Genomic DNA, 139,343 nt, shown 5'->3' on the forward strand with positions numbered 1-139,343 from the left:
CATTACAACCAGCCCTGTCCAGCTTTATTACTGTGATCAGAGCTTGATATGAAACCTGAAGCCATACCTCTCAAGAAAAGGAAAGAAAAATAGAACAGCCAAAAAAAGACTTAGGTTTCCCAAAGATATAATTAAAGAGCAATGCTAGTCAGGAGGTTTCTAACAAACCTTATGTGTAATTAATCAGTTCTCTCTGAGGCAAAACAAGATTTCAGACTGTAGCAGTAACATTGCTGACTGGAGGAAGAGTTGTTTTTCTTGGGGCTTTTTCTTGCGAGACTAGGAGTAGAAAACCATAGGGACCATCCCTATGGAGTGCTGTCACCTTGCTGCACACGGAACTACAACGTACAGTTCTTTCTTGTACAGCAAAGTCCCAACTTAAATGTAACATTTTATCCTCTAGGAGCCCTACTAGAAGGCAGCTTCCACCAAATTGTAGGACCTCTCCTTGACAATGTCCTCCCGACCCTGGCCAAACTGGCGCCCCAGGTCTGCAGGAGGAGGATACGTGACAGCAAGGGTCCCAGCAACTTGGGCGGGGGTGACGTGCACTTCCTCCTCCACCCCTATTTCGGAGTAGAGCCCAGCACACCAGGCAGCTTCTGCCAGTTCCCCGAGCACTCAGTGCTCCTCACCCCATCCCTTAGCAATCTCTTTCTCAACCCTCACACCACGTCCTTTCATTTTTCATCAGTTCTCCTCCCGACTTAATTCTTCTTGTGTTTCCTGTTTCTTTGGCCCCTTCCCAGTTGGTGAAGACTTCACACTGGTTAGGGCTGGGCATTAGTCCTAAAAGGAGGACAAAATAACCACGATCTTGTTGCTCCAATAGTTACAGATGCTCTTCTAACTTTCAGCCTAAAATTAGTATCTCTACCAGTTTTCAGCCGTGTGTCTTCCTTTTAGAGTTAAAGACTGAGTAGTTCCCCATAGTGTTTATTCTCTATTCTCCTAACCCACAAAGTGTATTTATAAACTATTCAAACCTTCATCAGTCAGGCTAAATATCAAATTTTTTTTTGAGTCTGCGCTCCTAAAGCAGGCTTCCTCTTCCACTGTTCTCTGCACCTGTTCCAGTTTGAATCTTTTTTTTGTTTGTTTTTTAACACAGGCAGATAAAATTGTGTAAGAATTCAGCTAAGGTCATATTGGTACCACACAGAAAAATTCTTCTTTTATTTAACGCCTCTGCTAGCAATACTTCGCCTGAGATTTATATTTACTTTTTTCCCAGCTGTGCCACATCCTTGGCTCAATCAGAAACCTTTGTCTTTTCCTGCTTTCAACTGCAGCTTCCTGCTTCACATAAAATTTAAGAGACGCTATGGAAATGGATTGAAATGTGTTTAATAACTTCTTGTTTCACTTAATTTAGTCACAATGAAGATTAAATGTTATTCATAGTGCTATTTTACTTGATTAGATTAGAAGAATTTCTTATTCTTGAAATTCCAATAACTCAAAAATTATGCCAACAATTATAAACCAAATGCAGGGTGAAGAGCAGGCATCTGTGCCAGGGTCTGGGGCTGCAGTTCCAGAAGCTTCAGCTTTGCTACTGTCAGCTTCAAAGCTTGACTACAGTTTCAAAGATGTCATCATCTCACTGCAAAAATTAAGGCTATTTTAAGAGGTTCCCCAGCTGTTTATAGGGATTCAGATCTCAGCAGAGTCAATTCAAGAGGTGGGAGCACGTGTCTGAGGACATCTTTGGACTCCTCAGACATGGGCTGGACTACCCCTCAGTGCAAGTTCAGCATCCTGTAGAGCCTGAGAGTTATCATGGAAATTAGCAATGACTTGTGCACAGAAAGCCACAGTCACGCTAACCTAACTCTGCCATGATAGTTAAAACATGAGGTTCTTGTTTTTCCCTATTCCTTGAAAAGGTCATGGCAAAATGACTGATTTACAGATAGATAATCTTTCTCCAGCTGTTGCTGAAGCCCTCTCTCCTCCTATGCTTGATATGGCCAGTTAAGCCAGCATCGTGGCTGTGAAGCATCAGTAGAGCAGCAAAGCCAGAGGTCAAGGCCTTTCATAGATTATGAGGCCAGATAGATTATCTGATTTCCTTTATAATAGAGTCAATAAAAGTCCTTAAATCTATATATCTCGCAGCTGAAGTACCTTTACCAGTGTTATTTAACTCTTCCAGAAAATGCATTATTTCCTCTATTATTTTACTGGCTTGCTTTGCTGACCACTGGAGTGTGTGCACATTACGAAGCTGGCCTTCCAGGCCATGCTCTCAATTCTGCTTTTTACTTTAATTCAATGAGTTGCCATTGGATAAAACAGCAGAGCCCTGGGAGCATGTTCTGGGATCCCAATTCTGCCCTTGTTCCAGTCACAGCCCACAGTGCAGGACTAGAGTCAGGCTCCCTCCTGCCTCCTGCTCTCCACCTCCCACTTCCCGGGTGAGTGTTTTTACCGCTAGCCCATCATGCAAAAGGCAGATGACAGCACGTCAGATGATGACAGTTGCTTTCCTGGCCAGATCCAGTACCAGATTGCCTAGAATTTGAATTCTAGGACAGTGCTAAGAGGGAAATGAACTCCTCTTTCGAGTGAGTGAGAAATAGACTCAAGACTAGACATAAGTGGCTAAATGTAAATGTTCAGGCTGTCTGGGTTGGTGTCTAACAAATCTACATGCCTACAGGGTTGGCAGGCAAAAAAGTAGGTAGGTTGGATCACTACTTGGCCTGTTCTAGAATATTTCTGCCTTTTATCACTCCACTGCAAGGGTTAATGTGATACGGGCAGTAACGAACTGGCCAGCTCCTGACATGAACAGAATCTGATTGATTATATGCATAGTACACTAACTCTCTGCAGATGATGATGGCCATCCATGTATCATGCATTCAGCAATCACCAACATCTTTAATACAGATGTAAACCTTTGTATTGATGCCAGTTAAGCTACAATGAAGAGAGAAAGAATGTCAGAGAACATTCATTTTATTTCAAAGGGTCACTCCCAGCAGTGCAGCATGCCATTTTGTGCTGCCGTTGTTTCTCAGAAACATAATTCCCAGGAATGTACTGTTCCCAGTTTCAGAAATAGGGACACAATTAAACTGAGAGTTACTGCACACAGATAAAATCCATTGCAGCACAGCTCTCATCCTTTATGCAATAGCCCTTTGAGTTTGTGACAGGACACCAAAGTGGAGATGGCGACCACCGTGCCCCACTGGACCAGCTGTGATGAGTTAGCCATAAAATGAGTTTCAGTAGGTTTTTCTCACCTTCATTTCACAAAATCCATTTTCAGGTATCTACTTAAGAACACCCCAGAGTTTTCAAAGGTTCTGAATAACCTCAGATGTTCTTTGAACCAATGGGAGACACAGACGGATATCACAAAAGGAATCTGCAGAAGAATAACTCAAGGAGAAATTTCTGCAGTGAATGAAAGAGAGTTTTAAGAGGTACGGGTGGAAAAGAGGATAATGTGCAAAGGCAACAAGAAATGTCCTACAGCAAGAGAAAGGAAAGAATGGCAAGATACCTGCATTTTCTAGTTGTCAGCATGGTGATATCACATAAAAACATGCACGACAGACTGGAAAGGCAGGAGGAAGGACAGCAGGGATACATGGGATGGGTCATAACACAGACATCTGAAATTTCCAGGATAAGCAGGTTGAGCTGAAAAGAGAGAGGGGAGCCAGATAATAGATTCAAAGGATATGTTTCTTTGCAACATGAGCTGAGATCAATACTCCTAAGTGCAAGCTCTATATCATATTGATAAATCCTAACTTTGTGTTGAGCACAGCCTACTGCTAGAGATGGCCTGCCCAGACCCTGCCCTTGTTCGGTGTCAACCTATTTTGCTCTACGCTCAGTTCTTTTCTCCCTTGTGCCAACACAAGCATTCAGGCAATGCACCAAAGAGTTCACCTGGCTGGAAAGTAAGAAGCAAAACACAGCCATTCCCCACCTGCATCGGTTTCCTGATCTAATTCAGTAGGAGCCATTGCAAATGGTTCTGTCAGCATAACACAGGAGTCAGCAGACAGAGACTGGCACAAAGAACAAGCATTCATGGAACGGGGCATGGACACATGCAATGAATTATACCCTTAACTTGACATTTGCTGTTTCTGGTTCATATCTGAAAGAGGGCTTGTATGCCTGAAAGCTTGTCTGTGTTATTTTATCAGTAAGTCTAACAAAAAGCAATAACAGAGAAAGCTCAGAATTAAGATTTGGAGCAAAACCAGCTCTATTTTGTAACTAAAATAGTTGCTTCCTTAAATAATTAGTTTCACAAAGTTACCTCTGCTTCGCCTGCGTGGTTCTGTAGACTATAAGCCAAGTTTTGCAGCAGTTAGAATTAAATCACAGAAATGGGATTGGTCAGAAAACAAATGGCAAAGTAGAGTAGCTTAAAGGTCAAAGCCCCGAAGAGCTAAGTATTCTTTGAGGAACATTTCCATCCCCTGATGTAGATGGGTGTAACTCTAAGACTTGAAGTCATTGGTAGGAGTGGCTGATTCCATCAGGTGCGTGAATATGGTCCCCGAGAGGCCCAAGTATTCCATGACATCAAATTAAATAAATGGGAGGCCTGCTTTCTCTTTCATTCTCTGCCTGGTACTTCTTGCTTACTTCCTCTCCCTCTCTACCCTCCAGCAAATGTGCAAGTCACTTTTCATGTCAAAACATCCAACGGGGCTGCTTATCCTTCCAAGACAAGCTCACACCATTCGATGTGCCATCTCAAATAACATGAAAGATATTTAGCAGACTCGCATTTGCCTACACTGTATTTAGCCAACATCTTGGCAGGGGTCATGTAACACTGGGACAAGTGAGATGTTCTTAGGTGTTTGTATTATATGAAGGAGGGGAAACATATTTGGCACCATTATTTTTATACACATGTCAATCTGACAGATCTATGTATTTTGATAATTAACAGTCATTTGTCCAGAACACAAAGCGGCTACCAATTCATTTTGTTCAGCAGTTCTTGCTGTATTAAGACACTAAGAAAAAAGAAAAGTGAAAAAAAACTTCCATGTGCTGGAAAAGAACAGCCCAGGACTCCAGAAAGACAACAAAATTCAAGTCCACTTAACGTATAAGCAATTCACCTCAGTTTATATTAAGAATTAATCTCACTTCTTCCCATAAAGTAAAAAGGATGCAAACACAAAAGTATAGCTGATGAATCTATCAAGAAATGTCAAACCTTCCCCAGGTGCAAGTCAGGAGCTCAATTTGATTGGCAAAACACAACTAAGAAAGAAAACACGATGTAAAGACTCACTGGACTTCTCTATTTGTATAGCTAATTCCTGTGTCTGTAAACACCTTGCAAAAACTATTTGGCCTCAAAACTTCATGTGTACAAATCGGTTAGAATTAAGTAGCCCTTCTGTCCTGAAGATGTTGTTTCAGGAGACTAAGCTTCAGCATTTCAACTGCTCAGCTAAAGCATTTAAAGTAAATTAATTTGTCTGACTTCTTCTAGAGCAGATTACTGAAAATAAGATCAGTTGCTCCTTTTTTTTTAAAAAATCTACTATGGGAATTTCAGACCTCTGTGTTTCCTCCCCAGGAAAGTGACCCATTCAAATCTGGAATTCTGGCATGGCTTCAGTTGCCTGTAGCTCTGTCCAGACTCTCATCCCTTCCACTCAAGTGAAGACAGATACAGCCTTCCTACAGCCACAAAGTTACCCAGAAATCAGCTGAACACAGTCATCAGGAACACACATAGCACTCCTATATATAAGAAAACAGTGTTGGTGAACTTCCCTTTTTCTCCTGCTCCAAAATTAATCACACAGAAACCGATGACAATGCTGCCCCTGATGATGGTGACGGTTCAGCGTGGTTATCCAAATCCAGACTCATCTGGTCAGATGCAGACATCTATATGGAAACTTGTTGTCCAAGGTAGGTTTTCTAGACAATGGAGAAAAATTAGTATTTCTTGGGCAAAATCTGTCTTGTAGGATAAACATCTAAAATATGGAATGATTTGTGTGACCTTAGATGTCTACTTCTCTTGACCTTGAGTGGCTAGTTGAGATGCAGAAAATTACAACAACCTAAAAATACGATGTAGACACCTTCCGGGCTTGGGATCGCAGCCAGCGGCAGATTTCCTTGGAGGTCACACTGTTATTTTTCAGTGGCAATCCTGCCCTCCCCAAAACAGTGGGTAGCAGAACCCCCACTGAGGTCTCTTAACATTACAGTGAGGTGGAAGCTCATTCCTCTGCTCTGCCATATCTCAGAGCATCAGTGGAGAGCTCCCTTGCCTACTGTAGAATTTGTTGAGCGTCTCTTGTGGATCATTTTCAGCACTACATGCTAAAACTGCAAGCCCAAATACAGCCTCTGAGCACCAGTAGGATATCCTACTGTAACAGCTGTCCTCACCACCACAGCTTTCTTGGCTAAACAGAAGGAAGAAATGCCCACAACCAAAAGAGACCTTAGGTCGAATTTAGACACTAACATCCAAAATTGCAGCAAGTAGTGCCTCTTGCCCACCCCAAATATCCCTGCTTCTCCCCTGAAGCCACATGTCTAAAATCCACAGTTCCCTCTGCCCTTCAAACTTCATTTCTGGAGAACCACTGGGAAACACCCCAGGATGAACTGCCTGAGCAGTTCAACACCTACCTGAGGCCTGAACCTTGTTCAGATCCACAAATCAAGCACTCTGTCAATCTCTCCTGAGACACTCAGTGCAGCAAGTGCTCTCAGAAACACTCAAAATGCAGCAGCAGCTGCCATCCTTTTTCAAAACAGCTCAGTTTAACCAACATCGTTTGCGCTCCCTCTCTTGCTGCCAGCTATGGAGACCTACCCTTCCCTTTCACCAGCTCTGGCATTCATTTGACCCCTTAGAAAGTGAATTTAGCTCACTAAACTGGCAGAAATCTAACCCAACAAAACAAAACAAAACAAATCAAGAAAAAGTGAATAGTTTTCACCACTTTAGTGAGCTAATGGATCAGACACATCCCAGAGATGACAGAAGGGAGAGAAATGGAGCATGTGCCCAGGAACGGGCCTGCCCCTTTCACCAGCAGCAAGTTCATGTGCTGACTCAGCTGCCTCGTGAAACTTCACCCGCAGGAGAGGAGAAAGCCTGTTGGAGAGGCTAGATACACTAAAGAGGACTAGGAGAGAGAGAGAGTGAGCTCTTTCCAGTCCAGCTGCAGTGCTGGAGGGCCCAAGCCGCTAGAAAAGCAGGGCTAGGTAAGACTAAGTCTTCTCAGAGGAGTGCTGTGACACCATCTGGCTTCAAGTTTGGTCACCCGTCAGCTCAGAAGTGGAAGGAAAGGCAGGAAAGGCAAGGGAGGTTGTCAAAACCTATCAGTTCCTGGAGAAGGGGTACTGCTGGACTAGTCGTGCCTTTGAAAGGATAATGCTACGGTTGGCTGTGAGCACAAAAAATGATGTGTCCTATAATAAGAAAATTAAGGACCAATCACATCAAAGCTTACCACAGCGACTGAGGACATTAAGGACTGAGCTGAAAGAAAAGCCAATCTAATACAGTAAAACTGGACGACTTGCAACATTTTCTGGTCAGTATATACAATTGAGAAACATCAGAGAGTGAGAAGTCTGGGTTGACAAAGCTAGTAAATAATTTGTCAAAGAGAAGAACCTGCCCTGTGTTAAATCTATGTATGGATATAATTGACCACATTTCATCTTAGGAGAAAAGAAAAGTTGTGGCCAACTTCAAAGGAAACTGAACAAAAGTATCTCTAATGATTAATGAATTAGCATCGTTGAGTAAACGAGCTATTCTGAATGCTTGCCCAGAGGCAGTCATGGGAAAGTTTCCAGAACTATTGTCATTTTTCCTGGAACTCATTGACTTTAAGGACTCCACAGCTGCAAGAATTGTGTGAGCATTTCAAGACTGTCAATTTCACCACTGATTTTCTGAAAAATCCTTCCTGAACTGATTTTTATTGGTTTCAGCTGGGGAATCCATTGCACCCAGCCAGGAAATGCCACATGCCTCCTAAGCTACTGCTCTATTCTTCTTGCACTGATGCTATCAGAGACTCAAATTCACTCCAGGGAGAACACTGGGGGCCAAATTTGCCCTCTGATGTATGCACGCAGCTCCCATAGAGTTAGTGCAGAATTTTTTCGCCTTTGATGCCTCTTATAAAATGCAGTTTAAAGAAGCCTGGAAGTATTGCATTAGAACAGGGAGTTCACACTATTGGTGGTCCCCATTGTCATTAACACAGTTAGTGACATTCCAGTGAAAAACACAGAACAACTCTTTTGTTTGTTTGTTTTATAAGCAGATCTTTCAGGGTGGGATCCGGCTTGCTCAAATCCAGCCAAAGATGGAACTTCAGCATCTAAAACCCACGTACACCAACAGTGATCCACTCTGCCTGCCTTCCAGAACTGCCTAACCTTTTAGGCGCCTGAATTCATCAGGCACTTCCCTCCTCTGCCTGAAAACTCCCCAGGCAACTAATTTAGAGTTATGCGTTCAGCAGAGCCAACTGAACACACTCCCAAAAGGAGTTAGAGAGGGTGTCTCACTCCCCTTCCCTCCTCTCTTACTCCCAGCCATGCAATGCCATCCCTCCTCTTGTGCTAGCTGTGATGCTCACAGGACCCTTGCGGTGGCAATTTAAGTCACTACACAGCAGAAAATCATCCACTTCTTTGCTGGGCTTGTTTTCTGCCACGTCAATGAGTTGAATCAGCTCCTAGCAGGGTCTCAGTCCACAGCCAGCCCAAGGTAAGCGGCTGGAGCATGCAGGAGTGGGATTGGGGCCACTTTTCTGGTAGTGCTTTTGTCTCATGAAACCAGTTGCTCAATTGCCAGCCCGTGTTCAGAAGCTCCATTTCTGGGGAGAGAGGAGCTCACTCCAGCTGAGACATCTGCTGCAATCTGTAAGCAGGAAACTACCCAGGATCTTCCTCTAGCCCCAGAAAAATCTGAAAAATTAAATAAGGCCAAGGCTACAGCTAATGTCAGTCACTGACTCTTGGAAAACCTACATCAAGCAATTTAGTTCAGTTGGCTTGACTTTTTCTTTGATATACAGGTTAGATTTTTTCCTATGAAGTCTAATGAAGAACGACAAATTAGAGTAAATCATTAAAGTAAATTAAATACATATAAAAATAATTTCACATTGAAGGAAACATAAACAAAGACATGTAAGTTGGAGCAGAACTGAAATGCACGCCCACCCGCTGTACTCAGCTCACCTCTGCCTTCCCCCACGAGCACACACCATGGGTATGGTGCTCTGCAGAAGTGCCTTGGTCCTGTGTCCAGACTCCCATTTTCAGTAGAGCCAGGAAGTTTTGATCACAGCTTCTTCCTGAATGCATTCTGGTGTGCTGGAGCAGCCATGTGAGGGCCCTTGGTGGGACCGAGTGCTGAGAGCAGCAACAGAAACTCATTTAGTTTGATGTGACAAAACTGCTCCTCAGACAAATGCTCCATGGTGGTCCCATGGTAGGAACATGTGCAGAAGGCCTTGCTGAAGTAATACTACTGAAGTAATTTCATGCCTCCACCCGCTTCCAGGCCTCTCATTAATACAGACCCTGGAAATTTGTCATCCTCAACTGGTATAAATGGATGCAGCTTCTCTGACTTCAGTGAAGCCATGTTAATTTACCTTTCAAATTTGCTGAGGATCTGGTCTTCATGGTCTTACAGTAAACTAGCTTAAGGATCTTTATTCTGAGTCCTATTTATAAATAAAGCTTGTTCTTCAGAAGTTCAACCTTCCTCAAGTGACAAAAATGCTCGCTTTTTTCCAGTCTGTGATTAGAGAACAGACCTACAGACTATCTGTATTTATAAATATCTAAATATTTAAACTTTCTTGTTTCCCAAGATTAAGGACCAAGTTCTGTAGGACACATACTATAAAAGTATTCTTTCCCAGATCTATAACTAGGCTTCAGGCTTGAATACCTACAAATCTGATATCCGTAAATTACAGAGAAGCAACATTAACACCTAAAGCAAGGAAATCAATGTGTGAACTTCTACATTACTTTCTGAAGTGCTATTACTTTGCACACATGAATTCAAATTTTTATGAGCTCATTTGTTAAACAAACAGCTCCATCACTCGCATAACTGCCATCAGTAACCTCTCCTTCATTGCCACATATATACACACCTCATTCTTGGCAGTCTGCTAAACCACTGGCAGCATTTCTCAGCAGGTCCAGCAATTTTTCAAGCACAGAGAGGGTCTAGATCCCCATGGCCACCACTGGTACAGAAGAAGAGAAGATATGGCAGACTCCTCTGCTGTCAAGAGACCAGCAGTGAACTTACCAGAAGTCTTGAGCAGAAAGACTCACAGATGAGCTTAGACCTGATTTGGGTGGTATGATGGATCATCTCTAAAAGCATGCAGAATGCAACAGAAAAAGTTACAAAGAGCTTGATGTGAAATGTAGGCTGAGATTGCAAAGAGCTTTGCCTCTTCGCAAGAAGGGGCCAATATAGTCCCATATCTTACTTGCAAATCCGGTATTTGAACAATCGCCTGAAATCCTGAAATTGGTGCAGAACGTTAAACCTCTTAAGCTGTTTAAGTCTGATGGGATGCATTAGGTGGGGCCAGTTCTCTAGTAACTGGATATTAACTGAAATATATTGAAACACTGTTTAACAGCTATTTTATTTAATGAAGTACAATCACAACCAGGTTTGCCATTTTTCTGACGCCAGTGGAAAAAATGAGAGCGTTAGGGAATTTCATTGCCTGCCTAGAATGCAACATTTCACACTGGAGCAGGATGGAAATCACGCAGATCACTGCCAAGCATGCGGGTTTGTTCTTATAAGATCTCTCAGACTCAAACTAATTTTAGAATAAAGAAAAACCCTGTTTCAAACTGCTCTGCAGTACAAAATTTCCAGTGAGAAACTTCTACCCTCTTCTTTTTTATTTCATATGCACTTTCAAGTTCCTCACTACTACACTGTCAAGTTCTCTAAGCATCAGCACACTGTGAAAGAGACTGGGAACAAACCACAAAAAACCCAAAACAAAACAAAACAAAACAGTTTACTAACATAAAGCTGATTTTTTTTTTTCCTGTGAGATGACTAACATTTTTAAAAACTAGCATTTTATCTTACTTTAGTGAGGAAGTTTGCCAGAACTGCAAAAGTTTGGACAGAAACTTGATTTTTAATTTTGTCCTTCAAATTTCTGTTGAGAAATACTTCCAAAGTCAAACAGTTTTAGGCTTGTGTTTTGACCTCCTCTGCATGCTTTCTCCCCGGTGGCCTACCATCCCAATATCCCTCACATCCTAAGCTTCCTAGTAATAAAGAAGAATATCTTTGCACACTGGCTTGCTAACATAATGAGCAGAATTTTAAACCAGAACTGGTGGAGACTAGAATTTGAAATTCTCAAGGAAGGGTTAAACAAGGGCAGCCTGCATGAGGGGCTTAAAATCATAAAAGATAAAGTTACAATAAGGTTACAGAAGGCCATAGGAGGATGGTGGTCAATGAATCGTATCTTTTCCATGAACAAAGTAAGGGGAAAAAAGAGCATTGAGCCCAAAGTCCTACCCTAAGATCAGAATTATTACTTCATTGACACGGCAGAATTAGTTGAACAATATATAGAATTGGCATATTTATAGGAGGTTACAGTTTATTCAAGCAGGAGGGACAGGAAAAGTCTTACATATTAAGCACATATACACTTTCTCTGAGGTCCAAACCTGCTGCTTTAAGGTCTTCAGACAATATTAGAAGGGGTAGAGGACTATTGGGGCTGTCTTGGATTAGAGCACAGCATAATATCACATTGGAAAATCCACATGGCAAAGCTTGTGATGATTGTAATCAAAATGACCTCAACTGTACAATTTGGTGTTTGGTAAAATCTGTTAAGATTTTAATTTCCCAAGCTTTAGTTGAAAAAGGAATATTGCAAGGCCTGTCTCATCCAACTTGGTCAAATACTCAAATACTTTTATAGTCAATGAAGAGAGATAAGTTCTTGACATGAGTTATTAAACCTAGGCTGGTATCATAGAATGGAGTCAATCACTCATGGATGTGCCCCTATGTATCCACTGACTGGAGAGACAGCCTGGACATCTGGCCTGGGTACTTAATGTCTAGATGTCTATGATATGTGAGCCAAGTCCTCCCCAGCAAGTTCTTGGAATGTGTCCATCCTGGGGCAAAAAGGAGAGGACTTGTCTGGACTCCATTCCAAGGAGCAGGGAGGGACAGGGTAAGGAAGGCAGGAGTGTAACTGTGACTGTGGAATATTTAGAAGAGAAAGAGGCAAAGAGCAAAAAGGACGACGGACTTCATGAAAACAGCCATCAAGAAATGTCATTTTAACAGGTTAGAAGGAAAAAAAGAGTCCAGGAGAAATAGCAGTACTTTAAAGAAGCAACGATGAGGGCACTGTCAAAAAGCAGTAATTCTTCCAGTCCGTCTCTCATTGTCAGATGGTGGCACAGCACTTCACAAAAGATGTGAGCCTCCTGTGGGGAGTCTGGAGAAGATGTCTGGAGAAGTACGAGGAAAATTAGAAATCACTGAAGGACTTCAAGCTATTTAAGTCTAGAAAAAAAACAGACTGATTTGCAAAATGATGATAGTACTTTAAAGATAAGGTAGTGTAAAGTGAATCCACCAGTTAGCATGAACATGGCTCATTTCGAATTGGCCATGAATGCTCTGAACTTACAGTAAAAGAGGTTTAGTTTAGACATTAGAGACTTCTTTCTCTGGCAAGACTAGTGAGGTGGTGTAGTGGAAATTCAACAGTCCCAACCTATTAACAAAGAGTTTTAAGAACAGCTTTCATCAATGCCTGCAATAAATGTTACAGATAATTGCCTTGGAGTAAGTGGTGGAGTAGATGAGCTCTCACAGTCATTTCCTATAGCAGATTATTACTCCAGGACTCAGGAAGGCTAATTTTAGCCTAGAAATGCTAATTCCTCTTGGCTCTCTCCATAGTCAGTAGAGAACAGCTCCTTTAGATGCAGATTCAAAACAGGACTATCCTCACTGGTCTAACTAACACAAATAGCCCCAATAGTTCCCCAAAGCAGAGTACACCCATCCTGGTCCCCTCCCTCCACTACTGCCACAAATAGCTTTGTGCTCCTTCCAATCCATTTATGATCTCCCCTTCCTGATCTCTTCAAATGCCAGACCTCAGCCTGTGAATCCCATACAGATTCACATTCCTTCTCACTGTTATCCCTCCCCCTTATTTCTTACTTTTGAACCAGCACAACTTATCAAGAATTTTTACAAAACATCTCAGACTGCCAGGGGTGTGTATGAGGAACGCCATGGTCTTAATTACAGCCAGGTCCATTATTCAGGAAGTGCAATTACAGTATCACAAGTGTCCTTCATCTCCAATCTTTTTAATCAGCGCTAACTGATTGGCAGATACTGGTGCTCTCCATAATATTCCTTCAGGTTTGAAAAGTTGCCACAAGTCAGCAGTCATTCTTAAATACTTGCACAAGAAAACATGTGGTCTCTTTGCCTTCCAAAAAAACCTCAGAGCCTCTTCTAAATTAACTATAGATTAGTAGGGCACATTGCCCAATAGTAAAACCAAAACAAAAACATAATCCCTGACAGACAGAGGTCAACAATAACAACACGCCCACAGCCACTCTCAGGTTTCTGCCAGTGATAGGGTTCAGCTTTCCCCGTATGGGTTTCTTGCAGGTTCAGTGACCACAGAACATGCCCTTGAGCAACCCACTTTCCTAACAGTAGGCTGGCTGCAAAGTGTTTTGCCTAGTCCTATCGTGTGCAGATGCTTCAGTCTCTATTGCATGTGCAGGACTAACTGACAAGTGACAGGGATCATTCAGGGTGAGACCACAGGCACCACATGAATCTCAGATGCATGCATGCAACCCCCATCACTTCTCCTAGAAACAAGGAAAAAACCCACTGTGGCCACCTGGTCATTTCATAAATTGCTTTTACTTGTTAAGAAGCTCTTGGGAACCCCTTGCTCAAACAACCCTCAGTTTAGAAATCAAGGTTATACCTAAAGCCTCATGAGATAAAGCATAGTACAAGGTGATCCAAAGAAACATGCAGGTTTCAAAATTATTAGAAGAGTTAACATTTAAATCAAAAGTACTGCTCAGCCTTTCATATCATAGTCTGCTAACTCCAATGTTATTCAGCTTAAGGTCCTCTCTATCATTTGCTTCTGTCTTACAAACTACCATGCTGGGAGTCCCTGGGGGAGTGGCAGCAGATGAAGTGGTAAAACAAGGCCACAGACTCCTATTGACACAGACAGAATAGTCCCAGTACTGAATCCAGCTAATTTGCCATTACATCCCCACTAGTCTGCTGGAGGAGAAGGACTCTGAATATACTAGTGGGGCTGTAATGATTTGGAAGGAAGCAAAAAAGATGTTTGAATGATCAAAGAGGTCCATGGGTCACGAGTGCTTCCTTGGGAGATACTAAGCAGTATCAAGCCAAGGCAGACCACTGGATTGAAGTGATACTGGCAGGAGAGACTTGAGGCTTGGCAGAGGGACTCAGCTGTTCAAGAACTGTGAAGGAAGCAGAGTGAATAAGCAGCTACAAACTCACCCACATAAGAACATTAATTCTGAGTAAGATACCATGCAAAGTTAAAACAGCATACCTGCTCACAATCAGACAACCCTACAATGCCATAATGAAAGGAAAAAAGAGCCTGAAAATGGCAGAGAGAACACATGCATTGCTCTGTGTAAAGAGCAGGAGTGATGGTTTGCTGAAAGTAATGACACAGTGGCCAGAGAGAAGGAACTTGCTAAGAGAGAAAAGTGGAGCAGCACTTGGTGAGGAGAAGGTACAGGCAATGGCCATTTTTATAAGTGCCAGAACTAAGGGTCAAATAAGGAAGAGAGGTCAAGACGCAAGTGATTAATGACATGGTCATTTTAACCCCCTAGCTGGAAATGGGAGACTGTTCAGGAAAAAAATAAGAGCAGCAAATAGGTACAAAACATACTAAGAAAAGTAAACAGACCAGCATATGTCATTCAACAGACACACCTAGTTTATTTTTCTGCTCATTGAACTGAACTCATTTAAACAAGTTAAAATTATGATAAATACTAGGACCCATTCTGCCTGAGAAAACCAACAATGTATTAACATAAGCCATGCCAAAAGAATACTGAATGCTCCATAGGAATGCTATTGCATAAGAATGAATAAGAAATATTGAATGCTCAGAGATTATTATCTTGATGATGCCTCTATTATTCATGTCATGACCAGAGCTGAACATTCCTGTAGAGTAGCCCTGTGTACCTCCCAGCAAACTTCTGTTTCTTTCCTATTCCAAATTGTGAAGCTTTGTCTCAGTGTTTTAAAAATGTTTATCTGTGAAGGACAGATGATACGTCTTGCTGAGGTATATGATCAGTCATTCACTCTTCTGTAAAATATTCATAATATTTATGTTTTTATAACAAAATTGTTCTGGAGTGTTTTCAGGTGCTGGTCTACAGTTTTCCACACATAAATTTTGGATACAAATAGCAGGATCAAACACTGTACTGGCATTTCCAGTAGTCCATAGTCATCAGACTGCCAACTCTACTGCACCAGCCATGCCACCTGTAATTTAAGATGTGGACGTAAATAATCAAGGGTGTAAAAGTAGCCTGTCAGTTTGTTTCTGAATGTGAATGCTACAGAGCAAACCACTGCAGTCCCTTTTCTGAGGTGATTTGGACTTGTAATGAACAAACTTCTCATGAGTTCTCAGAAAGTATGCAGACAATTGAACGTTAGCCAAAGCTCCAGCACAAAGGTAGGCTGAAGCACAGGAAGGGAAGTGTAATAGTAGCAATATATAATTTATTCCAATATCCCAGTTACACTTGTATCTGCTTTCATCTCTACCCAGATATTTTCCTGCACCTTATAAAGAAATGTCAAGCACATTCCTAATCTGGTGTTGAGTGTAATCCGACATTTGGAAAAGTTTGGTAACTAGGAGGTGAGGTCACATACACCCCTGAGAGAATCTGGATACTTCAAAGGATGGAGTTACCAAGCAAGCAGAAATTATTTTTGCAACTTGCACCACAATACCAAGATCACATCTTTCTCTGTTATTACTGCATGGAAAATAATCCTTATTCAAATACCGATCTTCAAAGACAGGCAGCCAGAGGTCCACAGCAGATAGCAGAGCTTTTTCACTTAGCGCCCAAAAACATGAAAAAAAAATTTAAAAATACTATGTACATTTCTAAAAGAGGAGAAAGAGAGGTTCTCCATACAATGCCCCAAATAATGAGTGACATAGGAGGGGGAGAATGGCTGTTTACAATGGCAGAATAGCCTAGCTCCTTCCAGAGAGACCACAAAAATTCCAGTAGATCCAAAGTCTTCCCCTGGTTCCCCCTCCCCACAGCCGTGCCTGACCAGCAATAGTGCCTTTAACCCATCACCAGGTTCCTGCTCTCCCTTCCCTGAATGCAGGCTCCTGCCTCCCTCCCTCAGCCCCCTGGCATGGGCACTTCTCATATCTTAGTTTTCAGTCTGGCCAGCACCTTTCGCATGCACCCTGTGCTCTTCCCTGCTAGCACCTCACAGCACCATGGGCCTTCCTTAGCCCCTTCCCCACCGGAGGCCAGCTCTACATGGACTCCCTCAGCCTTTCTTACCTTTCTCTGTCTTCTGGCCCTTTGTGAAAGATCCCTATCCCACTGGATGAGAGTAAATCATTCAGTCATTGCCATTTGTAGCCTGTCCTTCAGTAGAGATCAGATCACCTCCCCCTGCTCTTCCACAGCTTCATTTCCATTCCTGTCTCCCCTGCTCACAAGTTCTTTTGTACAGCAGGCAGCTTGAAACCTCATTTTTATCCCCGGCAGACAAGACAGCATGCTTTGAAGAGTTTCCCTCCACCATATTTAATCCAAATCCTTTAGCCTGCTGGGGATGAGTTGGTTTTGTGGGTAATTTGAGTAATAAAAGCACAGACATAATTGTCAACTGAGCCAAGCTGTTCCTGATCTTTCCTCAGTAAAATTCCTGTCCTAAATCACAGCTCCCTGTGTTTTAGGAGGTAATTGCCCTCCCAACTCCCCCCACCTTACAACCAGGATGGAGTCAGTGTCTTACACCTGCCAAATAGACAAGAGATCGCAAGAACCAGAAGGCTCAAAATTTGGTAACAAGAGGGGTTGCGAAGATGAGCAGTGTCAGCCTGCTATAGGAATTTTAATAAATGAGATCAGTCCAATTAATAATAGCCCTTATAATTTTTCTTTCAGATCTATCCCTTTAGTAGATGAAAAATTCTTTTCAGGAAAGATATTCCCAGCTTCTGGTTTGGAGTTGGACCCTTTAGTTAATATTTTTCTTTAAATTCCATGGCCTGTTTGCCTTCATTCCTGAAGACTATTTTTTTCCAAAGCCCACAAAAGCTATTATTAAGCATTCATCTGAACACACACATTAGATCTTGTGTGCTGCCTTCTAGCAGAATGCTTTTAATTGAAAGGAAAACCCTGCCTTCTGCTAGGTTTGGGTGGGCTGCAATTAGTTCCATACTAGTTAGTTTTGCCAGAAAGTCATATAACTCTTCTACGCAGGCATTCCCACTCTGGTCCAGCTGCAAACAATACGCTGAGTCAGCAAAAAAAGGAGGCAAAGGGAATTTTTCATTGAATTAAGACTCTGGTCTGTCCTCAAATCTTGTAAAATATGTGTTAGATTCCATCTGTCCTGGAGGATCCCCACTCTGATCATGCCAGGCACTCGCACGGGACCCGTGTGCCTGCGGCGACACTGCAAACTGCCCTACTGCGAGGAGGCTTTGGACTCCGTCGACCAGGGGCGACATCTTGCAAGCTAACGAGGTGGGCCTGTGTGGGCAGTAAAATACAAACGCCCCCTTATGCCTGAACCGCAATGCTTCTGTGAAAAAAATGCTTCTTCTGTTCCTTACCTGCAAGGAAAACAAAATCCACTGCCCTACTAGTAAGACGCAGTGACTGAAGCCAAAAGCAAAGCGTGCAGAACATCTGAATTTTGGCAAATTCAGATGCAGACAAATGGAAGTTGGAGGAAACCTTTTTCTGGGTACTTCTGGTTTATTTGAAGCCAATGAAGCATGAAATGGTCTTAACAGTTTGTTATGTTTTGGTGTAACACGAGGATCTAGAATCTCTCGACAAGTAGAGTATGAGCTTGAGTTTCAGTTCACTGATTGGTGGTTTTCTGGATTCGTCCAAGAAATGTATTTAAACAGTATGTGCAGCAGAAACCATTTTTAGCCATGAATGTTCAATGGTAAACATCTGAGAGTGGACATCAGATAATAAAAACATCAGTTAAGTAATTCTTTACGATTTCCAAAGACAATTGTTGGAATTGGGAGATGTTTATCCTTTTACATGTGCCTAGGTATCTGCCAAGATTATCCTATGTTCTACCAGAAATCCATGAGCCGCAGGCACATTCAGGAGCTCTCATTTGCCTTTACGAAACCTAAGAAACACTTATCGTGAGACCCATGAATTTTGGGGGGTTTCACATCCACGACTTGGATCAGCACAGTCAGTCTTCTAACATGATGACTACTGCATAAAAATTCAAAATAGTGAGCCCATACTGAGGGCATTCTTTCACAGGCTTCTCTTGGTAGTAATAAAAGACACCAGGTAAATTCTACATTGTTAACTAGGAGTAAACAGAAAACCTCTTTTTCATGTGGGAAATGTTTTATGGAAAAAAATCTTTCTTTGGACTTTTTCCTTTGAAAAAGGAAAGGTTTTCACCACGGGAATTTTTTTACAATTTTAAAGGAGTGTTTTAGTTTGACTTAAAATATCAGGGTTTTTTCACCAAAAAACCCAACATGCTAAATTAAAATAATTTTAAAATATTTCATTCTGAAACATTGATTCAATATGAAAAACCTTTTGGATGTATTTGCTGCAGGGAAATTGAAAATTTCCAGTGGAAATAAAGTAACACTATAAAAATTCAGCTTAAACAAAATAGTATTTTTGGTAAGAAAATTTCCTGCACTAAATACTGTGGCCAACAGTAATTACAACTTGTCCAAAAGTCTGGGAAAGCTAAAATGGATTTTTGGAACCTTTTAAATATCCCACCTAATACAGTAATAATGCCGCAAAGTGGAAGAGAGTGAAAGGATTATAGTGAAAGGTTTGTATCCCAACAGCACCTGAATATAAACAATATGTTTGTTTAACTGACAACAGCTTCTTCCATACACGACTTTAAATTTGCAGAAAACTATATATAGATAGCACTTTCACTGAAAGCATTGAATTAGCCAACTGGGTACTCGACTTTGCAATGTGGAGCAATGTGGAGTGATAATGAACACCATGTGTGTGTGATAATGGGGGTTGTAGAAAACAGAACTGGCCAGCTGAGTGAAAAGGAAATGCTAAAGAAGAAAAAATCTGAAGCCCAAGCCAAAACAAGTGACCTAGAGAAGCAAGTAAAGGTTTGTATTTGGGGCAGGCTAGAGGCCTGAGAGAGATCAGCAATTCAGGAGGGTATTTTTAAGCATATGCTCAAGGCCCTCCTTATTCGGCAGGAAACTTAAGCATATGCTCAGAGGTTAAGCATCAGCTAAAGTCTCATTGATGTCAATGGGTCTTAAACACATGCCTAGAGATACATATGTGCTGAAGTGCTTTTACAAATAAGAATGGACTGGGGATCAGGGCCTCAGTCCCCTGGTATTTCATAGCAGGCTAACCCTGCAACCTCCTGGCTTTCCAAATTCTTCGGAGTAGATCTCATTTATTATACACACAGGCCCAGACTTAAGCGTGTAAGAACTTGCATTACTGTACATAACTGCCATTGGCCCTTTGGCACTGAAATAAATAGGAAAGTACAGACACATTTATAAAACACCAGTAACTTCTACTGTAATTTGCCCAAAGAATTCTCTTAATGATAACAATGAAAGCATAAAATAAGCAGAAATGCAACTTTTGAGCAGGTCATTTAGCATTTCCATTACTGATGTAAGAAAACTTCCACAAGAATGAATTTAAAGATAAAACTGAATCTTAACTGGAACCTGACTTAAAGTAACTTATTTTGAAGGAGCGCACGGTGCTCTTAATTTTTGTGCAACCAATGGATCTGTATTTCCTCGTGACCTTCTGTGCCTGAGTAGTCCACTTATCAACTGCATAGCTGACCGGGCATCACTGTAACAACAGAAGAGCCACTTTCTTTGCCAGTCCAACTTCATGTAGGCAAACTGCAAAGCATTAATCTGCATTGATATAAATTTAGAAATCCACAACTATTCTCTGAATCTGAGATGGCAGGTTAACATTATGAAAAAATCTTCAAAATTTTTAGATAAGATATGTCAGATTCAAGTATGGCTTCTCCTTCTTTCTCCTTCTTTAAAACTGCATGAAAATATACCATAAAGTGGCAAGGGGAATTATATGGTCAGATTACTAATGATATTAAGTATTTTTTCCATGCAGTTAATACAGGATTTGAAATTATCAGTAAAAATCCTTCCTGTGCATTTCAGTGAACCTGAACAACCGCTTGGTCTCTGCATTTCGTAATTCTCCAAGGATAAATATGCGGCGGAGGAAATGGTCATAAAGACACGCTGCAGGGCCAGCTGAAAACTCCTTTAGGTGGAATCCGTAAATGATGGCTCATTTTAAAACACCCTTAATGTGACAGGAGCAAACTGGGGTGCATCTGAGCAGCAGGACATTGCCAGAGTACTGCTGTGTGCAACCACTGTGCCACTCTTCTCCAGTAATGCCACAGTAGCAGTTACCACCCCACTTAAATTATAGCAAAAAGCTGACTTCAACAAACCAAAAAAAGCTAACTTCTTCATTAAAATTTATTAAAGCAGGCAGAAAATAGATTGTAAAAGCCCAGTAATCAGCTTTACACGTGCGTTTTCCTTTTGTCACATGACTCTCATGTTTTAAACTGGAGAGCATTACTGTTTGGCATTTCCTGCAAATGCACTGAGGAAAAGCCACAGCAATATAGTATTTCTTCCATAGATGTTAACATTTAAAGACTCATAGAAGTGGCTAATGTTCAATTTCTGGTTAAAATTTGCTCACTTTCTTGCTTTGTTTTTTCAGATGAAGACAACCTGGTGAAAGCGTTCCCACTTTCCTCTTTGCACTTTTGCCATGACAAAACTTAGCTGACGTAGGCAAATTCAAGTTCTAAAAACATATATCTTACTCTGATTTTGTTTCAAGTTTCTGCCTCTTTATTAACTATGGAAGAGCACCTCTTCCTTCTTGCCCAAGCAAGCTGCTGGTTATCATTCCCATCCCTCCAGTCGGTCGAGTAACACATGATGCTGGCCTAGCATAAATACAAAACAGGTTCCTATGGAATCTGAAATACTGTTTGTACATCCTACCACTGACCACAGCGGAACAATGGTGTGCCAATGATACGGAAAAAAATAACTCTATTTGCTCGCTCTTTCTGTGCCTCTGTCTAAAATATACCTAGCTCCAAAGCTATTATTTATAGTTATGAGGTGACAACTGAGAGCTAGCAGTCTGCTGAGTGAAAAAATGTTTGCGTTTATCCTTTTTAGATATATCCTATATATATACACACATACATGTGCAGCAGCTATTCATACTGGATAAGGAGATGTACCTAATCAACTACAGTGCTTACTCAGTGGTAAGAAAAGAAAGAGAGTTCTTTATTTTGTGCAAATTAAGTGACAAAACTTCATTTTTAAAGATTGTTTGAAAAGAAAATAATTTTTAAGCAAAGCTTACAGTGGCACTAGCATTGTTTAAAACACTGAGAAGCAGTGTTGCAAGTTTCCTGTGAACACTTTTGCCTATCGTTTTTAATAAAGAAATCACCTCTTCTAAGTTGCTTGTAAACAGTATGTTATTTTAAAGTCAAACTTGAGCAAAATCTTTACATTTTTCACAGAATCACAGAAATGTGGACGTTGAGGGGTCTTCTGCAGGTCTAGTCCAACTGCCTGCCTGCAGGACTATCACCAGCACCAGACCAAGTCAGCCATGGTTTTGTTTAGTCAAGTCCTGAAAACTTTCAGGGATAGATATTCCACCTCCTCTCTGGGTACCCTGCTCCAATCCTGCACTACCCTCCAAAAAGAAAAGATTATTCCTAACATCTATTCTAACTTCCAAAGCCACAATTTGATGCTGTGGCCCCTTTTTTGCCACTTGAAACTATCAAGGAGGGTTTGGCTTCATCATCTCCATAGCTTGCCTTCAAGCAGTTGCAGGCTATTAGACTACCCCATAGCTGCCTCCTCACCAGGCTCTCCAAGTACAGCTCCCTCCACCTTTCCCTAAAAGGCATACCCTCCAGGCCTCTGACCACCTTGGTAGCCCTCGACTAGGCCCTCTCCAGCATCTCTACAGTCCCAACGTTTCAACCAACCTCAGGCACCACTTCTGTAGTACTGATGAACAGGATGCTCTCAGCTTTATCAGGGTTGCTCGAAAGATTGTCACTGAACAATCCCTTTACTCTCCTTGGGCTCTACGGATCAGCTCTGCCAGGCCCAGCTGAGGCAGTTGAAGACACCAGTGCCCCACCGTGTGCCTTTCCCCAATCCCAGAGGTGACCACCCCTAGCACTGAGATGGCAGAAACCGGTGTGCCCCAACACCTCTCTTCAGCTATCTCTGCTCTGGGGGCAGCAGAGGGTAGCAGACCGCGGGGGCTATAATGGCTGCCATCACCACGCCTAAATCCCTTGAAGTCCATTTTCAGATAGACTTTATCTCTGAATTTCAAAGAAACTCATTATTCCTGGATCATTTTTCCCCATGAATGGACCATTTCAAGGAAATACAAAAAAAAACCCAGTCCTATGATCAGATGCAGTGTAAGTCCTAAGGCTGCTGCCCTTGATTTAAGAGGAGCAAAAATCCCTGCAGAACTCTTTCCAGCAGGCGGGCATTTAATAAATCTTGTGAAAGTGTGAGGAAAATATGAAAAAAAAAGGAGACACTGATAAGAGAAATGCTTTCCAAATGGACAGTCAACACCAGACAGTTTAAAGTCATTTTCTAGCCAAGTAATCACAATTGCTCTCTGTCATAATTTCCCATGGGTGAAAAAAAAGTCAAAAACAAATACATAGTAATCTGCAAGTCTGAACCACAGAAAACCTGTTGTACTGTCCTTCTAAGGGAAGGTTAGAAGTGATGTCAAAACAGGAGGGCTGCGCTCTTCTAATCACACAAAGCTTAATGGTCTACATCAGTTCTTGGCCCCTGACTGCATGGATCTTGAGACATGTTGGGTATTAACCCTCTCATGAGTAGCATGACTGGGTTTGGCCTCTTCATCAACAGTTCAGCTGTGTACTTCCCTCCTTAAGGTGGGAGAGACAACTACCGAACAGAAGAACCATATTATTCTAATAGCCTCAATTCCACTCAAATCTCAGTTCTCCACACGTAGGGACATTCAGTCCACATTTCCTATGGACCAAAACCAACTCCTCTTCCCTATTGCCTTATTCCCATGGCACTGGTGAGGCCACACCTCAAATACTGTGTTCAGTTTTGGGCCCCTCACTACAAGAAGGACATTGAGGTGCTAGAGTGTGTCCAGAGAAGGGCAACGAAGCTGGTGAGGGGTCTGGAGAACAAGTCTTCTGAGGAGCGGCTGAGGGAACTGGGACTGTTTAGCCTGGAGAAAAGGAGGCTGAGGGGAGACCTCATTGCTCTCTACAACTACCTGAAAGGAGGTTGTAGCGAGGTGGGTGTCGGTCTCTTCTCCCAAGTAACAAGTGATAGGATGAGAGGAAATGGCAAGTTGCACCAGGGGAGGTTTAGATTGGACATGAGGAAAAATTTCTTTACTGAAAGAGTGGTTAAACATTGGAAGAGGCTGCCCAGGGAAGCGGTTGAGTCCCCATCCCTGGAGGTATTTAAAAGACGAGTAGATGAGGCACTTAGGGACATGGTTTAGTGGGCATGGTGGTGTTGGGTTGACGGTTGGACTCGATGATTTTAGAGGTCTTTTCCAACCTTTATGATTCTATGATTCCTTTAGGTATCTCCCTGTTCAGTGTCTTGTTTAGACTTTCTGGGTTGCTTTCCAGAAGCTGTCAGGGCTGCCCAGCTCCTCATAGGATAGGCAGAGGGGCTGAGACAGGATTTAGGTATCTGACTGTGGCCTGAAGCAAAGAGTCCAAGCATCCTGCCAACAGGTGACAATTGCTCGGCTCTGCTCACCTTAGCCATCATGCATCCTTGATCCAGCCATCTGTGCCTACAAGCTTCCAGTAAACCTTTGGAAGTGCAGTGTATACACACACACACTCCTCAGGCAGCTCCCTGTGAGTGTGCCAGGCCATTAAAAATGTTTCTTGTTCCCAGCTTGGAAACATTTGACCTGCTGAAGAGAAATCAACGTTCAGCGTGTCCTCCCTTCAGTCCTCCCAACCCACACTTTGTTTTCATATTCTTTGCTATCAGTGAAGACATTTTAACAAGCCACGGAAAAGTTCTGGATTAATTTGCTTAGTTAAAAGCATTTCTGAATCTACATTGTAAACAGCTGACTCAACAGCAGTACTTCCTAAAACCCCAAGTACTCAACAGTAAGTTACATCCAGGAAACAAGATGGTTTTAGACATAAAAAAATAACTCTACTCACATATTGGGTATTTCTGTCATCTCTATGAGACACAGTAGTGAGTAATCAGACCTCTTTTGTGTTATTTGCCCATTGCCTTAGCATGCAGACGAATTCTAGAAAAGTAAAATCTCATTTAATAAGTCTATTATGACAATATGAAGGAGACAACTTTTCCTCTTGCACTCCAGGCAACTTAATAAATATCTCTGAAACTGCCTACCTATGCTAGCTTTCCAGCCATCAGCCAACACAGGATGGCAGTGGCAAAAGACAGCAAATTCTCTCCAGAACTCTTCTGGAGACCCATTGATTTGGGCTGGGATTTAGGATTTTGGGTCAAGCTAGATGTCAACCCAGTTTGTACCGTCACGGCAGCATGGAGCAATTTCAACATTGTTGAAACCACATGGACATTGAAGCTCAAACAGCAGAATACTGGAGCTAAACTGAATGGCACAACAGATCTCTGAAGACACAGTACAAACCTGCCTCCCCCAAAGAAGATGCAACAGGATCTACCCATTAAAATGGAAATCTTTTGCTGGCTTCAAGCACCAGCATCAGTGTCAGATAAAGCTCAGATGGGAACACTGGGACGAATACAGAGCCCAGACCAGAGACCAAATGAGAACTCTACTCCTGAGGTCTTGGATCATACATGTAAGCAGTGCCTGCTGTTCCCTCCACTGGGTACGTTCCAATTTCCTGCGTGTCCCTCTATGCAGTCTTGACACTGTTACAAGGAGAGTGTGTATAACCAATTGCATGAAGTTGCCTATTCTCAAGGAATAAACATGCTAATACGCTGTGGGGCTGAGGCTGGGGAAAAAAAAAAAGGTATGACAGGTTCCCCCCACTTTCCATGCCTGTCTTAGAGTCAGGGGTTGCCATCAGGGCTTGTAAAACATTAGTAAACAACATGCAAAGCTTCTTAAGGGGAAAAAAGAAAAGAAAAACGTTTTGGTAGTTGATTTGTTGGTTTTGTAAGCATTCTGTTATAAACTCAGAAATTGAGCTGTTTTCAAGTTTTTGCTTTTGCAAGGAGAAAAAAGTGCTCCCTTTCAAACAGACAATAGAAGTGCACTGAAAAAAAAAGAAATGCATACTTTACGAATGTTTCTCACAGGAAAAAAAATAAAAGACACTCCTACAAAAGGACATATAAGGCAAAATTTGCAGGGGTTTAAGACCATATGAAAGGAAATATTAAAGCTTACCACACTTCTCTGTTAAGCACACACCTAACCTCTCCAACTGCCTCCCCTCTCACAGCCAAATTAAGTTGCTCCTAGGTGAATGTTAGAAGAACATACTATACAATACCAGACACAGCATCTTGACCCGGACTAACACTCTTATATGGACGCGGACGCTAAGGACATTGCTAAAGAAACACAGACCCCATTGTTAATCATTTCTTTTAGCAAACTTCCTTCACAGCCTGAGCTAAGCACTATATTAAATTGTGAAGAAATCACTAGAACTACTATGCTGCAAGTGACTTTTAAATCAAGTGCATCAGTTATACGGTATTTAGCACTGTGCTGTAAAGGGTGGTAAATGGAGGTGTCATAAATATCTGACTTTATCATCTGTTGACTCATAATCCAGATGCCAATGGGATATAAATCATGTAAAGCATGTTTCCAGATTAGGAAAGTCTGACTGTTCACCATTGTTCTAGCAAACCGCATTATTTCTTTGTAGGATCAGGAGTGCCCTCTGATGGTCAGCATCTATTACTGAGAAGTAAGAGTTGACTGGAAAGTGGCACATCCCAAGTTGTCTGTGCAATACAAAATGTTCTCACTTCCTGCACTATACGTTTACGGTCTTCTGTATGCTTAAATATTTCGATAACCAACCTTGTTTTCTTGGAAATAATTTTTTGCGTATTTGTCTTTCCCTTTCAGTTATTTATACTGATATTTAAGGTTGCACACACACACATATTAGGGATGCAATCAGAACTGCTTATGCATACACCTAGTTTTAAAAGACTAAGTTGAAAGAAATTTCAGACATAAATTAGAGGATTTCTATATTAGACTCTGAGAAAGTCCTTGAAAGGCTCTGACAAATTCAGACACCTGGAAATTCAGATATTCAGCTGAATGTCAGAAAACAGGATATAACTGGAAAAAACAGGCAAGCTCTCTGAAGAAGTCCTTATGTGCCCAAGAGCTTGTACATATTTTTCCAACTATATAAGCTAACCCAATAAAACATGTTAACTCTCTCTGCAAACCTTGCCTCACTTACATCCTTAGAACATCATAACTACAACGGAACTGTGAGAAAACATTAAATCAATTTATTTTTTTCCCCTCACCTGTGACTTTACCTGTCCTTCAGGTATTCAGCATCTCAGGGGTACCTGTAATTTTAAATTTTATCACCTATAATATCAACTGTCCTTTCAAAACAGAGTTGGTAGCTGGAAGAGAGCCACAGACTTGGAGCTCTCTGTGAAGATAACCACTATGCCCACTACATAATAGACTCATGTCTCTCACTTCAACTGAAGGAGTAGCAGGACCGGAGCTAACACCTTTGACGAGACAAAATCCCCCCGAACTTGAATGAACCACACACTTTCCCTATTATACACTGGAAAAAGAAATGCAAATTTGCAATATCCAAACCCTTATAATATTCATAAACTGCATCTTAGAGTTAATACTAGTCTGACCGCCAGAAGACCCTTAAAAGTAGTCAAGCCAAATATTAAGAATTGCACATTGTTTAATAAGTTACAAATGCAAACACCCACAAGTTTCAGTGCAAAACCCAATTCCTTAGACTTGCAAAGGAGAATGGATGGCACGCAGAGAGCTGTGTGCATTTTACCTACTTTTCCATCACCACTGCTGATGTGCAAAGGCAGCAGCCATTTTGTTCCTAGGTCGGTTGCACTCTGTTAGCAAGGAGAGACACACAAGCTCTGCTCTCATGGCTACTTTATCTTGTTGTTATTTTTGTAATCTAAACCAAGTGTAATTTTCAGATTTTCTCTCTGACAATGAAAGCAGAAGAGAAGATAACAGCTTCGGATGAGAGAGACTAGCAGCAAGCCTTTTCCGTGCCAGCTTTTACTCTGGTTTTACATCTACTGCAGAACTCTAAATATTTTGAAGTACGGCAATACTTGGGATTTATGATTGGAGTGTCCCTTTTCCACCTGGGATTACAATCGGCTGACACTCAGACTGGGATGAGCCCAACACTGACCCGGAGTATGAGGCATCTCCTCAGCAACATCCATTTCGAGATATCTCTGGCCCTCCTGCGTGAAGCCCAGCAGGCTGGCTAGCCCCCACATGAGAGGGCACGCTGCCGGCAGCTCCCCCGCACCCGTGAGGGCTCTCCCTCCCCAGCCCCGCGCCCGAGGCAGGCCCAGCCGACCCGCAGTCCTGCCGCGGCCCCAGAGGGGAAGCGGCCGCCGTGTCCCTCGCTCCTCACAGCGGCTCCCTTGCAGAACCACTCCACAGTGGTTCCTACCGCTAGTTTTGCCTCCTTCTGAAGGAAAAACTACCCAAGCCTCTTGTTCCTGAGGGTTTCTCCACCCCGGGGTGCCGATAGAGTGCTCCAGGGCGAGGGCGGGAGGAGGCAGGGGCCCTGCTCGGATCGTGCGGGAGCCGAGGCGGGCGTGGGGCTCCCGCCACTGCCCGCCCCGGGTCCGGCTCTGCCCAGCGGCCGCTTCTGCCGCGGCACCAGCCCCGCAAGGGGGGAGCAGCAATTCCCCCCGCTAGCGACGGGGAAGGGGAAACCTCCTGCTGTTTCCTCTCCGCTGCCCACGTCACGCAGTTAGCCAAATGCCGCCTAATGAAGTTTCACGCTAACGCTCCCGCGTGTCATCCCGTCCCAAGGCTTCAGCCTCCGCCGCGGACGCCCGGTCACCCCGGGCTGCAGGAAGGAGGCAGCGGTGGGAAGACCGAGCCACGAGAAGAGCCGGAGCTCCCTCTCATGGAGGTCGGGGGAAAGGCGCCCCGAGGGGCAGGCTCTCCCTGCGCCGCCGCCCGCCCGGGCGCCCTGTCGCGGCTCGAGGTGCGCCGCGTCCCGCAGAGCGATCGCCTTTCCCAGCTGCACGGCGCTCCACCTCGCCGTTGCCAGCTGGGGCTCGGGGGCCTCAGCGCCGGGGAGGGTGAGTCGGCTGCTACCCGCAGCGATCCACCCCGCGGGGGGGGCCCACACGCGTCATCGCTGTGGGACGCGGAGTGTGTGGGGGGGTGGCAGCGGGCGGGACGCAGGTGTGCAGGGGGTGCAGAGCGGCGTGCGAAGTCAGGGTCGGCGCTTTGCAGTGAGCCTTAGCAGCACCTTACGTACACTAAGTGTGCCTCGAGAGCGCGCAGGGCAATGGGTGCTGGAGCCGGGGCGCCCACAGTTGCCTGGCGTGCTCTGTGCCCACAGAACCATTAGAAAAGGCGGGAAACCGGCTAGGGAGGGAACTGCCACCGGCGCCGCCATTTTGAAGCTGAGGTGCCGTGCCAAGCCTCGGGGCTTTTCTGTGTCCTTGGCGCTTCCCAGGACTTGATCCAAGTCCATCTGAGTACAGATCCTGCTTCGTGGCCGAAATGCTTCTCCACGTTTATTTTGTACTCTCTTGCATTGTCACCCACAGGCTTCCTGTCATCTGTGGGCCTCGTCGGTAATTTGTACGTACCCGCCCCTGGCGAGTGTCATTGTAGCTGTGCAGGAAGGGTTTATAGCACAAAACTGGAAGTCCTGCTCTAAAACTCTTTAAACATTTTCGTGAACCAATAATCTGAACAGAAAATAAACCAGGTCCACTGAAAAATGTAAAGGATGATTTTATTTTGACCTTAACACTTTTCCACACATTTCAGCATAAATTAGCTAAAATTTCAAATGAATGCGCACTTCCAAATTAAAAAAAAAAAGTTTCCATTTAGAATGTGAAACAGGTTGTGCTGGTAACTCTTACCATCTTTTCGACACACATTTCAGTCAGGAGATTAATAGGAACTGATCCTTTTAGCATAGCATTTTATTCCAAAAGTCAGTGTTGTTGTCTAGTGGAATAATAATATGACACCAACACTATTTGGCATCACAAGTACCAATAGATCCGAGTGCTCTTCTGAAATCCCCATGTGTCTAGTACCTACAGTTATCAGTGGGCAATACCTACTGTTACTGTTTAGCTATGGTGGTAGCATCTCAACAGGCAGAATAAGCACACAGCTGCTTAATAAAAACTGTTTCCAAAATGTGAGATGGATGGTGAAATGGATGAGCTAAGGGGAAATACTTGTAATTTTCTAAGAGGAGCCTCTTGGCAGTCATGCTAAGCTGTATGGGAATAGCTCGAAAACAGCAGCTGGTTTATGAGTATGCAAAATAATATGGCAAAGAGGTCTACTGGGTCCTTCCTGTGTGCATGGCCTTTGGGGATCGGGAAGTGCTTATCTTATGGACAACATCAGAAAGAAAGTACCAGAGCTGGAGCCAGGGAAAGAGAGTTACAGATTTTTCAGGTTGTCCTATACTGAAATCTTTATAGCTTGAAATTGTCCTGAGCTTCTGTAGAATAAAGTACTGCCTTTTGTTGCTGCATAGCACTGGAGGAGCAAAATTAATGCCATTTACGCTACTAGGGGACCTGGGTGTTGCCAGCCAAGTAGTATGACACCACTCCTGTGTGAACACATGGTTTAATTTTTTAATCCAAAGTTTGATTGGACTTGCTCTTCATAGGTAAGGCCTTGCAGATCCTGCATCCCTGTCTCTGCCATAAATAAGGAGTCAGATGTGCTTGTCACTGCTTTTTGTTTTGGTTGTCATTCCACTGATGGAATCTTCTTTTGCTTTGCTGACAATTCAGGTCAAACGGGAACCAAAAGCATTAGATATGTAAAATACAGAATTAAACACAACCCAGAAACAGAACTCCATGGACCAAAAGGTAGTAAAGTCCTTAGCCACTGGGATGGATGGACTTTAATTTGTCAATAATTCATTGGTGTTATGGAGAAGAAGTATTGATAATAAAATGGTATGAAAATATCAGTCTTGCTGCTTTATGGACAAATCGACCTAGCCAGTCCAACACCTTGAATGAGGGGAGACTGACATGCAAACCATGGTCTACACATCTTTACCCTTCAGGCATGTCGAGGTGATGGCAAGATCAAAGAGGCTTTTGAAATGCCAAGTTCTGAGAAAGGAAATTGGGAAATATAACTCCAGAGTTAGCTGGAGGGGGCAGGGATGAGGGTCATGTTAGAAGGTGTTAACCACTGTAGAGAGAAGAGAGAGACTCTTATCCCAGATGGTGCAGACATTTCATTGTTGAAATATAACTGCGGCCAGCCCATGTTACAAGGTAATGAAATCTGTCACAACTTGAACATCAAAAGTGGTCACAGGCTATAAAGGAACGGTGTTTGTGGGAGCAGTAGGGACGAGAAATGTCGGACACTAGAGGCTGCGTCTCTGAGATGCTGTAGTCAAGAGGATCAGAAAGAAGAGGAAGGAAGAGATTGTCTTGCTGACAGCTGCCTGAGGATAGGAGCGGAGGACAAGTAAGATATTGCTTCCTTTGTAATGAATCCAAGATGTACCTCCCTGGCCTGACATTTGCTGAGTAAACTGAGTTAGTTACTCAGACAAGTCCTTTCGGTCCGCTCCGGTTTTCCTATACATTCTTAGTACATTCTGTTTTAATTAGACCAGTTGAGTCCTTGATTGTTTGCAAATTTCATGCAGACTTTTCCTTAGGGTGCTTCTAAGGAAGAGGAGCTACAGAAAGATGCCTGGAGCCTATCATAGTTGGGATGTTTGGTCAAAGGGGCATGGACTATGGAGACCTCTCTCACAAGAGATGGCACTTGCAGAACTGAGGTCTGGCAAACACAAAGGAAACACCTGGATGGTCGGATGTATTTCCACTCCTTCATCTTTTTTTCTCCCTCTAATTTTCTTATATTTTAGGATTTGAGTATAATGGAAGCCAAATCAGAAAGAGGGATGTCAATCAGCTTTCATGAAAACCAGTGCTGCAAAGTGGAAATGATTTGTGCTAAAACTGTACTTGTACTGAAAAGTGCTGAATACAAACTAATTGCAGGAATATAGGGGAGGGGAGACTAAAAAATGCAAGTGACAGAACTAGCCGCATCCAGCAGAGTGCAGCATCACCCTAGACGAACGGTGCATGAGCATGACAGCTGTGAACCGATTGCCTTCTAATTAAATAATAGGTGTCAGTTGAAAATAAGCAAACCTGCCAAAAAAAGAATGATACCTTTCCATTTATACATTTTGAATAATACTTAGATGCTCTTAAGTGATTGACTATATTTTTCAACATAAATGTTTTGAGGATGGAAAGTAGGAGAAATAATCTGGGACTGGAATTGGAAGTGGGAGCCAGGAAGATCCAGGCCAGACATGTGGGGAGGAGTGGAGGGTTAGCCAGAGAAATAATGAGTTGACTGGTAGCCTGGTGGTAGGGCAGAACATTGAAATCAAATGAACTCACAGGATTGACAGAGCAGAGAATGAAATGAGAAGTAATACAGGCAAAGAGAATGGGATTAGTACCTGGAGCCCGAGACAGGGAAAAAAAAGCATGCTGGAAGAGATGAGACAAGAGGGATCAAAGAGGGAAGAAAAAAGCAGGAAGGGTGTTCTGTTAACCAGTAAAGCCCATCTCTCTTACAGAGGCCTCGGGATACGTATGTGACACTATTCTGCTTCCTGCAAGTCTCTGTGAAACCCCATGTCTGACCTAGTATAATATTGCACCATGAAGGATGAAAACATGCTATCGCTGTCTGTCATTTTGGCAGAAGTCAGCAGGAAGAGGTCTATACTGTGGATTTAGAGGTTCCAAACCAGCTGTGGTACCATGGAGATAATAATATGCTGCCATGTGATAGAACTTCTGGTTTTGTTTTTGTTCTCATTTGCTTTTTTAAAAACCTGAGGACATTGCAGACAAAATGATTTTAAAAACCTTGTTAAGGTTGCAGAGTCAAATCTAGAAAAATCAGGCAATGCCAGCATTTTTACCCAGTCACCTGTGAAAAGGCATTATGATGGGGTCTTGAACTATACGGCCACCTGCTATTTCTCCACTGGAATTCTGTTTCATTCTCTGTATGGAAGAAGCTTGTTTTGGGGGTGATCGGGTTTGTACAGTGAAGGAGGGTGCTTTCTTTCCCTTCATACCTCATTTCTTGCAGAAGTACAAAGGACATAAGACATGAGACAGAGGTTTATAGAAGAAGGATGGTGTCATGGTTAGAGTCACTGGACAAACCCGGAAGAACAGCACTTTACTTCAGCACCTTTGCACCTTCGTAGGCTTGCCATGATATTTGGGAATTCACTTAGTGAAACTTTTGCTAGTCACTACTCACTTTTATTTTCTAAGTGGTGATCATGTCATCTGGTGCTTGACTTGAGGATCAGCGGCCTGCAGCGTGTAGGACTACCAAAGGCTACAACTGAAGTTGTACCGTGCTTGAGAAAAGGACTACACCCACCTGAGTACTCTGAAAAGCCATGTCTTAGAAGACTGAGGCTGGGGAAGGTGACACTTCTAATCTTGATTTCTGTGCATCATAAATCCCCGATTTGTAAAACAGTGATGAGATCACTATGTTACCCCAGAGGGGTGGTCTAGAAATTAAGTAACATTCTGGTAACACTGAGGTACAGCAGTGAGGGATTCCATAGCCCGTCCTGCACAGTACATGAATCAGTCATTTTCAGTCCAATTGAAAAGCGTATTTTATGATCTTATAATTAAAACCTGATCATAATACATACACACAGTGAAGTCAAACTAAGATTGTATGGCCAACGCTGGTTGTGAGATTTCCTGTCTTTTAAGATCATCTTACATCTTTGTCTTAATTTTATATACCACTATGATGCATGTTATGTGTGTATAAGATTGCATATGTATGTTGAAAGGTATGCTTACATCCTGTATGCACATGGGATTCATCTAACCTAACCAGTCATCTAGACTTGCTCCAGTCAACAGAGATTTTATTCTAAAGTAGGTGCCCATGAGAGGTAGGGTGCCTATATCTCCATGTTGACTATTTGTTAGCTGTTTCCTCATGGGAAATGTTATTTAAGAACTAGATATTTTGCATCATGGCTTAAAAAATACTATGATATTTCACATTGTTAGTGACAACCAACATACTTTATTAATGGCAGGTGCAAAATACAACTACCCAATTTAACAGGTTAGGCAAGAAGAGAACCAGCTAGTCTGTGGATTTGATTTCCAAATTGTATTTTCTGACCAAACAATAAATGCGTAAGTAAAATCCAACTTTGATCTCAAAACTTGTTTTATTTTAAATTTCTACATTATCTTTCCCAGACCTTTTTTCCATCTGATACTTTTCCCTACCCAATTATTTGTTTAACAGCCTGCTCCATGTACTCTTAATCTGGACTGTAAACTCTGGCCTAAGGGCTCTTTTTTATGTCCTGTCTCAGTAACACCTAAAATCTGAGACACTTCTTGGGTTGGAATCTAAGCACTTCTGTAGAACAGACAATAAATACTCATAATACCAGTATCATGGTTTCCAGTCAAGTAGAAATGAAGCACTATATACCAAAGATACATGGCTGAATCTAGGCACTGCATCCAGGAGGTCTAAGCAATACTGGTGAAATGCACTTTGTCTACAGTGAACCATGGCGTGCAGGCACCATGGGAATGGGAACAGAGACTGGGGAAGTTAAATCTGCTTTCAGCAGCACAGGGTTCAACCAACCACATGTAGTTGCTGTTCCATGCTAAGGGAAGAAGTAATGACCGTTCCTTACCAGCTGGAAGGGATAGTATTAGTCACTGGCCCCTTCCCACTCCAGCTCTGCTCTGCTGTGGGAAGGAAGGATTTCTAGAGAGGGTTTTCGCACATTTCTGACTAGCCATACTGCTTGAGAAGCCTGTGTACAGCCCCCCCAAAAAATTTATGGGCAGTAGATAGCCACTCTCTCCTTTTCCCTATCCCCTCAATCACATGCAGAGTAGTTGGTGAATTATTCTCAATAAAAGCAAAGTACTTCACCTTTTGATGTTATTAAAGTAAAATCACTATACCAGAGATAAAGCAGTAGATATTACTTCAGTTAATGCCACAAGTCTAACAACAATTAGTGATACCAAGAAAAGAAAAATACAGCTGCATCAAAAGGGGCTGAGTCTGTTTGGACTAAGCATTACAATGAAAATTCATACTTGTAAGACAGAAGAGGGAGAGAGAAGGAGTGAGGATCTCCACTCCACCAGGATGGAAATGAGAATGATGTCCAGAGGATTTACTGAGGGAAGGAACAGCGTGGGGGATCGTTCTGTCTTCTAAGGCATACCTAGGAGCCCACTGCCACAATGGTGGGAGCGTACCCAAGGAGGAAGTGCGTCTTGGCCAGCCCTGGAAAAGCAATGACAGCATGTCTCAGAGACTATGTGAGCTGGGACAAAATGAAGCCATGCATGGAGGTGATGAGCTGTAGGAGAAGCCAATGACGTTGCTTAAGACACTGGCATTCTTCTGAAGTCTGCTGAGACAGTTTATTGTTTCTGGGTTCTCATTCTTGGGTCAGTGTCTGACCTCAGTTTAGACTCTCTCAATCATATGGCTAGAAGGATAGCAGAGAAAGCCTCTTTCTATGTAAAGGCTGAAGAGGGAAGTCTGATTATTCCTGTAACACCTCCAAGCAGAGAAATGCTGGGAACCAGCATTCCTAGCACCTCAGTTGATTGCTGAGACAGACCACCCTGGAATGCTTGTGGTAAAGCATGAGAAATTCCACCCATGTGGGACGTTTACCCAGCTGGCTGCCAGAGTCTGTGACAGCTTTTAGGTATCTCGGAGCCAGCCCCTGAAGAGAGGGCTTCCTTGGCCTCAGTGTCCTGAGTTCCTCTAGAAGCCATCCAGTGCAGCTGAATGGCCCATTCTTGGCCCATTCCAGAATATTCTGAAACCAAGTATATTGTAATGCCTGATGTGAGCTGCTGGGCCCTGCGACAGATGCCAGGAAGAAATACAGTGACAAAAGAAGCCTTTTACTAGAAGCCCTCTGCAGAAGCTTCAGAAATTACTTCTAGTAGAATTTAACCCAAAAAGTCAAGACATATTCATTATCCTTTGTTCTGTGCTGGCTTCCAGGGTAAGACCAAGAGCTCATTGCCCATATAGCTCTGCTAAGTGACCTAGAGAAACAATACAGAGCAACCCACTTCTGGGAAATCACAATGAAGGAGCAGGAATACCCATGCTCTCTCAAGGTACTGCTTGGCTGGCTGTGGAATTCACCCTTGACCAACCAAGGTTTGCAACACTTTAGCCCGTGTCAGAACCAGTCCTCTGTGAGAGCTTTGGAAATTATTAAAGAAATTCTGGAAGACCTTTCTTGAGACATACGCCAGTGCTGAATACAAAGACCAATCTCCACTGTCACGGGATGTGCCACTGACATCCTGGAGCATGGCTTAATAGCTTCTTTCAGAGGAGCAGAAGGGGAGAAAGGAAGGAGTCAACTAACAGTTAGGCATGAAGCACTTTTTTCCTCTCTTTAGCCCTCTCTTTCTCAGAGACTTGTTAGACACACACTTTCTGGTGCTCTCTTGTCTTCTCTAGCTTCAGTTCCAGCAGCCTCAGGTGTATTTCTGTGCATTTTCACATGGCAGATACGACACAAGACCTACACAAGATCCTCCTTTCTGGAGGGAGACCTGGAGACCACCAAACAGCACCAGCACCTTTGTTGAAGTGATGAATCCCAGCCGGTCTGTTTACTTTAGGGTGACTGGATCACTCTCTAAGTGCCAGTGACTGTCCCGACAAGGTTTCCATTGGCCACAGTGAAAACTTGTAGGCACCTACTTGTGGACTCCTAAATGTGTCTTGGCTTTGAACTGAATCCCAGCCAGGCTGTCAGCACAGGCCAGTGGAGGGGGGAGCGTAGCCAGAGGGGATGTGAGGAGAGGAAGCACAACTCCAGTTTTTGCTAGCACAGCTCATGCCGTTAGGGATTCCCCCTGGGATGGCAGGTAGGCAGCGCACAGTGCAGTCATCCAAGGGAATGAGAAGATACCACACAGCTGTTTTAATTCAAGTCACGTATGGGAGCATGGGGACAGTGGAGCATAGCCATCACAGAAGAAAATACAGGTTCATTCACTTTCCAGCCATCTGAGGAAACAAACAGGCCAAATGAGTTCAGATTCCATCCCGCGGACTTTGGGTACCCAGGAAACCGGGGCATGACATCATCCGGCGGAAAGGAGACAGCAACTCCTACAGCCTCTGTAATGCTGTAAGAAACCATCACTTCTCTACACAGTGGGGAAGCTTCTGTTTTTAGGGAAAAAATTGACCAGTCAGCCACTGCTTACAATGTGCAATTGTCCAAAAGTTGCAAGAAAATACATGGAAGTTGCAGCACTTCAAAAGCTAACTTTGAAAAAATTTCTTTCTCTAGATAATTTCCTCGTTTAATAGTGGTCGAAGATGAGGACCCGCACTGTGGATGCACAACTTAAAGGAGCAGGTGGGGCCACCAGTCAGTTTGATTTGCCAGCGTGGCGATCACCCCAGGCCGTACCCCTAAAGAGCTGTTTATTTAAAGTGGCGGTGGTTTTTCCTCTCCGCGTGCATATGCCAAACCGCAACTAAAAGCTTAGCATCTAACCACGGAAGGAAAGTCTTGAAAGCAATTCATGAATCTACACTAAGAACACTAGAGCTATTATTAAATCAACTCTTAAAGTAGCGTAACTCTTTTTAGGGCTGAAATAGCACTCTTTATTTTAAGCATCGTTGGAGAAAGAGGAGGAGAGAGGTTGAGCAGAACCCTTAAAACAAACATTTTCATGTGAAGGTTTGGAAACTCCTTTCAGCGTACTAAATATTCACCGGGGCTTCCTGTATGCATTGGAGTTTGTCCTTTCGCTGCTGGCTGAATTTTCGTCTCGTTTGACCTCCAGCCGCCGGCTGAAAGCCCGTCTCCAACCCGGCAGCAGCTGTGCTGCGGTGAAGGACACCGGTGGGGAGGACGGGACAGCGGGGGCTGGGATGTACGCGAGCGCAGGACAGCGCCTGGGGCTTAGAGAGCCCTGAGGACCGGCGGGCAGCGGCGTCGGCCGCCCGGCGCACCGAGGCGCGGCGAGGAAAGTGCCCGGCAGCCCCGGGCTGCCGCCCCAAGCCCTTGCACACGCCCAGCAGACGCGGAGCACCTGCGGCTTCCGCGCCCGACGGGCAGCGAGCGCCTTCGCTGCGGGCGGGTCACGGCCGCTCGCCCCGCGCAGCGGCAGCGGCAGCGCGGGCGCGCAGCCCAGCCCGGAGGCTCCCCGCGGCGGCGCGCAGGCTGCGCGGGTTCCCCGGCGGCTCGCCCGCTCCCCGCCCCGCCGCAGCGCTCCCCGTCCCTCCTCCCCTCCCGCAGCCACCCCCTCTCCCGGCCGCCGCTTCCGAGCGGTCCCGCGGAGCGGCGCGGAGCCCCCACGGCATGGCGGGGCGGGCGGGCGCGCTGTGGCTGTGCGCGGCGGCCGTGCTGGGCGCGGCGGCGGAGCTGCGGCTGGCCCTGCTGCACACCAACGACGTGCACGGGCGGGTGGAGGCGCAGGGCGCGGGAACGCGGAGCTGCGCGGGCGCGGAGGGGGCGGCGGGCTGCTTCGGCGGCGTGGCGCGGCGGGCGGCGCGGGTGGCGGCGGCGCGGGCCGCGCACCGCAACGTGCTGCTGCTGGACGCCGGGGACCAGTACCAGGGCACGGTGTGGTTCTCCCGCTTCAAGGGCCGGGAGGTGGTCCACTTCATGAACCTCCTGCGCTACGATGCCATGGTAAAGCGGGCCGGGGGGGGCGGGAGCGGCGCGGTGAGGGGCTTCCCCCCGCCTTGGGTGCTGGGTCTATTCCTCCTTTCCCTCTCCTGCTGCTGTTTTTTGCATTGCCGCCTCCTTGAGTGCGTAGCCTTGCATCAGAGAAGGCTGTAGGTCAGGCTAAAATCATGGGCAAAGGCGGCCGGGAGGTGAGCAAGAAGAGAAGCAATGCACTAGGTGACGGGCACCCGGCCGAATGAAGTCATGAGCTGGCAGCCCCACGGACAGCCAGAAACCGGGAGCTGATGCCAAGGCTACAACAGAGGAAAAGAGTGGTGCAGTGGAAGAGCTCCCCTTGGGAGAGGCAGGGGCTTTGGACGGGCGGGGGACTGGATGGGCTCTGTTGGAGAGGGGTTGGCAGAGGCATGGAAGTGAGCCCAGCAAAAACCGGGCGAGGAGCCTGGCCTGCGATGGAGGGATTAACCCTGGTCGAGGCTCGCAGCCTGCCCTGCCGGCTTCGGTCCTGCGGGAAGGGACAGATGGCACATGTTGGCAGTGCTGTTTCGAGGGGTGAGGAGTTTTAGTTTTCATCAATCCCCACCCTGGTCATGTCCAGTCCCACCAGGGTGGTGGTCATGATGGGGTGTAAGGGGCTGTGTGCAGGTGGCCCAGGGACTGTAACAGCGCATCTGTGAGGGAGCCCTCCGAGACGGTGCCAGTCCTGCACCTTTACTCTGTCTCTTTTGGTCATCCAAGTGCTGAGAGGAAGGTAGAAGAATTTGAGACTGAGGCTGGGGGATGTCACTCCATGTCCTTAAATCTTTTGTCTCAAGGCAATAGCCTATTAATGTATAAAGAATTATCGTGGCATATTTTTCTTGCATACAACCCCAGAGAGGAGGAGAGAGATTAAAGTTATGTTTGAGAGTGACTGCTCTTTGAGAGTGACTGCGTATTTATTTCATCCCAGTTGACAGCTTGAGGGGAAAATCTGTGCATATCACATCCTCTGTCTTCATCTTTTTTGCTTTCTCTGGAAAGGACTGCACTTTCCTTTCCCAGGTAAAAATGGCTTCACCCATTTCTTCCCTCTGCCTCAGAACAGCTACGGAAGGGAAAGGCATGCCCCAGTGCACTTTCCTAGGCTAAACACACTTCATACCAGACAGACGGGTCTGTGAAGCATATTGCTCCCTGTTCACATGGCCTAATGAACGGTTTCCTAATTGTGAAACTAACACTAACGGGGTTTTTCCTCCCAATGGTGACGGGGAGGAGCGTGTGCATTCAGGACTCATCCTCGCTGAGAGCTGGGGAGCACTTTGGGGTTCTGCAGTGCAGAAATAGCTCGCTGCGGTTTTTCCTACCTTTCTTCGCAAAGCTTACTGCTGGCTGTCATTTCTCAGCCTTATGTTTGCTGGTTTGACTGGTTCATGGGCAGGCTGGGAGCTTGTACAGTTCCTGATCATATCACAAGAAGAAATTCTTCCAGGCAAAATCAGCAGTCTTGAACTAGTGCTCAGTTTTAGAAACACGTTGTGTAGGAAGCATCTGCTGGCTGTTTAGGAGATCCCATGAGCTTTTTCATCAGAATAAGATTAAAAAATAATTCCACACCATACTGGATAGCCAGAGGCTTGTACTGGATGCTAATGCCTTAGGTGAATAGTCAACTACTTGCTCTCTGTGGAGGTGCTGCATATTATAATTTGAATATTGTCAGTGGATAGAAGGGGACAGCGTAGACTGAGAAGCTTCAGAGACTTCAGCACCTTTCTCTGCTACCAAAGAGCCTGAGGAGAGATGCTGAGTGTTGGGCAGCGGCTGCAGCATCCTTTTTGATTCTTCTGTCCGTGGGCCATGGGGACTGTGCAGTGGGGATGGTGGCTGGGGGGGCACAGGGAGCAAGGTAAGAGCCGCACTGCAGAAGGGTGAGCTAGTGTTTCTTTAAGCAAAATTCGGGAAGTCACATCCGTAACAGAAGGGGTGGGGATTACTGAAATGGTTAGAAGTGAGATACAGGAATAGAATTACAAGTAGGATGAAGGAGGGGACATGAGTCATAGAAGTTGTTAGAGGATGGGGGCAGGAGCCATAGGAGGATTTAGGGCAGCCTGGCAGCGTTAGAGGTTTGTTCCATGAATGGGACAAATTTCCTTTTTTAGGTTTGCCCTTTTCTCATTTATCACCTATTTTCTCCTGTTTAGCTAGGTATTGCCTTCCAAATTTTCTTGGCACTGGCCTTGCTTTTTGGTGTAATTAACACCAAAATCCAAATTAAGTACCGCAAAGGCAGTAGTTGGAGGGGTGATAGAAGTCTTTTAGTTTTACTTTTAAGTTGCATCCTTCTGCTAATTTGTATCCTGATTTTGAAATATTTTTATCCTGGTTTCTTGTGAAAAGGAGGATTATACGATCACATGCTGTGTGCCTGAATATTTCTGTTTATTTCACCTTGTGACTTACACTTGTGCTGGCCAATGGATTCTGATTTGGTGAAGGGATATGGCACAGGTACAGAGTCCTCGAAGCTCTGGGCGTAAGGGTAGTTAGATGTGAGTACAGGAACCCAAAACAGTCCACATCCTCTTCCCTAGAGGAGAAGCTGCATCAAAAATAAAACTGATTATTAGCCACCAGTGATTTCTCATGAACAAGAGACTTTATAACCACCCACACCATGGGAAAAGTTTTGATCAAAGCTTGTATCCTAATGGACATGAAATAATCCAAATGCAAGATACAAAGCCAAGAGAAACAAGGTTTCATTAGTGGTTGGTTGGGGTTTTTTTCGCAACAAGCTAATAGCAGTTACATCCAATTCAAATTCTTATTTCATTTGCAACCTTTTTTGGGGGGGTTAATTGCGTATTTAGGAGGAACAGAAGGCATATGCATCAGCCAAAAGGAAATAGCTTGTTACCATTCTGAGATGCTCCACCAGTCTGTGGACCTTTTTTCAGAACATCAGTCAGCATCAAAATGAGTTTCCTTAGAGTGTTATTCTTTTTTTATTTTTATTTTTTACAGCAAATTAGATGGCTGTTAGAATACGGTTAGAAATGGAATATAGTTGGAGTACATTGTGTCTTCCCAAGTCAGGATTTTTTCAAAGATAGTTCTCAGTTCTTTTGGAAAAGTGCTGCAGCAGCATGCAAACAATTTGGCTCCTTCCCTGGGGTGTGAGTAGTGTTCTCACTACCATCAGCAGGAGCAGTTGGTTGCCAATGCAAGTTACTGCCGATATCCTGATTTTTCCACAGGGCCATTGACTACCTGCCTGTGGGGATCAGAGGAGTCAGGAGTCTGTCTCTCCCCCAAAAGAGAGACACTGCCAATCAGTTGATTGAAATACTGAGTTTCCATGCCTGTAGTGGCTTCAGGGTCCTGCTTGGGTTGAAACGTGATCAGGGTTAATACAGTCTCTTTGGGGAATAGAAGTTGAAACAAGCACATGGGGGTTTTTTATCTAAGTAGAGCAGGGAGGTATATAAGTCTTTTTAGATGATGAATGTGACTTTCCCCACTTAATCTTCAGAATGAAATTATGAGCACACTTTTGTCTAGAAGAGTTGGCCCGTTGGCTTTAGCACCCCTTTCATACTCTGCTCTAGTTACCACCTGAAAACTTGTACCAAGTTACCATGTACCAAGTTATGCTATTACCACGTTTCTATAGATAGATCTTTTCCTTCACTAACACCTAAATATGCTACAAGGTTCTTGCGTATATTGTGCTTCTGCAAAGTTGCCGTCTGTGGAGGTTTTGCCAGCTATTGCCAAACTTGCAAGCTCGGGCATGTGGCAACAAGCTGAGCATGAAAAAGGGGCGGGTAGGAGAAAGTTCCATGGTCCTTTAAGGTAAGTCCATTTTTGACTGCTTAACCAACCTAGAACAACTAAACATTGTCATCTTGTTGGTATTACCTTGCTAATAAATAAACTGGACTGCTCATTTTGTGTGATAGTCTTAGCGCTTCACAGTGTTATACACACACCTGCATGTGTGCTCACACACGTAGTATGGATTGTCTATGGAGATTCTCCCTAGCTGATAAACATTAGGGCTTCCACTAGGTCATGATATTGATGATGGCTAGAAAATCATATTTTCTTGTTACATCTTAAAGCACACAAGAACTCTGACTAAATGTGAATTAAATATGTTTAAAAAACTGTAGTCCAAGCACAAGCTCTTAAAATGCATGTTTTATTTAAAGATAACATATATTGCCATTGGCATGTAACATTTTCTTCAGTATTTTTTTAAACAATGTATTTTCCGTACACAAAATACATGTTTTCCTTTGTGGTTATTGTTAATCATCTTTCTTGCAGTTACAGGATGAAAAACCAGTGGGTTTTAATCTGGTATATGATTACAAACACTTACTTAGATAGGTTTTAGATTTTAGGTATTGATATTTAGATTTTTTAGGTATTGATATAAGAGAGTCTGAAAAGCAAAAACCTAAACCTAAAGAAGATAACATTTCTGTGTTTGTGAGAAACAGGAATGTGCTGTTTTAGACAAGATAGGGTTTTCTTCTCTAGAACATAGACTTTGTTTTCTCAGACATACCTTGTATATCGTTTATGAGAGTATTTAGACTGAATATTGGAGGTAAGGTCTTATATTTTCTTCTTGCTTTCCACAGGCTTTGGGGAACCATGAGTTTGATGGAGGTGTGAGCGGATTATTGGATCCTCTTCTTAAAAATGCTACTTTTACAATCCTGAGTGCAAACATTAAGGGGAAAACCCCATTAGGGAACGAAATGATGAAATACGTTTATCCTTTTAAAATAGTACATTTTGACTCAGAATCAGTAGGAATTGTTGGCTACACTACAAAGGAAACTTCTTTTCTTTCACAGCCAGGTATGTTTTCTTTAGTATATAAGTTTATATCCTTTGTTACTATTTTATTACTTGCCCGCTTGTTTGAATCCAAAGATGAGCGTTTTCAGCTGAGAAGTGAGAAGTTTGTTGTTTTATCAGTATTTACTTGTATTATTCAACTTTGTAACTGCCCGATTTTTAAACTGGAGAAGGCTTGTTAACATTAAAAGCCATTTTCATACAGACCTGAATTATTTAGCATCACTGAATTATCTAAGAATATAAGGTCAGTGAGATTGCAGGAGAGCTGGGGGGCCTTTGGGGTTTTTATTTGTTTGTTGGGTTTTTAAATGTATATTCTTTTCTATTTTATTGTTATTTATCCATTTAAACAAATGTTAAAACATGAATACAGCTTGTCTCTAGAGTGAAATATGTTCAAACCAAGACATTTCTGTGTGTTGAAATTTTGCTCTTGGATGCCTCCATGCGCAAGCCCTAGTAAAAGCAAGAAGAGCTTCATATGTGTTTTTGAAGCAGAAGTTGCCCAAGACGTTTTTAGCCTCTCAAATATTTCCAGAAATTAGACTACAGAAGGAACACCCATTCAGCTTTTACCACAATTGCTTCATTCATGAGTAAAATTAGACTTGATGAGGAAAAAGACTTCTCAATTTCTGACTATTTTTTCCAACATTTAAGGGGTTTTGGTTTGTTGAGGTTTTGGTTTTTTTTTAGTAAAATGTAATGGTGTATTGGAATGAGAAACACATTTAAATCAGCTGTAGGAGATCTGAGTCACTGCGTGCTCAACACTCAGCCCCCCTCTGACAAAATCAGACTTTCTTCCCTGGTTTTTGCAGCAGGGATGCCCTAAGCAGCGGTTTAAAACATTTTCCACACTGAAAAAGGACTTCATATTATTACGTGTCTTTCCATTGCTTAGTAATAAAGAAGTAATGCATAGCTTTCTTGAGAAAAGGAATATTCAATACTTTGAGGAAGTATTAGAATATAAAACTGTTCCTTCTGTGCTTTTTAATACCTATGCTGTATGTTTAAACTCTCAGGAAGCGGACATCTGAGGTCAGAATAGACTTCTGTATCTCACTTCTATTTTACAGTGATGTGTTTTTAGAGTCCTTTCTTTGTTTCCCCCAACGAAAAAGAAAATTGATCTGTATTTTGTGTAGGCAATAGAATTTCACCTGTGCTTGAGGGCATGAGGGTAGATATCATCTGACATCACGCTAAGTTTGAAAAATGGAGAGCTGGCCAATATTGTTCTTCATTAAGGATTAATAAAATAGACCTCAGCTCTTCTTCCAAACAACTGTGTTGGTGTGGTGAGGTCATCAAATTAACTTTCTTGCGAATAAATATACTGGAGGAAAATCCAGATAGTGTTGGAATGATTCTCTGAAGCATTTAAATACATTTCCAATAACATCTAGACATCATATTGAATGCCTCAGTATGCTGAGACATTATAACAGAGACCACAACTAGAAAAAACAGTGTTAAAAGGGAAGGCTTGTTAGCTCCACAGATGGAGCTGAAGCAGCCCTAAGCTAAGTATATCCCACAGTTTAATTGAGCAACAAGCAGGGCAAATTCTAACAGCAACATTTATAGTGCTCAGAGTTTTTATAATTTTTATAATTTTCCGCTTTGCCTTCTCAGTGTGTGGAGGAACATTTGGAAACTTTGAAAATGTGAATTCAGGGTATGTTAATGTAACTCAGTGACTAGATATCACCCGTGACCTAGCAATGCTTCAGACTGATAAAATCATGGCAGAGGTGGGTCGGTGGCAAAATAATTATCAACCTACTTCCTTAATTCAATGAATAAGATACGTTGTGAATTTTAAATTGTGAATGTGATTTCTTCTACTGTTAAATCTCAATAACTTCCACACAATTATGAAATTACAACTTGTACTTTTCATAGTCTGCTTAAAACAGCTATCAACATACTTGGACAGAGTATAAAGCCCTTAAACCTCAATGTTTCCATTGTGAAGGAACAATTATCCTCTGCTGAAGGTACTGTTAATATTACTGTTTGGAAACCATAGGGGTGGGGAACCACAATTTATAGATTACAGCCAATTGGCAGTTTTTCTAAAGTTCTCCTCTGTTTTGCTGTATACAGCTATCTCAGCTGAATGCCCAGCCAGTTTTTCCATGTCCTGCAAGAGCTGTTTATAACTTGGCACATAGACAGAGTTGTCTATGTATTTGCTTTGCACTGATAATCCCAAGACCATCTTTCTAGTATTTGATGGTACCAGCTTGCTCGCGTTAGTTCTGCAATGATGTTGTAAACCCCACAAAATAGTTAATGTCTTTATCTGTCCTGAGAGATGCTACATACACATTTGGTGCTGTGAAATAATATATCTCATTTTGTCCACTGTCTTTTCGTATAGGGTGGAAACCCAAAGCTGCTTACTCTGTAACCCTACCAGCGGCAAAATATTTACTAAAACTATCAACTTGGCAGAGTTTTCTAAAATGGAATTTTAAATTCCATTTTTCCACTTTATTCTGGCTAGCTTGCGTAATATTTTTAACATGCAGCCAGTTCTTTTTCCTTGTTCATTTATAGCACAGTTTGGGTGTTTTATCTGAAACTGTACCCCATCTAAAAAGAGAAGAGGATGTCACATCAGTTTAATGCCTTGAAAGAGAAGTGAAATACTGACACGAGCAATAACTAACTCTTAAATAAGCACTTTATTTCAATTCAGATTGTTTTGAAAAATGCGCAGCTGAGTGCTAAGTGGTATATTGCTTTTTGCCTGGTTTCTTAGAGAAATGAGCACTGTGTAATTGCTCTTACAGTCCCCCGCTGTATAACTTTTGAACCTGCCGGCCCATTTCAGCTCAATTGGATCAAGCACTGAGATGACTAGGATCCGAAGCTGTGTGAGATGCCACAGCTCCGTCGTGGAGAGGGGGTGCAGGAAGCCCCTGCAGCCCCCAAGCAGGAATCCCTTTCTGAGGGCGAGGTGGGCAGCAGGCAGTTGCTGGGCGGGTGGGTTGGCAGTGCCACTGCCCGCCCCAGCGCCAGTGGCTGCCTGTGCCCTGCCATAACAGTCCCAGGAGAGAGATGGACTTACTGGCATGGGACAGGCCTTGTTTTTCCCCTCGTCCTGAAAGGAGGTTTGTTTCTTTTATTATGGATTGAAGATTAATAATAACACGTCTTCAGTGTATGGTGCATTGTAGGCTGCAGTGGCGTAGAAGGGTAACAGAGCTGGTGCTGATGGGGAGACCTTCGTTATCGTGGGCCACCTGGCTGCATGCCATGGGAGAAGTCAGCCTGCAGGGAACTGCGTGCGAGCACAGCTAGTCAGCGGCTCGCTCTTGCTCTTCGTTTAGAGAGCTCAGCTCTCCTTACAGAACTGGTCCGCACACCGTAGCTGGTGCATGGGTGGTGAGATGAGCACGTGAAGGGCCTACACTCAAGGAGCATTTCTTGGACTTCCCCTTTTGCCAGTAGCTCTGCATCAGGCCCAGCTTCTGTCAAGCGCAAGGATGTACAAAGAGGGGCTGAAGCCGGTGGCTTCCTTCAGCCTGGAGAAGGAAGGGTAAGGGGGAGCTAAGTGCAGTCTTCCACTGTCTTAAGAGGGTTTATAGAGAAGACAGGGACAGACTCTTCCCAGAGGGGCACAGAGAAGGGACAAGAAACAATGGGCTCAAGTAGTACCACAGGAAATTATGGTGGGACGTAAGGAAAAAATTTGTCACGGTAAGAGCAGTTAAGCCATGAGACAGGTTGCCCAGAGATGTTGTGGAATTTCAGCTTGCTTGGACAAGACCCTGAGCATCCTCATCTGGCTTTGAGTTCCTGCTTTGAGTGGGTTTGGGACTAGATGGCCCCCGGAGGTCCCTTCCAGCCTCAATTAACTTACGATTCTTTGATTCCAAGAAGAGGTCCACAGGAAGAAAATGTGGGGATGCACCGCACAATTCACTCTGTAATGTGCAGTACAGAGATTCCCTCTGGCAGTAACAGAACTATTCAATGGGTGTGGTGGTGAACCAATTTATGTAAGCCTCTTTTATCTCTCCCATTGTAGCAGCTTCCTCTTCACTTCCTGAGACATTTTGCACTCGATTGTGAATTCGTTTCACTCCTCCCTTTGTTACGAAATAATATACATCTTTTAACTTTAAAGGCATATTTCAAAATGGTTTGATCAAAAAACTCTGCAGGAAGGAGAAGAATTAGATAAAGGGGAAATTGGTAGAAATGTTCCTCGGTTGTCTTCACCGGAAAGTGAAGACTTCCATATTACAGTTTGTTGACTTTATTCTTAAACTCTATTCTTAAAACTTCATCAAATAAATTAGCCTCCTACATAGGAAGTCCTTTTGCGCAACCCAAAACACTGTGCCCAGGATAAAAGTGCATGTTTGTCTAGTGCTCTTGTAACTGTTTGTCATGTTAGAATAATTTCAGTGGGCACAGAAGCCTTGCAGAAAGATTGTGAGTTTCCCAACACTGTGGTCCGGAAAAGGTTTCTCCTCTCTAGACTTTCTGTTCTTTATGTTCTCGTTTCAGGATGGTAGCTCAGTTGTGTGCTGTGCTGTATTGGTATTACTGAGAGTGGTTCACATTAGGTGAGATAATTTGTGTAAAAAGGCAATTCAGAGCGTAGTGCAGGACTTTGAAGAAGCTGCTGTTTAAAGCCTTGGGGGGGTGGAGAACGAGATGAGTGTGGAGTAAAAAGATATTTAACTCGGGAGGAGGTAGAAGATCTCAAAGAAATATAATTTGGGAAGGAAAAAAGCTTTATAGTACAATACAACTGTTTATACTCAAACACTTACTGACATATTTAGTTTCCTTTCTCTAGTTAAATAATAAAAGCCATTCAATTCTTGATCCCACAATTGGTGTCACTGGAGTTTTTTTATGGAGTTACAACTTGTTTAGTATAGGCTAGTGCATACAGCTCAGTGCAGGAATGTTGTATTAGTCTCAGCCCACAGATGCTCCTGAGAGACTGGAGAACATCAGATCAGATCAGGAGCTTGAACCAGCTAAGGGCATTTGAAAGCCACTGACATTCAAAGTTCCATTAATTATACAAAATAGTATCTGATATCAACTACTTTTTTTTTAACTAGTAATTAAGGTACTTTGTAAGTACATTCATGTTTGTTCTTTTTTTTTTAAGGGGATGATATAATCTTTGAAGATGAAATTGAAGCATTGCAAGTGCAAGTGAATGAACTTACTGCTATGGGAGTGAACAAAATAATTGCACTAGGACATTCTGGTTTTACTGTGGACAAAAATATTGCCCAAAAAGTGAAAGGAGTGGATGTTGTAATTGGAGGACATACAAACACTTTTCTCTATACAGGTATTTTACTTCTTACTAAAATGTTGCTTCTAAAGCAAAGCTGAAACTGTTTCTCTTTAAACTGGGAGAACTTCCACAAATACAATTTACTGCTGGCTGTACTGGGCCAGATTCATAGCTGGTACCTATCCATAACTTCCATGGAAGAAACGAATTTAAAACAGCCTGCGAGCAAGAAGTGCCCTAACTCACTGAAAGGTTCCTTAACGCTGTGGATGTTCAAGGTGACCTATACAAAGCAGGACAGAGGAACAAAGGTAGTAATACTGGTAAATTACTGCCAAACATACTGTACCTGTTTCAAGCTCACGCATATAAAGGAGTAAATAAGATGTTTACATTTAAACTTGCATGTCGCTTAACAAAAAAAATTAGTCATGTAAGACTTCAAAAGTGATGCCGATGTTGATTTTCCATAGAATCTGATTCTGTATTCATAGGTCTCCATTAGCCCTGCCATGAAAAAACTTCTCCCAAGTTTCCTCTGTCTTTTTCAGTCCCTCTTTTAATTGCTGACTTTGCTCTTCTTTTCCCTAGAGGTAGACATCATTCCAGAGATAAACACTGTTGATCTGATTTCTTCCGCAGCAACGCTACTTTAGGCAAAACCTGCCATCAGCAGCTTCTCCAGTGCTGCTACCTTCCCTGTGCCGGTGTGTAAGGACACAAGTAGAAGAAAGGCTGGGTTTTTTTTAAACCATCAAAGATAGCTCATTAAATTTAGCAGAAACTTCATTAACTGGTTGAGACTATAACAGGAACTTTCTGTAATTTTCAGCAAAATTTCCCTTGTGCCCTAGTCACAGGGATAGCACCATGTACCCTAGGACCTTAACCACTTAAAGGTTTTGCGCTGTCCGTTTCATCCTCTCCCTACTCATCTCCTCTCACTTTCTCATGCCTTTTTTGTCTCATCTGGGCTCTCACCTTTTACTATCCCACTTGTTAAAGAGAAACAATTGCACGCTACAGTTATACATTAAACAGTTTGGAATATATCTTGAATTTGGCCTCAGGGAATAACTTTGCTCACTAAGCTGGAGCCACAAAGCATTTACACACCTACCTACAAGTCAGAGGCCGCAAACACTTAGCACAGGGGTGCAGTAGCAAAGTGGCCAAACTGGAACAGATGACAGGACCATTCATCCCAATGTGCCACGTCTGTGGAGGTGATTTGACTGCGGGGTAAAACATCTGTGTCAGTATGTGTGTGTCTATGTGTAAGCCTATAAGCTCTCATTTAAATCCAGAGACCTAATTAGTAACTGGCAGCAGAATTTGGGAGAATGTTTCAGCTCAGTCTAAGTGGAGATGTACCAGCTGGTCAGCTGAATCTCTGGCGGTCATGGGAGTTGAGAGACATACTGCCCATGCCGACACCTCCATAGAGATATCTTAATATAAGGGCCTAATCTTGGACTAGTCCAACCTATCTGTCTCTAAGACATTTGCAAATCTCCGGTTTATCCACAGATTATGTGGCAAATGTTGTCTTGACTTGTTCAGGTGTGCTTTGGGTTTGTAGAACTCATTCAAACAGTAAGGGTAGTTTTAGGTTAGAGCATTTTAATTTCTGGTTTTCATCAGAAAGGATGTTCTGAGAATGTAGTCTGTTGGCTAAAACAAGGTAAGAAAATAGGAAAGTGTTACAGGCTCTTCAGTTACCCAGTATGAATTTGTGCATTTGTAATGAAACAGCATCTCACACTTTGACTGAGATGTGTGCATGAATTCTAGTGCTGTTTTCTTTGAGGATAAGATGCACTGAAGTGTCTTTTCATTTCAGAAGGAACACATCTATCTTACAACGGAATAATGTCGTAGTGATAATTAATCCTGCAAGAAAGTATCAGTATCAGAAAGTATTTCTTCAGAAAGCAAGAAATGAATAAGGCTCTGGACAAGCACTTAACCATGCACAGCTTAGAATCATAGAATCATAGAATCATTAAGGTTGGAAAAGACCTCTAAGATCATCGAGTCCAACCGTCAACCCAACACCACCATGCCCACTAAACCATGTCCCTAAGCGCCTCATCTACACGTCTTTTAAATACCTCCAGGGATGGGGACTCCACCACTTCCCTGGGCAGCCTCTTCCAATGTTTAACCACTCTTTCAGTAAAGACATTTTTCCTTACATCCAATCTAAACCTCCCCTGCTGCAACTTGAGGCCATTTCCTCTCGTCCTATCACTTGTTACTTCGGAGAAAAGACCAACACCCACCTCGCTACAACCTCCTTTCAGGTAGTTGTAGAGAGCGATGAGGTCTCCCCTCAGCCTCCTTTTCTCCAGGCTAAACAGTCCCAGTTCCCTCAGCCGCTCCTGATGTAAACTAAATTGATGACCAGAAAGCATAACTTTCTCTTGCTAATGCTCTGTTCATTCAAGGACTACTCAAGGGCAAGAGATCAAAACCGATTCCTTTTTCAGTTCCAAAAAACCCAAAGCCACTTTTGCATGCATAAATCCTGCAGGGTTCTTGTTAGCTACAGGATTTCTTAAATTCTTCCCAAAATAAATATCGAACAGTGAAGAGGCACCACCAAAAAACCAACTCTGTTGGCCAGGCTGAAAGTAGAAAAACTAGTTCTCCGGTAAATTTGGTTCAGCTTGTAGTCTGTTACAGCTGTTCTTCCTGGACAAGAGGAGGGATTAAAGATAAACATGAATCATAATGGAGTTCTAGGAGGAACATTTGTCATGCTGCTTATCGCAGGACTTCATATTATGTAAACAACTGTAAATGAAAGGAAACCAGTTCTCTGAGCAGTGGAAATGAAGAGCCTGCTTTCCTCTGGATCCATGTCCTCTGCGCCCGCTCCCCCATGCCCTCGCCCCACCGGCACCCCAGCTCTCACTGACACATGGATGGGAAACGCCACCGGCTTCGGGGCAGGAGCGAGCAGCGGGCTTTGAGGGGGCTCTGCAGCGGGGCCTGCCGCACAGCACGTGATGCCTCTTGGAGCTGCCCGACCGTGATCTTTGCTGACGGTGGGGTAGAAATACTGACAGGAATAACAGGGGGGTGTGATACTACTCGGATAATATTGTCAAGGAGACAGGGAGAAGGCTGGTACCCTTGAGACAAGAGCTGTACCGTGTAGTTTTCTTTGCCGTTTCCTCCCCTGCGTGGTTTCTAAATGCTGTGGTAGCCGATGCCGATTGAGCCGAGATCTCTTTTCTCTGTAAATGCCTTGCTTTAATCTATCTGTTTCCAAGTCCTACATCTAATCACCCTTCAAACTTTGTAGGTTGATAAGAGTTTTAAATCCATGACCACATAACTCTCATGCTAATGAAGTTTGCTTTTGCGGGGGGTTTGCAGGCTGTCTGAAATTTTGGAGGCTAAGTTTGGTATAGTAAAAAAAAATCAGTTGGGTGTATGCACAAATTCACGGAACTGCTTGTAGGTATTCTGACTGCATATTATCAATAAAAATAGTTTAGACCTTTTCATATCAAGAAGTCCTATGTATGTTTTACTAACATTCTCATTTTCTATCTGATGCAGAATAATGTAGTGTGAAGGCTTAACAATAAACTTTTCAGGCAGAGGCTAGTATGTGTGCATTACTGAGAGGTTTAGATTGAAATAATTGGAATGAAAAGTTCCTTTGTTGCTATTGTGACATGATGTCATGGAGGAGTGTGCTGTCACAACTTAAAAAACACTGTGGCAGTTATTAGAGCTCATGTCCTGAAAACAACATTGTCTCTTATGAAATAACATAACTGAACAATCAAATGTGTGCTTGTCGTCCAATACGTTCATTGTTGTTTCCACTTAATATCCAATTTGGTTTTTTTAAGGCTGAGAAACATTTGAAATGTCATTCTCATAATTCCTTGAAGGTCACATGAGCTGAAGACCCGCTTTACATGCTTGTTTCGCGCAGGCACCCCACCCTCTACTGAACAGCCAGCTGGCCCGTATCCATTCATGGTTGACTCAGACGATGGGAGGAAGGTGCCAGTTGTACAAGCTTATGCTTATGGAAAATATCTTGGTTACTTAAATGTTACATTTGACAAGAAAGGAAATGTAGTTGAAGCAGTTGGAAACCCCATTCTGCTGGACAGCAGTGTTCCTGAAGGTATGTGGACTAGACATTTGAATTTGCCTGCAGCACTCTACTACAATTCAAGTGTCATTATGGTACATACACAGTACAGTGTGGCGGAAGAATTCAGCTTTCTGCCTGAGCTTGCAGTGCTCTTTGGTGTAGGGTTCAGGCTGTGGTACAGTTGTACCCATTTGCCTCGATTTCTCTTTCTGAACAGCAGCCTTTGAATATGCTCAAACTCAGTGTATGTTTTTGTCTATTTATAATCACTGGAAGTCTTTTTGTAGGAACTCGGGTGATACATTACCTTACCATTTAGCAGAGCCCGCTTTAGCTAGCTTTGTAATTATGATTTAAAAGATTATGAGGACTAATTTACGCTGTTTTGCCAGGGGCTGGGTTCTTCAGAACAGAGTTTAAGGCAATATAGGAAAGTGGACATATTCCAGAAAAAAATTGGAATACTCTGGCAATGTGCAAATAGAATAAACAAACCCGACAGCTTCTTGTTTTCAATACTGAGTGTGTTCAATGTTTCAGCTCTGAAACATTTAAAGAACTGGGAGGAGAGTCTTGCTGTTGCTTTCTGTTCGTAACTCTGTCCGAGCTCTGTTACCTGCTTTTTGTCGGCTCTGTAATTACCCGGCGCTGGTTCTCTAGGCTTTGTTTCTTGTCCAGTGTTTGCTGTATGAAGCTCTGAGCTTTTATCAGACTTTCTAGGTTCTACCAGAGTATTTATAAACTAAATCCTTTAAAAATTATGTGTTCATAGATATTATTTACTGTGTTATTCTCAGTGATCTATTAATGTAATGAGATGATGTAAAGAGACTTTGCATTCTCTCTCTGATGTCAGTAAAAGTAAAAATTCGGATACATAGGTGTTCTCATTTTATAAATGTTGCTGTTGCTGACAGTTATGTGGCAAATTGCTTAAAACTAATAGCTGATATAAAACAGTTGTGACATTATCTGTCTGTATATACAAGTATCTTTGTATCTGTTTTTTTTTCCTGAAAGAATTACATTTGCACCTGGCAGACAGAGGTGCATAGAGAATTAATTTCTACAAAGGGTTTATTCCTTGACATTGATATTTGAGCTAGTATTCCTTTTAGCACTACATTAAAGGGGAAGAAGCTAGAATTAGAAAAAAAAAAGATATGATGTCAAATAAAGACCAAGCTCACTTGTATATTAAAAATTCTTGTATAGAAGCTCTCATCTGTCAAGGTAGGTGCTAGAAACCCCATCGGTCAGAGGTTAGAACAGGACGGGGCAAAAATATTTTTAAGTGTTATAGAGGAGATGCCCTTGCTGTGGCACAGGAATAGCTTGTTCACTTGATTGTCCCATCCTGCCTGCTCCCTTTACAGGCTCTGAAGTGAGTAGATGTCATGTTGCTTGAAGAGCCTTTAGGGAAAGTGTAGCATTTTAGAATCATGAACAGCAGGGTTTTTTTTCTCTAAGCTTTGTATTCACTGAAGTGTCATTAATATGAGATATGTGCGATGCTTATTTTACATTTTTATACTACTTTATAGATGAGCACATTAAAGAAGAAGTGGAAAAATGGAGGAAAAACCTGGGGAATTATTCTAAGGAGATTGGAAAAACTAGTGTTTACCTGAACGGTACAAGCCAAGCGTGCCGTTTCCAAGAATGTAACATGGGAAATTTGCTTTGTGATGCTGTGGTAAGACGTTGCCACCGCAGGTGGCAATCACATCTAAGTGTTACTCCAGAGCTATCAGATGAAATGCTCCCAGGCTCTGAACTATCAGCGCATGGGCTCTGTGCTGCTTTCCAGCACCGTAACATCTAGTGCGTCCCTAGAAAGATCTGGCAGAAGCAAGCCTATAATGAATCTTGCTGTATAGAGTAAGGAGCGGTTTATTCTTTGCATATATCCTCATATAGAGAACGGCTTGTTCGCAGCTGTCTCTGAAGCTGCGGTTTTAAGAGAGACAGCCATCTGATCTACGAGCCCATTCCTCAAGCAAGGAGGAGAACTCGGCTCCTCTGCCCCTCTCCTGCCCTGCTACCGGTCCCCTGCTCACAGCACTTACCTTCTGCCCCGTCATTACTCACTGGGCTCTGCTGTCACCCTTTTTTAATGCACTAGCCCAGAAAAAAAAAAAATCCTGGGTAGTTTCCTGCTGAATTGTCCAAAAGGTGCCAGCTGAAGCAAAGGAGGTGTAAAGGCCATACACACAGCCAGGCGCAGAAGAGGTAAAAGCCCCCAGCACCCCAGCCCAGAGGGAGCCACTGGCCCCTGCTGCATCCTGACAGGTATTGCTGGGCTCTAGCAGTCACGGAACACCAGAAGGTCTCTTTACGAGAAGTCACTTCCAGTTTTTAAACTAGCTGGTTTGGATTGTTTTCCTCTCCCTCAGCAGCACCATTTCCTTTGGGTGCTCCAGGGAATAACGTTCACTAATGTGACTTTCCAGAAAATAAGCATTGCCATAAATGTCCTGCAGCATTGCCACAGTCAGGAGCCAATTAATAACCGTGAGTTTTCATTTAGCTATGGCCCCAAAGCTATTTATCCAGTGCATGTGATTGCTTTTATTGTAATCCTTAAAAAAATTCTTAGTTCGCGGGCTAATTTCCAAATTAGATTAAGATTTGGGAATTCTGCATACAGTTCTACTAAAATTGCAGCGCCTTGCTCTTTCTTCCTGCTAGACTTTTTTACATTTTTATTTGAAAAACGTGATCAAATGCTTTGGCACTTTTGAAGCTTAAAGAAAGTAACTCTGTAATCTTTCAGAAGTCTGTAGATTTTCTTGCTATGCATTTTGACTTGAGAGGTCAAATTCTACTTTAGTTAAATCGATGTCTCTAGACAACCATCTGCGGTCATCAGTAGATACAAGGATTACCCTTCATGTTCTTTGCCTTACCAGTTCTACACTTGCTTTCCTGTCTGCTGCCGTGCATTCGGGGGTATGAAGGTAAAAAACAGACCTGCCTGCTCCATGGGCTTTAATAGTTAGAGTTGTCCTGGGAAATGTGGAGACTGAGAAATGTGGAAGATATTGATTGATTTGTCCGGGGTCAAAACAGAGGTCCATTAAGTTCAGTGATGCTTCTCCAACAGTAGCCCAAAATCTCAGAATAAAAGGTTGACAGACCCAGATAGCATTTTACAAAGGACTTTAAAGGAACACAAATGTGAAGTGGCTGTGAAATTGCTAACATCAGTGTGTGAGCTCTTGTTTTAAACTGCCTCTATGCTCAGGACTGGACAGCAGCAAGCGCAGTACCACAATTTAAAAATACTTCCGTGGGGAACTGAGGAATTACAGATTTGTAATCCTGATATCTGTTCCAGGAAAATTAGTAAATTAGGGGGTACGGTTCAGACTGAAATCAGCAAACAGAAATAAATCCATTCATTGATTAAGTATGAGTTACGAACTTAGGAGTATCTCATGGATCTGGCTATAGGGAATAACTTTGATGACTAAGCTGGAGCCTCAAAGGATTTACACAGCTGCAAGTCAGAGGCCGCAAACACTTAGCATTGGGGTGCAGCGGAGAAGTGGCCAAACTGCAACAGAGACAGGACCGTCCCTCCCAACATCTTGTATCCAAGAGTGACCAAGGGAGGATGTTGAGGGAAGAGTGTACACCGGGACAAGCCTGTGGAGACACTGTACTCAAATCTGTCCCTGTCTCCCACCAGCCTGCAGCTCAGGGACTTCCCAAGCCAGAAGTGGCGTCTTGGTATTTACTAGCTCCCACTGGAACTTGTCTTCCCTGAACTTGCCCCATCTCCCCTTGAACCCCTTCAGCCTTCCCAACAGCCGGTGGTAGGGCGTTCCACCGCTGACCTGCATGTCCTGCAGAGACCTTAGTCTTTTGTCTGTGTGCAGCCTGCTGCCCACTGGTGGGATGCCTGCTGGAGGCCAAGGAATAGTTCTTGCGCCAGAACACTCAGTCCCCTGTCCACCTTCTTCACACCACTCATGATTTTATAGGCTTCTCAAATATTTTCCTTCCGTTGTCTCTTTACCAAGTCAGACAGCCCGAGCCTACATCATCATTCTGTGTCTTTGACCATCCTTGTCACCCCTCTCTGAATCTTTCTAAGTTTTTCATCATTCTTCAAATGAGAAAACACACTGATGCCTACCCGGCCTCCACATGTCCCTCTTGATTTTATAGACTTCTGTCATGTCCTTCCTGTATTTCTCTCTTTGTGAGACTGAAGAATCATAACCGTAGTCATTCCCGTATGGAAATCAGTCCATCCCTTCCGTTACCCTTGTTTCTTTTCTCAACCTTTCCCTGTTCTACTCAGTTATTTCTGAAGATTAACACTGTAGGCTTATCATCCTTATGCAACTGAGTAAGTCCCTGGTCTCCATTTTCTTTACTACTTAGGATGTCTCAAGCAAATATTATCTTGTCCTTGCAACTTGCTTTTGTCAGAGTTTTGCTACTGTTGGAGATCCAGTACTGTACAGAGTAGACTTTTGGGTCTCACCTGATACGCCGGTTTCCTGTTCCTCCACTCTTCTACATCTTTCTAGTTTGCCAAGACCATTCCAAATATTAAAGATCAATCTCAGAGAAGCTGAAAAATCTTAATCCCCTAAAATGTACAACAAGAGCTAGGTTAATTTATACGTTCCCCTACGTGTTTTTAATGTACCTTATTTAAGGTCCTCTTCACTTCCCAATTCTCCAAACATGCTCAAATCATTTGTCTTTTTCACAGTGGTTGGAATCAAAAAATCATCCTTCCTTTTTTCAGCTGGCCTGCCCTGGTCATGTCATATACACAGAGACTATGGGAGAGTCCAAGAGTTCATTCCAGAAAAAGGCAAATATTTTTCTTGTTAAAAGTTTAAAAAAAGCAAAATAGTTACTGTAATGTTTTTTGCCTTGTTCTGTAATAATTCAGCATTTTGCAGTGGGGCTGAATGTAATGTCAAAGATGATATAAAACCTTTCTGTCTCTTTTCAGTCTCAGATTGTATTGGGTGTAAATTTCCAGAGCCTAGACTAAGTGAAGATTAAAAATGAGTTTAAACATTTTCCTTTGGTAGCTTTATGAGAATGTCAGACATCCGGATAGAAAGTCATGGAACCATGTTTCAATGTGCATCCTGAATGGAGGCGGGATACGGTCACCCATTGATGAACAGAGCACTAACGGTACGTAAAATTACAAGCCGAATAAGAACTTTGCCAAGAAGGAGGAATCAAGTTGTTATGCAAGCCTGAATCCAGTGTTAGGTATGGGCTTGTTTTGATGGGATTTGCACAGCGTTTGGACACGATTTCAAACTTTCTCATAATGGTTGTCCACCATGAGAGCACAACTGCACTCAGGCTGACATTAATAGAAGTTACTAGCATTGTTTGTACACAGTGCTTTTTATAATTTTCCTCTCTCCTTGCTGCCTTGGAACAAAGACAGTGGATATTCTTCACCTCCTACTATAGAGGGTCATATGGTGTGGTCGCTGGGAGCCTTCTGTAGTCTGCTGTCAAATAAGTGAATTCTAGGGTTTTCTGAACGGTAAGGTTTTGCAGTTTTTATTTTCCTGCTATCACATAAATGAAAACTGAAAACAAACACCTTTTTCAGTTTAGCTAAATCTTTCTGTAGGACTACATGAGTAAATCTTAAGCAATTGGAAAAATTGCCTGACTCAGTAAGAATATCTGTTTTTCTTCATCTTAGGTTGGTCGTTTGTAGTCTCTTTTAGTAGAGTTACTTGAATAGCAATACATGCTGTACATCAAACTCGGATTTATCAGTCTTGATACGTGTTGGATGATAAAGACGCAGGTTCTTTGGTTTGGATGTGATCCTCACCTCTGCTGGCCCTCATTTTCTCCAATTGTATTTGCCACGTTCCTTGTCAAAAATGTACTGTTAAACAATCCTAAAATAATATTGTAGACTTAAAAAAAAAATTAACGTAAACAAAGTCTCATTCCCCCAGGTAGCATTACTGTGGAAGATTTGCTGTCTGTTTTGCCATTTGGAGGTCGTTTTGATTTGGTAAGGGTGAAAGGCTCCACTCTGAAAGAAGCTTTTGAGCACAGTGTGCACAGATACGGGAGAGGAAGCGGAGAGCTGCTGCAGGTTGGAGGTATGTTCTCTTCCTTCCTCGTCTCAGTTTTCCAAGCCAGCCGTCCCTTCTGTTGGCCTTGTTTGTATTACACCTGGAAACCGCTTTAAGAATGGAAATCAAGTTGGCCATACATCCTAGCTCTGTGCCTCACACCTGCCAGCTAACTGACGCTGTTTATCCTGCATATGTTTGATTGAGCCGCTGCAGCACACAGGCCATCGCTGTTCCCTTCAGCAGAGACAGGAATCCCAGCTGGTTCAGTAACCCGTAATGGTGGCAGTTTAACACTTCAGTTAACTACAGGAAGATATAATTCAGCATAGCTGTAACACAGTAATCGCTACAACAAACTCCTCTTTGCAGTTCTTCACTGGCAGCCTACCTGAGACCCCAGACTGGATGTCTCTGCCTGTTATTGCCAAAGTTCAGTTTATCAAAATCATTTTGTGCCATTGTCTAATGATTGCTGACAGTTTTAGAGTTAGTCCAAGTGGGCTATGGAATTGCTCCAGTGAATTTCTAAATATTTTAGGGATGAACAGTTAATATTAAAAACATACGCATTTCTTGAATTGCAGCTGCCCATATATTTATCCAAATGTGTACTAGGCTACAGTCACATTTATTCCTGGTCTCTCCGTGACGCAGTGTGGATTTTATTATTTAGCAGAAAAGCTAAACTTCAAGGGCAGGGGCTGAGGGATTTTCCCCAGCTCCGTGCCTCTCCCCCCACATAGCCTGGCGATGGAGCCACGTCCCTGCCATGCAATCTAGAGCCCCCACATGCCAAGGACACAACCCACGTCTCGCACACAAGGCAAGTGCTTTCACAAGTTATCACATTCTTGGGTACCACTAAGGTAAAGCAGCAGCCGCCCCTCCCCTCTGCTTGCTGCCTTCTCACAGAAAAAGAAGATAACTAGTAGCTCTGGAAGGGGTTCAGGAGAGAAGATCCAGAGCAGGAAGAGCGCCAGGGTTGGAAGAGCCTCTGTGCTTTGGACTAGCTTTAAATGGCTTCCTGATCAGCAAATTCTTGGCAATGCTTTTCTGGGGGCCTAACTCTCCCCAGGCTTTGACTGAGGAAGGCTCACAACTAGAAACATTACTTCCCCTTCAGCAAGTAGAAACCGCAGCGTTCAGCCCTGGCCTGGCTTTCTTCTTTCAGGACAGTACTTATTATCCATAATAGCTGCCAAATTAGGGGCACTGGCTGGCTTTAAAAGAAGTCATGTCAGCCAACAAGACAGCAGAATGAGAAAGCACATGACTACAGAAATAAGGGGAGGTATTTTTATCTTGCAGTATTCTAATCCCAAGACTAGTAATTTCCTTCTGTGGAGTAGTGACAAGAAGAGAACAGACGATAAGTAACTGGGGTGGGACAGTACTTCAGCACTAATTCTGAATCTCGTGATTCAGAATCACTAATTCCCTAATCTCGTGAATTTTCCTGGATAAAAGTTGATTATCGTGCAAAGAAAACAGGACATTAAGTGGTCTCACTCAGAACAATATAACCTCTCAGTCACAGAAGCCAACGTAAAGAATCCGTTGAAAATGGTGGAGGAGGATGCTTCTAGCCCTGTATGTTCAATAGGCACTGCATAAAGTGGCATTCAAACGTATTTTCGTAGGCATCCATGTGGTCTATGATCTCTCCAGAGCCCCAGGAAGCAGAGTTGTTAGCTTAGAAGTGCTTTGCACAGCCTGCCGAGTCCCAGCCTACGTCCCACTCCAGATGGATGAAATATACAATGTGACTCTTCCATCCTATATGTTATTTGGAGGAGATGGCTATCATATGCTGAAAGACAAAAATCTGGGATACAGTAAAGGTAAGTATGGGCACCAACAGGGTAGCAGACAAACAATTCCTAAAAGTTAAAAGATCTTTTTATAGTATAAGTCTCAGATTTTCTGCTTTTATTGGATAGATTAAATTTGCTTCTATCTGACTGCTCTGGATTGCTAGTTTTGGTTGTAGCTAGCAACTATATTCTTTTTCAGTTAAATCACAGCAGTTTCAAAGAGAAACTGAGCCTTATCAATTCAGCATTGCTTGGAGAGCAGTTCTGAGATCATGATAAACCAGAAAAGAAGCAAAAACCACACTACAGAGAGTACATACCACGTGTACTACCTTGCACTTGTACTCATTACTAAACAATGCATCAAAAAGAAAGGTACTATTTTCTTTAGATTTCCACTGTATAGAAGTATTTGCAAAGACAGAATCGTCACCTCTGCTGCTGAAGGACATGCAGCTCAGGCGAGCAACACCGAGGGCGAGGGGAAAGGTGCCGACTTGCTCTGCGGGAATTGGCCTGCCCCTCCGACAGCAGCGGGACTCTCACGAGTTCTGCAGGCAGCAGCAGGCAGGGTGCTGACAGACGCCACCCTAGAGAGGTAGAAAGGAAGTGTTCTAAGATCCTCTGAAGTTGCATGCAAACTGTTAGAAATTCAGCATTCGTTCAACTGACATGTACATCTTTTAGGACAAAGGGAAACCTGAAAAAATTTCTGAGATTAAAATTCATTATTTCTGAAAAGACAAAAAGGATGTAGTGCTGTATTTAAAAAAAAAGTCTCTTCTCGGAGCACATCTACATCTTTCAGAACTTTAATGTCATATGTTCTGCTTCTGGATGGTAAAAGCATGCTTTTACCAAAAAAACTTTCCTTTTGGACCTTTGTTGCAACTACTTTTTTGGTTCTACAGGGTATTTCAATTTAAAATTGATTCTCACAAGCACGGTTGGTGTTTTAAATCAAATTCAGCCTACAGCTTGTAAATTTGGTGGGGCTGTAGTTTTCAGTAAATATCTGTGTATGCAGAAACAAATTTACATAGAGAGAAATCATTAGGAATAACGAAAGGGAACAACTTAAAAGGTTCTGGCAAAGTCTCCCAGTAGAGCAGAGGGGCAAAACTATAATTACTCTTTAAGATGGAGGTGTTGCCCTTTAGGATTGCAAGAGCTTGGATCAGAAGGGGCTCGTGACATGGTTGGCAGCAGTGACCGAAGAGGGTCTCCCACTGCAGAAAATCCACATCATACGTTGTGTGCACGCAGCAGCAGCACACAGACTAGAAATTCTTCCCCCCAAAAAAAAGTAAAGTTAAATTTGAAAAGGTCTAAGTGGTAGCTTTGCCAGATCTATAGCACTCTACCTCAAACAGGTGGGAGACTGTCTCAATCTACCTAAATCTGACTGGAGGTTACCATTGTAACAGATGCAAAACAAACACAAAAGCACCAGACGATGCAAAAAGAATTCTTTTTTTGGTAAAATATGAGCTGCTAACCAAAAATTCTGGCTACAAACCACCACAGACATTTTATCTGTGCACAAGAATCAACTCTCCACACCCCTACACTGTCTTAATGTGTACCGATTCAGAATGGCAAACCGTAGAAAACAGTTTAAGACTTGAGCTAAAACTATTTTAGACAGGTTCTTAAATTTTGGTTCAGAGCTTGGCTTCCGCAGAGAACACTGTACCTTTGTTTGTTTGTTTAGGTGAACCTGATACTGAGGTGGTTTCCCGTTACCTCCAGAGAATGACGAAAGTTTACCCAGCAGTTGAAGGTCGAATAAAGTTTTCTTCTGGAAGTCTTACTGAAGGAAGCCTTACCCTCATTTCTGTGTTGTTCACTGTAACATTCTTGCATACTTGATTTTTGCTCGCAGTGTTTTCGTTTGGAGGAAGGCAAGAGGAGCGATGATGCTGACGAAGGGAAATGAGAACTGTTCTCTTTTCTTACACCTTAAAATGAATGAATGTTTAGGTTTCTGCACGTCGTCAGTAAACGGCACAAGCAATCGTCTTTAATCTGGTAGTCACTGAAGCACACTGTGCAGAATGAGCGGGCAGAATTCACGACTTCTTAGTTTGAATCAGCAGGTACCCACAATTCAGTTTGAGGTTTCAAGCAGCAAAGTTCCAGTGAATACTAATGCTCCATCATGAAACAACCACTCACCGAAATGGGGTATTTTTATTTTTTCAAATTCTTTTAGCTTCTTTAGATAGTGAGTCGATTAAGAATCTGATTCCAGTAATGTAAACCAGCTTCTAGAAATAGATTTATTAAAGGTATATATACACCTTCCTTTGATCTACACTCAGGGTTAAAGCTTTCAATTGAATAATTCTACCTTCCTTCCAGTCATATTTATCATACCTACACCAATGCCCGAAAGAGCTGGATTAAACTCCGTGTCATTGAAAGCATGAGGTCCATTTATATGCAATTAAAAAAAGTTTTTCCATTTTACTTTTGTAGATGCAGCATCTCACTTACGTTTTCCACTAATAAAGGATGCAATGAAAGCTTGATTTGATTTTGATCAATTTTAACAAATTGAGTAGGTACACACTTCACTAATTAATATGACCAGTTTGGGGACTGCATCTAGAGCGAGAACACAATCTATGATTATGTTTCATATCAACATGCTCAATTTTACACCTTTTTTCCCCAAGACCAAAGCGCAGGACTCCTGGCCGTTACTCTCTATCAGCAATGTTCAGAGAGAACGTCGGATACACGCGTCGACTCCTGCAGCACTGTGGCAGCCTTTGGAAGTCGCCCAGTAATGGGGCTTTTTACAGCATTCCCTGGCTTTATCATAATTGTGATCAAAAGCCCATCTCCTCTAAGGGAAGGCTGCGTTTAAAAAAAATATACAGTTGTAAGAGAGAGGCTAATGAGCATAAATTCAGAAATCAGCTTAAATGTCAAGTCTACATTTCTGACACTTTACCAAGAAGTGATTGCTTATAAATGAGTGCAAACGATTTTTTTTTTTTTTTTTTTTAAAGATTGTTCACATTTGGAATTTTGACATCAACGTGTTTCCGTATTGTTTACTGCTGTATTAAACTGATTCCTAGTGTTTTGAATAAACCTGCTTTGTTTTTCTGGAAAGCGCACTACACTCTTTTTCAGACCCAAGCTGCTCGCCTCTTAAATTCACTGCACCTGCAGATTTCGAGGAGAAGGTGCACGAAGACAAACATTCAGTATGTTTAAATTTCAAGACCTCATTAGTTTCCACATAAATTCAAGGGTTGCGCGTGAAAAGATCTGGAGTACACAGCTGCATTGGGTAAGCTGCGTTAGAACAGGGAGACAAACAACAACGGACCTTGACACGCTGCTAGTTGTAACACGGCATTGATGATTCGTCAATACCAGCCCCTGAAGTTAGTAGTTTACAGAATGGTCTTCCCCAAATCAACGTAAAACCAGTAACAGGGAGCGCGCATACGGACCGAGCTGTACCTGCACGCCAGTTTTTAAAGAGTTACGACGACTCCTTCGGCATATCCAGAGAGAAATAACACTTCACCTTCTTTTGACAAACAGAAGGAAAAGGTACGCAAAAGTAATACAGATACAATGCAAACTGTATTGACAGAAAACACGAATACTGCATTAGATTGGTTGGTTTATAAAAGGAGAAAACGGGTGTTGTCTGAAAAGAAAAACTGAGGAACGCCTATTCAAAGATCTCTGTATTGTTCTGTGAGTAAAACTTGTTAAAAATCCACGCATGAAAGTCCTTTTCAAAGTCTCTTTTATAAAGGCTGGGCCAACAAATTAAGATTTACAGGAAAAATCTTCCACATATTTTTATACTAATAAATTTTTAGAAAATGCTATGAACAGACTCACATCCTCTTTTCTAAGCCTGTAGAGAGGATGTCGGAAAAAACCCGACCAACCCAGATAAGAAATCGCAGAAAAATAAAGGCTAAGGTAAAAGTCAAAACCACTTTTCGCACCCATTATTATTTTAAGAGTGCTTTAGATTTGAAGGTCAGATATTAAATAAACTAAATTACACACATGATTTTTCCATGCTTGCGGAAAGCATGAAGGCCAAAGATAGTTCTGAGATTATTTGTCTGCAATAGATTCAATCATGTAATTTTGTTTTTAAAAAAGTCAGTAAGATTTGTTAAGACAGTTAAAAATAACTTCATGGGAGCATTCTACAACTTCTCCCAAACAATTTTTCTACGTATCCTTTAAGGAAGACAACAGTAATTGCTCTTTTAGCAAAGCATACGTTGGCTGGTCTTCCAGCTGCCTTATTTTATGTCATCCTGTAATTTCACACGCAGAGATTTTGGGGAAATTAATTCGACTTTTACTGATAACAGCTAAAACAAATTTTAAATAAAAAGTACAGATATATTCTTTACTTATAGTTGGTATTAAACTTTAATTTCTTTATTGCATAAAGAGATTTTTTTAGAACTTAAATTTTATGTTATTTACAAGAAAATATACAATGCAAGGTTAAAATGTCACATGTCCATTACAATAGTGCACAGTGGGTGTTTCTACTGGGTGTCCAGCAAGGTCCCTGCATTCACATCCAACATGACACAGAGCTAGCTTCCTTCGGACCCTGCCAAACAGTCATAGAGAAAAAAAAAAAAAAAAAATCACTTTTTAAGTATGTAGATATGCATTTTCATATAAATGACTGAACTAAGCTGCAACGATTAATGGTATTTGAAAACATCCACTTGAAACCAGAGTTAAGAGAAAGGAAGGCTACTGCTCTCAGGCTTTTAATACTACTTCTCAAAACAGGTACTTTCTTCTTTCTCTGGAAGGTCTCACCTCCCCCATTCCTAACTGCTAAATACAATATTCTTAAGACAGCAATTTTCTGCTCTGGAAATGGCACTGGCAAGATATTTTTTCAACTGGATTTCTTTCCTTCCTCTGCTAGGAATGCTGCTTCTCTCTCAGCTGTCCCTTTTCCTTCTATCCTGTCTGACAGAGTTCCAAGGGGCTGGCTGTACATTGTATCAAAGGCAAAACTCCTATGTTAGGTGTTTTTCAGCTCGTATCCTTAGAACTTGTTCACTTACGCGTGCTGCCACTAAACACAGCTTATCTGAAGTGATCCAGTATATATCCGCATTGGTACGTGTAGCAGGATATACCTTCAAGATATCAGATCTCAGGAGCGGGAAGCAGACGGACATCCCCGCTAACGAAAATATTCCCATTTCTCCCATGGCTGTTTCCCCTGCTGAAGAAGCAGTGCTCAAAGCAAAACTTCCAGGATGCTCAGTTTTCCCTTTAAATGCTGACCGACTGAACTGAAATATTTTTCTGTTCTTCACTGTAACTACAAACACATTTTGGTATCAAGCAACTCAAAAAGGACCAGTCTCTGCTGAGGAGAGAGAACAGTCACTGGAGTGTTACCACCACCCCCCCCAGTATAACTAAGAACCAGTCATTACTTTTATACTTGCCCATTACAATCCTTTGGAGGAAACAATTCTTCTCCCAAATGGCTTCACAGTCAGTTTGCAGTGATTTGAGGGAATTGTTTTTTTTGTTTGTTTAGGGCTCCAGATGAAAACCGCTGCCCTCTGCCCATCCCCTCTCCACCTTGCTTTTCCCTTCTCATAGTGACCCCTCCCTCAGCTGCCTCACTCAGTCCATCACAGTCCTCGTACACTCACGACCAGGTCCCACTGTCAAACATCACCACAGAAGCAGTACTTCGTTTCTGTATTTCTCTTGGTACATCCAAAATAGGAAAATGGCTGAAGTTCCTGGTTGGAGTATTTTCTCTCCCTTTCCTCTATCGAAATCTGGGCCAATGACTTCCCTCGCTCTGCTCCCATCAGCTTCAGTCACAGGGGACAGGGGGAGCCCAGGCCTCAACTCTGCTGTTTCACCAAGACCAACAGTAGCATTAGAGGTCCCTCCTCTGCAGGTGGTTTTTTGAAACGCTGCAGAGCAGTCAGGCAGTGTCACAGTTACACAGAACAAAAGGATGGATTAAGAAGTTGTACGAACCATAATCTTGATTTAAATTAAATAATCTCGTCTTGATTTGTTTTCAAAGAAAAAAAATATTTCACCCCATTAAATATACACACTGTTATAGAATCACAGCATGGGTGCGGTTAGAAGGTGCCTCTGGAGGTCATCTGGTCCAAACCTCAAGCAGGGCCACCTAGAGCTGGTTGTCCAGGACGATGCCCAGATGGCTTTTGAATATCTCCGAGGATGGACACTCCACAGCCTCTCTGGGTAACCTGTGACAGTGCTCAGTCACCCTCACAGTGGAAGAAAAGTGTTTCCTGAGGGAACCTCCCGTGTTTCAGTTTGTGCCCACTGCCTCTGGTCCTGTCAACTGGGCACCACTGAAAAGAGCCTGGCTCCGTCCTCTTTGCGCCCTCCCTGCAGGTGTTTATATACATTAATAAGATCCTCTGAGCCGTCTCTTTTCTAGGCTGAACAGTCCCAGCTCTCTCAGTCTTTCCTCGTAGGAGAGATGTTCCAGTCCCTTCATCATCTTCATGGCCCTTCACCGGATCCTCTCCAGTATGCCCACATCTCTCTTGCACTGAGGGCTCCAGAGCTGGACGCAATACTCCAGGTGTGACCCCACCCGTGCTGAGTAGAGGGGCAGCATCGCCTCCCTCGACCTGCTGGTAACTCTCCTCCTAATGCAGCCCAGGATACCATTAGCCTTCTTGGTGGCAAGGGCACTGTGTGGCTGGCTCACGGTCAACTTGGTGTCCACCAGGACCCCCAGGTCCTTTTCTGCAAAGCTGCTTTCCAGCTGGGCAGCCCCCTATATATACTGGTGCCTGGGGTTGTTCCTCCCCAGGTGCAGGACTTTGCACTTCCCTTTCTGAAGTTCATGAGATTCCTGTCAGCCCATTTCTCCAGCCTGTCGAGGTCCCTCTGGATGGCAGCACGACCCTCTGGTTTATCAGCCACTTCTTCCAGTTTTGTGCCAGCAGCAGCAGCCTTGCACTCTGCTCCATCATCCAGATCATTGATGAAGATGTTGAACAGGACTGGACCCAGAACTGACCCCCTAGGATACCTCTCTCTGGCATCCAACTAGACTTCATTCCACTGATCACCACCCTCTGGGCCTGACCAGTGCTTTAAAGACTATTTAAATGCTTAACACACAAAGCCTTGAGTTTTTTTCAGCATCAACTGAAGAAAGACTAATGCTCCTATATATGTATTATTAGCTGCTGAGATACGAAAACAGTTCAGCGGAATAAAACAGCAGGGCTAAGTCAGGTCTTTTTTGCAGCACACAAGTCTCCAGGCTACTTCCTCATTCCCTTGGCTGGCCAGGTCTTCTTTTGTTTGTTTTTAACTGTTTGAACGCTGATGTGAGGAGGCCAGCTACAGAGCTGATGCACAGAGTAGGTTAGACTTGCTAAGCTGATCTTATTTCAGTGAAAACAATGGAAAGTGCCCTGGCTTGTTCTGACATCTATCATTTGTTTCTGTTCATCATGCAAAACAAAACACTGCGGGCACTCCACAGTTCTCAAACACAGGGTTCATGCAACGAACATCTATTGTAAGTGAGGGGGTTTTTTAATTTGTTTGTTTTATATCTAGTTAACTAGCTAAGATCTGTCTACCATGAAGACCAAACTATAAAATTACTCTGTAAAACTCTGTGGAGGTTTTATATACATACGTACAAATGTATCAGATGGATCACAAACCTCATGATATGCATTTACATAGAATTCGCACAACACAAAATGCTTTCTCCTTTATCTGGATAGTTGGAGTTAACATTGCAGTGACCAAACTAGAGGTAAGAAACCCTCCTGCCAAATATTCTCAAGAAAAATGCTGAAGCTCAACCTGAGCTCTGCGTGCAGAATTCACTTCCTAAATCGGGAAATGCATAAAATAGAGTGGAGACAATCAATCAAAAAGAAAGGCACAGAGATCCCGACCGCGATTGCTCTGTCCAGTTCTACTGAAAGGCAGCTCTGACTTGCTGTATGCTAGACAAATGGGCCTAAACCTTGGAAAGAGCTCATTAACAAAAATGTAAATAATCCAGATTTCGATGATTTCAACACATTAGTAAAATACAGATTTTCCCCCAAATTTAAAATTAGTATTACAAGGGAACAACAGCAAAAATGCACCAACGACCAGACTCGCTAGCAGCTCGAAGAATTCTGCAGCTCTTGAACGGAGTTAGCACATACCTTACTCAACTCCGGAAAGAGTTCTTGAATCCCAATGTCCAGCAGAACATAAGTCAACTAAAAGAAAATAAAGAAAATTAAGAACACTCCAAAGCAACACTACTGCTTTTTATTTTTAACTCTGAATTAGAGCTCACTCCTCTGCTATAGCCATACATTCACTTCAGGAAAACCTGTTCCAAAAGGCAAGTTTCTCACGTGTTGCAAGTTACCTGTTTGTTGAGCACTGGTTGCTGCATTCCATCAAACAGAAGCCTGATGCCTTCATATTTAGCCTCCTCCCCAATGCACTTGCCTATTAAATCTAGAACAGATACCAACAACAAATACACAAGTCATTAGGAAGCACCGCAGAACAGCTATACAATACAGTTATAGAAGTCCAGTAATTAAAAAAAAAAGTTTAAATTAAAGAAGGACTTCAAATTTTATCCATCTAAAGTGGTAAATGGAAAAAACCCCACTCCTTTGGTTCCTCCTTGTTTCCTCCCTTTCCTTCAGGGCTGCACACCTAAATCATTATTACACTTTTTATAATATCAATGTATTGTCCTAATGTATTGTTTAATAAGCCACAAGCTGAAATTTTTCAATCACTTTCTGAATAACCTAGAAAATGGGCCACTCTTCCCTAGTTTATACAGTGTAAGGAGAGCTCAGATTTATCTTCTGGCTTCATGGTGTGCCTTTTTTAACCCAGTTTTCATCTGGATAAAATGCAAACTATAGGAACATTCTAAAGATGAAGAAATTATGGTATTAAGTACTGTCCTGGTTTCGGCAGGGATAGAGTTAGTTTCCTTCCCAGTAGCTGGTACAGTGCTGTAGTTTGGATTTAGGATGAGAACAATGTTGATAACACACCGATGTTTTAGTTGTTGCTAGGTAATGCTTACACTAGCCAAGGACTTTTCAGCTTCCCATGCTCTACCGACTGAGAAGGCTGGAGGGGCACAAGAAGCTGGGAGGGGGCACAGCCAGGACAGCTGACCCAAACTGGCCAAAGGGACATTCCATACCATGTGACGTCATGCTCAGTACATAAACTGGGGAAAGCTGGCCGGGGGGGCCGCTGCTCGGGGACTGGCTGGGCATCGGTCGGCGGGTGGTGAGCAATTGCACTGTGCATCACCTGCTTTGTGTATTATCATTATTATTATATTATTATTATTAATTTCAATTATTAAACTGTTTTTATCTCAACCCACGAGTTTTTCTCCCTTGTGCTCTTCCAATTCTCTCCCCCATCCCACCGGGGGGGGGGGAAGTGAGCGAGCAGCCGCGTGGTGCTCAGTTGCCAACTGAGGTTAAACCACGACAAGTACATTTGTAAAGCTCTTTATTTCCATCATGTCTTTATTAATCACTATGCTACAACCTTAGTCAGCAACTCTTAAGTGACGAAACTGAACTCCTGGGTTTTTGCACCTAGTATTCTAGTCAACTCAAATCTCAGCTGCGTAAGTATTATTTGATTTGAAAAGCTAATGTGACTGTATTTGGGTTATATATCTGCTTGAACAATTAGCGAGTCATGAAATACAGAACCTGGAATGTATCTCATCATTTCTTCAAAAGTCTGCTTTGCTCGCTTCTGTTTATCCTGGAGAGCACGAGGTTCGGTATTCTCACAGAACACAGCATCTGCAGCAAAGACACATTGAAAAAAAAAGTCTTTAGGCAGCTATGCATCACTGACTTATAAAATGTGTTTTGGATTATGGCCTCGAAGTCGAGCTGCTTTTCTGTATGATCTTGACTGGAAGGGAATTCTAGCCTTGCCAGATAATAGTCTTTTGCTTACGTTTGCCTGATTGAATCCAGAATACCCCACCTGTGTGGAGGACAATCTTTTGCCAATTTATTTCCATTCTTTTCAAATTTTTAAAGCATTATCTTCTAGGTTTGGATCAATTCTACTTCAGGTTAGTTATGATCTCCTTACTTACAATTTCCCTTATACTTTCAAAACTATAAGCAGTATTTATATCTTGTGCTAAAACACTGTCTGGAACTGTCAAAAATTTCAGATTTACCTGTGCATGAAAAAACAAGTATTGTTGTTCATGAGAAATATTAGGCACTCAGTTTCGGTTTTAGGCTCCAAAAGATTTACTCCTTTCCTTTTTTGTCTTTCACAAGCTTTCTTTTTGGCTTGATAAGGACAGAGCTGTCTTGATTGCAGAGCTTTGGCCAGATGTGTTGTTTAGATCAGACTGTAGTCAGATAATACTTCTCTACAGTTGTGAGGTAATTTTTTAATTCTTTTTTAACCTCCTCTCCCCTTCCCTTATTTGAAGGTCAAGAACACTCAAGCCCTCTCAAAAGCCCACCACAACAACGGGAACAAAAAAATTAACAATAAAGGACTGTGAAAAGTAATTTGAAGATTGCATGAAGTGTTTGCGCTCTGATATACTAAACCACCTTTGCTCTGTTTTTCTTGTTCTTTGCACACCTTAGCAAATTACTATTCATAACACCTTTTTCTGTAACCATCATTGACAGACAACATGGCTGACTCGGCATCTTTCCACAATGAGCTTCTGGAACCTTTTTATAGGCCAACTTGATTTTTAAAACTCCATTAGCTTCAGTCAAGCACTGCAAAGTTTAGTACTTGGAAACTTAAAAGAAGGGATTTCAAATATCAAACTAAAGCAGTATTTTCACATCAAAGATGTAACTTTTACTAACCTCTCAGCAATGTTATCAGAGAAACCAACCGGTGCTCCTGAAATAGCTGTTCTAACTTATAATGCAAGTAATAGTCAGTGTACAGTTCCAATGTATTTTTGAAGAGAATTCTTCCTCCCATCAAGAGGTGATGCAGCCAGTCAGGAATGCGGAAAACTACCCTACCTGCAAAGTTACAGTAACATACATTTACAATGTTCTCCTAATAGATAAAGGAGTCACTTATTCAAAAGAAAAAAAAGAAAGAAAAGATTGCAAACAAGCAAATATTATTTTAGTTTTCTTAGTGCAATGATGAAAAATCACTATTCTCCAGGCCGCTTATCAAATACTTCCTTTAACTATTTTTATTAATTAGTTCCCAGAGTGTACAAGCAGCCTAGGCACATCTGAGAAAAGGGAAGGGACCTACTCCCATAAGCTCATACTCCGAGATGCAGAAAGAGATCTAACAAAACAACTGAGCAATAATGAATGATAAATTACCGTATTTTAACACAGCAATAAAGTCTTTTAAAGAATGACTGTGTTCCTAAAATGTATATTGTTAAGCTTGCAAGTGCTGAATTATATATGATTACTGCAACAGAATTTTATTTCTTACCAAAGAACCAAAACTTCATATTTGGCATGAAGTATAAGAATAATTAAGAGAAATCACTTCTTACCAACATACATTAAGTAGTCATAGACTCCTTCTACAGTCATCATTTCCATGAAGTAGTTCTGATTTTGTCGTCTTTCTGTATTCTCAGACCGGTTTGCATTATTCTTGAATAAGTCATTGAAAAGCTAAAAATAGAAACATAAGACTGAAAACACTGCATTCAAAGGCAAAAGGATAGCCATCAGTTCTTTGTTGTTTTTTTTTTTAATTAGAAGTAGCTTTTTTCCAGAGCTTTCAAAGAACTAATCAGTTTTCTTTTTAAAAAACAAACAAACAAACAAACAAAACCCCCAAAAACCAACAACAAAAAAACCCCCTTCACTTTCCAAAGTGGGGGGGAGAAATAAAGAGCATGTCACATGTTGACAAGACACTCGACAACCAAAATACCTGGATTCAGAACAAATCAGCAGGGTGACCAAGACATTAATTCGTGAGCCCTTTTGCTCCTGATACCTTCATGTATCTAGACTTTTATCACAGGCTTTGATTCCTTTGATGCACCCCATTCTGTCAATGAGGGGCATAAAGGATATGGAGTTTGTCAGCCTTAAATCACAGGGGAACCCTACGACATCCAAGTGTTCCTAAAATTTCCTGTTGGCTTCCATTTTGAAATAAATACAGTGATTTCTGGACAAAATATCCAACTTTTTACACAGAGAACCCCCTTTTTCCCCTGCCAGCTTGATTATCTATAGAAAAAACTTCCTGAATCTTTGTAAGTTACCGAAGTTTGGGTTTCTTTCCATTTATCCCATTTCTCATTTTATTCCTTTATCTTTCTATTTTCTCATGTTCCCACCACCACCACGACGATCCCTCCATTTCCTTGCTGTTGGTTCTTCCCCAAAAGGTATCATTATAATACTTGTAAAATCCCAAGAGACTCTTCCCTGCATCTCATAAGGAGTCCCACACCACCTAGGCAGTACTCCTTCCCCCCGCCAAGTCTGTGGGCTCCAGCAGCTGGAAAGGAAGAGTTCCCTGAATCCTGAGGCTCTCCACATTTGACATTACCTAGCAATCACCATTAACAGTTTATTTTAAATTATCCCCAAAACTGTTGATCTAAAGGTAAAAAAGAATTCATACAGAATACTTTGTATTATGAAAAGAAAGTTCAAAAGTTTATGCCAAGCTTCTAAAAAAATATCCCAGAACTAGAAGCAAACGCAACGTAATTATAGTGTTGCCTAGGTTGAGATGATTGCTACTGACACAGATTTTTCTGTATCACTCCCAAATTAAAAATAGTTCCAAGGAATGGGAAGTAATTTGCTTTTATGTGGTTCACTTTCTGTAGAGCAATTCTCCCTGAACTATATAAGGCCATAAAACATCCAAATCACAACAGGCTCTGAAACACGCAAGTCTCTAAACAGAATGCTCTGCACTCTTAGGAAAAATTACATCAGGAAATCTGGCAAGACTCAGGTTTTGACTTGCACTTCTTTAGGCCCTCTCTTTTGTTAAGTGCTGAACTGCTGGCATTATCTTCACAAAGTTCACTCAAATTAAACAACACCAAGTTATTACATAAATTACATGAAAGAGCAAATATGGTTAATGCACTGGTGGATAACTGGTATCCAGGAAGGTAACAAACCTAGAAAGAACACATAATTATTCACGCCTACTGTATGAAAGCATCCCTGGTATGTTGTTTAAAAAACCCTGTATAAACTGAAGTCTATATCCTCCTCAATACCGAAACTAGGACAGTGGGAAAATCTTAGTTGAATTATTGTAACTTAAACAAGAGCCTTGTTTACTTTTTAGATACACCCCACGACCTGACAGAGGCGATACATACTGAGCCAACTCAAAGCAGCCCATTCTGAGTGCGTACAGGCCAAACCAAATCAGTAACAGCAGTCTGGCAGCTGATCTATAAAAAAAAAAATCAAACATGTAGGCCATCTTAGGGCAAAGCTTTTTGACTTCCAAAAGTCATTTCAACTTTCACCCCAAACCAGAAGCAGTACCTTTTGAATGCTGCACGTACTTCTGCACATGGATAATCTGTCTTGCACCTTAAATACAACGGTTCCTTGATCATTGTCAAGCTTTGAAAGCTCAGACTCTTGCACGTGGCATTCCAGAAAGCAACAGCAGATCAATGCATGCCAGAATTACTGAGCCACTGAGCAGTTTTTATAAAGTATATACTTTGCACCATTCCAGCGCAAGTGTGTATTCTACAGTCATTAGTATCTGAAGGATGCAGCAGCCGTAACACACAGTAGCATTACATCTCTGCTTAGGTCTTCTGCACTTTCCAGGATTTTGGCTCAGAGGAAAGCCAAGTGAAAAACATACAATTGGATATCTAATACAAAAGTTGAGATTATATTCACAATTCAGATAAGCACAGGATTTTGCTTTTAAATGTTTCCGCGCATGTTAATATTTGAGACATAAGACAAAACAAACTCCAATGCTTGGAGTTTGCAATGTTAAGATTTAACAGTAACTGTAATCACGAAATATTCTTAAAAGGCTTTCAATGAGGAAATTCCACAGATTAGTACTGGTTAATAATGGAAGCCAAGCTCCTGAAGCAAGTGAAAGATAAAAGGCCTACATTAAGAAAAAGACCAAAGTAATCCCTTGTACAGTAGGCTATCTATTGTACCTTGATGGGAAAAGCTAGTAAAATAAGTATGAATGCTTACATAAAGTGCCTAACAGAAAAAAGTTACTCAACAGTTAGTGAGCGCATATACAAATATACGCCCATACATTCCAGCACAGGTGTGAAGCTGATAGAAGCAATACCACGATTATGAACAATATCCACCAGCCAGAGGCATTAACCTCTCCACGTTTCTTCCTACTCATTTGCAAAGTACAGATGACTATACCAAAAATGGTAAGAAGAAAGAATGTATGTAGCATCTGAACCACATCAGTTAGTGTACTGAAAAGCAACCGTGTCTTCCTCCAAGTAACTACGCATAAAGATACATTATACCGTTGGTGTTCCAAAGGCAGTTTTTATTGCTGTTGGCAGGTCATCACAAGCCAGCAGAACAATGCCTTTGTAGGCATATTTTGCAAAATCTGCATCAGCTGAGAAGTCCTGACCTATTCTAGCAAGTCTGACAAAAGTATGTTCGGAAGACGATCAAGCTCCTCAGAGACCTTCAGAATAGAAACGTAGCTGGGAAAACCAGAAATCCTATTGGTGCCCCTAGGAGTGGGGAGTAGGGTTTTTTGTTCACTTGATGGTTGATAACTCTTTCAGTCTAGTGGATCTGATACAGGACAAAAATCCAATTGCTACTGGCTGTACTAAGGTTGATTACCCATGTTCATTATGTGTTTTTAACTAGTTGGGTCTTTCCATCGACATTTAAAACATACAAACTTACACACACACCAGGAATATTCAAAAGGAAGCAGCATGCAGAAAATCCTTCAGAGTAGGCACGTTTCTGATTGAACTCAAGCTTTCACCTGCCCTGACAGACTTTCAAGCATTTCTTATTCAGCCTATTGGTGAAGAGGTAGCCTGGGTGTACCCTATTCATGACAACAGAGTTGGCAGCACAAGCACCGGGGAATGCGTACTGTACTCTCAGCGGATTCCAACATGTTGATACTAGAATAAACAGATCTGTACCAGACAAGATATATGGGAATGCTGCATCAGCTGGAAATTGACTCTAGCATTTACCAAAAAATTCTGTGTTGTAGAACTTTCTTGCTATGAGACAACATGCCCTTCTCACAGATGGGCACTCAGAAAATGCCAACCTTCCGTCTCTTCGGCTGCCTGCCAGATCTCCTCATTGACTCCGTACAGGTAGCTCACGCAATCCTGGTACAGACATTTTGCATTCATCTCCATCACCAGCTTCTATTGGGTAAGAGTGCTGCACAGTGCTTGTATCTCTTCACGAAGATGTCACATGGCACAACAGAAGTTAAACTGCAGAACTGAACAACTGAAGTCTATGCCCAATGTACTGGGGGGGGGGGGGGGGGGGTAGACTGTTACCTCAGTCTACCTTTGGACTGAATACCCCTTGGTGCCTGCATTCCTAGACAGCGTTTTCCAGCTTAGTTTCATCTGAAATAAATTCAGTTAATGAGTTCTGAGACAGCTCCCTAGTACGAGAGAAAATGCGATAAGCAGAGATGATCAGGAGATTTGCTTCCAAAAAGCAGCATTGATCTGAACTAAAACGGTCTGGCAGATGAAACCAGTGTGGCTTACAAATCAAATCCAAGACGTGACAAGATGTAAATAGCGCAGTGTCCTGGCACCTGGCACAAAGCTTTTCCCAAGCGTGGGCGGACTTGAGAAAGAGAAAACTGTCTTCCAAAGAAGGCACAAGCACCCCAACAAATCAGCAAGAGGGATGAATTTCACAATGTGCATGGGAAGACTCAGCAGAGACCATAACGCAGCACAACCTGGATATCTCTAATAATCACAGTTATCGTGTGAGTAAGCGTGCGCGCTCTGGCTAAACTGATGGGAAATTAGTGAGAAAGCAGTCAGCACATTAATTCCTTATAGATACATGCCTCTTCTGGTCAAAACTGGTAGTATAATTTGAGCACAAACAGATACTAAGTATCTGATCATAGAACTGTCTTGCAGCATCCCCCAAGGCAAAGTGTCTTGAGTACCCACCATTAAATAATAATCATAGCTCTGCCGAAGATATACCAAACTTTCTATCTGTTTACAGCAAATGGCTCCCCAAAACAAAACAGATTTCTTTTGGGAAAGAAAAAAGAAAATCTAAAATGTATGTAGAACCAATTACTTATTCGTAGAACAGTTAACTAGAACAAAGTTGCTTAGAAAAACAGTGAACTCACTCTCACGATAGATAGCGAGAAGGAGTGGAGAGCTGGGGCTAGCTTCATCTTTTTTGCTGTCTGCAAGGAAACTCTCATGACAAAAGCACCTCCTACAGGGTAAATCAGCCGTACTAGCAACAACTTCAACTCAGACTCTACAAACTTCTGTCTCCAATGGAGTACATACATGGACAGTTAGTCAACAATGATAAGGAGGTTTCTCCTAAAATACTATTTCTGAAAATGACATTATAAACCAGAAGGCAGTAAAGATCTACATTTTGTTTAGGGAAACTTCAGTATTCCAAAAGGAAAGCCAAAATGCAGCCAGCTCTTTGCTTTCCTGGGACCACCATGGTTGAAAAGAATTGGGAAAACCTCATTTCGGAGCCCGAATTTCTGTACACGTTCTTTTACAAAAATAACATACTGACACTTCAGAGTTTGTATTTTAACTAAGCAATGCTATATACATTTTTTTAACCTTTTACAATGCAAAATGGTTTTGAACACCACTTTAAAGAATTAATTTTGGTCCTTTAATAAAGTTTATTAAACTACAGAAAGAACCGACTTCACAGAATGCTTCAGAGTGCAAAGCTTGTTGCTCAAATATTTTAAGTATTTATTTAATATTTGCTGTAGCAATTCAGACTTCTGGTTTAGAAGATGAAATCTAAACAAATTAATAGATTTAACTGCCATTGTACTTAATCAGTATAAAAGTTTTGTAGCTGCAAATTCTGTAAGTGTCGTAACACTATAAAAATGTCCATAGTGAGGGAAATCAAAAAGGTCCTCTTTTTTTAACAGCCCATCACCAACAAGAACCATAAATGGATCCTGGGCTTCTAGCTCCTGCAAGAAAAGAACGGGCATAGACAGTACTTTTCACCAATACTCTTCCAGCCTCCAATCGTTTTCAACTAAAAAAAAGTTCAAGAGCTGGATGCAGTTTCTCTACAGGTACTCACCCTGAATGTATTTCCTTTTTTTGTGAATTTGTCCAGTCTCACCTTATAGTTGTTTAAACTTCTGGTATTCACAACATCTTTTGGCAAGGATTTCCACAAATTTACCAAACTATTGCAAGAGCTACCACTTTTTGGTTTGAACCTGGCTCCTACCACCTTCATTTAATGCCTCTTAGTTTTTGCGCTAGAAGAGAGGGGAAAAAAACCCAATCTTTATCCCCTGCCCTCTCATGCTATGCATTATTCTTTAGACTATCATATATCTCCAATTCATCACTTTGCAAAATGAAGTGTCCCAGCTTACATAGTCCAGTTTCAACTCCTCTTCCCAAAGCTAATGAGATAGCAGAGAAGCATACAGTACTGAGTTTTCTTTTAGAACCTCTCACATAGCAAAGTGTACGCACATTATTGTCCCAAATCACATCAACTCTGTAACACTGAGCTTGGGTCTCCGAAATCCTAGTCCAGAAGCAATATTCCTGTGTAAATTCCACAAATCCATTAACACTCTAAAGAAATCTAACACAGAAATATGAAGACCAGTGTCTTTTTAAAGCCCCTGAAGCTAACAGAAGTCTTTCAAGTAAGTTTTACCAGTCTCTAGCCACAAATACAAGACGACTAAGAAAGGACCTAGCTTTTCCTATAGTCAAATAAAAGGTTAAAATTGGAAGCTTTAGCTGTGGCAATGTTGGAGAGCGAAACTACAGCCAAGTTAACCTATTATGTATGCCAGACATCAATGAACTGTATACTAACATTTTAAAGGCAGATGAATGGGTATCAGCACTTTGACAATTTTGGCTTGTAGCACTTTGACAAGCCACATGTTTGTGAAACACTCAAGCTCGTCTCACTTCAGAAAGGAAGCTGCCTTACGGTATTAAAACATTCCGCATTTTACACCTTTGCTTTCCCTCTTCTCCGCTCTGTACTTCCCAAGCTCTCTACTCTGTATCCTCATGTCCAAATCCAGTAATAATTTAAAAAAAAAAAACAAGAAAAAAAAGAAAACCAACAAAAACCACAAAATCAACAACCAACCCTCAAAAGTCATTCAGACAAAGATATTTACAAGACAGAAGATGACAAATCTCTCTGCACGACTGTTCTCCTTCTTGTGTGAAAAGACAACACAAAATAGATAAGCTGTTTTATTTATGTTTTTTTTCTGTTTATTCTTTGCATTTTCAGAGTATGGTCAATTTTCCCCACTCCTGTAAAGTGGGAAAGGAAGAAGACTTACTATACCTTCTTGTTGTTTTCAGAAGTAGGACTCAAGATGGTAAGTTCAGGCCTACTTGGTTTAGGCTTGGGAGATTCACAGGAGTTGATAAAATTCATGATGAATGGCTCCAAATGCTGACCTTTCTGAAATAAGATATGAATGACCTGTCACTTGCATAATTATAGGAAAAAAACAAACAAAAACCTGAGTTTCCAAACAAATTTTTTACTAGCCTGTAAGTTAGTAGCACATAAAATTAGTCATTGAAGTTAAAATGTTGGCAACCTGGAAGACTTACTCACCTCTTTCATCAGCTTTCCTGGAACAGATTTTATAATTTTACCTATAATTAGAAACAAAAAAACAAAAACTTTGTTATCACTGCCTGATCTTAAAGACATTTTGCTCTGCTACATTTTATGTACTCGTCTAGTACTTAATTTAAAAATACAATAGTTTTTTAAATCTGTTTTTTTTTTTTTTTAATGGGGCACAAAAAGCTATGAAGTTTTCCACATACCTCGTTTATAACTTAATGCTTAGTACTTTTCAAGAAAAGATACTTAAAATATGAAAAATACAGATGATTATCTGAATACTTTTGGAAAAAACCCACAAAAAACAAAGTACTCTAGATCTGCCTTTGTAATTTTTCTAGAAGCTCAAACATAAATAGCTGTATTACCATAACAGCAGTACTATATGACACCGGCATTGGCACAATTTTCTGTATCTAAGTTCTTCATCCTTCATAAACGTTTATCACAAAAGAAATCACAAAAAACTGAGATTCTCCTCCTTCCCTAAAAAGATCAGCTAATCTGGAGAGATTCTGGAAGGATCCAGTCTTGAAAATACTGGCGAGTAAAGTTTTACAAATTGGACAGGCTACAGCTGTGGTCTTAAAAATCACCTCTTCTGTCCTGTTAAGGCTACCAGGATACAGCATAGTAACTTTGAATGCTGAAAAATGAAAGTGTCTAGGATTAGTTTTATTTTAAGCACTACATTTACAGTATTATTTTTCTTATCTACATGTCATTAAATTTGGAACTTACATCGGAAAGTATGTACAATGTTTAAATGATAATAATACAAATCACTCGTTCTCACAAAAAGTCCAACCGAAATGCCAAGACTTGTTAAAATGATGTTTAGGGAAGTGAAGTATAGTCTCAGACATGAGATGTATGACAGTAAACACCATAATTACAAGCTTTTTTTAACAACGTATAGTTGGATCTACAGAGGAGGCCTGAAACCAAACAAAACACTTTAACTGGCGGATGACAACTGAAATCTCATTCAACAACTTAGTAAGCACACTAAGAGAACGGCCACCCCAGCAGGTTCACACCATGACCAGGAGAAGCAGAAATGCAGTGGCACAGTTCAGACATGGCTTTCCTGGACCACGCTCGTGCCAGAACCACAAGTGCTACAATACACGAAGACAGAATGGCCATGAGGTTGACCTTACCAGCTCAGGCCCACTATCATGAGACAGCTACGTTGCAGCCAAGCTGTAAAGTCATGCTGCAGTCTACTTTTTGGATTTATTATCAACTGTTACATTAGACATCAAGAATTTCTCAACTTCTCAATTTCCATTTCACCTGCCAAGATCATACACACCACTGCCTCAAATTCTATTAAGTAGCTCATGTTAAAAAGAGATCTTAACGCTAATACTAGAAATATTAAATATTGTAGTTTTCAGATTAAAATAAACAGATTTTATTCAACTAACACCCAAAGGTAGTTTATATTAAGAAATCGTTTATACCATCACACCTGTAAACAATGACTGACTTGTCCAGATTTGACTTGTGACAATACCGTAAGTCTTCTTGAACTATGAAATTTGTTAGAGAAATCTTGATCACCTTGCTTGCTGACATAAAGATACAAAAGCAACCACTTAAACACTTTTTTTTCCATAATCTCAAAATGTCCTTTTTCTTCAAGGAAAAAGTATCAGCATATCTTGCTTGCTGAGCTATAATTTTAAGGGCTGTGAAGGAGCAGAGTTCCGATTTCCCACCTCCACATCCTTACATAAGTTATCTATTCATTACTACTATCATTCAATCACAGTATTTACAGTATTACTCTTTGTCAGCATAAACAACTAACATGTTACATACCAAGATTCACATCAGGCAACATTTTATCAAGAAACTGAGTCTCTCCTCCATTAGGGGACAGGAAGTCAGCTAAAAGCTGGCTGTTACTTAGTTCTGGATGTTGCAGAAGTTTCTTTGAGACAGAAGGAAAGAAAGAAGTACTTTAATCTTTAAAAAATCAATTTCTCTATAGCAAAAAGAGATATTCAAAGAGCATTATATTACCATAGATATTGTCATTTGCAAAAGATTTCTGTTTTCAGTCACATGAAACTTTAACAAGTTTTATTTGCCCACTTCAATCCTTTCTATAACCCAAGTTACTTGGAAACAAACAAACAAAAAGCAGATATTCTTTTATTAATTTTATATTATTAGTTTTAGAATATTTTTTGCTCCAAAAGTTTGTTTAATACCTGCAGATATTCCTGGAACTCCTCTCTCTTGGATTTTAAGAACTCGTAGTTCTTAGGGCCAATGATTCTCTTTGAGGGAAGCTGAGCATCAGGAAACGTACCTAATAAAGATATCAAGGAGATTATTCTTGTAACACCGCAAACATTGGTTTCATTATTTTAAATTTCAGCTCAGTACTGAATGATAATCACAGCAGTGGGAAAGTGGCTTTCCAGATAATGGAGAACATACCGTGAAATTCCGTTAGCTTCGACTCAAGCACATAAAATTCAAGATATCTCCTGTAGACAGACCAGTGTTCAGGTTCATGCCCAACTAGGAGTAAAAAAACCAAACCAACATTAAAAATAAACCAGGTTTTATGCCATTTGAGAGATGAATTAAGCAACAGCAAACGTATGTTGGATTATTATAGGAAAAACCTCAATGATATTAGTCCCCCATATTGCCATACCATAAAAAAAATCCCAGCCAGGTAATTTAAGTGTTAAATTAAAATGCGTACCTGGTAGACAGACATGGTACTAGCCCAGAAATTATGATCTCATTTAGGGGATCACTAAAATCTAAACAATGGAGTGCTGCATAACTTCAAAATTCATCAGGGCTGACTATGTTAGATCTATTTTCAAACTTTTAACCAAATGGTTTACAGAAATATTACTTGTTGAACACTGTTCTCCGCACCATCAGCTTGAATCCTGATCATTCTTCCTCCTGGAAGATATCACTAAATAGCTCTTAAACACTTCCTGCTTATTGTGGAAGTATTAGTTTCACTAACACAAATCTATGCAGCCCCAGGATGATGCTATTTTCCCCACTCAATATGGATGTATTGTTGTCTAGATACTGATAAACTATCTGCAAGCCACGATGGTTCCTAACAAGCAAAACATTTTCATCTCCTAAGAACTCTATTTTAAGGTTTATATATAAAGTTATTTATTGTTCATTATTCCAAACTTCAGAGTGAGTGAAAGAAAAATATGCCAAGCGTTTATTAATATGAATCGTAGGATCGGTATTTTTGGAAAGAGAAAATCTCAAACTGTGGCATGAAGTCTAAACGGAACTGATTCGTGCTGAGGAGTCAGTTCTCAACTTGCAAATACTAAATGTGATCATTTAGCTCTCAAACACATTTCCTCAGAATTGTCAAGTCATTATTCCAAAAATCAGAAGAACATGTATGCAAAATACACTGCAACAGCCATCAGCGTACAGCACACTAGAACATTTTGAGTTCATTTTTAAATAACATTTTATTTATCCACAACACTGCATACCTGCCCTTCTATCATTTCTCTCTACATCAATGCAGAACACAGGAATTCTCTCCTTTCTGTCTTTTCTTTCCAAGGAGGGATCGTCAAAAAAATCTACATATGGGATGCTAATTTTCCACGCGGCAAGGTTGCGGGGTGTATTTGGGGTACTAACAGCCTCTTCAGGAGAATCATCTTCCATCACCATAACGCCTTCTTCAATCTGTAAAGATCCAAACATCAAGATATACAGTTCTATTTTAATTGGTTCAGTCTACTTTTGCAAAACTTACATACAATAATGAAACATAAATCAAGTCTTTAAGTATGCGTCACTAAGTAATAAAAGAACAACCCCCCCATTTCATTAATGGAGTTTTCAAGTAGATTAATTTCTATTTTTAGATCCACTGCAAATTAATTTGAAGTTAGAAGCTTTTAGTGAGAACTGAAAGTTTTTATAACACTATCAAGTTCCATATCTGATGCTTCAGGGGGAGGGGGGAGAACAGAAGTACTAGAGGAGACAGCTGGAAGAATGCCTTAGACACAGACCGAATGCTACAGGAACCGGCTTGGGTCCAGCAGATTTAGCTGCACTGCATTTTTCAGCATACTAGGACCCAAACTGAAGACTTGAGCTTACTAGGTCAGGCCAAGAAGCTATCTAAACACAACACCACACAGAAGCCAACAGTGCACCAAGCTAGCAGGTCTCCCACCCCCACTGCCAAGTGCAACGGAGTATGTTGTGGACACATGAATCTGACTTGCTCTGCAAGGTGCAACACAACCGCGACTGGGATTGAATTATTCCTGCAGCCCAGAGCTCTTTGTATTTTCACAAGCGTAGGCAAGCAGGTGAAAAAAGAGTAGTCTTGTTTCCTTATAAAACTGAAATTGTTTGAATCTAATTTAGCCTGCTGCCAGGCTGCAAGGGCTTCTAAAACATCGCAACCCTGTGAGGAGGCAGGCGCTGCCTGACAAGGAGCAACACCCAAGCCCATCATCCTGCCTCCAGCCTGTGCCCGCCGCAGCGGCAGTCAGCACCTTGCTCTTCCCACCACAAGTTACAGAGCTATTAACTATGTCGAGATAGGTTAGAGTTAAGCGACAATTCAAAAGTACATTATTTTAGTAAGTTTCACATAGAGACTTGAGAGTACTGCCACTTATTAAAGTTAAAATAGGAGATTTTAACATACTCATTTACAACATGTGTAACTACAGCAAACTGGAAAGCATGAATCCCACTTTCAAGTCCTTTTCCCTTAGCTTCATAATTTAAAGCCAAATTTCCCTCAAAGGCCAAGCCTAGGTGGCTTAACAAGTTTTGCCTGTATTGGGATAATCTAATTAACGCTTTAAGGCAATACAGCATCCCTGAAATAATTTTGGCTGTGTCTGCACTACAATATTCAAATGATCATGACTCAACTGCAGCTGAAGCATAAATGCTTCAACACACACGAGCAATCTGTTTTCAGTTTTGTTTTGCCTTTGTGTAATACTGAAATGACCCTTAAACTGGTTACAGTGTGGACTGTTGTCTTCCAAAACGGATCTCAGTAGATTCACTAACTGAATCTCTTCTTTTCAAAACTTGTTTTTGCTTCCACTTGCCTGATTATTTGATAAAAAGAGAAACTGTGACAGGTGAAGAGCAGTCTCGGTTGCCGCTACACAGAGACCACGCTCAGCTAAGGTGGTTCACAGTTTGTTTGAGAGCTGAATCACAGGCTGCGCTCTTTCACAAAGCAAACAAAAATAACTCCAGCCTGGAGTGAACAATTAGGGCTCACAAACTGCAGGACAAACTTGCACCAAAGAATGGAATAAATAGGACAGATGCTCTCTGAACCACAACAACAGGGTTGTCAGGTAGCTTTACATCTAAAAAGTCTTCTGTATGAGGTCTTACCCTCATTTCCCCCCTTCCCCAGGCTTTACATGGTTGTCACCACTGGATAGAAAGAGCAGAACAACATTTCAGGATAACAACTGCAAGCCAACAACAGCTAAGTTTCTGCAGCTGAGGCAGCATTAACTGGGTGCAATTTGCACTCACTCCCTCACCCTGTGAGGGCTGCGCTATCAGCTGCCAAAATTAATACTTTATAATCTATCCTGACTAAATGTGTATATTTGCATTAGCACTAAATAAACAATCTCCACAAAGACCTCCTTGCAAAAATGCAAGACCATTCTAGAAACACTCAGGCTTACCTGGCTCTGTAATTTTTGACTAAACTAAATGCTTAGGCAACAGACTTGACCAAAACTCAACTCCTGCCTACATTTTCTGATTCCTTCTCTTTAATTTACCACTACTTGCAGCTCTCATGTCCTACCATTAATCCTATCGGTTGATACAGTGATTACAGTCCCAGCACTGTACAGTTAGCGTAAGATCTTAAAGCAGGTAGGGGTCAGTTGTTTTTGAACTGCTCATAAAGGGGCCACAACCTCCCTGTCTGCCTTCTTCACTCAGCCCTTCCGAGATTGTATTGAATCATCAGCAAAGTTTCACACACTCATAACCTCTTTTCACCAGACCGACCCCTCACCTGACTTCTAGCCTGGTTTTGGTAATGATACTATGTAAATCTGCAGGCTTTTCCACTATGACAACCACAGCACCTACATTAAGCCAGGAAGCATGAATTTCTGGGGTTTTTAATCCTCTTTCTAAACAGATTACCAACCTATAACAGTTATAGCCTGCCTCAGTCTCTTTCCATTTGTTTTATCCAACAAAGTCACAAATTCAAGTCTAGAGGTCTTCTGGCTGCCCTGGAAACAATACCTGTGCTTTAATATGCAGAGTATCTTTTGCTATATTTAAAATTTAGCTGACAAAGATGGAGTGTGGTTTCGTGGAATTACTATTATCATGTTAGCAGCTTACAAAGCTGCTGCCCAAAGCCACAGAAAGCTGCTATCACATATTTCTATCCCTACTTGATTTCCTTAGACTAAATGCATGTTTCCTATAGGCTTTAACTGCAACCAACATGACTTTGTCATAAAAAAAAAAAAAGGAGAAAAAAGAAAAAAACAAAGACATTCTTCGGTTTCTGTCACAATGCACAGAACTCCATTTCACTGCCATTCTTTACCTTGTATTTACCTTGAATCCACCAAGCTTACATTAACACCAGTTACTTAAATACCTAATTAGGATCTGTGTAGGAGGAAATAACTCCCATATCCTCCATATATAAGCTAATCAAAAAGTTGCTAAGTCTATATACTGCACTGCCACCATCTCACAACTATACCGTCGTTTCCCATATCACATTTTTCTTAACCCAGAGAGCTCTTCCTCTGACCCTGTGGTGCCTGCTAGGAAACTACACCTCCGCACTTACTGTGACATAATTCGTGTTGAACTCTATGTTCAGTATTCACTCATGAAGCGAAGTCACGGCTCTGTCCAGCTGTTCAGACACACAGTAACCTTACAACAGTTTAGTGTTTTCTTTTCCTGTTTCTTCTTCCCATCCACACTTACCAAGTGAAGGGACTTAGGTATTTCTCAAACTTTGTCTAAGGTGGTTTTAGTAAAAATGTAGTATCCTCCCTTTACTTAATGAAGGGATTTGAGACAATGCTGCACTTAAAACTTTCCATTCTTGCCTAAGCTAAAACCATTCTGTCCATTTGAAAACCTTCCTTAGTAAGGATTAGACTCTATATTGTCTCTCTCTCTCTCCCCCCCCCCCCCCCCCCCGAACTCAGCAACTTCTCACAAGTAACTTCTTGTGCTCTGGCACAAAAACATGTTCCTTCTCTGAGCTCCACTGCTTCAAGTATACTTCTACTAATTCCTCTGCTATAGGGGAATTATACTTCCACGCCCTTTGGCTAGCAGAATCTACCACAGCAATGCTGCAAAATTAACCCATTTTCATTAGAATCTCACCTCAAAAAGAGAGAGGTTACAACAACAAGAACTTAACTGTCCAAGAAATTAATTGCAACAGTTCTGCCCTCTTAAAGACATGATTTATATGAAGATTTAGCCTTTACAGAAAAATGCCTTCTTTTTCTCCTCTTAAAGAAAGAAAAAAAAAAAGGCAACTTAGAACTCTAGATAGGTTGTTTTGAGTCCTTCCCACCCTCTTCTGAAAGCAATTCTGAAGAAGGTGAATAATATAAACTCAGTATTTACACTTTTATCTTCAGGTTGTGGAAAATGAGCTAGCAGCTTATCAAGGTGATAAATGCTTAAATGTTTTGTTTGTTAGGAACAGGTACAAAAGGTTGAATCGGCAGACACACTGTAAGAAATCCATGACTACCAATAGCTTCTGACCAACTCTTTCCTCTTCTCTTTTTAAAATTTTCCATTTGTCCCCCAACTGTGCTTCAGATACCAATGTCCCATGCAATAATTCCACCATTGGCTCTATTCATTGCTGTTTAGCATGAAAGAAAAACATTAGTTGAGGGAGACACCCAAGACAAATGAGAAAGGACTTGCATCATGGTCTTTAGAGAAAATGCTGCATCACAGACCAACTTGACAGCAATTTCTCCACTACTTTATCCGTGGTTTTAAGGTCTTATGGCAAGCTTCAGATGAAAAGCCATGCATGCAGTCCTATGCATACCTTATTATCCAGAATTATAAAAAGGCATGGCAAGTTTTTAGAGAAAAATTCATTGCTTACAAAAATGTGTGACACAGCTACTTTTAGTACTTCTCTGTACTAAAGCAATAAGCTCAGAGGCACACTAACTGGGGATGAGGCCTTGGCTTGTGAATGAATACAAGGAAAACAAGGTAACTTAATCAGAAGCCAGCACATGGAAACCCTGCACTGAAGTAAGACAGCAGAAAAGGCAGAAACTTAACATTTTCAAATAAGGAAAGAAAAAAACCCAACAACAACAAAGACTAAAAGACAATTTTAAAGCTTTTACTCACAAAGTCATCTTCTCCTTCATTTAAGTTATAGTTAGGCAACATAGCTCCTTCCATTGCAGAACTCTTGAATACACCTTTTATTTTGTTGCCTATTTTGCTGATTCCAAAAGATTCTCCTCTCTTCTGTGTGGTCCTAGGATTACAAAAGCCAGAGTTCACAACACAAGGCGTATTATTACACAGCAGCTCAGTAGGCCATTGCACATCATTTGCAGATAAGAGAAGCAACTCTATAAACAAGTAGCCAAAATATTTACAATTGCACTTAAATTGAAATTCATTTATGGCAAATTTGTTCTCTGATGACCAGCAAAATTTCTTGATTACACTTTTAAGAGATATGAGATTCCCATATGCTTAACCATGAGCAAACATTAACAGTCTTACAATAGTATCCCAGTAATGCAGGACATAGAATAAACAATTAACTATGCAAAACAATTTTGACAGCAGAAACTGTGTATTGCTACAGGCATGCACACCAAGAAGGTCACTAACTGTCCTTTTCCATGTACTCATATTTAAATATTTATCCACTCTCGCCAAGTACTGTAAATGGTGTAGTTAGATGCACTTTTTTACAAAAACATCCGAATTTTACAAGCATGTACGATTCAAGATAGATCTCGACTTTTAAGCATTAGGGACAGACAAAAGGAACGTGCAAGGAGCAAGACTGAGCATGACAGAAAACAGATGCAACTGAAGAATCTTGGCTTGAATCATAGAATCATTGAGGTTGGAAAAGACCTTGAAGATCATCCAGTCCAACCGTCAACCTAACACTGCCAAGTCCACCACTAAACGATGTCTTTTAAATACCTCCAGGTATGGTGACTCAAGAGCCAGTCTGACTGAAAGATGAAGACTAGTCTTGCACTTATAACAAAGCATCCACAAAGCAACAAGGTATGGAAAAAGAAAGATAATTGGGCAGGAGGTGCACTCCTTACTGAGAGAACAGATTTTATAGCAATTCTTACGCCCTTACACAAGACCTGACACTGAAGATTTCTTCTTACATAGAAATGCTAGTAATCCTGGAAAGAAAAATGTTTCTGTTGAATATGGAATCAGCCTAAGGTTACTTATGGTGATTCAATAAATACAGTTGATAGTCGAGTTAAAAATCAATACAGTGAACTGCAGAATCAAAGACTCAAAAGAACTTTATAGATTACTGAGATTATAAGCACAATTAGTACTTTAGAGGACCAAAAAAATATCCTAAGTGTTTCTTTTCCCTTTAAAACAAAAAATTATTAACAACTGAACAGTACTACCAACAGAACAGCAGAGACAGCAAGTAAAGCGTCTTCATTGCTCATAAAACCATGTTGACAACATCAACTGCTGACTCAAAACACGCATGCCTGTGTTACTAATGATCTTCCTGTTTATAATTTTACCCAGACTGTGTACATGACTAAAATCGCGTAAATAATCCACTGTTTTTCCAAATCTTTTGTTTTTTCTATCTTATATTGTTATCAGCTCCAAAACAGGCACCATCTGTCTTACTTATCTCTGCTAACCAAAGATAATAAGGTTGCTTGGCTGTTTGTAGTCTAAATCCATGTTTGAACAATTTTACTTGATTTTTAAGCAACTTATTCCACGTTATTGTGCTGAAGTGAACTTTTTCACATTAGGAACCTACCTGAATCTTGTTCAAGAGCTTAATCACTGGGCTAGCAAAATACAAACCTTATTCAGACAAAACTAGACAGCTTTTCTAGAAGGGTTAATACTTCAGATGTCTGGCTTGACTGTTGAAAAAGTTTTCATCATTCCTGCGAAAACTTGTGCAGTTCTCAAGATTTTGAGCAAAAACATTAATTTGCACAAGCTCAGACATTTGATAAGAGTACTCCAGGCTCAGATCAGTTCTTTCCCACACTGATCATGCTCCAGCTGAAGGCAGGATACAGCTCTGCCTGGAAGCGCAGTACTGAGCTGTATGGAGCCAGGACTGAACCTGATAGCTAAGAACCACCCCTTCCTGCCCCAGTGCTGAGCCCAAAGATCACAGCTAATCAATACAGAGCAATCACTAAACTGTAACAGGTATAAAGTGACAAACTAGGATGGGATCTCTTCGCAGGAAGAGACACAAATTGAGAACAAACTCTGATGAATAAGAAGAGGGTACACACAGACATGGTGGAAAACACATGGAGAGAACATAGGACTGGTTTGGCAAAAGTCCTTGAGCAAGCACGCAGAGCACAAACCAGATTAGATGAGCGTGGAAAAAATCTGGGGACGTTAGCAGAGACAGGCAGACAACAGGATGATCAATCTTTTGAGGACACTGAGCAAGAGACAAAAAAATAAAAAAACCCCAGGTATCAGGATGAAAATCTAATAGATTCACTGGTTAAGCAGAAATAAGAGAAAGAACTTGAGGCTAGGTGGAAGGGAAGAGATGGGACTAGGATACGGTCAGGTTCAAGGCATGGGGGAAGAAAGAGGAGAGGTGGCGGCCAGTTCAGAATAGAGACCAAGTCTTTCAAGACCTGTTAACTCCGCTACTGTCAACAAATATATATACAAAACTCATTGGGAAAAGTATCCCACTCCCTCTAGTGCTGATCCACGTAACACAGCATTATTAGACTGTCATTCTATAGTTAGTTGCTTTCTTGGCAGGGCCCTGAACAGAGAGTCTACAGGTTTCAACATTTCTGATGCATGATGTGACAAGAGGTTGGAATACATTTTTTTTTTTTTTTTAAAGCTCCAGAAGTCACACATGCATAACATTAAAAAGTTACAATTGTTGTTCACTCTATAGCTGGGAATTGCAGTTCAAAGATTGCATCAGTGCCACTGTGCACTGTGGCATTCTTTAATCGTGGATGGTTGCAAAATAATTTTCCCACAGGATCCCTGCCTCATTCAGCACACTGAACAGATCTTCGCAAGTGATCAGCCAGGGCTATGCAGCTGAAGAATGCTATTGTGAACCTCTGCGGGTCAAGAAGTACCAGACAAGTCGTATGTATCAGACAAGCTAGATATTTACATGCCATGTGAGGTCAGAGTACCACTTTCTTTTGGCTGACTAAAACCCCTACACCCAATTAGGAGAAATGCTGAGCTCATAGAGCTGCACTTAAAAATCAATGAACTGCACTTATATCGCAAGTACTTCTTATTGCTCGACACCCTAGCAAGTTATAACTCAATACACTGAACTGGCACATAAAAGAAAAAGTGACTATATACCTTGATTCCTAACCTTTAGAATGAAGTTGATAATGTTTCCTCAAGAATGGTATGAGTAATATACAAAAAAACTGATGCTCTGACAAATTCGAAGGAAAAGCCCATAACGAAAAAATTGTTTTCTGAGTTTGGATAGCATGTATTTAAAGAGGCACAAATAATGAGACAACAAACCACTGAAGAGCTATTAAGATATTAATGAGTGACCACAGACTACCTAGAGCAAATTATAAAAAATAGCATATGTTACTATCAAACCTATAACAGTCACAAGAAAAGCTGCAGAGAGAACTAATTTGGGGAACTGCTGGTTTTGAGTGCTTGGTAATAGTCATAAAATGGTTATATTTGCATGCAATGTTAGGCAATGATCATCCTGGACACAGCTGTGCAAGATAAAACAAGCAGTTAAGTGGAAAAAAATTCAAACAGGATCTGAAAATGTGACATGGAGTAAAGGAAATTTTGGAGCAGCTAGCAGTCACAGGCCAAAAAAAAAAAGCTCTTCAAGTTATGCAAATATATTTCAAAACTAACAACAACAGACAAATCGTTAACAGCAAACAATATTAATACATTGCAAACTTGTGGAATTAGTAATTAAGCAATTTCTAAACACTTGTGAAGAGGACATGGGAAGTAAAGGTTATTGTGGGGAGAAATGCAGTTTAGTCCAGAGAATACATTCACATTTTTACAAATAAAATGGACAGTTAATTGCTGTTATAAAGGCTGTGTGATGCAGTCATGATAGATGCAGTGTAACTAACACACAACATTTATCGTGTGTTAGATAGACTTACCGGAAGTCATCCAAACTCAGGCTACTTCTGCAACAACAGGCACATAAATTACCTCAGAGCCCAGGAGAAAATAATGTTAAAAGGAAAAAAAAACAAACAAACAAAAAAACCCCACAAAAAACCCCCAACCAACCAAATTTGACAGACCTATCCCAACAAAACTGAATAGGCTTCGACCATCACTACAGATTAATAAAAAACGTGGTACAATTAGGAGCTCCTGACTTAAAACCTTCAGAAAGTGAAATGCAAACAGTACCTGTACATTTCATCACCACAATCTTGGCCTCTGAATTTAAAACCTCAGTTATTGAAACTTTCAGGTCTTCACTGACATTCAGCACAAGCAGCTACCAATTTATAGAGAATGACTTTCATTCTTAAAGTTACCTGTAGTGCCAAACAGGCAGCTAACTTTTTTGGTAACGTATGTTCAGAAGTCACGTAGGAATCTAGTTCATTTAGCTAATACAAAGAAAAGGCTGTGGACTTATTTTATGTAATAACACCACCCCCTACCCCCCCCGTATTAGATATACTAAAAACCACTATTAATTTTTTTTTTTTTTTTTTAATTTCACAGATTTTAAGAACTGTCATGTATTTTTGACATTTTACATAACCTGGTACATGGAATCAATGCCTCAGCCATCAACTCAGTAATTCCAACCGAGATGTTTAAATGGATTAACCATAAACACAGTCACCGCACACATGATTTTAATTCACTGGAGCTACTGAATTCTAGGCAAACTGATACGGGATTAAAATACTCAAATTTTAGATTTTGTTCTACAAGAGGAACTGATTCTAAGGCATCTTATACTGTCTTTAGCCATGTTAACTGTGAAGCTGGAAACATAACCTACCAAGTTGGAACTGATGGTGACAAACAATTACATTGCATACAACTGTTTGTGTGCACACACTTAATTCTGTGGGTTTTACTCCTAACCGCTCCCCAAAATTGTTAATATCTTTTTTACTTGGTCCTTTACTGGAAAAATGTTTTAATTCTATTGCTATCCCAACGATGAGAAATCAGGATGCATCTATTTCTATATGTGGTCATGATGTGCAGAAAATCAAGGCAGATATACAGCCATCCAGAAATCTGGGAGCTAATATCACATAATGGCTTTTCTTTTTTTGTTAAGACTTCCAACACAGAGTACCTTTAAGTAACGTAGTAATGTATTATAAATACATAAATATGAGAGAGGGAAAGGGAATTCTTGTCCTCTCTTCCACACACCAAAAATTAAGTTGCCAGAATTGGAATTTAAAACATCAGTTTTCATTGGCCACACACATTAAACATTAGATGGAAAAGATCAGTTACGGAGTTAAACCATTGACAACCACAGCTAGTTATTGAGTTATCAGAATATCCTCAATGTGACTTCTTTACGCTCCAGAAATACTTGGGACTTCTCATCTATTACCTTAGCAGTTTTTCATAGCACATTATTTGTCCTATTTGTACACAAAAAGCTACGATTATTTTGTACAGTTCAAAGAAGTGATTCAAACCAGAAATTACACAGATAGTCACTTCTTCCTTCTTTCCCACTTGTATTTTCTAGAAACTGCTCTAATATTTTCTTGTCTTACAATAAGTGAAATCTTTCAACACATTACCCACATGTACATTCCACTAAGATTTCATATCTACTACTTGATCTGACTTTTTAACCAGCAGTATCTATGCAATACATACACAGTATCCCTAGCAAAGCATCAAAGATATGGGAAACAAAACTCATCTCTTTGCATATAATTTCTCTCAACTGGAACTAATGCTAGAATAGGGAAGAGAAGGCAGGGTAAGGTATGTGCATATGGATAACATCTGGAATAATTCCGTAAGTAACCTTTTATTTTTTTTTCCCTTGGCAGTGACTGTCTGTACCAGATTCTTCAGAGGGAAACTCCAAAGCAACAGGCAAACTACTTGCAGATAGGACCTCTGTTTCATGGAAATAATCACTGAGGCACCACTTCAGGAACATACAGTATCTCATATCATAAACCAGCATATATACTCAGGGCATTCAAGTTGGTCTAAAATTTAAGAGAGATACATTTTCAGTAATGCTATGGATGCTGTTCGAACTCCAGGGGAATATGTTATACCAGTCCCCAAACAAAATTTGCTTATTTTGTAGCTAGAGATGTATTTCAAAAACTCCAGGTAGAGGCAGCCTGTAATTTCACCCTTTCTGTTTTGGAAAGCAAAGCACCAAGGAGGTGACCTAATTGTTTTCATACTTTAACTAGATTTAAGAAGTGTATGGCAGGATACTTTCAACCCTTGACACAAATAATTTTGGGAAAGATACCAGAAGGCAGATTTAAAGGTCTGGATGAAACCCTGTAGCCATCTTCGACAGAAGCTGGAGTGTGTTTTAAGGTCACCATTCCTAGTGGAGCATCACGTAGGGGAGAAATGCAGTTTGGTCTAGGTGCCTTCCATTCCTCTTTGCTAAGAAACAGAAGCTTATCAGCACCAATCTGAGAAAGCACTACACCAAAGCTTGAGTCCTGGATCTACAAGAACTATAAAGACTACACACTAGATGTCACCAATGGAGATATATTAAAGAAAACGATCATGTAGTTTTTGAAGAACGTTAGCAGGGGAGAAAGGGATCTCGCAATAATACACCTCACAGAAGGCTGCAAATCAAGAGGGCTGCTGCTAGGTGTATCTCTAATGAAAGCAGAAAAAGTTAAATAAATTGCTATTACTCCTCTAGAAGAGTAATCTAAGATGACAAACACTAGTATTTCCTACAGCACCGTGGATCTTACTTCATACCAAGAAAGAAAGCCTATCCAAATTAAAGACTCTCACTGAAGTTTTCCGTCTTTTGGCTAGACCATAAGAGCAATTCAGTTGGGCTAGTCTATGACTGAGCCATCCAGCATAAAATGAAAGACAAACTATGAGACCTCAAGCTTATTCAACCCATCCCCACAGTGGAAGATCATCCATCCATACCACAGGAGATGCTCTTCTCCTTCACAGGCCCTAAGGAGCCCGAAGGTGGTCTGTAAGTATACAGCCCAAACCCAGAAACAAGGCTTCTGACGCTACATTTCTGCAATGAATGGGGAGAGCTGGGGGACAGAAAACACATTTGACCTAGGAGAAATGGCAAATCCTCCTTGTCACAACAAGAGGAGATTCCCATTGCATGACCAGGTTGGTTAGATGCAGGGTACGCTGTACCTATCCCTGTAAGACCTGAAATCCAAGAAGACCCAGCTTTGCACTAACAAAATGGTATTCATATATACAGTCAATTAAATCACCACTTTATTTCCACATTATCTTATTCTCACTCTACATTTATTTTCCCCTTCCCCCTTCTGAAATGTTAAATCACATTTTAAATTCTTTAATGACACTTTAAACACTTCAAAGCAAAGAGACATCTTGTATAATATTGCTTGCTCCTTCAGTATGTAATTTGTCCATTTAAAAAAAAAAAAAGCAGAGCTAAAAATTTAGTCAAATTAGTATCAGGCAGTAGCAAAATTCCAATGGTTTAATATTTTGACGCTTTTAACTAAAAAACAAAGAAAACCACTTAAAGATTCTACCATACCTACCTGTTAAACTTTGAATTGCGTGTTGGTGACTCTGCTCCTCTTAAAAGGTGTCTGAAGTACTATGACAGACAAATAAGGTATCAAAGAAAACACTGGGTTAACTGAGGTAAGGGCTACTATGCAACGACACTGCAGAATTCAGGAAACAAGAACAGAAGTAAAAGGCAAGCTGCCCATAATCTAGCAGTTAGAATATTAATCTGGGAAAGGACAGACCAAATTTGCAATGCGTGCTCCCAGGACTACTTATTTTACTTTACGTAGTCTTGGGATTAAAAAACAAAAACAGAAACAAATGAGACTAAAATTAAGCACCAAAATCCATGTCTCCTCCTTGTTAAAAATCAAGCATTTGAAGCATTATAGCTATTATGGGAAAGATGACCATCAATATCATTTTTGAGAAATACACTTAATTAAGAATAACGCCAAGTAAGGTAAGTACCCGTTCCCAGGACAAGTCAATATATTCTGCCTCAAATAAATGTGAGAAGCTTAACATGCAACCTGATTTATACACACAAACTCTAAAAGGAAAGAGAATTCAGACTCACCCCTGCATTTGAAGTGTTTCCTATTAGAAGGCTTTAGGCAGCTGTGGGCCCAGTGTGGGGATTTTTTTTTTTTTTAAACTTGCATTCAGAACCTAACCACAGAACAATCTCAAATGCCTAGTAAATTGCTTTGAACGACCTTTCTGAAAACAGACACCTGACTTTTAACTGCTGGAATGGATAATGCTAAAGGTACCTAAATAGAACCTTTGTATCTTTCTTTAAGTACCATTTTATTTTAAAAATTAAATAAAGAGATTCTTAGAAGTGTTCTATGCCTATCACACAGATTACTTTTGCACCAAATTTGCAATCATAAAAGAAGGGGCGGAGAGGATTTTGTAATAATAGTGATATACACAAATTGTTACATAAAAAAAATGAAGAGTGGTTTTTTTTATCCTGTTGATGATGTGTTGAACTAGAATAAATTCAATTCTCTTACTGAGATTGGTCCCAGCTCTGGCATGCTAACTAAAGTGGAAAAAGGAGACATTTTTCAGTTCCACATGCATGTGACTGCTGTAAATAGGGTATCCTAAAAAAAATAAAATACAATCTTGCTTTAAGACTACTCTTCAAATCTTTCACACTTACCTCATCACTGTGACAGAACATGGGAGTAAAAACATTCTCAAGTAGAGAAAGTACATGCTCATAAGCTTCAAAAAGACACCTCATAGTTTGAAGTTTCACAACATCCACATATGGACCTTCAGCAACTATAAAAAAAAATTTGTAACTATAAACAGAGATATATATATATGGACATATAAAGTTTAGGTTTTTTCTGGTCTGAGTTTGTGATTGCTTTGCAAGCTATTGTAAGTCTGACAAAAAATAGAAATAAACTGACAAAACTAGGCTTAATCACAATATAGCAAGGGGGTAACAATTTTTAAAACTATGACAAAAGTAAAGATTGATCATATTTAGATGAATCAGTCTTCACTTTATTACAGAATGCTGTTTAAATTCCAGTGTAAATTATTCCTTTCAAATTCAAACTTACTTCTTTGAATCTCTTCCACAATAAAAGGGTCAAATCTAATTTTGTCAATGCTTTCATCCAAACAATAAGTTTTATAAATTTTCTGTACTTCCTCATGAAGAGACATCTTTTCAGTGTCTGATAGTTCTGGTCGCAAAATTCGGTCATTGAATTCCTCTGAGAAGTAAAGGAAAGAAAATGCATTTGTTGATCCACTTGGCTAACAAATAGCATCTTGAAGCAACCTATAAAATCAACTCATTTTCCAGCAGATATAGTAATTTGTAAAACTTTTAAATGAATAGAAACAGAAGACATCTCAAAATCTCGGGTAAAAAAGTAGCTGTCTTCTTATTAACTACAATTCAGATTTGTTCATAAAATTATTACTAAAAATATACTGGAATTAAAACTAATTATTCCTTATCACACTAAGGATAAATCCATGAAGTTGTTCCTGGCAGAAGAATGAATCAGAAGAATGAATTTTTTTCTTCCTACATTACCAAATTGTAAATTGTAGTTTTCTTTTAGCATGATTTCCAGTTCATGCTAGACACACACAGCGCCCCAACAGCCCTTTATACCAGTCATCTGCCTATTCTGCTGCTATTTCATTCCTAAGACCGAACCCATCATAATATTTTCAATAATATCTTTAATATCAGACTAACTTGAGAATTAACTTCCCCTGACAAAATAAAAATTCTATTCAGCACAATTATTGTGCAATCCTACTTGATTTATTGGCCCATCCCATTAATAGCATGACTACCAGCCAGAAAGAAGGGAAAATAAGGTAGCATTTGATTCATTTTTCAATTAATAGACAAAAACAAACTTCTTCAGAGAAAGTCTACCAAGACCCTTCTGGGGTTTTTTGGGTTTATTTTCCTCAGTAAGCGCTTCTTATCCAAAATATTTCTAACAAGTGAAGAACCACCTACAGTAGACAGTTTGGGACAGCAGAACTTGAGAGACCTAAATCTCATTCCTTGTTTTATAAGCTATTATAGACTTGCCACCTATGAGAATGCAAGAGAAGTTTAGAAGGAAGAAAATGCTGAGGTTTACCCAGAAAAAAGATTTATCATGGGCAATAGCCACAGTTTGAGTAAACTTCCTGCTAGAGGAAGCAGCTCTAGAGAGTTCTAGAACAGTCAGCTTAGAACCCCCTGCAGGTACCACCAGCATTGAAAAGGTAACTGCTTTGTGGTTTTTTGGTGAGTTTTTCTGACAGAAAGCCAACATGTTTGGAAGGATTATAAGCACATAAGAAGCTGCATGCACAGAGATTATTTATATTTCTCTTATGTAACAATTAATGATTTCTGCAGTATTTTAAGAGATTAAGTCTAATTTAATTTCACATCTTCCTGATGTATGTATGGCCTTGGGATATGAAGACACACCCATTATTTCCTATGCAACACAGAAATACTTGTTTACTAAAAACAAAAAAACAAAACCCCCATTATTTTGGTAAGCCAGTAATTAACTACTAGTTGACCAAAAAAATTGAAATAAACCACTCTAACTTACAGAAACTTCACAGAAAACCTTATCATTGGAAAACAGAAGGCTTTTCAAACAACACTTGTGTAATGATAAAACCAAACGTACGCTTCGTAACCAAGGTACAGGTTACTGAATAGAAGGTTTCAACACCTTTAATGTTCCTGTTATGTTTCTGTTCTTTACAGAAATCAGAATTTTAAAGCTAAAAGAACATGAGAAGCTTTTCATGATGAACAGCTCATTTTAGTAATACTTTAGTAACCACATATTTAAAAAAGACAGTTGTACTTTTTATCAGTGGCCAGAACTTTTTTCTTACAAGAATATTCTATTTTAAAATGTCCAACCTGTATCAATAAGCAGAAGTACAATTAAGACCTACAGTCCACACTGACATTAATGTTGCCAAGATTAGCATTCAAGAATTGGGACATATTAAAGTAAGTGAACACAGATCCTGAAAGGTAATCTCTTGCTTAACAACGCTGCCTAGTTCTGAGACTGAATATTTATTTCAACGTGCAAATGCTTAAAGCTTTTAAAGATCATCAAATATACCTCAGCACACATACGTAATCTTACCTACGGTCAGGCAGAACTGCAGCACATGGACTGCCCCCTCCTGTTTCAAGAAGTTCATAAACCGAAATAAAAGGTCTTGCTGATCTCTGATCTCCTTTAGCTCCAGTTTCAGGACCTTAGTAGGTTAAAAATGCAGTCAGCCAATTTTCAAACTTTCAGTGAGTACATAAATAATGCAAGGAGTTGTAGAACAAAAACAACGGGTAAAGTAAAACACTTATTCAAAACAGGAAAGTAAATAAATGTTGCCTTTGCTTACAGACGGTTTTTTATTTCTTGGCTCTGCAAACTTCTGAAGGAATGGAACCAATGAAGAAGTAGGTTCAGTTGCTTTCTCAGGCTGTAGAAAAAAAATGACGAGACAATTGGGTAAGAAAGCTTCCTTAATGGGTGAACAAATTACTACTGTTTTAACTTTGTCAGTACTCACTGGACTATCATCAATGAAGATCAGCAGCAAATGGTTGACAGTGTCCTGCAGGAAAACACAACACAAAGTTACTATTAAAGAAACTCAACAAATCAGATGAAAATCATTTCACTACTATGTTATGCCCAAGTTTAAACCTGTGATTATATTAATACTTCAAAAAAACCCCCAAAGGCTGGCAACACATGTTTGAGAATTAACCTTCAACGGTCTCTTCAAGTATTTACAAAGTCAGGGAATTTCTGAAGAGACCTGCACAGAAACATTCTTTACCCAGTGGAGGAAAGCTCTACAAAGTATTTTTACTGTTAGTGCAGATCTAATGAACTACTAATACTTCCACAGCTACAGTACTTTCTGCTTGCAGCTAGGCGATACCTTCATAAGTATTGCAATTTTGCCCATTAAAATACATGCATAAATAAAATAAAAGATGGCAGTGTTCCATCTTTAGAAATAAATGCCCTCTTATTTGCAGAATTAAGGACAAAAGAATTTATTTCAATACAGCTGAAAAAAAAGCTGGTTTACTTACACTGCTATAAAGATACATACAGCTAGAGTTCAAGTAATTGAGCCCTTGGTTAAATGTAGTTGCAGCAATCTGAAGGTGCTTATACTAGCACAGAATTCTCCCATTTGACAGGAATTGCAGTCCTTCATTAAAAATACATTAAGAGATCATGCCAATACTGTATTTTAGTCAGTTCAGTCAGTTAAGCACTCAAACCAGTTATAATGAACAAAAACATCAGCCACAAGATTTCTTTCTTTTACCCAATCAAAATGCACAGCAAGTCCATCATAGTGCATCATTTGCTCTGCCACAACATACTTAGTAGGAAAACAGTAATACTGAATAAATTAAGATTATTCCTGTGCTCCAAAGTCTTACAGGATCAGCTAAGAAATCCATTGAGGGAAGGAAAACAGAACCAGGCAGAATCTCTCTTATCAGAAGAGCCAGGGATCTGAAAAGGAAAAAAAAAAACAAAAAACAAGAAAGAAAAAACCAGAACCAATACCAGATTACATAATTTTCTAAGTGAAATTTCCAATGCCATTATATTTTACTGGGAAATATTTTAGTATTTAATAATATCTTCAGCGTGCTAGAATATTTTTAAGACCAATCAAAAAAATCATAAGCAAAGGGATAAGAAAGAGGGATGAGGAGGATGACTTTGGAGTTCATTCTTTCACTCCCCAAAATTATTGTACTACATAGTATGCAGATACTTTAAAGAATACAATTCTAAATAATTTCTGTACCTGCACTCTGTTGACTTTGGGGGCAAAATATAAGGAAAAAGAAGTTCAGTAAGTTTTCTTAAGTAGTGAAGTTCATCTCTTCGGCTTCTCAAAGCAACATGGAGTTCTGGTCCATATTCTTCTAAAGCAGCTTGCTGTAAAAATTCTGCATTTTTTACTGCAAGTAAAAAACAGTATTACGAGTTGTTTCAGCTTTTTCTTATCGTGAAATATGAGGTGATTGCTTTTCATTTGAGCTAAAAAGTTAATACTTTTAGTACATATACAACTGCCAAAGGGATACAATGTTGAAACTTTACAAAAGAACCTTGGCTTAGATTTTGAAGCCTGGCTATGTAAAAATAAAACCTCACACTGACGTAAGAATTCCTTCACCAAACAATTGCAGTTTGCATGGTTTCCAGAATGTTTTCTCATTTATAATTTTTTAAGAACTCAACATCTTGATTCTTCTAAAAAACTGCGTTGCCCAAAGTCAGCCTCTACTTGCTTTTTTCCTGACGTCCTTCACCATCTCCCATTTATTGGGCTTCTACCTATTGACTTGCCTACAACACAATTTGAAATCAACATAAACTTAAACTTTTATTCAATCCTGTTATATCTGTTTCCTGCTTAGAATATTTAGAAACAAATGTGAAGGAACACAGATTTTAAACACAGCGTAAATCAAACCAAAACCAGCACAGGTATCTGCAAGAGTGCTGCCTCTTATAAGTAGCTGTACGGAGTTGAAAGAATACCCGGCTCTATCAGATTAGAAACTATACATATTAATTAGAAGCAACAATGTTATATTGCTTCAAATAATTTCAAAGGCAAGAACTGAGCTGTAATAAATCACACCTAGCTGCACTAGCAATTCTTAGCACAGCCTCATGCCAAGAACCACACCAGGCACAGGTCAGGTTCATACCTGTTATCAAGAAGGTTAAAGCTTGTTTCCAGCATATTGAATTTAGTACAGAAGCCTGCTAGCCTGTCCTTCACAACCAAGAACCAGGAGTGGTATCAGCTGATATGGGGGATGCAGGAATGTATATTGCCTGATAAATCTGCCTAGTTGGTGTCACTGAAAGCAGAGAGCAGGCATGCACTCTCTGGCAAGGACAGGTAATGGATCATGGAGGTGCCTGTGCAAATAGTGAGGAATTACTAAGAGAGATAAGGGTAAGAAGAGTAGGAAAAAAGGAAATGCCCCCTAAAGCAATAATTTGGAAAAGGATTTAGAAAATAAACAAACAAACAGAAAAGGCTAGGCTTAACTAGCAACCAAAGCAAGGCCTGAAAGCTGCCTCTGAATCATGTTTTACGGTGGCTGGTTTAGCAATGTTTACTAGAAAGCACTACTAAAAGTAATTTTCAGCTGCTACTTCACATATCTGCCTTCAGGGAACGAGTCTTTTCCTTTAAAACACTGAAGAAAATGGCTGTATTTTCAATGCCGTACATTTAATATACAGTTCTTTGCTGCTAAAGAAAAGCGTTTCCAACTCTTTAGTAGAAATCAAAGGAAATATGACATCTGGCATAAACACCACTGCAAGATAATCTAGTATCTTGAAATTGTTGTTGTGCCATTAAAAACATCTAATGCGATCACACTATGTCTCATTATTCATGTTATTCATCACCCGCTACTCACAGGACCAACGGCATATATTTATCGATATCAAGCAGATGTTTTGAGGGAAGGGAGGAAAGTTCATGATTCCAGTGAAAGTAAACATCTATGCTTAAAAGTTGGATGAAACCACATTTAGTAGATACAGCACTGTGGAACACAGCCAGTGAAAAAAATAAAGATAACTATTTTCCAACAGCAAGTGTTCTATTTTCCAAATATTCCTTCAATGTGTAGTTTTAATATAATTTTTACATTAGGCTTGTGAAGATATTTTTATTTGGATAATAAATAATTATGCTACTGCTCAAAGTCTCTCCATGGCTTATAAACATAAGCCTAACTTTTCAACATATTGAACAGCTCCACTAACTGCTCATGGGAGTGTGCAGATGTGAAATCATTCTAGCTACAAGAGTTACAGTTACAGTACAGTGCACGGACATGCAAATCCTTTCATTTATAATTGCTCATCTGGAATACAGAGGCAAAACTTCAAGAAGCATTGCTAAATGATCTTCATTGCTCTCAATAGACAAAAAACACGATCCTGTTTACGATACAGAGAAAGAAATTTAGTATTTTCAATGTGGGGAAATGAAAATCAAAACTAAGAGATTATTTGTACTGTAACTTTTTCCCTATTTGTCTTTACAACCTCCAGAAGAAAAATGCAAAAGGATCACTTTTTTTTTTTAAAAGAGAAGGCAGTGAAGATGAAAAGATTTAGCAAATATAATAACAAACATGCAAAAAGAAACATTTATACTTGCCCTTTGAAACTGACAACGGATTAAGTCTTTACCTTTCTGCCTGGCCTTGGCTATCACTTCGATGTGTTTCATTGCTGCCTTGAGCATTTTCTTTGTTACAACAGTTGGAATATCCACCTAAAGAATAGTTTTAAAATAAAAACAGAATTGTTCTAGTTTTTTTCCCCAAATTTATTACAGACAACAAGTATCAAACATATTAATTTGCTTATATGTCCCCATTCTAACCGTAAAATGAACCCTTAACAACCCATGAATTCTCCAGGTGAACTGACAGTATGCTCATTCTTCTGGGCAAAGCATACAACATCATGTAGAACTAAATGCCATAAACAATACTGTTAACATATTTATTGTCAACTTGTTACCATTATGATTCTTCCATTGCAATAATTACAGTAATACAGCTTGATTTCCAAGTCACAGTATATGACATCTAGTTCTACGTGAAGATTTGGCCACCAACAAAAGCAAGTTAACTACTCTCTGCTTCTAGTGCTCACGTACCTTAACCCTCAGTAATCATGTCCACAAGGACTAAAAGCAAAGCGAAACCCTCCACTCTATGTATATGCAGAAAAAATGTCCCAGCTCAGGTGACAGCAGAACCAAAAGAAAATTTGAGTTACTGAGTCAAGATGACCGTTAGTGCCAACAATGATACCACGTGATTCCGGTCACAGGTCAAATGCTCCAGCCCCAACCATCTTGGTGGCCCCTTGGTTGAAGTTGCTCCACTCTATCAATGCCTCTTTTGCAACAGGGAGCCCCAAACTGGATGCAGTATCCTAGATGCCATCTAAAGAGCACCAAGTAAAGGCAGATAAACACTTTCCTTGATCGACTGGCTCTGCTCCTGTTATACAGCCCAGGATACCGTTGGCTGCCTTTGCTGCCAGTACACACTGCTGGCTCATACTCAGCTTACTGTCTACCATGGGACCAGGTCCTTTGCAGCAGAGCTTCTCTCCACAGCCAGTCAGTCCCCAGCCTGTACAGTTTCAAGGGATTCTTCTTTATCAGCTGCAGCAGTTTCCACAGAAACTTACCTAGAAACTGATTTATCCTTTGCATGCCCTTTAAGCAAGAGCAAAAGACATCTCCAAGAAGCAGAAACATGCAGTTGCAAATGTTCAAATTTTAAGACTTCTGAACATGTTTTTTTTCCTAATGGAGTTTGTCCCTCTTCAATACTAAGTCAAATAAAAAGACCTTAAGTAATGAAACAGAAGCATGAAAGTTCTTTCCAGACAAGGAAAGAGACAGTGTAATTGCAAAGACCAGAGCTGAGAGAAAAGCTGGTTTTTTTTATTAATTCGTACAAGAAGAATAGCATGTATTCTTGCACACTCCCCTGTAATATTTGAGGCACACAGCTATGACCTGACCTGGCCAGCCCAGACAAGCTAGTATAATTGACTAGACCTGCCTAAAAGTAACTAAATAAATTAAGGTCAACTCCTATTTACAAGCAAGAAAGTAGGAACTTCTGCTCATCAATGTAAAACCCTGTCCTTTGGGACTCGCATTTCAACAGTAATTTCAATAAATCAAGAGTTTCCTATGGAACATAGGGATAGGGGAGTGTTTATTCCTGCAGAGGTAAGTCAAAGAGCACAGCAAGCAAATTGTTATCGACACTGCAGCAGACACCATCGACTTTTGACAAAGATTTCAACCAGATGCAGGGCTATCTACACCACACTGTACAAAGGGAAACCCTTCACTTTCCCTTCAAAACCCATAACCAACCCAGAAATGGCCACAACAAGGAAAATCCAGATTAAAAAAGAAAAAAAGAGCAAGATAAGTTTTCAGCATATACTTAAGAGCTGACTGGCCTTAAGTGCTTCTTACTTTTTTCAACAACCATGCCTCAAAAAATCCACCTAGGCAGCCTTAAACAGAAAACAAAGGAATTCTTTTCACTGAAACAGTTTGTAATTTTAAGTCTTAATTCAAAAGTAGAAGATTCTTTGGCAAAGAAGTATAAAGATAGAACCTAAAAAAAGGAAAAAAACAGTCTTTTTTCTTACACATAGTAGTTCCTGAATTTAAAAATTTTATCTCTATTAGCTAGAACCAGTGCTTTCAAGCATTTAATAATAAATCCAAATTAAAGTACAGCTGTTTGGCAAAGGTATAAGACTATTTTATTTTGCAATCAATGATGAATTTCTCCTCAAATGAGGTTATAAAGGACACTGTATCAGAGCTGAAAGGCTATAAAACATTCTGTCATAGCCCTTTTCAGCTAACTACTGAAGCTTTAAATTAGGATTCCTACAATGACAAAAAGTTGGTATTTTATTTGCGACTTGCATATCAATGCTGATTTCTACACACAACATTTTCAGTAGTATATGCATCACAGCTATTAGTTCAGCTGTCTGAATCTGTATGCGGGCATGTGCACACACAGAAACACTTGTTCAGCAGAAAAAAAAGTATGAGCTGAAAAAAATAGCGTAGCATGAGACACCATGCTCCCCTGCATGACTGAGCATGCCAAGTTTCAATTTTGTTCCAAAACACAAAGTTACTACGAGTATCTTTTTGCTTGAGATATCTGCACTGCTTCACACAAAGAGACAAAATAAATTATATTATTCTGTAGGATGGATACAAATAAATCTGAACATTTGTAAAGAGAAATGCATTTCTGTGATAGCCTTTATTTTGTAGTTCGTCTGACAGTGCTTAATACTTGTACATGTCTTGAGTTTTTGTTGCACATATTGTCTACCCAGATACATAGAATTGAATATATTACATTTACTTCATTACTGTCAAAGGCAGATATAGTAAATTAATACTCCACCTAAAGATGCTAGAGCTGATCTGAGATAACACGATTAATACCTTATTACACAATCAATAGAGGAGACATCATCATTTTCTGAATCAACAACGGATCTACGAACAATGCAACTAACACCTGCATGTTATTACAACTCCAAATTAAATTTTAAGACCTTGCTCTAGATTTTCACTTTGAAAGATTTACTCCACACCTCTGTATTATGTCTGCACTACACAGACATTTCCTAATCTTCCCCCATGTTCACTTTAAAAAGCAACATGCTTGAGTTAGAGTAAACAAGAAAATCATCTGGATTTGATATATAACAAGGACAGAATCAGGCTGTTAATCAATCATGACAGAGTACACATGCAACTTGTAGCTCAGGAAATATTGCTGTTACTAAGGAGGGGAAAAAAGATACACGTTTATGGTAGTTGCTCCAACAGAGGGGCCAGCACTGAGTAAATCTGGAAACAGAGTTAGCAATTCTTCCTGCTTAGAATAGCCAGAAATTTAGAAGCAGTTCCTGTAAAACAGACTTGAAGCACTTTATCAGAAAACAGAGTATATGTGCCAGTATGTTAAACACAGCAAATAAAAAATTTGAATCTTTAGTCTTCAGAATGTTTCTTAAGAACTACATTAATTTAAGAACCATATCTGTTTTAATTCTTATAGTAAGCTATTCATTTAATGACAGTCTATTCTTTATAGACAATGTAAGGACCTTGTCTGCATTTAAAGAAGTCAAGCAAGCAGAAGCTATGAGACAGGTACACTGCTAACTGTTTTCTAATAGTTCTTTTTCAGTAATTCTCAAAATTGTTTCCACTTGGATTAAGTCACTAAAAGACAGCTAAAAGATCATCCCAAGGTTTTAATAATGCCTTGCATTGGTGTAAAAAATAAATCCATTTGCAAGAATCATAGAATGGTTTGGGTTGCAAGGGACCTTCAAAGATCATCTAGTCCAACCCCCTGCCATCTTTCACTAGATCAGGTTGCTCAAGGCCATGTCCAACCTGACACTGAACACTTCCAATAATGAATCTTCAAAGGTGGGTTATAACCAGGAATGGGATAAGCTCCAGAAGGAGGGAACAGATAACACAAAGAAGAAATTTAGATGTAAACTGCATATACTCTCTGTAAGACTGACTTTGGAATCGCCATTTTAAAAAAATTAAAGAACTCACTACAGACGGACATCAGTTATTTCTGATGCAAAAACAACGTTAATACCTTTAAGTCACCTTACCTTGTGAATTCTCCGAACTAATACAGATGCAAAAAACCGCAGCGTGCCTCTCAGTTCATCCACTGAGGATTCATCATCAGTAATATTTCTGCAGTGTTGCAAAGCATGTCATGTAAGAAAACAGAATAAAATACATTTATATCAATCCAACCACAACACATTTGGCACTACTAAAAGCTGGAATAAGAACATTCAACGGTGACACTTCAACTGGTATTAATCGAAATGAAAGCTACCAAGTGTGGGCAGATTGAGCAGTCTTCTATTAAAGTAAAATACACAGCATTCCCACTATGTTTGTGCACACAACAATGGCTTAAGAAATATGTCAGTAAATTGGAATTATATACCAATTCCTGCTCTAATATACTGTCTGTATGGTTCTGACCGAGTAAAATCTAACTTAGTTTCCACATATGTGAATGCTTCCTAGTTCAGTGGCATGAAGTGAAACTGAATTAATATCGGCAAAGCCTTTGGAATAAGAGTACTGCAAGCACATACCCCAGCTAAGCTAGTCAAAATTGGATTTTCCATATTGCATACTACAAGACCTTCTATACTCCAAGATTCCAAATAATTTTCTTCTGTTTTAGTACAAAACTGGCTTTGTTAACCTCTTTTGTTTAAGTTTTATTATAAAATTGGTAGTTTCTCATGTATCTTTTAATGAAATAGGTACATCACTTATATTTCAGCTCAGCCTCTTCCAATAGAAAACTTTCATTGGTATTTTTTCAACAATTTCTAAAACTTAGATGCCATTTAATACAATAATATTATCTTTTTTTAACTATAAAATTGAGCCTATTTCTGGTCTAAACAGAGACTGCCATTTCCTAGAAGGGAAAAGAAAGCATAACACAGGAAAACAACAAATGACAGAACTTACTTTTTGAAACATTGATCTACTTTTGATGTAGCATGAAACGTGAAACCATCAGTTGCAAAGAAAACAAAACAAGAACCTCAATCTATAGCCACTTGGAACAGAATTTAAATTATTTAACTTGGTTTCCGCTTAGAAACAAAGAAATAAAGAAGAATTAAAACAGATTCCCAAATCACTATGTCAAAATACCATCTAAACTTACTATCTGGCTTGCCAGTTTCCATCTGCTGCAATAAAGGATGTTCAGTGAAAAATCATGGTAAAAATACTTAAAAGTTGATTCAGGAGGAAAAATACCTAATTCCATGTCTTTTCTGGGAAACTGAATGAAAATGGGAAATACACTAAGTCTTAGATGCAGAAACTGCAACTAAACTGAGTGGAAAGAGACCATGATAACAGCGTTCCACAAAATGCAACAGAAAGAATAAAAATCCACCAGCATTTAAGCATATATGGACATTAGAGTATAACTAAAGATATTGGTAAAACTGCATTATAATAGCTGAGTAAAGACACAACAAAGAAAGTTACATCCTGCCTTAGCTAATGACCATATGTAAAAGCCATCACAGTTTTTGGTAGTAAATGAGTTTGCAGATGTAGTAAATGCAAACACTATTTGCATTAACAAAATCAGTACAAGCAACAACAGTACATTTGAAAAATAAAGATTTTATGCCTATAACATCATTTTACATTTTTCAGCATCCTATTTTTCAAAGCAATGTTAGCCTGGGTAATACAGCGTTCAAACACATGTTGAAGATGAACTGCTAGGTACAGATACTGGTGACCTGACAGTCAAAGTATGCAACTGATTGCCTGAAAAAGCACCTCAAAGAAAGCAGCCTGGCATAAGGAATACAATCATCCTCCAACAGCTAATCATACGCAGATAAGAATACCGTAGGGGAAGGTTTGGTTTGTTTTAAGATCAGCAGCTGACACTTTGGAAGCAATATAGTTAGCAAATACCCACACTGTCAAAGGAAGCCAAGGGATTAGCAAACAAATTGTATGACTCTATTACTAGTATTTGACAGACAACAAGATACATGAAGTAATTTGGACCAAGAAGTTGTTGTTTTATTGACACTTGGATAACTAGCATCTTGGCTGATTCTACTTGGACATGACTTTATGCCACGTACTTTCACAACACGCCATAGGTTTGCAGAGACATTCTTTTAATCACCAGCAGACTGAAGACTGGTGAAAAAAACATCAACAACCTATAAAATCTCAAATCTCTAGTGACACAGTGGAAGGTCCAAATAACTCGCTTGGAAACATTTTAAAAATTGGCTGTATTTTCCCAGAATTTGAGGAAAAACTTAAACACACAGCTGTCAGTGTAACGGAGAGATTTTCTAAAAGAAAAAGGCTCAGTCTGTTAATTGTAAACAGTTACTGAGTTCAATGTCTCAAGAGATACACCCAACTGCTATTGCATGCAAAGTCTTACGGGATCTACTGATAAATGAAAACCATATACAAATACCAAAGTGATTTGTTTTTTCCCTTGTGTGTCAATTATTCTTATGAAATTTGGCCAACTCCTATCAAAAAGATTAAGAAAATAGGTTGCAAGCTGATAAAACTGTAAAGCTGTGGTTTGTAACTCAACAAAAATCCTGAATTTTTCTTGCATTAAAAATAGAAGCAGCACCGTATGTGAAAACACTGGGTTTAGTCACTATCAAATAAAAATGTTTTCATAGTAATGCATTACAAAAATGTAATTACTGGATTCTAATCTAATCTGAGAGAACTGGAGTTGCAGTAACATCAGTGACCAAAAAAAATTCAGTAAGCATAGTGACTCATCCAAACTTTAAACTCTCCTATTTAAAATGAGGTCGGTATAAGCCAGATATTATATACTTTTATTGTACAGCATAAGCAATAGACTCAGACCAGTGTTTTGTAGCTCTGCAAACTTGGATTACTTACAACTATGCTCTATTCTTGTCATACAGTTGAAAAAATTCTTAAAACACAATATTTAAATATAACCAGTATAAACACTTTGAAAAATACCAGACAAAAATTGCACCTAGGTATAACTACCTATTTCACTAGAGTTCACTGAATTTTAAGTACTAATCTTCATTCCCCTAAACTGATCCAAGTTTAGGGATGTTTGCCTCTAAATTTTAACCTGCTAATAAAGTATTACAAATTCTTACACAGTTTATTAATGAAACAAACATAAAAAGCAGCTTTTCCCTGCTTACAGCATTTTATTTCCTGAGCAATAAATCTATGATTTTTATCTTGCAACATACATTTCTGGTAAGTGTTACACTGCCCCGGCTTCTGAGTGAGATACGTCATGTTACCCCTCTTATGTCTGGAGTATGCAAGGTGCTGCAAGGCAGCATCAGCTGGCAGGGCAAATTAAAATAAAATAAAATAAAATAAAATAAAATAAAATAAAATAAAATAAAATAAAATAAAATAAAATAAAATAAAATAAAATAAAATAAAATAAAATAAAATAAAAGGGGGGGGGAAGGAAAAAAAAAAGAGAGCACGCACTTCTGCACAAATTCCATTCACTTGAAAGGGAAGCAGCTAGCATAAGGAATTATGCCCAGGGAATAATTCTGCAAGGGAAAGCAGCAAACTCTTTTACCAACCTAGTCTGGCAAGTCTGAATTGCCTGCTGGTGGTTACCCATGCTGCTAAATAAGGATAGTCTGGATGCAAAGGCTTCTGATTTGGCTCTGTGAAGAATTATCCAGAGTCAGTGAGGTTTGTTAGCTCAGAAAAAACATTTCACGAATGCAAGAGTCCTTTCTCCAGGGTGAGCTGAGCTATACAAACAGTGTAGTACACCTAAGTAGGAAAAGTCAGAACTAACGTGCTCTACGAGACAGACCTCAAACGGCTGCATACAGACATAGTTCAGGCCTCCCTGCACGACTGTTGCTGGAAATACAGGAAAGCACAGAAACACCTGAATGTCTAGAGGGAATGAGACCAGATCTGACATTACTACTGTTAAGCTGAAACCAGTAAGCCTTTCAGGACCAAGTTGTTTCCTGCAGAATTACTCAGATACCACTGCACTATAGCTCACTGAACTCCCAGTACTTCAGGTTCATGGAAAGCTTATTAGGTCTTATCAGCACGGTGTGAATTTATGGAGCTAGTTTAAAATGTGGAGGTGCAGCCATGTAAAACTAAAGACAGTGCAGGAACATCTATACAGCTCACCAGAGGGCCAGATGTAGCAGAATCTAGGCTGGCTGGCTCCATACAAAGTATATTTTGCACTGCACTTCTAACTATGCATATTACTATCCCCACCATACGATGTATTCTAGACTTCCACCGCCTTGGGTGCCAGAGATGTAAGTAATATGTGGAATCCAAGTTCCCTTGTCAGTCCAAAACAGACACTGAAGACACCTTCTACCAGCCAAAATATCCTATCTAATTTCAAATTATGAAATACAGAAGACTGTTCCCTTACATTTGTTACTTTATCAAACAGCTCAACGGAACGTGCTCTAGTTTTCTGTATTTGAAAGTTAAAAACCTTGAGTTTTCCAACTTGTTCATTCACAATACACGGAGCTAAAGCTCCCTCTGCTGTTTGCATAAGCAGTTAAGTTTTATACTTCAGTGTATTCATCACACAAAGATAGATGCGAGACATGCAGATATTGGCCACAATTAAAAACCAATCAGGCAAAGAAGTTTGCCCAGAAAATTTTAGATCCCAGAGAGACATAAAAATACCAGCGTAGAGTAAAAGAAAAAAAGTATAAATTTCTTTTAGCGCAAAACCGAACCTTTCCATCCAATGAAAAAATCAAATTCAGAATTAAGGCAAAATGTTGTTTTAAGACATTGATGCCAGCATGATCAATTAAATATTTTTAATATCTTCTTACAAAGTACTCTGAAGCACTAATTAATATATAAAGGTACAAGGCAAAAAAGAAAGAATTAGCCAGTCTTTTAAAGTTATTTACACAGTACTACTCTACTCAGCTCAGCATAACCACTCACAGCCTTCAAACTCAGCAAATCACCAGATGTTCTGCAAGAAGTTGGCCACAACATGTATTCAAAATACCTCTTCTATATTAAAAGTGGAATTTTTGTTTTTAAAAAACTGTAAAGGGGCTTTTTTTTAAAGCAATATGAAAGATCAGTATGTTTCTAATCTGGAAATAAATTTCTGGGGGGTTTTGAGTTTTTACACAGGTTTTAATCAAGCCATATGTACTACCAAGTAAGAGTTATTAGAAAATTAACATATAAAAATGAATAATCTAAAAGTGTTTTAGGATGAAATTCAAATTTCAGAACCACCTCTATCATGCCTAAATTATTAAAAGATCTGTTCTACTCTGCTAAGAGACAGTAAAATGATGAAACTGTAGCACTTAAAAGTATGCTTTATATTTTACTAAAGAAACAGAAATTTTTATTTTCATATGACTATTTCTTAAACAGTTTGACAGATATTTATGATATTCAAAACCAGTAATTTTTAGGTAAAGCTCATACCTGTACCACGGATAAATAAAGTTTTCCAGCACCAATTCAAGCACCTGTGCAGAACAAACACAACCACATTACAAAATAAATAGTTTACCATAAATCCTTGTTAGAAGAGTTAAAAACACAAACAACCTTCCAAAACTCACAGAACATAATTCATACATCATAAAACTTTAACGTACAAATGTGTATGTTGCAATCCTATTGTGAGATCAATCATTTTGCATAATAATCAGTACTTCGGGCAAATAGCAACAAAATGATGGTTTCATTGGATATCAATGTGAAACAGCTGCCACTAGTACTATCGACAATGTGAAGCACAGTGCCGTGGCCACTCTGTTAAGCGAATGCTATGAAAAATGTGATCTTACCTCAAACAGCCCTTCCCTAATTTTTCAGATCCGTCCCTGTGCTCTTCTGATGTAGCGTGGAGTCTCCCACAGGCACAGCTACCCATCCTACATTTACACACACCTCCATCCCTTTTCATCCAAACCTCCACCTTTTCCAACTCTCCCTCACCCTCCAAGTGGGACAGGTGAACCTGTATGCTCACCATTCACAAAGAAAGCAAAAGAAGAATCCTAAAAAGCAATTTCTAGGAAAGCCATTCTTCTTCCTCCACATCCTACACCACAGCCTTCAACAAAGCCTGCCTTATGGTCCAGCCATCTCCTGAAGCACCAACCAGAGCACTTCCCAAAGACCTTGTCCTACATGTATCCTCATGGCCTTCTCTCTCCTGTTCCTAGCCCCTGTATATCCCACCTACATGGATCTCTGTAGGACAATCTCTTCCACCCTTTCCATCAAACCTGTTCCTCACAGGCCAAGCCCATGGTTGCCTTTTCCATGCCAGAACACCTGGGTTAATCAGGAAGAACCAGTGCTGTTGCAAGCCATGTCACAGGCACGCCCTCGTTCAGCTTGGCTTTCAACATCACAGCAGGAAGGGAGGCAGGGGAGGTGACAGTCCCTGTTCAGTCAACCGGCTGCCACCAACATATACACAAGGTGTACCACTAGCCGGACTGCAGCTCTGGCACCTCTCCTTACACCTACACAGAAATTTCAAGCAACTGTTACAGTCCTTGCACCATGATTAGCAAAGAGAAAACTTCTGAAGGGAAGGGGAAATGTCAGACAGTGCCAAGAAAAAGAAACATGAGGAAGGAGAAGGAAGGATGACATTTTCTTGAGATTTCTCCTCCTCCACTATAACCCCAAGATGTACTCCCCACTACCTTCTCCTGTTGCAGCTTCTTCAGTTGGAATCAGTGCTTTAGAGATCAGTTTGTGCTCAGCAGCATCAATGCTGATCAACATAGTAAGAGAGTACGTGTGTTGCTACGTGAGGCTGCTGTGCTGTATTCTATAGAAGGAAAGGTTTTGCAAAAGAAGTCACTGTGTTCAAAGAAAAATGTAAAATCTGTTTGAAAGGAAAGCTGAATGTAACAGCTGATATACAAGCGTCATTTATGAGAATAAGTATTACTCCTCTTACAAGATTTGCCGCTGCACTCATTCACACCATGTGCACTGCAAGAATTCAAGACTTGCTAAATTTATACTATCTTTAGGGCACTACATGCCTCTGCTCTACTCATGATTATAAAAGCACACTCAGTAAAATGCACACCACAGCCTTTTCAATTCCTCTCAATTCTTCAGTCTTGAGCAGTTGATGAATACTCTTTTTCTGTCTTCACTACTAAGAATATCGCCTACTCAAATTTTATAGGATACTCTCCCTTTTGCAATTGTTCCATTTCCGTGATTTTCCCGCCTTCATTTTTAAGGGTGAAGGAGAAATTTTGTTCCTTCACCCTCTCTCTGAAGGGATGTTTTCCAGTTTGGGATAACTTTAGATGTCTGTCTTGTGGACCATACAGTGTCATCAATGTCTTTTCTCCTACCCCTGTGTGCTACAGCAGTAATAGATCTTGACATTGTAATATGATCATGTGCTGATGATGGATGGGTAAGTTAAATGTCACCTCCCCCTCCCCCAAATCTCGTATTTACATTAAAAACAGGGTGGAAGGGTGGGGGGGAGATGACAACAGATGCTTTACTTCCCAGGCCAGAAGATATCAAGAAATCCCAGAATCTTCTTTGGAAGTTAATCTTCAGACAACAGGAGAGAGATCACATCCAGCTCCAGTCAGCAAGCACAGACCATTGGCCTTAAGAGCAATAGATCAGACTACTCAAAATTATTTCCCTGATGCCTACCATAGCACTGCCAGTATATAAACCACCAATTTACTCCATAGAAATCTCAGTCTCGCATGTATTGCAACATTATTTTTGTTCATGCAGAATTCCTATCAAAATAAACCTCTTTCAGGGCTCAAACCACAGACTCTTTCAAAAAAGTGCCTTTCAAAAGCAAAGGCCTGCAGAAAAACCCGTACTGTGCACTTATCTGTTAAAGGATCCCTTTTCTTTCTTCCTCCACTTTTGCTATGTGCCTCCCCATCAAGAGCAATGACAGCAGACCATCTTCCGCTTGAAGTGGAAAGTGCACTTGGACAGCCTTCAAGCACAAGACAGTGTACTCAAAGGGAGTACAATGCACTCCTCTTGAAAGAGCTTGCTTTATCCGTGACTACTGCTTTGGCACTGAAAGCCTGTCCATCGGGCATGTGTCACTGCAATTTCAGTTCATCAGCTGCTAACATAACTTGGTGGCACTCTCTTCACCTACAGTCCAAAGGCTTCTAAAGCTGCTAGAAGAATTGTTTCTAACAGTGAGAGATCTCGTTCTTACTGCTAGCTAAGCCAAACACACGTGGTTCTGAGAATCATCTTCCTCTGGTTATTAAATCAGCAAGGAGAGAAGGAAAGATGCAAGACTTGATCATCCATCCCACTCTGGATAAGGTCTCCTTGAGATTCATCCCATGTTTGTAGTAACTGACTTTCACTTGAACCATTTCACAGACTTGCCAGTGTTTCTCTTGTTATCTCCTGCTTCCACAGGCATGCTGTAAGGGCTTTATGGTAATGCTTCCACGGGACAATGTCATGCAGATAATCCCACCAGCCAAAGACCTAGAGGCAGTATGCACAGGGACAGACAACATACACCTGAAGTCCACACATCGCTTGTCCTGATATCGGAGGTCAAGACAGATTCTACTAGAACTCAAGTTCTCTATATGGCCTTAATAAAAAACGCCTTGATCCTAGACACACAGAAAGCTGTCCCTATTTGCACATTTACTAAACACACGGCATGGCAGAGACAGTTACGTATGATGCTCCATTGCACCAAGGTGCTGTACTGAAGCTAAGAGAGAGCTATAGTGTGAAATCATCCATACTGCAAAATGCAAGCGCTCAAGGAATAATAGGCGATTGACTGCCAGTAACTGGAGTTCAAGGCGTACAGTCCATACAGTTTTCTCATGAACCCCATGAGCTCTCCAGACTACATCAGTGTGATTCTGTAAGTCAGAAGAAAACCTGTCACATCATCCACTGCACTTTCGTAAAGCACTGGTAAAGCAAGACATGTGTACCCACTTCCATTCTAGCAACACCAACAATATTATTAAGCTCAATTGTTCACACTTACGCAAACCTGCCAACACAGTAGATAGGACATCTCAAAGAATGACAGCTAATGATAAGCAATTTCCTTTTCTGTAAAGTATTATTCTCCAGTTTTAAATACAAATGGTGAGTCATTTAATTTAAAGCCTACCTATTTTTCAATCATTTTGCAAAATGACTGGTTCTACTACGTGTGAGTAGTTTTGAATTGGAAAGAGATTACAAGTGTAAAACCAAATGCAGCAGGTAGCAATATAAGCAGCAGCTGAAGAAAAAACAAAGAGAAATTATTTTCTAGCATGCACTGCAACACTGCAAGCTAGTCAGTCTATTGCTGCCGAGACAAGCTTTCTGTGGACTGCCATAAAACAGATCCCAGTTGTCAGGAGGAGGAACTGTAGAGCTTAGTGATGAATGATTCAGTAGCAGGTCAGAACTACCAGGCCGAATTAGATCAGAAAGGAGCAAGGATTTGATAAGTAAACCACGAGGACAATTTGAAAAGCCTTAAAAGACTGTACACCTAGATAGCTGAGACCACTTCCTGAGGGTAGAACAAGCGATTCCCAATAAGAAAGCATGTATGCCACTGTGTTGCTACAGAAGTTCAGGACTGGCAAGGAGTACGTTCAGACAATAACGGATTTCTTGTCACGCATTTGTCCATTTCTTACTTTTAGAAAAGAAAAAAAAAAAAGAAGAGATAAAATTCTGGTCCCATAATCAAGTCAAGAACCTGAGAACTTAAGAATTAGAGAAAAATTTATGAGACCAGCAGACAGCACCTTGATCCACTAAGGCTTTTCTTTCATGATGCTGATCAAGAGTAGCTGAGCAGCTTTCCGCAGATTTGACTTGCAGCCATCCCTCACATAGCAAAAATGACATTGTAGGGAAAGAGCTGAGTTCATTAACTGAAAAATAGAATTAAATTCTCCTTTATACAATCTGTCACACCTGGAATTATATACAACATAAAATCGACCAACAGATATCACATCCTAATTCAAAAAGAAAGAAAACATTGGGGAAACTAACATAAAGCACAATGGATTAGAAACTGGAAATAAAATTATACTTAGGTCACTGCACTATTTTTGTGCAGGATACAGCACAAACTATCTAATATTGATAGATGCATAGTTGAGGCAGTTTAGAGTTCAACTATAATAACAAACACAAATGAATGGGGGAGGAAAGTCCAAGCACAGGTTTTTCTTATTGTTCTAAACCATGTACAGCAGCTAGATAACCAAAACAAGGCTGTAAAAGATTAAGAATTTGCGAAGTGAGACAAACTGTCATCGCAATCGAAGAGAGAAAAATCCATACTTGTGAGAAAAACTTGGATTTCTTCTGATTCAAGTGTGTATTAAATTATTCTGTAAGCACTTGAAAACACAAGCTTAAAGACTACAACTGATTCAAATTAGAAACATTTGGAAATGCGAACATTGCCAAAGTTCCTCAACCTGCAAAGGAACAACTAGAAAAACTAATCCAGAATAAAAAAATCCCAGAATTATTCCAAGTATTTGAAGAATCTGCTTTGCAGAAGCAGGCTGCACTCCGCACTCTTTTAGAATCTCATTAATCTTAATTCAGTTCTCACTGTATCAGCTTCCCTCTAATGTATGACTAACCCACAAAAGAAAATAAGAGCAGTCTCTCCTTCCAACCCTACGCAGGCTATCCAATTCCAGGCACACATTACATGCTGCATCCCCAGAGCAGATGACCAAGAGGAATACGGTGTGGGCAGAACCCCCTGCTACCCTTTTAACCAGTACAGAAGAGTTGCAATGAGGAACAATGCAATGAGATTTCTCATTCCAAATAGCATCCTACACAAGTGAAAATGGTGGCTTAAATAGACTGCCTCTTTGGGTCCATCAAAGACGATTACCCTGGCTCACTGTCCCAGGAGGTATGGAACTTGGGTCTGGCGCTTCCTTCTACTTAAGCACCCAAAGAAAAGAAAGGCATGACAAACACGGCATAGATACACAAAAGCCATGTCTACACTGCTAAATAAAGCAGGGGCAGGGACATGCCACTGAAGTAAGAAGAAATAGCAAAGAAAAGCGCACACCACTTTGGTAAAAGCAGAACTACAGCAACAGCAATCAAATACAAAATGCCAATGTGTAGCAACACATTTTAAAGATCAGTCTTAGAAGATAACTATGGTATCTACTCGTATCTCTTATGAATAACATACTACAAGTAACTTTTTTAGCATTAAATTCCCATTTAAGCTAAACAGGAAAATTTCCAGTTCTTCAGCATTTACCACATCCTTTGGTAAACTGTCACAGCTATTTGCTACCCAAAATTCTAAAAATATTACATGCATAGAAGCATTTATTTTACATTCCATTATTAAAACAAGAGGTTTAAAAAAATAAGCCTTTTGAAATGATATTCAGCAATGTTGGCATTTTAATACACTTGAGCCCAAGCTTATTAAAAAAAATTAATAGATGAAGTAATTTTAAAACAATAAATGTACGCTTTTGAAATTGCAGAGGAAGTCACTACACTAAACCAAAGGAAGTCAACAAGTTGTTATCTGTGTTTTTTTAAAAACATTCCTCCACTGTCCATCCCTCCCTTCCCTTAAGGTTTTCATTCTTTTGCTGCTCTCGCTGCGGGCCATGCCCGGGACACCATCACCCACAGCTGAATTAAAGCGTTAGCTTATACCACAAATGCACACAGCTTTGACTTCATACACCACGTTGTTAATTGCGAGAGCTGACACACAAGAATCTTCTCACTTCTGACATGCCAGTTGTTCATCCTCCTACCATAGAACTCCAAAGTTGGAATTCTAAGTAAATGGAGATTAAGCTACATATGTGCTTGTGCATTTTCCTAGCTTTAAAAAAGGACAAAAGATTATTTATTTAGCTGCCAGTATATTTCATCAATTACCAATCAAGGAAAAAAAAAAAAAAACAAACCCAAAGAAAAATTGCTCTTCAGATAGCTCTTTTCAAAGAGAAAATAACAAAACAAAATTCCTGTTTTACAGTCTTATTAAAAAACAGGTATTTATGCTATTCTTCCTTGAGTAAATCCACGAATTTCTTTTTCAGACAGATTTTGTTACAGCTTTGTCTGATGATTTTAAATCCCTACCACCACATTATCACCTTCATTACAGAAATTTTGCAGCTGGAGCAAATAATCTCTTAACTTCCACTTCAACAAACTCAGCAGGCTGAAATCCTTAACTTTTCGAGAATCGGACATGTTCAATTACAACTGTTCTTTCCTATATACTTCCCAATTTACATAGATGTTTTTTCTATGTCCTAGGCACACTACTACAGGAACAGTCACATCTGTGTTAACAAGTAGGCTATACTGCCTCTCTGCTCCCAGCATATATTCTTTTGATTTGACTTTTACAGGAACAAGTTAACATACATGGGAAGTACATCTGAACTATCTACTGAACCAGAAGTAATAGGTCTAAGAAATACGTAATAAAAACTCGCTGAATTTCAAGGTACTAAAGAAATGAAGCAGCAATTACCTCCGAGAGTGATGCATCAACCTTGGAAGGCACTTTCAGATCCAGCCATGGCTGATAGTTTTCCAGAAGCAAAGTAGGTCTGTAGGAGAGCATGGAAAAGTTGATATAACGATATTTAATTGAAAGTTAACTACTGCTGTGTGCAAAATGTAAGAAATACTAAGCTTACCGGTGCCACATATTTAATTTACCTGTGCCTCTTGCATTTGACCTTGCCACATACAGCACAGCTGTGACCGTGGGGAAATAGCTCCGGCAATTCTAATTGCTAAGAGAAGATATTTGGACAAGTTTACATTCTTCAAAACGATGACTCTCTTAATATACTGGCACATTTGTGAATTTCTTTTTAGAGTATACAATTACAGAGAACTGACCAGCATAAAGACAAAGTTGTTCTCCCAGCAGGAAAACAAGATAACAAGGCACGGTATGAGAAACAACTGAACCAAACAAAAATCGCTTCCACTGAAACAAAGTTTGAGGCGATAGATACCGTTTCACATCTCCAGTCATCTCCCTGTACATCAGTTGGTCTAATAACAGACCAGCTGTTTTTTCTACAAAACTTGCCTTACTCGTAGCCTTGAACTATTGTAACAATAACATTTTTAGTCCTGTGAAATTCTACATTAAACCATTTTAAGTTAGAAAACAGCAATTTCCTTTGGGAATTTTTTCTTCCTTGAAATGCAGTACCACTTAAAGAAGTTTGACTTCAATCAGCAAAGAAGACTTAGCACTAGCTTGCCAAAGGAAGAGCATCTTTAGAAAAGAAAGCGCCTCAATGAAAGAGAATACAACTACATGATTTCTGAACTACTTGCTACTCAAATGCCAAAAGCGAAAAATGAGTGAAGCAGAAAATAACGTCCACGAACACTCCCAACAACTGGCTTTACAGCCATACGTAAGTTTGATGGGATTATGCAGAAAGGTATGAAGAATCCAAGGTCTTAATCATTGTATATTTGCTACAAAACACCTATCAGTTGGTGGATATGAGCTGTACTGATGTGTAGTATTTCTGAAAGGAGCTGGAATTACACAAGAATTACTACCCAGCGTAAATTCTTACCAAATTTAAAGAAAGCACGAGAATGTTAACAGACATGTTTACCTTGGGTTTATATTTTATTGTAAAAAGAATATTGGGCAAGAGGGAATCCGGTCCCAATGAACAGTAGAAGGTGACAACACCGGCCACAAATGACCAGAAGATCATTAAAACGTGAAGATACCTTATAAAGAAACAGGAAGGAAATATTACTGCACGGCAAGGTACCAGTGCTACACCAGACCGGACCGGACCGGACCGGGGCCGGACCGGGCCGGGCCCGGCCCAGCTCCCCCGCCCCGCCCCAGCCCTCCCGGCCAGGCCGGGTTACCGGTTGAGGAGGAGGGTGGCGGCGCCCAGCCCCAGGAGGAGGCAGCAGAAGAGCGGGTACTGCCGGCAGGTCTCCCGCAGCGCCTCGGCGCCCCGCGCCCGCTGCCGCAGCCGCTGTCCGGCCGCCCGCACCCAGCCCATGGCCGCCGCTGCCCCGCGCGGGGCCGGCAGGGGAGCCGGGGCAGGGGGAGGCCGAGCCGCGCCGCTTCCGGTCCCGGCGGCACGTGACGGCGGGCACGTGACGGCGGCCGCGGCGTCACGCGGGCCGACGGCCGCGGCGGCGCGGGCGCCATGTTGTTGGAGGGGGGCAGCCCGACGTGGCGGCGGCGGTGGGAGGTTGGTGAGGCGCCCCGGCCCCGCGGGCCAAGAGCGCGGTGCGGCTGCCGGGCCGGGCGCTCCCGCCCCTCCTTTCCCCCACCCCCCCGCGGCGCCGCAGCTCGGGGGAGGCGGGCATCGCGCTCCGCCCGCGCGCGGCAGCGCTGAGGCGGCCGGGCCGGAGCGGGGCGGGGGTGGGCGGCCCAGGACCGCGGCGAGCCTCGGCCTCGCTGAAACGCCCCGAGGCCTGCGGGAGCCTCAGCCTTGCTGCGAGGCGGGGGGGCGGGGGGGCGGGGGGAGGAGGGCTGGCCGGGCGGCTGCTGGCCCCATCGCAGCCTCCCGGGGCACGGCGATCGCTGGCGGGAAGAAGTGGCGGCAAGGCCGGCCGCGGCTCGCGCTTCTCCGAAGGGAGAGGGGGAGCGGAGGAGGACCGAGCTGCCAAGCCGGGTCGAGCTTGGTCGGATCTGGGGGAGCAGCCAGCTCCCGGAGAGATCCTGCCAGCAGCCGTCCGGTGATGCGCTCGGGTGGCATTTCAAGCTCTGCTGTGTGACATACTGCGCTAAGCCCTGCAAATAGAAGATCTCTGACGACAGAAAGCTTACCTAGTTATAAATACTTAGGTTCTGGACAACAGGGGCTCCCAGCGCTGAGCAGCCAGAAACCGCTACATCGGATTAAATGCTCTATATTTAGATGGTGACTGAACTAAATCATTTAGTGAGCGGGACACTAAAACTGTATAAACACCTCTCAAAGCTTCATAATTGCTTGTAAAGAAAAGTAACATGGTAGGAAATGTAACGGACCCCTCCTTAACATCAGTAACTATACAAGGTTATAACATTGAAAATATACTAATTCTGGAATGTAGTTTATTGCTAGGGAGAACAATTTAAAACCAACTTCGCCTGCCTTCAGGTACAGTGTAAGTCACAAGCTTTCAAATTGCTTGAATGCTTTCAGCAACGCTGTAGTTACTCAGGGAGCTCAAAGTTATGTTAATATGACACTACTGGTTACGGGGAGATTAGTTCAACGGACAAAATAAAAGTGCTTAAACTACTTCTCCTGGGAAATCTTACAGATAGAGGGGCTTATGAGTTGCAAATACGAAAATATGAAAAAGACCTGCTCAAGGAGAAGTGCCTGCTTTTATTTTTGACTTGTTTTGAGAAGTTGCTGTTGCCTTTTATGTTCATTTGCACTAGCCCCACACAGGCATATTTGGGCAAAGGATGAAATACTTCCGTTCAGAAGAGTTATGTTTACAAGTCTTCAGTGAAAACCCTGCAACTATGCTGTTAAGGAAAAGTCAGTATTTGGAAGGTGAGTCAGTATCTAGAAATCAAAAGCTGAAAATAGCTTTCAGACTCTTCTCTCAGATGCTTGTCATTTTATGCAACACTTCCCTTGACCTCTAGAGCAGGTGAAATGCTGCAGTTTGACTTCAGTATGTTGACCTTTCTCAGAGAGCTTGGCAAAAGCCCAGGGTCAGATTGAATTTATTTAAGAGCGTCTACACAGTATTATTTCATGTCAGTCCATGTGTTTTCTATTAGAAAAAAAAAAAAACAACAAATAAGGTGCATACAGATAGCAAATCTCTATACAGTCTATTAAGAGGAAATTAATTTTCCTCAGAAGATGCATTTTTTACTACCTGCTTAATTTATCCTCAGCTTTACTGCTTGTGAATTTTAGTCATTTATTTTGCAATGTTTTTCATAAGGAGTAACTTTTAAAAATCTGCAATTCTTAAAATATTTCATAAAGACACCACAGCATCACGTATCTGTAACATAGGAAGTGACTTGCACAGCAAACCAGCAGGAACAGAAGTCAAACTTCTGTTTTCATGTGTGTTCTGTACTCTGGGTAAAGTTTCTTTAAATTTGTAGCTTCATTGTTCAGGGTTATGTTTATTTAGTATAAAATTGCCACATTCACATGTGGCACCAATTGTACCTTATCATCTGAGAAGCTGTGCGATTTTCTTCAATTCACAGACTTTAGGTCTGCTGGGCAGACACTACAACAACCTGCTTTATCCCATCCTGCTCGCTCTGCTGGAGACAGCAGTGTTAGCATTGCACATCACCCCCTGTGACCCTTGCCCCTATGATTATCTGATTGTTCTGCTACGCTGAAAGACACAGCAGAGGCTTGTTTTCCAACAAAATAAAGCATGGAAGAACAAAAGTGAAATATTGACAATGCCAAACTTTTCAAAACTGTTGATTTTATGTGAGAAGTAAGAACTTTATCCATTGCCCAGCAATAGCAAGTCTTTCCCTCTTCACATAAGTTCTTAGGAAGATTCTCTGGTTAACCAGAGAACTGAAAGGGAAAACATGCATCTGGAGATGGGCTCTGAAGCAACGTGGCCAGGACTGAGTTGCTGTGGAAAGCTAGATTTTAGTTTAATATTTAAAACAGAAGGATCTTTCAGTGATCATTCAGGTCTTCTTATGGAGTCAGTTCTCCGTATTTTTTTTTTTTTTTAAATAGCAACAGAAGATTGCATATTCTAGCAATCAAAAAAACATATTAGTGTAGATTTTTCAACATAAAATATAAAACTACATTTGTTGGCTGAATAATATCAATTATAAGGCTGAGATTCTATTTACCAAAGTGTTTTTAAGCTTAAAAAAACCCCTCTGTTTTAATAAACCAGGCAGTGAACCATAATACATAGATTCTCACCAGCTGATTGCATTTAATTTACTGTGCAAGTCTACTTTTGCTTGCCAGTATCTAAAAAAAATGAGTCAGTCTATAATATCTTATTTTCATTTATCTTTCTCAAGGATGCAGTTGTCCAGGCTAAGTTACATAATGTCATCCTTCGTATTTACCCAACAAGGAATTAATTTTCCTTTATAAGTTATTTCCCACAAGTCCCTGATCATTTTTGTGGGCCCTTTCCAGAAGTTTAAATTGAAGTCTTCATATTAACCTTTAACTTTAGCCATTTAGCAGAAAACTTTAGAGAAAGTTCATTTTAAGTATTTAGCAAATAGCTAAGGTTAAATAAAAAAAAGTGAAACTGAGGTTGGTGACGACTCAGATCCCAAGAAAATTAAGCATTGGTAGGCACTTTAGACTTGACTTTTAAGTTCAAAACTTAAAGGGCGTCCATCAGCAGTTACTGGTTTCAGTTTGTGAGTTCAGATAATTCAGTTGTATGCAAAAGAAGGATGAAAACTGACATTTAGTAGTCCTTCTTGGCCTCTCTGTATTGAAGGAACACTCAAACATTGGCGGAGGATAGAGGCTGACCATTTGATGCACATTTCTGGTTTGATTTGGGTACTATGATAATTACTAGCGCTTAGGCAAACAAAATTAGCTTTACTGTTATAAATACAGCCACATTCACTTCTTTGTTAATGAGTTAATAAACTACTAATGGTCAGATTTATGGCATTTGGGAGTCAGTTCCCTGTACCACCCACACAGACCCGTGCTTGCCAGCTGTATGGGACCGTGCGCTGCCAGTGGTTGGTGTAGGTTCTTAAGTTTGCTTCCTGGATCGCCACATTGTGGACCGTACATTGACCCTCAGTATGCATGATAACCTGGGGTGAAAATTACCTGCTGGATACAGCGACAGGGGCTTTGGATTCCCAGATAAAATCCCACACAAGTCTTCTAGGAGAACAGAGGAGCTCAGCTGCTCCAGAAGAGTAAGGAGCAAAACAGCAGGTGGAAGGGAGAAATTGTTTAAAAAAAGATGGGTGACATAGTTCTCAGAAGATTGGATTAGATTGGATATTAGGAAAAATTTCTCCACTGAAAGGGTTATCAAGTATTGGAACAGGCTGCCCAGGGAAGTGGTTGAGTCACCATGCCTGGAGGTATTTAAAAGACATGGTTTAGTGGTGGACTTGGCAGTGTTGGGTTGACGGTTGGACTGGATGATCTTCAAGGTCTTTTCCAACCTCAATGATTCTATGATTCTAAGATTCTAAAAGATTACTGGTCTCCACAATTGCAGGGAAATAAATTGCCAACTGACATTACACAGATTTAAAAACTTGTTTGTTTGTTTAGAAACAGATTCAGCAGGCAATTAAAGTTGAAGGGGAGGAGCTAAGGGGTTTCAATTCTAACAGGCCACCCACAATTCATCATTAAAAAAAAAAAGTAAAGAGACTGTAAAATACAATTCTATTAGAAGACCTGAAAATACCTACCAGGCTGTGTTTAGGACTGAAGCCATGAAGTCACTGACTGGCACCAGGCAGAATAAAGACTTGCAGTGGAAAAAAAAGTAAGGGAGACTGTTCTGGTAAGGAAATTCAAGTAAAAGAACCCATTTCAAGTGAAATAGTTTCCAGAGAGTCAGTTTTGTATGCCCAACAGGAACGATGCTGGGCAAACCAAAGAGGTGCTGAGGAGCGCTGAACTTGTTAGAATTTCACTGGGACAAGCAAGGTCCATTTGGGAAAACGTACCATTGGGAAGAAGGAAGAAAAAAAATGGCAACGTGCTAAAGGCAGTTTTGCCTTGAGGAACTTGTAACTCTCAAGGAGAAAGCAAAGGGTCAGAGCAACACTAGTATATATACAGAGCTTTTCTTCAAATGGTTTACGTGAAAAGGATTTTTCTGAATACATTCTTTCACAGACTAGATAATGTAGAGAATTTAGATATTAGAGATGAAAATAATTTGTCCTGTCAAACTACAGTTTATGGGACATTGAAAGAGAAGGATATAAAGCAAAAAGTTGCAAGGTAGGTGTAAAAGGTGACTACAGACAATAAGAAGTAGAGGCCTGCAAAATTAAAAAAAAAAAAACCAAACCCAAAACAAAAAACCAACCCCACAGCAAAACACACCATTAAGGAACATGCATAAAGAGAGGCACTAGACCTATACAGAAGTCATTGGAAAAATGCTTGAAGAAATGAGTATTAGGTTTGTGGCAACATTTGGCGAAGGTGTAATTTATGAAAATTTTACATTCATTCACCTGAGCAAAAGATAAGCTCTCTAGATATGTACCTTCATCTAGTACTAAGTGAGGTAGCTGAATTGGTTGGTATATGCAGGGGGAAGATCTGGAAAACATAATTCCTTCCAAAAACCTAGGCTGATCAGAGAGGAATGGGGGCAGGGAGCAAAGGTAGCTGGATATTAAGAATTTCTAAGAAAAAGTTTGTGAAAGAAATAAGAAGGAGCTGTACCAATGCAAATAGTTAAAACAATGCCATAGCACATACTTAAGAGCTCGAACTAAATAAAAATTAAGCTGTTTACTTACTATGGGGATAAAGAAAACCCTGCCCTGGATACACGCTTTGTGAAAACAGCTATGCCAGGTGCTGAAGGGAGTTTCCACTGACTGACTTTGAGGTCAGTGGGGGAAATTTTCAAGTAGGGAGTTTGAGGAGGAACTTGAACCATGTTCCCTTGTTTCAGCTGAATTAAAGTGTCAAGAAAATCCTTGCAAGATGACATGTTTCTGTTAAATCATTGCAAAGTGCTGCAGCACCTATGCCTCATAACTATGACGAGATCTGGAGAATTTAAAGCTAGTTTAAGTTTTTCATCACAGATACTTGATGGATTCATAGAACAGCTGTATTTGATCAGCAAAGGTTCAACTAGGTGAGCATCCCGTTGGTGATGATGGCCATCAGGGGATAGATACCTAGGAAAAAGTTATAAAAGCATAGCAAGAATATAATACTACCTTCCTGGAACATTCTTTTACTCTCATTCGCCATCTTGGGGATATCCTGAGAAAGAATATTTTTCCTAAGTTTCAAGTTGCTTTTTGAACAGCCATGAACATCCACAAAAATCATGCAGCAAGGAGTTCCACCACTTATTTACACTTGTGTGAGTAAAGATACAGCTCTCCAAACATTCATGTGTTTCATTTAGTATTTTATAAGACATGGTGAAAAATCATTCCCTACTCAGCACAATTGCTGCTTATCATTTTATCAAAATACTTTGGCCACCTGAGCAAACTGTCTTTTCCAAAATGAAGATCCTTGCTCCAGTGAATTGTGCTTCACACGAGAACACTTTTGTACCTTATCTTTTATGTTCTCCCTATCCTTTTCCAATCTTTTTATCTCCTCTGTTTTGTAGTGCTGGAGTAGGGACAGGCTGCAACAGCGGGAACAAAACTGTTCAACAAAACAGCATTTGAAATTATTTTTATTAGTAGAACTAGTGCCTTCTTAAATTGCTCCTTAACTATTTTTTGCTTCACCTCAGTGTATTTTAACATTTTAGCCCATGAAGATTTATGATCCTTTTTTCCTCATTTGGACGCAACTCTAGTTTTTGATGGATTCATTTTTTCCACCTTAGAAGAAAAATAGCGAAAAAAAATCCCGACCTAAAGTCTTCACATACTCAGGAAGTTCTAATCAACACGCAGATCTCGTCAGAAGCGCGAAAAAGACCAGTTGTAACTAAAGGCTGCTGTTGTAAGCCAGCTTGTATCAGAGAGCTTTCTACTGATACTAACATGGCCATTGTACGTGCTGACAATGATCATGTAAACCCAGACGCAGCGATGAGATCTGTGGGGGTTTTTTTGGTAACTGGCGAGCTGACACCCGGAAGCCCGTTGCTTTAGCTTCTGTGGATACAGCAGTAAATGCCTTGAGTGTTTTTGTCAGGTCAGAGATATTTTTAGTTCGAGCAACCAGTTTCTCCAACAACATGAAGCATGTAAAAGCAGTATAGGGTAAGAGTTAAACAACATTAATTATCAACCCTCAAAGAGTTATTTGTGCTTCAGTTAAGTCTTTCATCAAACACTTTACAAGAATTGTTACAGAACCAGTTGTATAACCAGGATATTGTTTAGTTTACCATTTGTTGGCTGAGGATATATGGAATCAGTTTGACATTTTCCTCCATTTAAATGATGTACAGCAAAGACTGAGGTGTTTTCAGAATGGTTAAAGAGAAAATAAAAAGCAATAGGACCTGTTATGTTTCCCTAGCAAGAATACTGAATATACAACAAAAGCAAAAAATTGATTTATGCTAACAGGCAGAATGCACAAGATGGTACTATGAGAGAGCCTGAACAGAGGGCTATTCCTCCTCATGCGTAAGGATGAGTTTTGGAAACAACTTTTTGAAGCACATGGGCAGCTTGCCTGTATTACTTATTTTGTGGTACAACTTGAGCATATAGGTCCATGGTAAAGCTCCACTACAAGAGGAATATGATAGTTTTAATGAGAGAATTTAAGAAGTAGGGCTCAGTACCAAGCTCTGCAAGGCCAGGCTTCTTCACAGCTCATAGCTAATCAATGCTATCTTTATCAGACAGCTGCCCAAATCCCTGAAGGTATGCCAAACCTTTTTGCCCCCCAGAAATGTTGGCGTATTTAGTAGAAAAGTGATATATTATTATATACCACTTCACCTCTAGCACTGGCACTAACAGTGCTTCTGTAGAAGCAGACAATCCCTCCGTGGGCCTATCAGCAGACATACCTTGGCAGGACAGAAAGCCACGGTCACTCTTCCAGAGCAGCGAAGAACAGTTACTTGTGATTCCTCCAGATGTTCTGCAAATGCAGTTCCTGGTTATGGTGCACACTTGCCACTTGCACGGTGGTTTTCCCTAAAGTGTCCTTTGAGGAGGGAGAGTGCATGCTTAGGCAGGTAAGAGGACTTTGAGCTGTTTGGAAAAGGGACAAATTGTGAAATCAAGAAACAAGGACTATTTGGAAGACTTAGCTAATGTCTGCGAAACTCCATTACTTAAAGTTTTGCTTTGCTTTTTATTTTCTGTTTTATTTAAGTAACTAGTATTCTAGCTAGGAAAGGCATTGGAGCTAGTAAGGTCTGATATTGTATAGGGCACTATTAGTAACACTCAATATTATTCTAAAACTTCATAAATCAATTTGATTTGTGACTGAATGACTTGCTACTATATAAACTACCTGGCTCACCTTTGTTCTACAGAAGTAAAAAAGAAAACGGTTTAAAATGCTAGGCATGAAGATTTTCCTCTTTCACAAATACATACATATTTTAAAATATATATTATTAAAGGGGCATTTTAGTATGAAAATCAGCTTACCATCTTTCATATCAAGCTGTAAGGAATTACATTTTCTTCCCCTTAAGCAGCTGTGAGTACTCCAGTCCAATCTCGAGTTTGGGGTATTCTCTGTAGGTCCAGTTTGTAGTATTTCCCCCCCCTTCAGGCGTTACAAGTGAATATTGAGGTTTTTGGATTTCAACAGATGCACGTAAGATAACTCGTAACACCACACACAGAACTGGGAGGCCTCAGATAGACCTCAAGTTGGGGTCAGTGCAGTTCAGATGCAAGAGGGAAGAATTTTCTTTTTTCCTTGAGAAAGTAGATTTTGCTCAGAAGATATCAGAACAGAGAAAGGATTCTCTAATACCATCCAGGTTCCTAGCAGCCCATGTACGAGTCTCGTAATGATTTTTTGTCTAGGACAAGTAGTAAGTTCTCCACTGATCACCATTCAGTTTGGATATCGTAAACTGTAGATGATGTACTAACCTATCACCATACTGTGGTGTATTGTCTACATCCAGTGTGTTTCTGGGGTATATGAAGGTCAGGAAACTCGGAATACCAGTCAGTCTCAATTCTGAAAAGCCCATGTATCTGTTGTTCTCCTGGACCACAATGGTGGGGACCAATGCCCAGCTGTGCTCCCCGCTCCATTTTCCCCTTCAGCTGTTTGTTAGGTCTGGAGGAGAAGTCAAGCTACCTACAGAGCAATGACTCTCTCTCCTTCCCTGAAGCCCAAGGGCAATAGTTAAAAGCCAGCAAAACAAAGGAACAGAATTGAAATCATGGATTATCTGGAGGAGCAGTTTTGGCAGTGAGGAGACATGGAGTTAGTGCATTTAGTCCAAGGTGTCTTAGTTCAAAGCTGCTCACCTGAGTTTCACCAAGAACTTAGAACATGCACCGATCTCCATTGGATGCTCACTTCGCATTACTTCTACAGTCAGGAACATTCTCATCTCCCACTGAGTCTTCAGAGATGCTGCTCACCATGCTCACCTGCAGAGAAAATGACAACTTTTCCCCACTGAAAGCTGTCTATGAAAACAAATGCTTCTGTATATCCTGAGTGCTAATGAACAAGATACAAAGCCTTACCTATACCTGATCCTCTTAACTCAGTAAGGAGAGACCATCCTGGCAAACTAAAATTCAGCAAGTGTATTCTACCTTACCACATTCCTTCTTCAGCCTCCTCCTACCTCATCATCTGATACAGGCTTCCGCATTCGACAGACTTAGAATAAAATTCCTTTTGTTCATTAATAAAGTATTAAGAAAATACTTGTATTAAGACACGTAAGCTCTAGGCTAGACTTGAGGAAACTGAACATCTTCAGACGAAGTTCAGCAACCTTCATACTGGCTCTTAAGTCATTCTTATCTCTTAAGAGATAATGTCTGTTTCCAAGCACATACTGTTCATTGCAAGTACCTTCATTTCTGAGCACATGAAGACCACCTCCAGTGTAGAACACACCTATTTGGGCTACCTGCACCACCAGGTCTTTAATGAATTAAAGTCCTGGCCTGGTCCCAAGAAACGATCGGCCACTTCTCTCTCTCAGAATGCTGGGCTTGTATTGCACGCTTTTCTAGGAAAAAAACGCAACTCTGTACAAGCAGCTGGTGTACTTGGGAGCTCTGTGGGCCCATCCTGAATTTGAAATCTGCAAAGGGGCTGCTAAGTTGGCATCGATTCAGCTTTACAAGTGGAACACCTATTCTCAACTTTGTCTCCTGCATTAAGAGACATTCAAATCAAGACTTTACATGGAAGCTTTGCTATGAACACTACGTTGCCTCAAGCATCACTCAATTAGGAGGCATCATCAGGCCCTATTAAATACAGTTTTTCCTCAATTACCCTACTTTTATCCACTCTTTAAGGGATTATTAAGGGCAGTGAGTGGCACACGTTATACCAGTAGAAAGAGATGGAAGAACTCCTCACCTATACTTAAAAAAGGTCTACCTTTGAAACATGTATATCAGATATTCAAGACTGGCTCTTGCTTCCCTGAGGCTGAGACTGTTAGTTCCTCACTTCAGAACAGCAGGTTTACAAACAGCAGCTCTAGGATATCACTCGCCTCTTGGAACAGGACATTTGAAATAGCAGCATTAGGCCCAGTAAGAGGGTTCTTCCACCATTTTTTGTATTTTGCTGTGTTCGAAACCTCCTCCCTTGCAAGGCTACTTCCAGACAATTTTCTTCTGAAATTTCTACCAAGATAAAGCGACCCTGATGATTACGACAGCCAGGACAGGATCTTCTTACCTTTTGACATGTAATCCAGGGACCCTGTGTCTGCTTTCGACCTGATGTTTGAATCTGGGCAAGATCCATCACCTGACATTCCCTTCACATCGCGCTGTGGCTGCTAGATGGTGCCTGGCTTAGAGTGTGCCTACCTTTCACAGGAAAAGGATAGACTGATTAATACCAGGAAAGATCCTACAAAGCTGTAACACAGCTAAATGAAGTTGTTCTACGTTGTGGTTTGCCAGGTTGTTTCTCTGGCCATTTTGCCTTTAGCCCTAGACTACAAACTTGCCAGTAGTGTAGTTCAGGCACATTTAATGGCTGTCTTGTGCCCACAGGCAGACGGTCTCTTTTCCCAACTGTTCCATCACCTTACATTTTCTCAGGGAGCAAACAAGAATATGCTTTGTTAAGAGCTTTCCCAAGTGGGGAGTGTTGGTGATTCTATCACTCCTAGGTCAACCTTTTAAATACAAGACAAATATACTCCTTTGTATTCCTCTGAGGAGGAACTTCCTTGGTTGTCATCACTGCTTTAGAAAAAACAAAGGTATTTACAGAAGACCCTGTAAGTTTTCCTTTTCACAGGGGCACTTTTTGCCCTTCAAGGTCCGAGTCAAGACACGTCTGTTCTTTTTTAAACTGAACATTAAACACAATTTCAGTTTATCTGTGAAACCTGAGATCTCTCTACATCATTTTTAACATGGGATTGAGAGGCAGAAGTTCCAAGATGATCACATTCATCTCACTTGCCCCATATCTAAGAATTCAGCACCTAACACCTATTTAACCTGCACACCCTTAGAAAGTGTTGCATATTCAAGTCAAGTCCTCTCCTAAACACCTTTTGGAGACGGGGCGTTGTGTTGGGTTTTTTCCAATATATGCATTTTTGCTAGATACAGGGATTCTAAGATAGATTGAGTATCTTGTTTAGTATCAGGGCCTTTCTTCACAGAGTCAAAAAATTACTGATTCTAAAATACATGCCTTGATTACTGGGCTCTAACTACACCCAGCCATCTGTTCTTAAAACCAGAACCGCTAAGTTAATGTGTCCTTGCGTCTTTAAACTGCATACAGAATTTGAACCTTATGTGTTTTTCTACTTCAATACACAAAGATAAGAAGGTTGCTTCAAAAGGACTTAGAAATTTACAAGATGCTTAAAACACATTATGCACGACTGTCTCTTTTTCTTCCAGAGACTACAAAAATCGGAGTGGATCATCATCTACCTGCAGCTGTACTGGAGTTACTACCTAGTTGTTCTTATACTAACTCCACAATAAAACTACAGAAGCATTTTAGCATACTTCAGTACCAAATAATCTGCTTTAGCATAGGCCATCACTGAAGGTAGTTTGAGCTAACCTTGCTGAGATGTGACCACTACCCAGTTTACCTCAATGCCATTTGTACCTGTGTGGTGAGTACACCTTAATGCACCTCAAAGCGCATTACAAACTGGGAGGCTTCACTTTTCAAAAGCTTAGTCGGCAGTGCTTTTTCACCATTAACCTGTATGCTACTCCTCGCTCATTACTCAGTGAAAGCAGTACTCTTTAGAAATGTTACGCTGAGGGCAATAAACTGAAAATTTAGATACTGCAACTAAGAAAATAAAACTTTCTACTTCCTATTAGAAATCTGTGCCAATTTCAACAGTTAACCTAAGAGAAGACCGACTACTTCAAAGAAGCAACTATTGGGTCTGAGACTTACTGATCAGTTCATGCCACACAAATATTAAAGATCAGTTTCTTGGATAGAAATATGACCACCTGAATGGCTCAGAACATCAACAAACCAAACTCTATTTCAGATTAGTATGCCATTAAAAAAAAAAATGCAGTGCCATTTATTACACCATTCCCACTGTAAGATCACTTCTATGCAAAACCAAGTTGCAAACAACACACACACACTCTCAAGGAAGTTACTTAAAATCCAATGGATTTAAGACCTTCCAGATCCTTCTTAATTTTAACTGGAAGATTGATCTCACTGGAGTTAATCCCATAATGGGATTTTTTTTTTTTTTAAAAGAATTTTCTGAGAGGTTGTGTTAGCATTATGAAAACATAGTGGAGCAAGGCAGCAAAGATTACTCAACTACATGAGCCCAGCTTCCATTGTACTCACTGCTAAAGCTTAAAGCCACCTAAAGCTTGTGGTACCTTCAGGACCTCTAGCAAGAAAAGTTATGACGTTATTTTTTCCCCCCCTTTATGTTCGAGTCTAGTCTTCCATTAGCATGAAACCTGCAGCATATTTCTTCATTTGCAAATTTTGACAGATTTTAACAATGTACATGCTGTAGCTTTTTTCAAAGTAGCTTTTAAGCATCCCACTAATTCAAAAGGAAGTGTAAACTAACATACTTCTGTAAAAGTGTAGGTAATACGAGTAAGGACAGTTTCACTAGACTCGTTTAAGTCAAAGTTACATATTGGTCACTTCTTGGTGAAAGTACTACTCATATACACCAGTGATTGTCACTGGAGATTTGTCTTCTGCTAAAAATATCAATTTAAGCACATATACAGAACTCAAAAATTCTGCTGAAACTGTGGAATGGTAACAGGTTAGCTTGTTCGAACAACTGTTTGCACTGAAGAAAAAAAGTTTCATTGCACTATCCGATGGAAGCCTTTGGCTACAATCTGAAACAGGAGCAGTCCTTTAATAGCCGCTTCAGCTTTTCCAGATGCAGGGACTAGGTATTTTTTCTGTCCTCTCAAATGCTTTAGTATTAAAGATTAAAATCACCTTCCAATTGTGATACACCTGCATTATGAAAATATTAATTATAGTTTATTTTAGACTAGCTCTCACCAGTGTCTTCTAATACAGAGCTTCATTCTTGAGTACGCTAAAATTGCACCTTAAGAAAAGCCCTAATTTACTAATGGGATACCTATAAAATTGCCTTTGTTGAATTCTCACAGAGGAAGCTTTTTAATCCCAAATTAGCTACGTTTAGTCATATAGTTTTTAAATACCCACTACTAGTGACAGAATTAGGTGCATTCTTCATTCCACTAAAGAGAAAAAAAAAAGATGAAAAAATGTTACTTTAGATAGCAGAACAATACTGGAAATGCTACACTTGGAACCAGGAACCCAGTACCCGATATATTCAGTTCCTGGCTTTCAATGACTGACTGTTCACGGACAATCCCTTTAACCACTACGACTGCTAACCCATCAGTTTAAAAATACACACTGAATGATCTAGGAAGCATTTCAGAGATTTTTAGATCTGAAGTATTAAACAGTATCAGATTACACTCAACAGATTTACACTCAACATTCACTTAGCATTGAAGTGGACATGCTAAAATTGAAGAGGTAAGACCCACAACCTCCCTAATAATTGCAAATGACGAGTCAATTAAACAGTCTACTGAAGTTGGATTTTAGGTACTGCAAGTCATTTAAGTACTAGAATGTCTATTTTTACTTACCATTATCTTCTGTGCAGTCAAATGGCATAGGCTATTCTACTAGCTGTGTAGCAGAACTAAGAATGCATTTCATAACTTCCTTAGCACAAAGAAAATAAGTGGTAAGATTCAATGTGTTTTCTACACATTAGTGACCAAAACAAGTAAAACTGTATTGTCACACTAACTGTGCAAACAGAGACAGTGAACTGTCAGCATTCATCAGCCAAATACATCATTCTCAGACTAGAGGGAATCCAGATTTCTGACACTGCAAGTTTTATCTAAATGACTGTCAGAAAGTAAGTGTTGGCTTTGGAAACAACTCTCGGAACTGAAGTGTATCTTGTGATTCAAACTTTAAATATTCAAGCTGTATTTAATTCCCTATTAGCTTACACACTATGACTGTGTTTTCTAGACTGTCAGAGATGCTTGTTTTTTTTCTTTTTTAAAAAAAAAGCTTTTATCATGTACCTGGAAGTCTGACCATCTAAAGAAGCTTTCATGAAGATAGCTTTAAATAATCAATGTAACCCAGTGCTTCCAGATGAGCTCGGCTGTGCAACACCCACTTGAGAGCTGGCCATTTAAAAATACGTAAGTTTGTGGAAAAAACTAGTAACCAGTTGGCAAGAAAAAGATACCGTTACATGAGACAATCACCCCTCTCTCCAAATTCCAAGTAAACTAACAAGCTAGTCCTAGTGGCACTTTTCAACTTACCTACCTATTGTAACAATCAAGGCAATGGAGCACCAAAGAAAACTCACTCTTTCATCCTATGGATTTTATAACACAAGTAAGTATAATTAAACACTTGCCAAGTGTTGACCACATGACTATGTGAAAGTCGGTCTCCCAGGAAAAAAGTTTATCATCAGAGCTTCTAGGAAGCTTTATGTTTGTCTGCACTAGATGGCTGTAAAGTAACAATTAATAATTTACTCCTTCTGCCCCCACTACCCGTATTAAGGACCAAGGAATCTTCAGGTCGACTTTTTCTCCTGTTGCCACATATCATTTTTATCCAACAGAGCAAATGACGAAGTACAATCTGGTGTTTCCTCTGCCCAACTAATGCAACTAGCTAGCCCCGGCCAAGAGATGTCATGTGCTGGTGCTGGAATTAATTCAGCAAGACACTTGGCGAAGACAGACTTTTAAGTCCATCATAGCCAGTCATAAAGTTGGGATTCATAAGCTTCAGGCTATGAACACAAGCTCCAACTTTACCGATTTCAATTCTCAGAACACTACGTTATAAAGTTTACTGTCATACTGCCTACTTCCAAAACTTGCTATTCCATTTTAAACAATTAACATTTCCCAGTAAGTCTTCACTAATACAAGTCAGGGAATAACAGCCTTAATTTTGTGGAATGTATCAATTTGAACACACTCTTTTCAGAAAATGTTACATGTGTTTATGTCCATGTTGCCTTTCAGTTTTATTTCTTTAAAAAAAAAAGTCTCCCCTCACTGATGTATGGAAGCATCGAAATAACTGCTAAGCTGAACAGAAAAGTTAAGCCTCTGAAGAATTATCAAAGGCACAAGTGAAAAAAGTTGCAGCCATATATAACATTTCTATCCTGAAATATTAAGTTGGGAATCCTACCTTCAGAGGCGGCTAAGTTTATTTTAGACTATGTCATACCCCTCACCCCAAACAAGAACAGAATTAGTATTCCTTATCTTAGATTTTAAGACAGTATTTAGGTAGGAGTTGTACAATGCAGAAATTCAGAAACTGGTCTTAGTATCTGTAATAACAGCCTTCCTCCAAACACTAAAACCACAAACTTAAGTTCTGGGTGGTAACAAATCTCCTCTTTTAAAAAAAAAAAAAAAGTACAGTTTTATCTCCTATATGAAACCCTTCAAACAAAAATGAATATTAAAACAAGAGTATATTTTAAAAAGCTGTGTATTGGAGTGTTTATAAACCAGAAGTGTTAAGCAGCAGCAGCAGTTTCCGATTTCTTATTAAATTCAACTAGGCTTCAAATTTAGGAACACATTACAAACCAATGTGGAACTATGCTAGCTTATACTCAAACCTTTGCAGGTGTTTCAGTAAAGAAAGCCTCCTATGAGAATAAACAGAGGCAGCATAATACATTAAGTCAACACTTGCCTTCAACATGCCAAAAAGAACTGTTATACGTCCATTTGTCACCAACGCACCCCGTACGAGATGCATTATTGCTGTAGAACATTTCAAGTTTACCAACACCCAAGTGCAACCAAACTGATGTTGTATATATGCACTTGCCCATTCTCACCAGTACTTCCACTTAATAATGAACGGTTTTTCTTTACACAATCAAATTTAAAGCTTTGAAAATAACATTTTTTGATTTTAGGTTTTTTTCCACAATATTAATCACCACATGCAATTTAGTTTTCTGATCATTTTGCTAAAAAACTGCACCAATATCAGAACAGTGCAAATCATATTTAATTTTAAAAGTTATAATGGCTTGAGTTCATAATTAGAGGGAACACTGTCAAGATCTTGATATTTTGCTCACTCACCATTGCTTGCATTCCATTAAAAACAAACACTTTCCTGTCAATTTTGCCTTTTTTTTTTTTAATGTTTTTAGCAATTGTCCCCCATGCTTTTATCAGAGCTGAAATTAAGGATATGATCCATAATTTCAACACATGCAGTGCCTTAACAGCAATGTTTTTATGCACTTCCATCAACTGTTATAATTCCATAAATATATTATCCCATTCCCCCCCCCCCGACATATTTCCACACTAAGAACTAGTCACTAGCACTTGTGATCCCACAAGTGTTTTAAGTTTTTCAGCAATGGAGAGATTTCAAGATTAAGAAATCTGAGGACTTCCCCTCTCCTACAGCCCCCAGTGTTTTCATTTTATAGCAAGTTCAAAATTGGTTTCCACATCTTGACAGTGTTCCTTATAAAACCATATGACAGTAAAAGTGCCAGTAGGCATGGCAACCTCTTTGAAGGGAGCATTTAAGCTCCTTGGCACTGGGAATGCCAGCACCAAGGATTACATTGAAATTCAAAATTATACTTAAGGCTACAATTAGCAAACCCACTTTCCATAAGCCTAATATCCTATCACTAGATTTGAAAATTCAGAAGCTAACGCAACTGTATACTTTTATGCTCAAATTTGAAGAAAAAGTTACTTTTCTTTAGCAAGGGCAGTATATGAAACTGTGGTAGCAAACGTCTCTTACGCGTTGACTACTCATTTCACCATCATTCACTTACTTTGTCTTAAAGTTCAAAACTGGCAAGGCACATTTACATATTCCAATGAATACTTGACAATTTAAATTACACTTCATGTCCCAGCTATCCCAGTAATTGACATACAACATACTAAAATGGTTTATTAAGATAACAAAAAAAAAAATCAATTAATGTGAAACATACAGGCTATTGGCAACCACTATTCTAAAAAATTATGTAAATACAAGTAAACATACTGAAATGTGTGCGATTCTAAGTTTTTAACCAGAAGATCTCTGTACTAACACACATTTATATTAATGACACATAAAAAAAATAAAAACTTTATTACAAAAATAAGTTACACTCGCCTCCAGCTTACAGTATAAAACAAATTTTATTTGCAGGAATGCAAAATGATTGTTTGCCATGAGCATTTTCAACATATGACATGTCTAATTTTGTTAAAATTTGCATTTACTGGGGGAACTGGTGTGTATAAAACCTTAATTAGGTATAAGCTTCAATTTTCATTGTGGTGCCTATGGGTATGTAGTATAACTGCAGTATCCCTTTGG

At 40.6% G+C, this 139,343-nt stretch overlaps 3 protein-coding genes across 6 annotated transcripts in view; 1 reads left to right on the forward strand and 2 right to left on the reverse strand.

Annotated features, from left to right (window-relative positions):
• Nucleotides 1–38,215: 38,215 nt before the first annotated feature.
• NT5E (5'-nucleotidase ecto) lies at nucleotides 38,216–64,535 on the forward strand. Its single transcript, XM_076333175.1, has 9 exons — nucleotides 38,216–38,548; nucleotides 43,183–43,405; nucleotides 48,561–48,749; nucleotides 52,654–52,851; nucleotides 54,366–54,517; nucleotides 57,885–57,993; nucleotides 58,791–58,940; nucleotides 60,557–60,757; nucleotides 62,445–64,535. Exons 1-9 carry the CDS (start codon nucleotides 38,216–38,218, stop codon nucleotides 62,600–62,602), a joined length of 1,713 nt encoding a protein of 570 aa, XP_076189290.1. The 3' UTR covers nucleotides 62,603–64,535.
• Nucleotides 62,990–121,600, reverse strand: SNX14 (sorting nexin 14). Of its 2 annotated transcripts, XM_076333173.1 has the most exons (29): nucleotides 121,465–121,600; nucleotides 121,197–121,317; nucleotides 120,268–120,344; nucleotides 120,077–120,155; nucleotides 112,975–113,018; nucleotides 107,553–107,640; nucleotides 103,521–103,605; nucleotides 101,092–101,248; nucleotides 100,715–100,790; nucleotides 99,820–99,864; nucleotides 99,649–99,729; nucleotides 99,390–99,504; nucleotides 97,311–97,466; nucleotides 96,896–97,020; nucleotides 95,745–95,803; nucleotides 92,127–92,153; nucleotides 88,093–88,225; nucleotides 83,181–83,382; nucleotides 82,123–82,206; nucleotides 81,891–81,991; nucleotides 81,496–81,607; nucleotides 79,651–79,691; nucleotides 79,372–79,491; nucleotides 72,324–72,447; nucleotides 71,656–71,820; nucleotides 70,507–70,602; nucleotides 69,171–69,262; nucleotides 68,959–69,015; nucleotides 62,990–65,348 (listed from the first exon to the last, which is right to left on the reverse strand). In XM_076333173.1, the coding sequence occupies exons 2-29, from the start codon at nucleotides 121,299–121,301 to the stop codon at nucleotides 65,310–65,312; spliced, it is 2,685 nt and encodes an 894-aa protein (XP_076189288.1). In that variant the 5' UTR covers nucleotides 121,302–121,317; nucleotides 121,465–121,600; the 3' UTR covers nucleotides 62,990–65,309. The 2 variants fall into 2 exon arrangements, with proteins under 2 accessions (XP_076189288.1, XP_076189289.1); XM_076333174.1 differs by lacking the exon at nucleotides 92,127–92,153.
• A 16,387-nt stretch (nucleotides 121,601–137,987) lies between these two features.
• Nucleotides 137,988–139,343, reverse strand: part of SYNCRIP (synaptotagmin binding cytoplasmic RNA interacting protein) — a 26,372-nt gene continuing 25,016 nt past the window's right edge. For all 3 annotated transcript variants that reach the window (XM_076333178.1, XM_076333177.1, XM_076333176.1), the window contains exon 12: nucleotides 137,988–139,343. This exon is cut by the window's right edge. The gene's annotated coding sequence lies outside the window, so the exon portion shown is untranslated.

This window comes from Aptenodytes patagonicus, chromosome 3 (assembly GCF_965638725.1).
Source record: "Aptenodytes patagonicus chromosome 3, bAptPat1.pri.cur, whole genome shotgun sequence".
NCBI lineage: Eukaryota > Metazoa > Chordata > Aves > Sphenisciformes > Spheniscidae > Aptenodytes > Aptenodytes patagonicus.

Bases quoted from the DNA above. Each gene is read 5' to 3' on its own strand.
- NT5E (XM_076333175.1), top strand. From the start codon at position 38,216: ATGGCGGGGCGGGCGGGCGCGCTGTGGCTGTGCGCGGCGGCCGTGCTG. The intron at 43,406-48,560 runs GTATGTTTTCTT...TTTTTTTTTAAG, and splicing joins TTCTTTTCTTTCACAGCCAG to GGGATGATATAATCTTTGAA. The intron at 58,941-60,556 runs GTATGTTCTCTT...GTATTTTCGTAG, and splicing joins AGAGCTGCTGCAGGTTGGAG to GCATCCATGTGGTCTATGAT.
- SNX14 (XM_076333173.1), bottom strand. From the start codon at position 121,301: ATGATCTTCTGGTCATTTGTGGCCGGTGTTGTCACCTTCTACTGTTCA. The intron at 99,865-100,714 runs GTAAGACTTTGG...GTTTTCCTGCAG, and splicing joins TGGATTTCTTAGCTGATCCT to GACACTGTCAACCATTTGCT. The intron at 97,021-97,310 runs GTAAGTTTGAAT...TTTTTTTTATAG, and splicing joins TGTGGAAGAGATTCAAAGAA to TTGCTGAAGGTCCATATGTG.